Source organism: Dama dama, chromosome 3 (genome assembly GCF_033118175.1).
Source record: "Dama dama isolate Ldn47 chromosome 3, ASM3311817v1, whole genome shotgun sequence".
Lineage (NCBI taxonomy): Eukaryota > Metazoa > Chordata > Mammalia > Artiodactyla > Cervidae > Dama > Dama dama.
Window position 1 is genome coordinate 59,189,023 of NC_083683.1, and position 140,020 is coordinate 59,329,042.

Here is a 140,020-nt window from a genome sequence, read left to right on the forward strand (position 1 = left end):
AGGGAGTCACTTCTGGAGCAGGGCAGTTTCCCTTGTGCTGACATCCTGTACGAGGCCTTAATGCAAATGACCAACCAGTTGGGTTTCTATGGATGCACAATCCAGACTCAACTTCAGATTTGTTTAATTGGAAAAACCATAACCTTACTTACCAAGAGACTGCCCCCTCACCATGTGACTGAACTTTTCCCTTCTGTCTTTGCCACTCACCATCCCTCTTGGAGAGACATTTACATCCCTGAATATGATGCTTTCTGGGGATGAGAGGATGGTCATCGACACTAGAGAGGAAGCACACCAGCCTCATGTAGCAGATCCAGATGTAACTGCAGGAGCAAATCTGGCAGCTCCTATTGCTGAGCCTGACTAGGATCCTAATAATGGACATATGCCACCACACCTGGAGCACTGTAGGAAGTATACCTTAGCGGGTCTTTGAAAGGGAGTACCTAGGCAAAGGAGCTTAAACAAAATCCAGGAGATACACCAAAAATCCAGTGAGGATCTATCCATGTTTTTTAGAATTTATCAAGCTTATAGACACTCACTGAGGCAGAACCTGAGGGCCCCAGAAATAAGAGAATGGTAAATATGACATTTGTTGTGCAAAGCACCCCAGATATAAGAAGAAAACTACAGAAGTTAGATGGTACATTTGGAATGAACCCTTCTTAATTGGTAGGTGTTGCTTTTAAAGTGTTCAACAACAGGGCACAACAGCAGAAGCAAGAGAATGCAGGATGGAACGCTACTTTTTTTGGCAGCAGTACTGGATTCCTGGAGGCCAGTAACCCAAAGAGAGGTGAGCCACCATCAGGGGAGAAACAGTGCACTTACTAAGGAGGAAGAACATTGGGAAAAAGATTGCACCAGGCTAAAGAATAAGCAAGAAAACAATAAAAGAAATTGTGGGCTGATGGCACCCCAGGGAAGACCAAAACACACATGGCCAATGCAAGTCCATGGCCAGTACAGGTCCTGGTATAATGGGACTCTGGGATACCAAACCTAAAACTATACCCTCTGAGACAAGTGGCCCCAAAGGAAATTAAGCCAGTTCTCAAAAAGTTTTTGAAAACAGAACTGATTAAACCTTCCAGGTTCCTGGATAACATACCTATCCTCCTGGTCAAAAAGCCAAATCGAGTAGAGTATTGCTTTGTCCAAGACTTGAGGGCTGTTAATGAAATAGTCCAAGATTTGCACCCTGTAGTACCTAACCTATACACCCTGCTTACAACAATTCCAGGAGAATACAGCTGGTTCTCAGTTTGGGGCTTGAAAGATGCTTTTTTATTTTGCAATCCTATTACAGGAAAATCACAGCAGCCATTTGCTTTTCACCCAGGACTCAGGGCGGAAACACAGGTTTCCGTGAACACAGAAAGTCCAACACAGAAACACAGGTAGTCCAACAGTATTGCTGGACAGTCCTGCCTTAAGGATTTACGATTTCTCCTGCTTTGTTTGGGGAAATGCTAGCTAGGGACCTTAGAAACTTCATGTTGGATGAAGGACTCTTACTCCAATATGTGGACGATTTGCTCATAGCAAGCCCTGCATATAAGTTGTCTACAAAACACCATAAGAACCCTGGATTATCTGGAATTTTGGATATGTTTTTCCAGAAAAAGGCCCAAGTGTATAAGCAACAATTCACATACCTAGGTTTTGTCCTTTCCCAAGGAAAGTGAAGTCTTTTGCCTGATAGAAAACAGGCAATTGCAGGCAAGACTCACAGACAGCTGAGAAGGTTTCTGGGAATGGCAGGAGTCTGTCAGATTTGGATACCGAACTATGGACTCCTAGTAAAACCCTTCTCTGAGGCTTTAAAGGGACGGGATTTTGAGCCCCTACTTGGATTACACGGTGCCAAAAAGCCTTTGAAACAATGAAAACAAAGCTTGTCTCAGCCCTGGGTTTGGGACTACCAGACTTAAAGAAACCTTTCAAATTGTATGTCCACGAGAGACAAGGCACAAGTCTCAGGGTGTTCATTCAAACTCTGGGGAATATCCCCCCATCCATTGCCATGATAGCATCACTTCTCCCACAGACTGATTTGTCAAAATACCAACCAATGTATTTAGAAAAGGGCAAGGAGAGGGCCAAAGAGCAGGGGTTCACTCTTGATCATACCCCACCTGGCTGGAAATGTCATGCACAAGGAATTATTTTGACTCCTGAGGCCCTCTTGGATACTATGCTGCAGCGCATGTGTAACAGTAAGCATTATGGGAGAGATGCCTCCTTACAATGGATTCAAAAATCAAAAATACATAATGAGGTGTAACCTACAAAGGACCATCCAGCAATCACTCAAAATTGCATGATTTGTGCTAAAAATAACCCAAAGACTGCTGTCAGACCTCCTCAGACAGGAACCCAACACAGAGGAACCTGCCCCACTGAGATCTGGCAAATTTGACTCAAATGCCTCAAACTGTAGGAAATTTTAGATACCTGCTAGTATCTGTGGACCCTTTTTGAGATCGGGTAGAGGGACAGAAAAAGCTTCCGAAGTGGTAAAGGCCCTCTGATGGAAATTACCCCTCTATCTGGACTGCCTAACTCCCTTCAGTGTGATGACAGGCCTGCTTTTGTCTCGAGCATAGGCCAACCAGTGTCTCCAGTTCAGTCACTCAGTCGTGTCCGACTCTTTGCGACCCCATGAACTGCAGCATGCCAGGCCTCCCTGTCCATCACCAACTCCCGAAGTCCACCCAAACTCATGTCCATCAAATTGGTGATGCCATCCAACCATCTCATCCTCTGTCATCCCCTTCTCCCCCTGCCCTCAATCTTTCCCAGCATCAGGGTCTTTTCAGATGAGTCAGCTCTTCGCATCAGATGGCCAAAGTATTGGAGTTTCAGCTTCAACATCAGTCCTTCCAGTGAACACCCAGGACTGATCTCCTTTAGGATGGACTGGTTGGATCTCCTTGCAGTCCAAGGGACTCTCGAGTCTTCTCCAACACCACAGTTCAAAAGCATCAATTCTTCCGTGCTCGGCTTTCTTTACAGGCCAACTCTCACATCCATACATGACCACCGGAAAAACCATAGCCTTGACTAGACGTACCTTTGTTGACAAAGTAATGTCTCTCCTTTTTGGTATGTTGTCTAGGTTGGTCATAACTTTCCTTCCAAGGAGTAAGCGTCTTTTAATTTCATGGCTGCAATCACCATCTGCAGTGATTCTGGAGCTCAGAAAAATAAAGTCAGCCACTGTTTCCCCATCTATTTGCCATGAAATGATGGGATCGGATGCCATTATCTTAGTTTTCCGAATGTTGAGCCTTAAGCCAACTTTTTCACTCTCATTTTCGTCAAGAGGATCTTTAGTTCTTCACTTTCTGCCATAAGGGTGGTGTCATCTGCATAGCTGAGGTTATTGATTTCTCCCAGCAATCTTGATTCCAGCTTGTACTTCCTCCAGCCCAACATTTCTCATGATGTACTCTGCATATAAGTTAAATAAGCAGGGTGGCAATATACAGCCTTGACGTACTCCTTTCCCAATTTGGAACCAGTCTGTTGTTCCATGTCCAGTTCTAACTGTTGCTTCCTGACCCGCATACAGGTTTCTCAAGAGGCAGGTCAGGTGGTCTGGTATTCCCAACTCTTTCAGAATTTTCCACTATTGTGGTTCACACAAAGGCTTTGGCATAGTCAATAAAGCAGAAATAGATGTCTAGAGAACTGCAAATTAACTAGAAGCTACATTCACCCTGGAGACCACAATTTAGAGGAAAAACCTAGAAAATGAATTATACATTAAAAAGGAGCTTTGCTAAAATATGTCAAGAGACCAACTTAACTTGGGATAAAGCCTTGCCATTTGCCCTTATATGGATCAGAACAGCCCCCAGAAGCAGGCTTAAATTAAGCCCCTTTGAAATATTGTATAGGCCATTTCAGGTTTATTTTTAAAAAGCCTGAATTTGGACTCAGGGAAGATGGTTTTTTGAGACACTCGTTTGTCTTCTTCTTGGTCTGCTAGCTTTCCAATTAAAAGTCATTATTCCTTGCCTCAACAGCCTCATTACCAGATTAACTGGCTTGCAAGCAGAGCAAGCTTAGGCTCTGTAACTAATAATGGAAAACGTAATTCACCATCAGCATTGATTCCTCTCCCCAGAAGCAACCACTTTCAACTTTTTGAGCTTTTTAAAAAATTTACCATCATCTTTCTAAATAATATTTTATTGCTATTTTAAACATTATTAAGATGAAGACCTACATTTCTTTTATTAAATTATAAAATGCTGGTTTGTTTTAATTAGTTTTGGTCACGCTGGGTCTTCAGTACTGTGTGCAAGGACTACTCCCTAGTTGCGGTGTGTAGGCTTCTCATTGCCATGGCTCCTTTTGTTGCAGAGCATGGGCTATAGAACTCACTGGCTCAGTAGTAGTTGCTCTCCGGCATGTGAAATGTTCCTGGACGAGGAATCGAACTCATGTCCCCAGCATTGGCAGGAAGTCCAAATGCTGTTTTTAATTGGACGGTCCGGGACAAGGTCTTGTGAGCTCTGATGGAGACATTTATTTTTGTCCTGCTTGCTCACTTTGAAGAGGTTTTGCCTTTCACTCATTCCCCCCTCCGCACAACACACAGCTGTAGAGATGACTAATATCCTTTTACGTAATGGCTTGGTAGAGAGCAAAATCAATCCCAAATATCCCCATTTATTAAGAATAATTTTATACTTTCTCTAAGTTGACCCCCTAGGACATTTAAAACAAAATTTTTGTGCTTAATGTTTAGCTTTGCATCTGATACCTTTTTCTCCCTTTGGCTGATCTCTTATCAAGTTCTTATATTTTGGTAATAGTTAACATTGATAGCTGCTTTCAATTTTTAATCTTTTCTACCTTTGAGATGCATGCTAAGAGGGTCAGTTTACCCCAGGGATTGAGAAAACACTGGGAGCCAGATCTAACCTGCCACCTGATTTTGTATGACCAGAGAGTTAAGAATGGTTTTTACATTTTTAAATGATTGGAAACATAAAAACTGTTGTGATGCATTAAAATTATAAGAAATTTATATTTTGATGTCCATAAAGCTTGCTTGAAACACAAGCAAATTCATTTTTATACTGAACACCACAACAGTTATACAATGGAAGGAGTTGTGACAATCTGTAGCCCATAAAGCCTGAAACATTTACTATCTAATGTTTACAGGAAAAGGTTGCTGACCCCAGTTTACACTCTTTCCAAGGTCCATCATGAAAAGGGATGTTCAGATTGGACAAATCATTTTAAATCGACCATGAGTTTTGTGTTCTTTGTGGGAAAGTTTGCTCTTCTTTCAGGAAATGCACCTCAACCAGATTTCAAATCACACACTGGAATGAGAAGAGTTACAATACAAGAAGGTAAGATACCTGCACAATATTGAAAATAGCTGTTTTTATTATGGGCAAAATCACCTATGTGGAAATACAGATTATGATGTCCTCTGGCAGGCAAGCCTGAGACTATGAGTGATGGAGAACCCAGGGCTCCTTCCCTGCTGGTCCCTGGAAGCGACGCTGGGGAGGAGCAACTTAGGGGCTTTTGGATGGGAACTAGGAGGCAGGCTTTGCCACCTGTGGAGTGGAGGCCAGAGACAGCCAGAAGCAGCCCCCTACACGGGGACTCCCAGCAATTTGTCCTTTCTCCAGTGCTCATGTTTTTTACTTTTCCTCCTTTACTGTGTTATTTGGCGTCACCCTTGTGCCTCCAGGGGCTGAACACTCAAATTTCAGGAACCAGGCTGCATAGGTTTGGGTTTCAACCCTTCCATGTATTAGTTTTGTAATTTGGGGTGGGTTCCATAAGCCTGCCTACTCTGATCTATAGCAATGTGAGAATAATATGATTTGTTGCTTTAAGTCAAATGGCTTGTTGCAGAGCAGCACATAACCTCAAAACTCCTTTAAAAATACCTTTGAAAAAGCATTTATCCAGTTTTACCTCCATTTTAGTCTCCTTCCATTATTAAAATGTCACGTCCTCTACTGTATCCTCCATGGTGATGTCAGAGTCATTTTTATAAAATGTTGTTTCTCCAATGTTTAAAATCCTTCAAATTCTCTCACCTGACTTAGAGTAAGACAAAAACTTTTGCATTCTAAATCTATGGGATGTCTCTAATTTCTCCCTTCTCTATGCCCACAAACCTGCCTTTGCACTCTATGCTCCAAGCAAATGGAATCTTTGCCATCACTGAACACTGTGATCTTTCTACACCTCTGTGCTTTGCACTGGGTATTTCTTCTCCCTGAGATATCCTCAGAGAAGGAAATGGCAACCCACTTCAGTATCCTTGCCTGGAGAATCCCATGAACAGAAGAGCCTGGTGGGCTGTGCAGTCTATGGGGTCGCAAAGAGTCGACACGACTGAGCAACTCACACACACACAAGATATCCTCTCCACCCTGCCCTAATCTGTAAAAACTCTCATCAAACACCTCAGGGATTACCTTCTTCAAAATTTTCTTAAAAACCTTCATTCTCAGACTGAGTTAGATGCCTTTCCTTTTTATGTGCCTTTATCACAAATTAAGAATTGGAGTAATTTTTTTTTTCAATTCTCCTAAGGTATATAGCTAGTATTTTTCTAGAGGTATCAGAGAGATTGTAATCTTTTATATATAATTAATATCTTAGGGTTTATTTCTCTGGGGAAAGGAAGGGAACTGCCCCCAGTTAGAAGGGCTGTTCTAAACTATAGATTCTTTTGAGAACAAGAATTAACCATCTTCATTACTAACATAGGGCCTAGTTTGTGCTTATTCATTAAACAAGAACATGTGAATAGTTATTATCTTCAAAGGAACTCAAATGAAAAATACAGAAATAATCCAAAAAAGTTTTTAATTTCTGAGAATACCCAAGATACCTAAGTAAGATGTGGTCTCTGACACATCTTAAACCAATCTGTATGTTCCAGTGTCTGGTACATAGTAGGCACCTGATGGTCTGTGGACTTGTCTGTCTGTTCCCTTTACTATTTAAATGATCTGCATCTTGAGTTGTACCCAGATGGGCTTTGCAGTGCCACTAGGTGACCACAGGTTTGAAATCCCAGCCTAAGAACTACTAGTTTGAATGACCAAGAAGATAAAAGTTCTTGAGAATCTGACAAATACTTAAAATTTCATTTCACTTTGAAACATAATCCTTGACCCATTATATGTTCACTTTGAAAATGGAGGTGGTGATATGAGACTAAGAAATAAAAAACCTCTTATCATAAAGTCTCAAGAAACGTGTGAAGTATAAATACAGTGAAACTTTAAACAGGTATCCAACCAAACTTTTATTGGGGTTTTATTGCAATCTACTTTCGGCAATAAGGGGAAAGTAACCATAAGAACTCTGATCAGATTTTATTAAACAAAGCACTTTTGCATGAATGCTTAATGTTAGTTGTATAGTCAAGCTCAGCTTCCAGTATCAACTTGAGTACCTCGTCATGGGAATTTATGCCAGAATGACAACAGTAAGGCATTGCAAGATCCTAAATCACCTAAGATGAAACCATATTTTACATATAACTTTTAGGACAGTATACTAATACTCTACAATAAATAAGGATTTAAAAAATGTGTTGCTTAGCCCTTGTTGAAATAAATTCAGTTATTAGCTCATTCTTTAAGTACTCCAGTTAATAAAGGTTTGATTGTACTTCCAGAACTCTGACTTTTCCAAAGATAAAAAATTAGTTAAGGACAAAAAATTAAGCTTAAAAGCAACATTCACACTTGCCTTTAAAAGCATGTTCACATCATATACCAGATAATTTCCTCATGCCTGGAAACATGGTTTATGTGGCAGAAAGTCATATGCAAAGCACAACTAGAGGGCAATCCTCCCGTCTCCACATCCTCCAAAAAGCCACACTTGGCCTCAGTGTAAAAGTTATATTTTATTGCCATGCTACAAAATGTATGAAGTTGGCACTGACAGGGAGAAATAGAGAACAAGGGTGGGGAGGGCAAAAGGGCAAAAGATGTTGTTACATATACAACAAGGTTTAATCAACAGTGGTAAATTTTGCCAATATTAAAAATGCAAACCAAAATTTAAAATGCTGATATGAAACAGCATTAAAATACCATTTATGCATAGTACAGTATCACTTATGTCTTATTAGAGAAATATGGAATGTTTATAAATGAAATTAACCATAAGGGGTAAAATTCATATTTCATGTACAATTTGGCAATGGTAGTCCCACTGTTAGACAATTTTTTTATAAAATACAAAATCAAAAATCTAATAAGCTACCTTTATACAAAGTTGCTATATTTATGCCTTTACGTAGGAAAAAAACATTTATAATGCAAATTAGGACATACAATAATCTTACAATATTATACAATGTAATGAAAATAAGAACATAACACAAAATTTGTCCTTTATAAAATGTATATTTTGCATTTACTAATGCAAATGTGGCACACTGGTGACTACTGTACTATTAATACCAGTCTGTTTCCATGCTGTTATTATCCAATTGTCATAGAACTGCAATTGTAATGATGCTACAAGAGAATTTTTATACCAAAAAAATGAGGAAGTAGGGATGGGGAAGAGGGATGTAAAGAAGAGCAAAGACAGGGTGCTGGTTTGGGCAGAGTATATTATGGTATGTCATAAAATATTTGTTAGTTTTTCAAGCCAAAAACATTTTCTATACATTCTATGATTTCGTACCAATGCCTTTATTCAAATTTGGCAAACATCAGGGAAAAGGTAATTTAGTACCATATACCTCACATATCAGAGATAAGAAAAAGATGCCAATACATTAGTTATTTCTGAATGTTGTCTCTGATGGTATGTCTGTTTCAAGGAGATATACATATATATATATGTATATGTGAATATACATATATATTTATACACACACACACTACACATTGCACAAACACTTGGACATTATGGGTTAGGAACAGCACAAGGGGAAATGGGATGTATTTTTTAGCCTGCTAAAACCTTTACCTTGAGGCAAAAATATGGTGGCACATTATTGGGAAATTATGAAAACATAAGGCCCCTGTCCCATTTTTAATAGAACATTATTGAGGTACATTTTTATATGTTGTGCCACAGATTTTTTGGGAGGGGGTGTGATAAACACTAGCTTAACTTATTGAACTGTGGGGTCAACATTAATATCTATAAAAACAAAGATTGCTTGGCAAATTTTCTTAAGTCCCAAATGTGATCTATTCTGGATATACTGAGAAGTGAAAAGCTTTTTGCTGAGTCTTCAAAAGTAAAGTGCATGTCTCATCACTCCACAGCAGCAGTAAATAAAAGGAACTATTTGCCAATCTTCCTGGAGGGAGGGAAGGCACCATATTTTCATTTTTAAAGGAAGATGAACCTGGGAAATAAAATACACTGAGAAAAAAACACATGTTATACCCATATCAGTTTCTAACCATGGTCTGGGATAAAAGCTACTATGATCCATACAGATAAAAGAGGATTCCATTAGGGAGAAAACACATGATCAATGATTATATTTCCAAAGCCAGAAAGTGGGATCACATGATCTATCAACAGAACAGAGTATCTAAAACTAGGTCTGTCTCAGAAAATCTGAAACATATGGCCACAATTATATCCCAATAAAATATCTCATTCTAAAATGTACCAAGTAATTGGTACATTCTTCCAGGACAGAGCTTAATGCCCATTACTAGACTATAGCAAAGGACAAGTAGTGTTCTACATTACTTTTTATTAAATAGGGACACGGGATTTCCAGAGATATCTAGAAATTAATACCAGTTGTATACATCTTCCCTAATACTCATAGTACCTAAAAATCAAATTCTTAACAGACAAATTGGTCCCGTTTTCAATTTTAAAGCACACAGTATTTAAAGCATAAACTGCAATGGTTATATTATAGTTGCTTAAAAAATATAAAAATTAATCAGCATCTGGAAGGAAAAATGAAAAGGCTAAGAGAAAGAAAGAAAAAAAAAAAAGTACCCAACCTCCAAAATAAGTAAATAGGTCAGCCCTTTCGTTTGGAGGTTAACGTTCTGTCCTGACTGCTTGTTTCCGAGAAAACCATATGCACTGGTTCCGTCATAGTTCTTATTCCGCATTACAAAGATCATCACATAAATTTGGCACAATTAGCAATCTACTCAGAAGAAAGCATAGGTGGAACAATACATGAAATGGAAGCTGCATGCCTACTACACCACTGCACTCTTTTTAGAGAACAGTGACCACTTTAGTAAGCACCAAATTCACAGAAAAAAAAATTCTGCTATGCACATAAACCAATGGCACTGAAAATGATAAAGACACCTTTAGTAGTTTATTTTCTTTATAATGGTCCCACCCTATTATTTTGCTAATCCACTCACTGTCCTATAATTAGGGCATTTATGGGACAGGTTGGCTGCTATATGACTGAAACTTTTTCATGCTAAATTAACCTTAGTTACATCTGATAAATCCAGATCATAATCTCAGAAACTTCCTCATATTTAGAGGAAATGGTGACATATTTTGCAAGGTTATCCAACCTTCTCTTGTTTCTCCAGGATTTGGGACACTGGAAAATTCTTGACTTTCCAAGAGCTAGACATATGAACTCTATAATCAGTTTATATAAACTTCATTTTCAATCCTAAATTATGACACAATCTCATTGCTGTAAGACTTCCACTGTACCTGCTATGCTGGCAATAATTTTAACACTCTATTAAAATCAAGGGATAATCCAAAATCATTGAGTGAAAGGACAGCAGAGCTGAGGAGCAGTACAGTGGGCAAAGTGTAACTGCAGCCACGTGACTGGGGGAACCACTGCTAAAGTGCTGGGAGAGTGCCCACAGAGAAAACACAGTACCTTCAGGGAACTTTGCATGTTAAAAGTACTTCCTTTTTTTTTTTCTCTCTTCTCAGCTGCTTAAGAGATCACCTATGGACACAAGTGAAATTTAAAATTGAGAGAATGCTTTTATCAACATGAAAAGTAAACAGCATATAAATAAATACTGGACAAGGGCAACCCTGTTATAGAATAACAGTTAAGTTCCAAATGAACCTTCAAAACCACAATTGGACAAAAATGCAAACTAAACAACAATGAACACATACCAATTTCAAAACTATATACAAACTCAAACATTTTAAATTGAAAAAGACATGAAGCAACAAAGTTAGACATCCCAAACACCAAAGGAAAAACTGAAGGTAAATGGTAATCTAATGGCACAAATGCCTCCAGAGAACAATGTTACTGTAAATAATCTGTAGGACAGAAACTTTGAAGAGATCATGGTTCAGATTTTTCAAATGTTTTTGGATAAAGTGACCTGAGACTGATTCTTGAGCCTATTTATAATTCTGATTAAGATACTTGGGCATGCCCTTCAAATGACATCATGAGATGATGAAACAGAAAATCTCATCTCTTTCCTGCCTTTCAACACACCAGTGGGACACCACGTTCACGAACGTAGAACTTTCTAGAAATGCTGAAGGCAAAGGAACTGGCTGGTACACAGGAGGTGTGGTACTTCTATTTCCATTAGATATGTTTTGGCTCAAGTCAAAAAGCCTACAATTAATGAAATAAAGGATTCCTCACGTTACATGCTGGAGGCCACATACCATGAACAGTGAAGCTACAAATAGCACTTTCAAAGCTACAGTTACCTGTTAGCAACGCACGTTATCAAGAGGCTCTGTTTTAAATGCCAACCAGGACTTACACATGAATGATATACATGAGTTCAGAATCTTGATAAAAATCGACCAGCCCGTCACTCACTTCAACTCTCATTTTAAATAGGCACTGTGAAAATGGGAATGCTGCTGGACAGTAATGAGTAGTATATAATGAAATTAGTGTTCTTTTATGAGTACCTGCTCTACATTAATTCCCTTTAAAGAAGCACATGAAATATTCAGAAAAAATTTTTTCTATCAGTCTATAAAAGGAGTTAGTGTTTAGAAATAAAAATGAAGCACTTGCATCTTCATTTTTTAAAAAAAAAAAACTTCACAAAGGTGCAAATAATGTAAATGCTTTCCAGGGCTCACATGGGCAGATCAGTACTATTGTGTCTGGTTTTCCGAGCTGTGCCATCATCTCGTGGCAGCGCTTTCTGCAGACTGGACATAGCAGCAGTCCTCTCGATGTCTATCACAGCATACAGCTCTGTGCGCCTGGTGGGGGTCTGTGGAAGGGGGGTGGTCGGCGTTTTTGGAGTTTGAGGGTTGTCAGAGTCACTGCCACCTTCCAGGTCAACCTGTATGTAATTGAGCTGCCTGTGTTCTAAACTTGGGCGTCTGATATCAAAGTTAAAGACTGTCGGCGTACAGTCCCGACGCCTTGAGTACTCTAGTTTGTGAGCACTTGCCGGCACTGTTACGTTCTCTGTGTTGACATAGTTATGCATCGGGTCTAGATTGTTATGGTAGCCGTTCAGAGACGGGGTCTTTGGTCCTAAGTTGTCATCTTCATCCCTACTTAGCTTGCGGGCTTCCCAAACAGGAGGCAAAGATGGTAGATTTTCGTAGTTTAACAATGCAGTTCTTCTCTGAGCTGAGTTGTTGATATTCTGGGTATCTGAGGTACTGGTGGACGGCAGACGACCTCTCCTGAACCCTGAGGCACTGGGGAGAGATAGGCCATTTAGATTTTCATACACCAGTTTGTTAACAGAGGGCACATCTCTCCGCTCATCACTGTCATAGCCAGTGTCCCATTCTGTGTTATTTGCACCACTTCCACTGATTTGATCTCTTCCAAGTTGTTCCAGTTTCTCTTTTTCCATTAATTGCTTCTGAACTGGTGTTGGTCCTAAGACAAATTTAACTCCTTCAGGTTCAAGAAGAATCTGAGGGTCCCTGTCCTCAATATTACTTGACTCTTCTTTTGGTGTGTTGCTTTCAGCATTAGAAACTCTCGCCTCCAATGGGACATGCACACTTGTGCGGTTTTTCCGTTCTTCTTGCACACCTGTAGTGTTGACATAGGTATGTACCTAAAACAAAACAGGAAAGTGAGTAGCTTTTTTAAAAGAAAAGAAAAAAGAACAAAAAATCTGCCTGACTATGTCAATTAATTTTTATTAACTTTCTAAGTATATTCTTCAAGGCTTTTGGACCTGTTTTTTACTAATAAAAAGGTTGGGAGGAGGTGGGAGAAATGTAGAAATGTCTTCCTAGCTTGATAAAAGAATAACTACTTCAAAATAGATGTGACGGTGAAACATGATAAGCATTCTATAAAAAGTCAGGAACAAACAGGGATTATTACTTTGATGTTCTAGAAATTCTCATCAGTGCATTAAAACCTGATTTAGAAGTAGGAAATAACAAGTATTAAAAAGGAAGAGAGAAATGTATCATTATTTATAGATCTGACTATATAAAGAGATAAACCTTATTAGATTTAGTAAGAGTTCTGTAAGATACACAGATATAAAATAGGTTCCACCTAGTAGGAAATTATCACTACTTAGAAAAGCTCATGGTATTTGGGGGAGACAATATAAAAATGTTTAGAAGTCTATACATAAAATCTGAAAAACTCAAAAAATAAAACTCAAAAAGAGGGATACTTAATTATAATAAAAACTCATTTAACAAGTAAAAAATTCAAAGAAATGGATTTTAAAAGTGAAAATTCCTTAATGATAAACAGTCATATTGTTGACAAAAGATAAGTACAACTAATTAATACAGACAATGTTCAACCAGATACATCATTCCTAAAATGAAAATAGACTAGCTGGGAATATTAAATTGCTCTGTTAAAAACACTGACAACAAAATCTGTTTTACTGCTAGTAGTCTACTATTTACAAAAATTGTAATATAGAAAGCTTTCCTTTGAGGTTATTGTAAGAGAACTGACCATGAGTTTTGTCCATCTTCATCTATAGATGCACCTCTCCTGTGGACCCACAAACTTAACTGGAATGCTGTTTCCCTCAACACCTATACATATTTGGGTATATATCAGCAAATATATGCTCTGTCCTCTGAAACTTCACTACAAAGGTCACATGCAAAAGTGATAACTAAAATTCAAATTGACTGAAACCTTCAAGTGTTAGCATGATAATACTCTAACCCCATACAATGCCGTGGGACAGCAGCACATGCTTACTTGTTCCTCAGCCACCAGCAAAGGATGTGTAGATTCTTCACCTACTGAGGGCAGGCGGGCACTTCCCACGGAAGGATGTCTGCTGGAAGGGTGGGATGAAGCATCTCCAAACGAGGGATATCGGGGATATCCATTGGGTAAGTTCTGAGCAGCAAACCCTGGAGCTGAGTTTGCGTTTATTGGTTTAAGAAAGAATGTAGGGGTAGGGCACAGAGAAAAAGATGAATGAGGATACAATCAGCACTGCGAGGCTTAAGGAGGTGTTTCTCGTAAGACACACAAGACACTGGAGCAGGACAGCACCTCCCTCCACTTTTAACTTTCCATTAACATTTAAAATAATATGAAACACTTTGTGTTTTCATATTTAAAATGTTTATAATTATAGCTAACAGTTTTTCAAAACTCATAACTACTATATTTATGTTAGCCAATGGTAATTTCTAACATGGTATAGATTAAATACCCATAGTCTATAGTTTATAATAGAAGAGGGGAAAATAGACACTTACTTGTAGGTGTTCGAGGTGTCCTAGGGACCTCCAATTCTGTCTGATGGTTATTCCTTTCAACCACGGGTTCCTCCACTACGTTTATACTATTATTCTGCATAATCTCTTGTAACATATTAAATAATTCTTCTGCACGAGCACACTTAAAGGCAAAGATTCCTACAAATATAAACCAGAAGAAAAAAATATGGTCACACCATCTAAGAAAGACAAAGGAGCACTTGTCAAAGAACAAAATTATAAAGGAAGCATTCTGTGCACCAATAGCAAGAAAGGCCTTTCAAATAAATGTCTGATAAATTAATTATATTTCTTGTTTCAAAACACAAACCCAAAAGAAAGTTCACAGAATAATTTTCATTTGTCCATGGGTGATGGCTCAAAATAAGGAAGGCAAAAACAAGATTTGCACACTTTCTCTAGTCTGCTTTCTAACAGCAGGGGGAGTCTAACCTATCATTACCACAGGAATCCACCATTTGAGAGGAGCTTGCTCTGTGGTTTACAATCATTACCTTGTTTAATTATTGGATTACCATTCCACTCTGATACAGAAGGAATTTGATGCAAGAGGTTCCCCAACTTGTCCAAGCACTTTCAAGAAGTAGATGGCAAAAAAATAAAACTATGTTCTGCTTAACTCCAAAGTTTAAGTTCTTTCTCCCAAGTTGTAACAGTAAAGTGAAAGTCACTCAGTCATGTCCGACTCTTTTGCAACCCCATGGACTGTAGCCTGTCAGGCTCCTCCGTCCATGTAATTTTCCAGGCAAGAATACTGGAGTGGGCTGCCATGCCCTCCTCCAGGGGATCTTCCCAACCCAGGGATCGAACTCAGGTCTCCCGCATTGCAGGCAGATTCTTTACTGTCTGAGCCCCCAGGGAAGTCCTATAACAGTAAAGACAGAGGAAATTTCCTGGGACTAAATCATTTACTTACTTCAAATCTTAAAGTTAATATGAGCCAAAATTCTAGATATAGAAAACCTGCTTAATAAATGTAGATAAGTGAATACATAGTGTACTATATCTCCTTTTTAAATAATTCGCTTATTTGAGGCTTTTTTTCATTCAGGATAAAAGTAAAACAGTAATTTAAACATATATAAAATAATTGAATTACAGAGTGATATTCAAATATGATGATGTTTGGAGAAAAAAACAAAGGCTCTACCTACCTTGTCCAGTTTGACACCTTCGACCACTTTCAAAAGAAAAGAGATTTGAATCATAACCATAGCGTCGGAGGCAGAGGTAGTGCCATTTTACCGAGTCACGTTTGCGAGTGTATAAAATCAGTTCTGTGTCTGTAAGTTCCATTATGCCAGAACCTAACTCATTTCCATCATCATCCACATTAATGACCTAAAAAAAAGTTTAATTAGTGCTAACTTAATGCTCCTTCTTGGCAGTCATGAACATATTTCACTAATTTCAGGAAAATGTACTATTGCTGATTGGTTCAGTTATTGTTATTTCATTCAACAACCAATGGTTTTGTATGGCATGGATTACGTAGCAGGGCAATACCTGGTTCATATCCCCAAAGAACTCACATTCCCACTGAGGAGGTAAGATACACAAAGACAAAGGCAACATCACAGAACTGTAAATGCTTAACTAACCTAACAAATGAGTACAACAGCCGCTGCAAAATGCAGGAACTGTAGCCAAGGGTTGTTGGAGACGCCTTCACATATGAAGAGAAGGGACTTTAGCGGGGTTTTGGGTATAAATAAGTGCATGCTCAGTCACTAAGCTGTGTCTTACTCTTTGCAGCCCCATGGACAGGATTAATAGCCCACTAGGCTCCTCTGTCCATGGGATTCCCCAGCAAGAAGGAAATAAAGAGAAAGTGAGTTGGGGGGTCAGGACTTGGGGGGCACACCCTGAAGACACAGTGCCACAGCAGAGACAAGGAGGGTGCATTTGAGAGACCAAGACGGGACTGGCACCGAGTCCTTGTCAGGGAAGGCCTTGCACTGCTGAGTTTCAGAAAATGGCTAGAGACCTTAAAAACAGATAACACTCGGGGGGAATGTACTATACGCCCGGGTTGGGCAAAGTGCTTTACTTGTATTTTGTCATTTAACACGAATCCTAAACTGCAGGTAATACTATTGTCTCCATCGCATACAAAGGAACAAAGACTTGGTGACAATGTAACTTGTCAAAGGTCACAAAGCTAAGAAGCAAGAGGGCTGTGATTTACACCAAGGTTTGTGTGATCCAGAGGCTGACTTATAGCAGACTGAAGTCAGAATATGAGAGGCATTAATGGCTGTGGGTGAGTAGGGAATGGAGCACTTTGTGTCTAAGTAACAGAACACCACTGAAGTTTTAGAATAATGGAAGAGGAAGATAAATCTGATGTCAACTGCAGGATGGATCAGAGGTGACTGGAGGTAGAGTTCAGTTACGAAATTATCCAGGCATTAAACAATGACTGGGAACTAGTGACAGGACTGAAGAGGCACCTATAAGATGGCGATTTAAAGACAATATTATCGGGTCATTTCAAAGAGGGCTGATGGGACCAAATCCAGGGTCTCTTATCACTGTGACCAAAGACTGAGTTCTCTGGAGGGTGTAACAGTCAATCAACAGTGCTGTGTTTTCCTGACGGAGATATAATATTTAGCCATTCATATCCATGACTGATGATATAGGGAGATATAAGATTTAGCCACTCATATCCATGACTATGATATAGGAAGGTAATAAATGTAAAAGTCTTTCAAGTTGGGGGAAAAAAAAAGTATTATCAGAACTGTGTGGTTCTAATTGGATATGGAAGACCAAAGGAAAAAAGGATTTCACACTGTCAGTAAAAAATGTTGTCCTTGTTGGTTAAAACAAGAAAAGGCAGAATGAACAAAAAGGAAAATAAAAAGAGTCTGAAGATACCAGTGAGGAAATAAGAAATGTGTTAAGTGAAGTAAAAGAAAAGCATCCAGGTAGGCAGCAAGAGCTACAACTCATCCAGTTTTTACTGACCTTAAACTTGTTCCGATGGTTATCTGGGACAGTGTCTTTATCTGGACAGCTACAACAGCTACCCATGGCTTCTTCAGAAGACCATGTGAGCACTACATGAAAGATAATTTGCAAAAAATTATTAGATATACAAATCCCAAAACAGAAAAAGACTCTAGAAATCACCTAACATTAGCCCTGTATTATTTTAATGAGGAAAACTAAGCCCAGGAAGGTAAATGGCTAGAGCTAGACTTCATACAACTAGCTGGAGAATTTTACTCAGCATCAACAAGAATAATTTTGTGAGGCAGACTTCACAGAAGCCTCAAATTTAGTTTGCAAAAGTCTGCCTATTTTAAAACTAAGAGAAACCAATTTAAGGTTTCATACATAACACTATTATACTTAAGTCATTCATGAAATTAACCCTTTATGGCTTACTAGGATTGAATGTCTATCTTCATTAATAAATTTCCAAAAGGATGACAGACTTCTGACTTGTCAAGTATTTTGATTCATACTGTGCACTGTAGTATTCTTTATGGATCCCTCCAGACAAATCTGGTTAGTAAGACCCAAAAGCAAATCTGGAATAGTTCATTAAGAGAGAAAAACAACTCAAAATTCAAACAGTAACACAAGAGAATATTGGCAAAACTCTAAGTGTGTCTATCTAATCCTTTCCGACAGAGGGTAAGTGATAAGTGGTTATAGTTACATTAAGTGTCCAAGAACACTCCAAGTGAACAAAGGAAACTTCACTTACAAACAAGGGAAAGAATCAGAATGGATGTGAAAGTATTTGAAAAAAGAGGAAGGGAAAGAAGCATAAGAAGTTACTAAACATTAAAAATACAAATCTGATTAAAGCTTGTCTAGAATTCTTCAGCAGATCTTTACTACCTTCAGGAAAAATAAATGCAAAAGTTCAAAAAGTCCTTTACATTATGGTCCTTGTCTACAAATCCAGTCTAATCTCTCACTCCTCTCTGCTTCAAGCCCCACCCAGTCATACCAAACAGTTTCCCGAGAGCGTCTTATTTCCTCACACTTTTCCACGCTGCTCCTTAAGATTCAACTCAGAAGACAGTGCCTTTTCTGACTCCAATCAGGTGGGCAAGTTCTATTATGTATCCCCAAAGTACCCTGAGCTTCCCAGTATCACAGCCTCTTCCACACTGTTTACTTAGCAGAAATTGTGATCGACTGTTTACTTATCTTCTGTTTACTATCTATCTTCTTCCTTCCACTTTGAGCTCCTTTCCAGGAAGGATGGAATTTATTCATTCCTGCTTTCCATGTGCCTTACATAGTAACTAGCACACAGTAGACGCTCTAAGTCTCTTGTAAGCTAAATGAACTGCACTAAAGGAAGATAAAGAATGTTGGCAGGTATAAGGATTAAACATTTTAAAAAAGTATACTAGTGTATAAACCAAAAGAAGTGATAAATAAAATAGTAAAATTAAGATTCATATTTCGTGGTGTCCTCGCACTGGTCAGAATGGCCATCATTATAAAGTCTAAAAAAATAAAGAAGGTGTGGAGAAAAGGGAATCCTACTACACTGTTGGTGGGAATATAAGTTAGGGCAGCCACTATGAAAAACAGTATGGAAGTTCTTTAAAAGAAATGAAAAATAGAATTGCCATATGATCCAGCAATCCTACTCCTGGGCAAAAATATCTACAGAAAACTCCAAGTTGAAAAGATACATGCACCCCAATAATTGTAACAGCACTATTTACAATAGCCAAGACATGGAAGCATGCTCAACATCCATTTAATGATGAATGGATCAAGATGATGTATATACACCTTAAAGTGAAAAGTCGCTCTTTGCGACCCCAAGGACTACACAGTCCATGGAATTCTCCAGGCCAGAATACTTGAGTGGGTAGCCGTTCCCTTCTCCAGGGAATGTTCCCAGCCCAGGGATCAAACCCAGGTCTCCCGCACTGTACAATGGAATACTACTCAGCCATAAAAAGAATGAAATCTGGCCATCCGCAGCAACATGGAGGGACCTAGAAATCACTCACTCACTAAGTGAAGTCAGACAGAGAAAGACAAGTAACCCATGACAGAGCACTTCTATGTGGAAACTAAAACGCAACACAAATGAACTGACTTACAAAACAGAAACAGGCTCACATGCATAGAAAGGAAACTTATGGTGACCAAAGGGCAAAGGCGGTGGAGGGAGGGAAAAATTAGAGGAGGTCTGGAATTAGCAGATACAAATTACTATATATAAAATAGATAAAACAACAAGGTCCTACTATATAGAACAGAACTATATTCATTATCTTGTAATAACCTATAATAAGGAAGAGAACCTGAAAAAGAATATACATATAAATGAATAATATGTATATATTTACATATATATACTGAGTCACTTTGCTGTACACCACAAACTAACATAACACTGTAAATCAACTATACTTCAATTAAAAATGTAAATAAATTTATATAGGGAAAGTGTGTGATGACATAATAAATAAAAAATCTTGTTACATACAGGAAAAAAAAAAGACTCCTATTTGGTATCTTGTAACTCATATGCCAGCTAAGTATCACGGTGTAAAGATGACAGTCAATCGTGTACCGCTCAAGAGTCATGAGTCTAAAGGGACAGACAGAGCTGTCAACAGAGTGCATTATGATAAACCTTGTATTAGATCATAAGAAGACTTCCATGGATACAGAAAGAAGCAACTAACTTTCTGCATTAGGAAGGGAAGAAGCAGCATTTGAGCTGGTACTCTAAAAGGTGAATAGAAACAGTGTGCTAGGCAAACCACAGAAATAGGCACTAGATAAAAAAGTAGATGCAAAGATAAAGGTCATGAAAGGTGGTGCTATCCTCAGGAGAAAGTGAGGGATCCAGTACAATGAGAGTGTGGGGTAGGCTGAAATACAAGCAGGAGCCAAACTATATACCCTCAACAACAACCGAGGGGTCTGGGATGCCAACTAACTAACTTGAAGCTCACCTGCCTCCAATGCCCCCGCAGTCAGATGGACAAGACTCCATCAGGACACTTATCATATTCTACTGTCATGTTCAGCTGTCTCACCGGCCACTGCACTGTGGTCTCCATGAGGAGAAGAACCTTGTCTTCTGAATTTTCTAGGGCACTAAACATACTGTTTGACACAGCAGACAGTTATTTCATAAAAGTTTAATTTTTAAAAATTAAATCATTAAGTGTTTGGGACTTCCCTGGCAGTCACAGGTTCACTGCAAGGGGCACGGGTTTGATCCTTAGTTAGAGAACAAGATCCCACATGCCAGACAGCACAGCAAAAAAAAAAAAATTTAGTAAGTGTTTAATAAATTCTGAGGAGACCAAAAGAATATTTTTTGAAAAATTTTAAAGCAGAGAGATGACAGAAACAAAAAAACAAAAGTCTTCTTGAAATTGCTTATCCATACTCACCACTAACTCCTCAAGAATACAAAGAGCTAAATGATTACTACAGTGTGGCTTTTACTTGAATACAGAAGTCTCAAATGAATAGTTTTCAACTATTTCTCAAAAGGAGTAGAAAAACCATTCTTCTGCTTAACATCTTCATAGGCTACCTGTTCAGGCAGCACCTCTGATTCTGTCAGGGATGTATGAATGGTGGTACAATCTACCTGGGGACTCTATCCATGTTCAGTTGTTTCAGTTCAGTGCAAAAATAATGAAAAGCCTAACATGTGACACGAAATCCTTGTATGCCATTGCAAAGAGAACAAATTTCATCCTCACAAGATGGAAAGCCACTTAAGTATTTTAAGCAGAAAGTGAGGTGGTCATGACTTCATTTTAGATACCTCCATCTGCAAGGTAAAATTTTAAGTGGGAATTTAGCTCAGAGGAAGGGAAAGCCAGTTAGAAACTACTGAAAACTGAAGTATGCCAAAGACTTAAAACTGGAGCAGCAACAGTAGCAAAGATGAAAATTGTGAATTTTAAAAATATTTAGGAAATCAAGTCAGCAGCATTGAGTGTCTAGCTAGGTATACAGGAAGTAAGAGGTAATTTTCAGTGCAGATGAAGGGTGCTGGCTCTATTACTTGAAATAGGAAAAATCTTTTCAGGTCTTCAAGAGGAAGTGATGGTGGTTAGTTCAGTTTTAGACATGTTAAACTGCGATTCCCAGAGAACAACCGAATGGAGACATGTAATAGAGTTAAGTGCATCAGAATGGGCTTGAGGGAAGAGGTAAAATATTGGGACACATGGTATTTGAAACTATAAAACAGAAGATCCTGCTCAAGAACGGGATAAAGAGCAGTCTGCTGAAGCTGAAATTCTGGGGAACACAAATGTGTAAATACTAGAGAAAACCAAGTGACGGAGAAGAAAAACAATCAGAATGGTACAAACTAAGAAAAGAAAGTGTTAAGAAGGAGGGTCCTCTCCATGATGGAGTATTAGGTAGAGGTAGAAGCCATTATGCAGTGAGCAAATGGAAGATGAGGGGTAGTCCTCCAGAGAATAGAAAAGGCTCTTTTAAGAACACAGTGAGAAAGGAAAGCCTCAAGTGACAGGGTATGCTTGGACATGGTTTCAAAAGAAAATACATTTCTTGAGTTATTTATTGTTTTAAGATGACACAGGTTTATGCAGATTTGTAATCAGTATGTCAGATCAGTTCAATTCAGGTGCTCAGTTGTGTCCGACTCTTTGCAACCCCATGAACTGCAGCACGCCAGGCCTCCCTGTCCATCACCATCTCCCGGAGTCCACCCAAACCCATGTCCATCAAATCGGTGATGCCATCCAACCATCTTATCCTCTGTCATCCCCTTCTCCTCATGCCCTCAATCTTTCCTAGCATCAGGGTCTTTTCAAATGAGTCAGCTCTTCGCATCAGGTGGCCAAAGTATTGGAGTTTCAGCTTCAACATCAGTCCTTCCAATGAACACCCAGGACTGATCTTTAGGATGGACTGGTTGGATCTCCTTGCAGTCCCAGGGACTCTCAAGAGTCTTCTCCAACACCACAGTTCAAAAGCATCAATTCTTCGGCGCTCAGCTTTCTTTATAGACCAACTCTGACATCCATACATGACCACTGGAAAAACCATAGCCTTGACTAGACAGACCTCTGTTGGCAAAGTAATGTCTCTGCTTTTTAATATGCTGTCTAGGTTGGTCATAACTTTCCTTCCAAGGAGCAAGCGTCCTTTAATTTCATGGCTGCAATCACCAACTGCAGTGTCAGTAAAGTTTAAAGAATATAGGAAAAACCAAAGGAAAGAGACAGTCAGAGACGGATCAAGACAAGCAGGGAGACGAGACTAGAGCTGAGTTCTGGGACCCGGCTCAAAAGCGTGCCCAGAGGAGAAGGAATGCCTTGTGCTCCGAGTAGTTGTCACTCAGTAGAAAGTCACTCAGTCAAGTCCAACTCTTAGTGACCCCAGGGACTATACAGTCCGTGGAATTCTCCAAGCCAGAATACCGGAGTGGGTAGCCGTTCCCTCCTCCAGGGAATCTTCCCAACTCAGGGAATGAACCCAGGTCTCCCACATTGCTGGCAGACTCTTTACCAGCTAAGTCATCAAGGAAGCCCTCTGAGGAGAGAGAGCAGAAAAGAAAAATGAGTGGAACATATCAGAGAAGCTGAAACAGATAATATCCATCATCTTTCATTTCTTCTGTAAAACAGAAGGCAAGTTTGCAGAATGAGGGACTTGAGCAGAATGTCAGTATTTTTCCCTGAGGAGCCACACAAGAAAAGCAGCAGGATTATTAAGCAGGCTATGCTGAGACTGAGAAGAAGCTGGAGAGTAAGATTATATTATTTTTCTAGCTGTGCTCAGCAGTCCAGAGGGTAGACAGTTCAACTGACCCGGGTCAGAGTGCAAAAGGACAAAGAAATGAAAGGATATTGGCAATATAGGGGTTTGAAGTGATGGGCCAACAGGTCTGCTCAGGAAAGAAGCACAGAAAGAAGAGGGCTGATGAAACAGGAGAAAACAGAGGGAGGCAAAAGGGAACAGGAGGCCTCAGCATGGTTAAAAAATCACCTTAGTATGAGTGAGAGTGGCAAACAGCTGGACAGGCTGTTCTGCTCAATCTTCCAACACAGAAGGAGACTTTTTTAAATGCAGTTTTCACCCACATCTCTGACTCCTCCTCCTGAAGCACAAACTCCCAGGCAGTGGTAAAAACAAGACACTAGATATTCTACATCTATGACAATCAGATTAATACTTGGAGACAATCTGGGTTACCTAGACCTACTAATATGCATGAATACTGTAAACACTTGATGAGAAACCACATGATCTCATAAACTCATTCAAGTTTATAACTCCGCAAAAATACAAAGAGATGTACTATACTCCCTCTAAAGGTAGCCTCTGCTTGGGAAGACCAACATTGCAACAACTGTGCCAGACATTTCAATTAGTAAACACTGTCTTCTTAAAGTCAGTTGTCCTTATTTTGAGGTCTGGGAGGTAACAACGTAGTTTTTTAATCACTTAGTTGTGTCTGACTCTTTGCGAGCCCATGGACTGTAGCCCACCAGGCTCCTCTGCCCATAGGATTCTCCAGGGAAGAACTAGAGTGAATTACCATTCTTTTCTCCTGAGGATCTTGACCCAGGGACTGAACCCAGGTCTCTGGCATTGCAGGCTGATTCTTTACCATCTGAGCTACCAGAGAAGCCCAGAGAGGTATCAGGAGGCAAAATAATTGCATTCAAAATACCGTTATTAAAATCTCCAGTTTAAAAAAACACAGTTTGTGGACTTAGTGATTTTTTAAAAAGTAAACCTCCACTTACCTAGATCTGGCCATTAATCTTCTTAGCCTCTGCTGCAGCATCAGGAGTTTAATCATACTTCAAAACCCCATGTTTTCTTTGTTTGCTGACTTAACCTAGAATTAACAAGAAAAAGTCAAGAATTTGTTATTTCTTTAAAGACAGTTTTTCTTATGAGACTTCTGGCAGCATTGTTAGTTCAGTTAATCTATTTAAACAAACTAAAAAGTCTAAATTTTTATTAAAATGTAGCATTTTAAAATTTAATATAAAATGTCTGCTGCTGCTGAGTCACTTCAGTTGTGTCCGACTCTGTGTGACCCCATAGACGGCAGCCCACCAGGCTCCCCCGTCCCTAAATGTCTACATGGTACCAATTAACACAGCCTTTTCGAAAGAAAAGTAAAAATGCAGTAGCTCTAAAAGCCCATTTTAGCCAATGGCAGGCTAATTCTCCATCTCCAGTCACTTCTCCAAAATCTCACTGTCACTCCTCCTCCCAGAGCTGACACTAGAATCCACGCTCTGAATCTTCCTAATCCACAAGGGCCCCCAGAATAAAATCAGAAGAGTCACTCATCAGAAAACAGTATCAACAAGCATGCCATAGAGCCTCAGGATAATGACATAAATTATAGCAATAAATTACAATCTAGAGTTTCAAGAGATTACAATATACTTTTGAAAATTTTCTGGCTATTCACTTTTTACAACACATGAAAAAAACTCAAATTCAAACATGAGCACTAGCCATTTACTGAATAGCTATACTATATTAGGCATTATGTTAGGGGTTTTACAAAGCTTCATTTTAATCTATATATTAACAAATATGACTGATACCCAAAACAAATATTTTCAAAACCATGAACCCACACACAAACAAAATTTTTCATGCTGGACTTCTAACCTATACATAAAATTAGTGGTTCAGCTAGGAGTTTGCTCAGCACTTGTGAGCTGCTGCTACACCCTACATTAGGGTGGGCAGCAACCAACTGCCTTTTCCTTAGCAGTTTTTTTCCCCCTCCAGAAGTTTAACATACATCATACTTTACCTCTAGCTTATAAAACTGTCCAGCTAATTCTACCATAAATCGTTCCTCTTATGTGATGTTTGTCCAGCTCTCTCTTTTAAGAGATTTTAGCCAATTAACTAAGAAAAAAAAAAAACCTCTCTTCTTTTTACTTGATCCACTCATAAGCATCCCACAACCCCTATCCTGAAAAGAGTTTATTCATAGTAAACATGATTAAAAGATGTATCCCAATATCAAGGAAAAGTCCTAAGTTCTAAAATGAAGTTAAACATACAAAAGAACCAGTGTGCAAATCTATAAAGCTCTTGATAATATTAAAAACCCTCTGTGAGAAACTCTGGAAAATTTATATTCTCACCTTCAGATCTTTTTTCTTTTACTTCTAATTTTTAAAATTGTGGGAAAATACACTTAACAAAATTTACCATCTTACCCATTTTTAAGGGTACAGTTTTAGTAGTGATAAATATATTCAATACTGTACAACCAATATCAAGAACTCTGAAACTCTACACAATTAAAAAAACAACTCATTTTGCCTCCACCCAAACACTAGCAACCAACATCTACCTTCTGTTTTCATGAGTTTGACTGAACATCTCATATAAGTAAGATTGTACGGTTTAGTTCAGTCACTCAGTCATGTCCGACTCTTTGTGAGCCCATGGAGTGCAGCGTGCCAGGCTTTACCTGTCCTTCACTATCTCCAGAGTTTGCTCAAACTCTGCACTGACATGACATGAGATTGTACAGTATTATCTTTTTGTGCCTGCCTCATCTCATTTAGCATACTGTCTTCATGGTTCATCCATGCTGTAATATGTGTCAGAGTTCCTTTCCTTTTTTTAAAAAAAACTTATTTTGCATTGAGGTATAGCCGATTAACAATGGTATAACAGTTTCTGGTAAACTGAAAAAGGACTCAGCTATACACACACATGCATTCTTGCTCCCCCAAACTCCCCTCCCGTCCAGGCTGCCACATACCACTGAGCAGGGTACTTTGTGCTACACAGTATGTCCTTATTGGTTACCCATTTTAAATACAGCAGGGTGTGCAAGTCCATCCCAAACTCCTTAACATCCCTTCCTCCCAGCAACCATAAGTTCATTCTCTAAGTCTGTGAGTCTGCTTCTGTTTTGTAACTAAATTCATTTATATCATTTCTTTTTGGATCACACACATCAGGGATGTCATACAGTATTTCTCTTTCTCTGTCTTACTTCACCCAGGACAACAATCTTGAGGTCCACCCATGTTGCTGCAAATGGCATCATTCCATTCTTTTTAATGGCTGAGTAATACTCCATTCAGAAAACTAAGATCATGGCATCCGGTCCCATCACTTTATGGCAAATAGATGGGGAAAGAGTGGAAACAGTGGCTGACTTTATTTTTCTGGGCTCCAAAATCACTGCGGGTGGTGACTGCAGCCATGAAATTAAAAGATGCTTACTCCTTGGAAGGAAAGTTATGACCAACCTAGACAGCATATTAAAAAGCAGAGACATTACTTTGCCAACAAAGGTCCGTCTACTCAAGGCTATGGTTTGTCCAGTGGTCGTGTATGGATGTGAGAGTTGGACTATAAAGAAAGCTGAACACCGAAGAATTGATGCTTTTGAACTGTGGTGTTGGAGAAGACTCTTGAGAGTCCCTTGGACTGCAAGGAGATCCAGCCAGTCCATCCTAAGGAGATCAGTCCTGGGTGTTCACTGGAAGGACTGATATTGAAACTGAAACTCCAGTACTTTGGCCATCTGATGCGAAGAGCTGACTCATTTGAAAAGACCCTGATGCTGGGAAAGATTGAGGGCATGAGGAGAAGGGGATGACAGAGGATGAGATGGCTGGATGGCATCACCGACTCAATGGACATGGGTTTGGGTGGACTCCGGCAGTTGGTGATGGACAGGGAGGCCTGGCGTGCTGCGGTTCACGGGGTCGCAAAGAGGACTGAGACTGACTGAACTGAATGCTCCGTTGTGTACATATACCACATCTTCATCCATTGCCGTCGATGGACATTCGGGTTGCTCTATGTCCTGGCTATAGTTAATAGTGCTGCAATGAACACTGGGATGCATGTGTCTTTTTTAATTATCTTCTCATGGTATGTGTCTAGTAGTGGGACTGCTAGGTCACATGGTAGTTCTATTTTTAGTTTTTTAAGGAACATCCATACTGTTCTCCATAGTAGCTGCACCAATTTACATTCCTACCAAGACTGTAGGAGGGTTCCCTTCTCTCCACAACCTCTAGCATTCATTGTTTGTGGATTTTTTGATGACAGCCATTCTGGATTGTGTGAAGTGATATCTCACTGTAGTTCTGATTTGCATTTCTTTAATAACGAGCAATACTGAACATCTTTTCACATGCCTCTTGGTCAGCTATATATGTCTTCTTTGGAAAAATGTCTGTTTAGATCTTCTGCCCAGAATTCCTTTCCAAGACTGAGTAATATTCCACTGAATAAAAACTTGCTAATCCATCCACTGATGGACATTTATCTACCATCTGGCTATTGTGAATAATGGTGCTTTGAACATGGATGCACAAATATCTCTTCAAGACCCTGCTTTCAATTATTTTGGACACAAACCCAGAAGTGGTACTGCTGGATCATTCAGCAGTTCTATTTTTAATTTTCTGAGAAACTTCCATACTGCTCTCCACAGTGTATCTTCTTTAGAGAAATGTCTATTCAAGTCCTTTGAATACTTTTTAATCAGGCTGTCTGTTCTTTTTGTTGACTTTTAGTATAAGTTCTCTATATATCAGGATATTAATCCCTTATCAAATATATGATTTGCAAATATTTTCTCACATTCTTTGGGTTGTCCTTTTCACTCTGTTACATACTGTCTGAGGTAACAAATTTATTTCTCATTACGTCCAGTTTGTCTACTTTTGCTTTGGTGCCCATGCTTTCGGTGTCATATCCAGGAAAGCATTGCCGAAACCAATGTCATGAAGCTTTTGCCCCATGTTGTCTTCTAAGAATCTCATTGTTTTTTGTCTTACACTTAGGTCTTTGATCCAGTTTGATTTAATGTTTGTATATGGTGTTAGGTAAAGGTCCAAGTTCATTCTTTTGCAAGTGGATATTCAATTGTCTCAGAAGCATTTGTTGAAGACTCGTTTTCCCCAGTGAATGGTCCCCACTGAATGCTTTTCAAAACTTATTTGACCAGACATGTGAGGGTTTATTTCTGGGTTCTCTATTCTATTCCACTGGTCTACGTCTCTATTTATGCCAGTACTACACTCTTTTTACTATGTGGCTTTGTAGTAAGTTTAGAAATCAAAAAGTGTGAGTCATCCAATTGTGAGATTGTTTTGGCTATCCAGGGTTCCAAGATTCCATATGAATTTCAGGATAGGATTACTTTCCTATTGGGGGGGGGGGGGAATCATTGGAATTTTGACAGGGATTGCACTGAATCTGTAAATCTCTTTGGATAGGACTGGTGTTTTAACAATATTGTGTATTCTAATCCATGAGCATGTGATGTGCTTTTATGTCCTCTGTAAGCAGTATTCTGTAGTTTTGTGTGTTTTACCTCCTTGGTTAATTCCTGAGTATCCTATTTCTTTTGATGCCACTGTAAAAAGAACTGTTTTTGTAATTTTTTTTTCAGATTATTCACTGCAAATGTATAGAAATGCAACTAATGTTTACATGTTGACTTTGTACCCTGAATTCGTTTATCAGTTCTGAAAGTACTTTTTGTGTGGAATTTTTAGGGTTTTCCACAAATAAGATCACCTCACCTGCAAACAGAGATTTGTTTACTTCTTTTCTCTGAACTTGGATGACTTTGCTCTGGCTAGAACTTCCAATACTATGTTAAATAAAAGTCATGAGCATGGGCATCATTGCCTAGTTCCTGGTCTTGAGGGAAGAGCTCTCGGTCTTTCATTATTGAAAATGACGTACACTGTGGGTTTTTCATACGTAGCTTTCATTGTGTTGAGGTGGTTTCCTCCTATTCCTAGTTTTTTTTAATGCTTTTATATGAAAAAGTGCTGAATTTTGTCAAGTGCTTTCTTTGCATTAATTGAGATGATTTTTTTTTCCTTCATTCCGTTACTGTGGTACATTATGTTGTACCATCCTTGCATTCCAACAATAAATCCCACTGTGACATGGTATATAATCCTTTTATTATGTGACTGAATTTAGTTTCCTAGCATCTTGTTGGAGATTTCTCAATGTTTACAAGAGATATTGGCCTGTAGTTTTCTTGTTAATATCTTCGTCTGGAATTGTTATCAGGGTAATACTGGCCTCACAGAATGAATTGCAAAGTGTTCTCTCCTCTTCAGTATTTTGAAAAAGTTTGGACAGACAGTAGTTCTTTAACCGGTAGACTTCACTGGTGAAGCCACGGCTTTTCTACACGAGAGATTTTTTATTATTGATTCAATCTCCTTACCTTATAGGTCTATTCAGATTTTCTATTTCTTTGTGATTTAGCCTTGGTAAGTTTTGTATTTTTAGGAATTTGGCCTGTTCATTTAGTTTCTTCAATTTGTTGGCATACAACTGTTCATATTACTCTCTTATAATCCTTTTTATTTCAGTAGAATTGATAGTGATGTCACCAGTTTCACTTCTGGTTTTAGTCATCTGAGTCTTTCCTCCTTTTTTCTTAGTCCATCCAGCCAAAAACTTTTCTATTTTGTTGATGTTTTCAAAAATCAAACTTTTGGTTCACAGACTTTGTTTTTCTATTCTCTATCTCATCTCTCTCTCCTTTAATCTTTATTATTTCCTTCCTTCTGCTAGTTTTGGTTTTAGTTTACTCTTTTTCTCTTTCCTTAAGCTATAAAGCTATAGATCTTTTTATATTAACGTAAGTATTTATAACTACCCAAATCCCCCTTAGCACTGCTTCCATTGTGTCCTGTCAGTGTTGGCGTGTTGTGTTTTCATCTTCTTTTGCCTCTAAGTATTTTCTAATTCCCTTTGTGATTTCTCCTTTGTTGTTTAAAAGTATGTTGTTTAATTCCCACAATTTTGTGAATTTTCCAGCTTTCTTCCTGTCACTGATTTCTAACTTCATCCTCTTCTAATTGAAGATGATACTCTGTATGATATTTATCTTTGAAAATCTTTTTTGAGACTTAATTTGTGGCCTAACATCACAGTCAACCCTGGAAAATGTTCCATGTATTCTCGCCCTATTAAACACTTTATCACTACGTAATATATTCATCTCTTGTAACCTTTTAAAATTTAAAGTCTAGTTTGTTTCATATTAGTACAGCGACACCTGCCCTTCTTTTGATTACTAATTGCATGCACATCTTTTCCATTTTTGTAATTTTTTTTGGTCACTGACTCTCACCTGAGTCTCTTACAGGCAGTGTATAGTTGGATCATGTTTCTATCCATTCTGCCAATCTGTCTTTTAATATTGATAAGGAGAGCTCGTTACTGTTGCTGTTTAGTCACTACATTGTGTCCTCGACTCCTTTGCGACCCCGTGGACCGTAGCCTGCCACGCTCCTCTGTCCATGGGATTTCCCAGGCAAGAATACTAGAGTGGGTTACCATTTTCTTTTCCAGGGGGTCTACCCGACCCAGGGTTCAAACTCGTGGCTTCTGGACTAGCAGCTGGATTCTTTACTGCTGAGCCACCAGGTTATTACTGCTATCATATTACTGTTTGCTTTCTATATGCTTTAAGCTTCTTTGTGTTAAGTTGTAGTAAAATGTTTAAATTCCTTTCTCAGTTCCTTTTGTGTATATTCTGTGGCTATTTTCTTTGTGGTGACCATGGGGACTACATTTAACATACTAAAGGTGTAACAGTTCTACTTGAATTTACACCAGCTTAACTTCAATAACATACAAAAACTCTACTCCACTACAACTCGATTCCCACTCCTTTCAGTACTGATGTCACAAAATTGCATCTTTATACACCATGTGTCCCAAAATGTAAACTAATAAGTAAATGCATTAATCTCTTAAATGACATAGAAAATAATTACAAACCAAAGATACAACAATATGAGCTTTTAGGCTAATAATTTTTTCCTTTAAATGTATTAACCTTTTAATCATGTAGAAAATAAAAAGTATAGTTATAAATCTTTGTTACAATAGAAGTAGCTTTTATAATTTCCTCTGTATTTACCTTCATTGAGATTTCTAACTCTCCTTACAACTTAAAGTTGCTGTCCAGAGCCATTTTGCTTCACTTTTCAGAACTTTCTTGTGCATTTCTTGCAAGGCAGGTCTACAGGTAATGAACTCCCTCAGCTTTTGTTTACTTGGGACTATCCTAATTTCTCACTCACTTTTGAAGGACAGTTTTGCTAGATAACAGGATTTTTGATGGGTAGACTTTTTTTTCTTTTGGCACTCTGAATATATCAGCCTACTCCCGTCTGGCCTCCATAGTTTCTGATGAGCTGCTACTAATCTTACTGAGAATCCCTTGTAGTATGTGACAATTAAGGCTTCTTCCTGCTGTTTTCAAGATCTCTGGCCTTTGTCTTTTGGAAGGTTGATTATAATGTGTCTTGTTCTATGTCTCTTTGACTTAATCCTTCTTGGAGTGCAATGAGCTCCTTGGATATTTATGTTCAAGTCTTTTATTAACTTTGGGAAGTTTTCAACCATTATTTCTTCAAATGTTCTCTCTGCTCCTTTCTCTTTGGGACTTCCACAGAATGTACACTGGTCTGTCTGACAGTGTCCCACAGGTGCCTCAGGCTGTTTGTTTTTTTCCAATGTTTTCCTTGGGAATCTTAAATCTTTGCTGATTCTTTGTTCTGCCTGCTCACGTCTGCCTTTGAATTTTCGTACTAAATTTTTCATTTGTTACTGTACTTTTCAGCTCCAGAATTTCATGATGCTGCAAATGGCATTATTTCATTCTTTTTATGGCTGAACAGTACTCCACTGTATATATACATATGACATCTTCTTTATCCATTCGTCTTTCAATGGATATTTAGGCTGCTTCCACATCTTGATTATAGTAAATACTGATGCTATGAACATTGGGGTGCATGTATCTTTTTGAAGTAGTTTTCTCTGGATATATGCCCAGGAATGGGATTGCTGGATCTTTTAAGGGTGCCAGTCCTTTAAATTTTCTGGATATCACTTTAGTAGGTGGGGGAGGGGCTTGCAACAACAATAGATGCTCACCTTTGTCTACACCTCTGTGACTAGCAGCAGCAATCTCTGACCCAACTACAGACTGCTGATATTTGGAGAAGAAGGTACTGTTTGCCTACTCTGTCTCCTCAAGCTATATGGAAGCGGCACAAAGGTGGCAAAAGAGGACGGCTGCAATTTTACATCTGAGCCTTTTCCTGGCAGCACAAGCCTTCAATAGTTCCATAATTCCAAAACAGTTACATCAGATTCTGCTGTCTAGGTGGGGAGACAGACTCCTGATGCTTCCTATTCCAGCTTCCCAGAATCCTCTCTAGGGCTCTTTTTGGGGATCAATATTATTTAGCTTCAGTGTTTTAAATTACTTCATTAGCAGTGCCAAATATTATGACTTTTTTGCTTGCTTTCTTATTGCTCTTCAGTGCAAATATACAGCATATCAGTTGTATCAGGAATTAAATGACTTTATGTGCTTGTTTAAAGGGGTCTGCTGCGCTCTGTGCATGCTAAGTTGCTTCAGCTGTGCCCAACCCTTCCCCACTCCATGGACTACTGTAGTCTGCCAGGCTCCTCTGTCCATGGGGTTCTCCAGGCAAGAACACTGGAGTGCTTGCCACACCCTCCTCCAGGGGAGCTTCCCGCCTCAGGGATTGAACCACGTCTCTTACATCTCCTGCACTGGCAGGCGGGTTCTTTACCACAAGCGCCACCGGGGAAGCCCATTTAAAAGGATACTTCCTGTAAAAACACCACATTCTGAGTTTTAAACAAGTGGTGCTGTGTGGAGTGGGTGGACAAGAGGGTATCTTGCCTTTGACTTTGGAACATGAATGCCGCAGGTATCTTCTTTGGTTCCTTCTGACCAGCAGAAGGCTTAGAACTGAAAGGTGACTGGGAGGTATTGAGGGGGGAAAAGCAGTTTAGCTACTATACAATCATGTAACATGGATGTTTTCTATGGAACAGTCATATATGTGTTTATACACGCGCACACACATGCGCACACACGCACACACACACATACACTGAACTGTGAGTTTATATTCAAGGGGAATACAATGATTCTACCAGAAAAATTATCAAAGAGCTAAAAGTTACACTAAATACAGTCAACTAACATGCTTTTTAAATAAACTGGTTTTAAAGCCCCTACTTTATACCAGAAATTGATTCACTTGAATTATCTCAATCCATAGGACCACCCTGTGAGGTAGGCACTGCCATTATTTCTATGAAGCAAATAAGGAAACCAAGGCTTGAAGAGACTAGGTAGCTTGCCAAGGTTAACAACTGATAAGAGGAAAGGCCAGAATTGAATCCAGATCTGACTACAAAGTCCAGGTTCTAATTAATATATGTAAATAGCTTAAAATAGAACTTAGCATATAGTAAGCATGTAGTAAATGATAGCTTCTGAAATAATAACACTAATTTATTATAAGATAATATTGTATGCCTTTGGCACTCAGTCAAAATTTCTATGCCTAAAATTTCTTATTCATAAGATTAGGACACCTATTTCACAAAGTTATTATGAAAACCAAATAAATTCTGGCTATAAAGACATTTAGAAAAATGTACAGTGCTTAAAAAGACAGTCATTATTATATCACCACTGCATGTAAAATCCTGTCTCATATCACAAAGGAGCCTTTTGCGCTGTAGACGCAAAAGCCCAGAATTTAAGCACCATCCTTGTAACAGAAGTTACAGTAATAACTTTAGTAAAGCTGTCTTAAATGATTTCAATACAAATTCTTGCAGAATGACAGGCAAAGAGAACACTGAACTCTATTCACTAGCATGATTATACATTTGCTGCTCAGCAAGATATATTTGCTCTTTAGGTTCACTAGCATGGAGGGTGAACTTGGCTTTTACTACAGTAGTTATGTTCAAATACAGCCATGAAAGAATATCTATAGTTAAAAGCATAACAATATAACTATATTTTGGGCACAGCCAACTGCCATATTTATTGATAATTACATTAAGACAATCAAGAGAACAGCATTGAAAAACCGTATTCTTTGTGTCGGTGGTCTGGTTGATTGTTTTTAAACCAATGGGTAGGTCTTTTCTTGTTATCATTATTTTTTTTTTAATATTTGTGTACTTATTTGGCTGTGCTGGGTCCTAGCTGCAGCATGCGGGATCTTTTACTTGTCACATGTGGGTTCTAGTTGAACCTGGGCCCCCTCCATTTGGGAGCACGAAGACTTTGCCACTGGACCACCAGGGAAGTCCCTCTTTTTTTCTGTATTGATATACCTTAGTTTTCTGTTTATTCTTAACATTGCTAAGGATTTTTTTTTATTTATATTACTCTAATGAGAAATTTTAAAAAAAAAAGTTAAGGAAGGAGATTCTCAGTACATTCTGCTAGTCACTAAACCAGAGCCATTCTGTAAAAAGTAAGGATACATGCCACACAGTTTCCTTGGTTAGCTGAAATTTTAAAATACACATGTATACAGTAAAACAAAAAGGTACCCAAGTATTTTTAAGCATCTATCCATGAATATGGTTGTATCTGCATAACTCTAAATTTTCTTCAGGTTTTTTATTCTACTAAGGGAAATGTTGGTGAACCATTCCCTTTTTTAACTCTCAAAAAAAGTCAATTACATTACTTAAAAATCACTTCAATATCTAGTACTTTATTTTCTGGAAACTCCTTATGTTTAATCTAAATTCCTTGTATTGCCAACTTAAACCAGATTCCTCTCATTTCAGTCTTCTCTGTATGAGACAAGTAAAACCAGGATTGTCAAAAAAGATGAAGTACATGCCTATACATATTTGAACAGCCAGAGATTGATTTTCCTAAGGATAAATCTAAAATATTAATAAACATTTATTTCTTACTTTAGACATAGTTTTTAAATTAAGCTAACAAAAAGTTACTTAGTAGATAAAAATGATTCTAAACAGCTATCAATAAAAATGAGTTCATTTTTCCATCTAGGCAATAAAGCATCAAACAAGTATTTTCTGAGCACCAATTCTCTGTGCCAGGCACCGAGTCAAATGTTAAAGAAATAAAGATGATGTACACATTCCCTGATTCTAAGAAATTTACTATTTAGTGAAGGAGGCAGACAAGGAAAGGAATACAGGGCAGAGTTACAGATCCATGCAACAGTGCCATATGAACATTTAACTCAGAGCAGAAGGAAAGGCATGGAGCCACTAAGTCAAGTCTCAAGAGATGGAAGTTTGCTAGGGCGAGGACAATCCAAATTAAGAAGCGTGCATACTATTAGGTTAGAAAAAAGTAACTGCAGTTTTGCACTGCTGAGATTTGCCAGTTGCTATTAGAATACATTCTTAAATAACTGTGATTATGGTACACATCATTCTAATGCGCATTTCTCACATTATGTTTTGTTAGTGACTTATCACATGCTATTTATTTTATATTTATTTTAGACTATGGAAATGATGTTAAACAAAAAGCAAATTCGAGAGATTTTGTTATTCAAATTCAAAATGGGTTGTAAAGCACTGCAGACAACTCGCAACACCAACAATGCATTTGGCTCACGAACTGCTAACAAACAATACAGTGCAGTGGTGGTTCAAGAAGTTGTGCAAAGGAGACGAGCGCAGCGGCCGGCCACTGGAGGTGACAACGACCAGCTGGGAGCCACCACCCAAGCTGACCCTCTTACAACTGCACGGGGAGCTGCTGAAGAGCTCAGTGTTGGCCATGCTGTGGTCATTTGGCATTCGAAGCAAACTGGAAAAGTGAAAAAGCTCAGCGAGTGAGTGCCTCGTGAGCTGACCGGAAATCAAAAAAATAATAATAATCGTCATTTTAAAGTAAAAACTGCAATGCCTGCAGTTGGCATTGGTCAACTGAAAGGGCCCAATTCTTCACAACACCACCCAATCGCACATCGCACAACCAGCGCTTCAAAAGTTGAACGAATTGGGCTTCCAGGTTTTGCCTCATCTACCATATTCACCTAACCTTTCCTGCCAACGGACAACCATTTCTTTAAGCATCTCAACAACTTTTGCAGGGAAAATGCTTCCACAATAAGCAGGATGCAGAAAATGTTTTCCAAGAGTTTGCCAAATCCCGAAACACGGATTTTTACACTACAGGAATAAGTAAACTTATTTCTCATTGACAAAAACGTGTTGACTGTAGTGGTTCCTACTTTGCTTAACAAAGATGTGTTTGAGCCTAATTATAATGATTTAAAATTCATGGTCCGAAACCGCAATTATGTTTGCACCAACCTAATAAAGCACAGAAACCTAAAAGAACATGACAGCCTCCAAAAGCAAATAGCTCCTTTTAGTTGGAATGTAGGGTATGCATGGGAAAATAATAGGAGACAGTCAGGAAGGTGGGCTCATGCCATTCCATGAAGTGCCAGTTTGTACTGTTGAGGACAGTTTACATTTTCCCTTACAATCTTAAAGACGCCACTGATGTTCTACCAAAATACTTCCCTATAGAAGAAGAAAGTCTAGAATAAATACAATGAGAATATCTAATTCCAAAGAATAAAATTACCAGTGTTCTACTATAATGCCTGAGGTCTAACCAGTAAGTCACAGCATCTATCTTTAAACATAAACATACTTCCAACAGCATCCAGACCTGCAGTGGGTGTCACTGTAAGATCATCAGATTCTGAACATCAGATTCTCCCCATTTCATTTCTGGAAAATGTCACCCACTTTAACACACTGAATTTGACAAAATCACTTTCAATCATGCATTTGGATTTAGGATAGAAATCCAAGAATCTGTATGTATATCTTGATCTACCATCCATATCACTACCAGTCAAGAATTGTATGTATGTCTGTGTGTTTAGCAAATACTGAGAAAAAAGTACTAAAATGGCTTAAGATACAAAACATAACCTCTACCTTTAATAACCCCAGTCATAATTCAATCCTGGAATCATCTATAATCTTGGAACATGCTTAAACTCAAAAACACTGGTGATGAAATTTACACAATTAAATCTAGGTGCCCATAATCTCTGCCCTAAGATACAGAAACACACCTACAGATTTGCAAACCCAGTACATGAGTCACACTCTGCCTCAGCTAATCCAATACTGTAATCAGTTCCAATGGCAACAATCCCAGCACCTTCAATCACAGGAAAATTATTATCAGCCTCAGGAACTCCCAGAGAAAGTCTTAGTTTAAGTCCTCTGTTGTAATATAAAAATATGAACCAGAAAACCAAACACTGTTCTCCAGCGACATCAAGGGGTGCACAATCTGTTCGAAAGGTCACATAGCTCTCTGCACTGAAAAATTCAGACTGCACCACAGAAAGAAGACACATGATTGAAAGGTAGGAGCAAAAAAAGTATAGCCGTTCTCCAGAAAGTATTTATCATAACTCTGAAAACTGGGATGATTACATACATCAGATCTCATGGAGACAGTGCATTCAGTTTTCTGTGTTTATATCAGAATGCCGTGTTGGTGTTCTTCAACTCAGGGATTAATTCTATATATCAATTCTTACAACTGTGTCAAATTAACCAATGACTGCTTGTTCCTTATAATAAATCTCTAGTTTATAAATTTAGTAGTAGATACTAGCCCCCTAGCAGGGACTGAATGCTAGTATAATAACTATTTAACTTAGGAGGTTTTACTAAACTGATCAAGAATAAGAGGTAAAGTCCAAATATGAACTTTATAATCTTTTCCCTACTATGACACAACTAATAGTTCTTTAAAGGCACTTGGCTTTATGGCTTATTCTTTAAAACAACAAAACACGAAACACAAACCACTCGTACTTCAATTTCATGTTAAAGGAATATAGAAATTATTCAATATCATTCCAACCTGGAGGCTCAGCTGGTAAAGAATCCGTCTGCAATGTGAGAGACCTGGGTTCGACCCCTGGGTTGGGAAGATCCCCTGGAGAAGGGAACGGCTACCCACTCCAGTATTCTGACCTGGAGAATTCCACAGACTGTACATGTACAGTCCATGAGGTAATAAAGAGTCGGACACGATTGAGTGACTTTCACTTTCACAAATATTAACATAACACTACAAGACATACAAGAAAATCTCTAGGCATCTTCACTTTTTATATAATATGCTTTACCTAGAACAAAATAAATATTAATGAAGAATAACAGAAAAGTAAATAAAAAGATAATTTTCAAAACTGAATACACAGGTATATAAGAGGAATATACCATAAACCTATATTTTCAAACTCAGATGGTTATCATACTAGTTACTAGACTTATTAAAAATCTCAATATTGATTGCATGTATGTAAAGCATATACACATATTCAATTTGCTCAAAATACATTAAACCAAATGCCAAGCAACTCTATTAAAAAAAAAAAGAAAAAAAAAAAACTCAAACTACTTCATGAATAGGTCACTCATGACTTTCTGTGTCTGTCTCAGTCCAAACAAATTATCTAAAGAAACAGGCTTGATAATTTATCTTACACTTTTAAAGCAATGTCTTCAAAAATAAAAAAGACAAAATCATTTTTTTTTAATGCAATATGGTGTTCTGGATTGAATCTTGGAACAGAGAAGGACATTAGTAGAAAAACTGGAAAAATCCAAGTGAAGTCTGTAGTTTATAGTATTATACCAGTGTTAATTCCTTAGTTTTGACAAGTGTACCCGAGTTATATAAGATTAACATTAGGGAAAACTGAGTAAAGGATATATGAGAATCATTGTACTATCTTTGCAACTTTTCTGTGAATCTAAAATTGTTCCCCAAAAAAAGCTTTATCTTAAAAATCACCTTGCATGCCCAGTAACAAGTTTAAGAGGATTCTCATTTTAAAAAATAACACTTACACTTACTTTTCATTCCATCACCCTAAACAAAATGCATAAACCTAGGGAAAAAAAGACCAGACTAAAAGACATTAAAATGTTAACACTGGCGCACTCAGTAGTAAGATGTAAAGCATTATTCTCTTCATATTTTCTATAGTGTGTGAATTGCTTTTATAATTAACAATAAATAGTTAACTAAAGAATATACAAACCAATATCTTATTAAAGGCTCCTTCAGAAAGAAAAGCTACAAATGTCTAAGCAGGGCCCAAAGGCAGACGACATACGAAACAGGTTAGGGCAGAGTGTGAAGAAACAGTGGCAAGAAAGATTGCCAGGAGAATCTAAGTAGGCAATACCTAATTAGTAAACTCTGGAAACCTGCCAAAACACAGAGCTTAACATCCACTCTTAGGCCAAAGGTGCTCACAGTAAGCAATGTTATGCTCAGAATTCATGTCTCAGGGGAATGTCACAAAAGACCCCCTAATACCAGGAATTTATGAGATACATACCCTGGATTTATTCCAAACAAAAATGCAGTTGGACATGCACAACTTCCCAGTGAGAAATCCTAGAGATACTTCAGGACAACAGTGTGTTCTCCACATTTTTCTCCTTGTTCTTTTCTAAGACCTTCCTACAACCTATGCCCAGTCTTCAGCCCAAAGATCTGAAAATGGTACTCTAACGCTATTCAGCAACATGGACAGAGACTACCAGAGACTACCATGATAGCAGAATCTGAGAGGTGAGTTTCACAAAGTTTTCAATATCTTCAGAGCAAAATATATTCTGACAATCTCATTCAGCCATAAGAGGGGAAATTTTAATCAACAACAAATGTTGTTTAAATGTTTAAACAATCAAAATAAAATACATCTGTCCCTTAAAGGGAAGTGCCAGTGGAATCAAACAGACTGCATTTTGATAAAGAACCTCTCTAAAGCTATAACCGGGGCAATTTGTGTGTGTCAGGCCTTCTGTCTGGGTTTGGGACTGTTTTTTAAAAACAGATTTTAATTCTTTATTTATGGTCACCCTCACTCTCAGTTGATAGACAGCATGTCCTAGAGCTGTCACTTAATAAACACGTATACACATTTTTTTGTTAAGTTTATTCTTTCAAATCCTAGACTCTGTAATCAGACACCCATGCCTATTAGGAACAGGTGCAAAAAAAGGCCCTCAACTCAGAGACCACACATTTTATGTTCAAGAACATAGTCATCACTTCACAAGCTTTTTAACGGCAACTGTAAGCATCAGAAGACTCTTCTGCTTACTTTCCAGTTCTTGGTCATGTTTAAGAAAGTAGAGGTTACCAAAAAAGTGATCTTCAGGAATGGTGACTGCAAATATTATCACTGTTACTACTTCTAATACCAACGAAGATATATACTGTTCTCATCAAAACCAAGACACAACTGATTTTAAGACTGATATTTTGTATCCCACCAAGAAGCAGAAGGTGTCAATTAAACTACAGCATACCACTGGTTGTAAGATACACCCAAATTTCAGTGAATAAAACTGGAAAATGTCCCTTGGAATCAATGAAATACCACACAATCAATGAAGACTATCAACTAACACTAATGAAAGGATGTTTAAAATATCTTTTTCTTTATGCCTTCCTATATACCAGACAATAGTTACAATCAAGTAACAGGATTTGGGGGGCTTCCCAGATGGCACTAGGGGTAAAGAACCTGGCTGCCAATGCAGGAGACACAAGAGATGTGGGTTCAATCCCTGGGTCGGGAAGATTTCTGGAGGAGGGCATGGCAACCCACTCCAGTATTCTTGCCTAGAGAATCCCATTGACAGAGGAGCCTGGTGGGCTACAGTCCATGGGTAAAGAATGGAACACGACTGAAGCAACTTAGAATGCAGAACACGATCTCAGTGTCTAAGACCCAATATTCTTTTGAGCCATGATAACTATTTGTTCAGAGAACAATCTTGTATTGCAGACTGTTGGTAACTATTTTCTCCATCTTCAAATGGCGAACTTAAGGAAAAAAAAAAATCAATCAATCAAGATCTTACTGAAAGACAAACTTAGAATTTTTAGTGTCCGTGTCTACAACTTTAACAAAGACAATATGCACTCTCTCCCTAAAGGTTTGGTGGGTTTTTTGCTTCAGATTTATCTTGTCTTAAACTCAGAATATCAATCATCTGTGATAAAGAGAATTCTGAAGAGCTGTATTCAAAACTATAGCTAAGGTCACTGGGGCTATTCCCTCTGAGCACAACTTATGATAAAACAGAATTTGAAAGCAATGGCTAGAACATCTCCTTTTTTAAAAAAGACAAATGAGGAGAAACAAATCTCTATGGAAAACAGTCAGAATTGCTAACATGTTTTCCTCTGTCACACTTTCAAAATGCTTCTTTACTAGTACTGGCTGAAGTTAATCTACCTTAAATTCTCTTTAAAAAAACAATGAAAGAAACCAAACCCCACCCCAAGAAACAAACCAAGAACTTACTTAATTCAACAGTTAGCTACAAGGAATATCAGTCTCAAAATATTCTTGTTAGAGCCTTAAAATTTTTAATTTTCTGCATGCAAATTCCAAATTTGAATTCTCTGAAACTATTAACCCTGCTAAAAAGAAGGTAGAATGTTTCTAAGGCAAGAATTTTAATCCTCATATAGTGAATAAATGACCTACACCAGGTCTGCTCTCTGAATGTATTTTGAAATACATTAGAATCTACAATAATCCTTCATTTTAAGCATTCTAAATTCGTCCAATAGAAGGCAGTATCAATCTATGATAATGCTAGCAAAGCAGCATGATATAGTGCAAATATGAGCCTTAGAACTAGAAAGAGCTGAGTTCTCATTTAACATCTCTGAATCTATGTTTCCCCACAGGCAAGTTAAAAACACCACCACTGCCTAACTTGTATGATTATAACAGGTTTAGAGGCTGCTGCAGAAATCTGGAGTCTAAATTAGAGTAGCGAACAATGAAGATGGAGAAAGAAGGAGAGATTAGAGCAATACTCAGAAGTAAGCATCAACAATACCTGCTAACCAACTAGACTGGGAAGATAAGCAGGAGTCGAGGAGGACACCTACATTTCCACTTGGTTCACATCCATTCAAAGAGCTAGGCAACACAGGAATGACACAAGGTTTACAGAAGCAGACAGCTCCATTTTGAACACATTGTAATGCCTGTATATCCAAGCGGAAGTGCTCAAAAGACAAACAGAAATACAAGTACAGAGGCGGAAGAAAGATCTGAACTGGAGATAAGGATCTAGGAGTCATTAGCTTATGGATGCAAGGCAGGGGACAAAATGAGATTGCCCCAGTGAGAAGAAAAGTAAGACCTGGAGAAACTCAGAAACACCAACATTTAAGGAAACTGCGGAGGAAGAGAAGTCCACAAAAGGGACTGGACAGGCACTAAGAGGCAGGAAGAAAATCACCAGTAATATGTATCACAGGAGCCTAGAGAAGACAATGACACAAGGTGAGACGGGATACAGGGAACAGTGCAGTACCAATCAGTAAGGGAGACTCTGCAGAAACCACAGTAAGTTAGTTTGGAGAAAATAATATGTAGCAGTAAGGAGGAGTAAGTAAGCTGTCTTTAAGCTTTTTGTTTTGCGGTACAATGGACTTAATTTGGACAAAACCACAGACATCTATGAGAATAACATAGATTCTATCAATCCAATAAAGAACTATTTCCCTTTTAATGCTGAGTTCTTTCTCAGTCACTACCCGTGTTCAGTAGATTCTGCTACTGGTTAAGGATTTGGATGAGATGACTTGAGTTTCTTACAACTGAAGTAAATTTCAAAAACTAAACTAAAAAATACTTTGCATTAAAAAGAACACAGGGAAAGATGTAAGAAGAAAGCTTTTAAATACTTAGAAATATAAAGTAATGGTTCTATGGAATTTTAAAAACCATATTCAATTAATCCTAAGCAAAATGCAAAGAAAAGATAAAGGAAGGAAAAGGAGACAGAGATAACCCCAATGAACAGCAAGACAGAAAAACTGTTCATCATTTTTTGCCCATTTCAAAGTTGTTTACAGGCTTGCCTGACAAAAATCTTGCATGGCTCCCCCTATTCCCCCAAAGTAAAAATTAAAGACTTTTTAACAGCCTGGCCTACAAGGTCCCAAACACTTTAGTACGGTTTTCTGCCCTTCTGACTCCAGTACTGATCACAGGTGCTTTACAACTCTCCCCTCCACTCTGCTCCAGCCACACAGGCTGGCTCCTGGCTGTTTCTGAATACACTAGGTATGCTCCTACCTCAAGGCTTCTGTAATTGTTCTATCTGGAACACTCTTCTGCCAAATACCCACACAGCCTGTTCCCTTACTTGTCTCACATCTTTGCTCACAAACCAATTCTTAGAGAACTCTCCTGAGCACTCTGCAGAAAACACCTAAGCCTTTACTCCACAACAGCAACCCCTTCTCCTATTATACTGCTTTGGTTGGTGGTTTAGTTATTAAGTCGTGTCCAATTCTTGTGACCCCATGGAGCCCACCAGGCCCTTCTGTCCATGGGATTTTCCAGGCAAGAATACTGGAGTGGGTAGTCATTTCCTTCTCCAGGGAATCTTTCCCACCCAGGGATCAAACCAGTGTCTCCTGCATTGCAGGCAGATTCTCAACCAACTGAGCCACCAGGAAAGCCCTAAGTCTTAGGACTTACTCTATTAACAATTTTCATGTATAGCATTCAGAGGTGTTAATTATATTTATCACATGGTACATTACATCCCTAGTACTTATCTATCTTCTAACTGAAAGTTTACACATTTCAGCTACTTGCATTCTTTAAAATAGAGCTTAAAATTATCACTTAGATTTGGGTAAACACTGACAGTCACTTCATGAAAAATGCTGTGAATTTTAGTATATAATGCCAAAAAATTTCTCTTAGAAGTAATGCTATCATGTGGTTTAAAAGTGGGCAAGTATACTCACAAGATGCAAATTGTATCAGATGTCTTCCTTTTCATACTACATAAAGACTGCCATCTGGATCGCAGTTTTTATACATTCGATGCCTAAAGAGTCTATCTGGGCAAGCCAATTGCCTAAGAGTCGTTATCCAAGCTGTATCAATTCCTCCAAGCTAGGCCAGTCCTTGAAGTTCCTGAAGTCTTGGGATGGGCCTACTTAAAGGAGAATACCCTAGGACTGAGACTACTGTTTATATTAACCTTCAAAAGTGCCTAATATTAACTAGTACTGTCTTTGAATATCAGTTGAACTACCTGTGATGTGCAATTCCAAAACCAATATCTTTGGTCTAATTATTTGATATTTCTATGATTTAGTTACTTGGGAGTTACTTCAGCTAAAAAAGGAATGCAATTACATAAATGGAAAGCACAAATTTGGAAAATCACAGGCTACTGAGATAATGATTAAGCTATTAATAATATATTAATTTCTTCAAAAATTTCCTTTCTTTGCATTAATTCATCCAAAAATCTGTTTAAAAATTCAAAGAATAAAGGGCTCAGCTTTTGTTCCCTTCATCTACAAGTAAGCCAAAAGTAAAGCTAAAAAAGGCGTAAATTCCTATTATGATAAGGCTGAAATTTAAGATTGGGTTAGCTACCATGCACATTTTCACTTTAATTAAATTACTAACAAATAACATGTTTATTTGTTAAAACTAAGTATGACTGATAGAAAGGGAAAATATTCAGAATATATTACTTCTCCTTGTTACCAGCCAAGAAATATCTGGATTGTAGGCAACAAATGCTGTTTTCCTAATGTACGGACCCAGTAACACTTGCTGTAGTAATAAAAGAGATAACCAATTAATTATTCAGGTCTCCAAGGCAAAATTGTTCTGAAAATAGAAAAATAAGTTACTTATTTGAAATCAACATCTCTATTTAAACTACTAAAAATAAGATTATATTAAAGAGTTAAGAAAGAACTTCTAGGCAACAAATTACTCATTCAAAGGTGTTGTCAGTATTTCTTACAAGAACTTTGGTTGATTTAAAGATTAAAAACTTTTATGATAATAAAGGACTTAGATTATAATAAACACAACTTCCTAACATTTGTGAGTAGGCTTTCAGCTGGCAGCAAATGCAGCGTAATAAATGTTGGGCCTGTTTGCAAGAACCAGTTATGCAATATCCTCAAGCAAATTACTCTTTTACTAGATTTTTTAAAACTTTTGTTACTCCAGGAGTTAAATATATTTAAGAGTGGAATGAGCAAAAATCTGATAAAAGTTGTGAAGCACATGCTGTCTGGGTTTAAAATAAAATTTTGAGGGTTCAGTACTTTTTTTAAAATAAACTTTATTTTTAGAACAATTTCAGAAAAAAACTAAGAAGATTAAATACAGATTTCCCATATACCCCACATGCAGAGCTATCTATTGACATTTTATATTGATATCATAACTTTGTTATAACTGGTGTTGTTCAGTCCCTCAGTCTTGTCTGACTCTTTGCAACCCCACTAACTGCAGCATGCCGGGCATCCCTGTCCTTCACCATCTCCTGGAGCTTGCTCAAACTCATGTCCATTGAGTCGGTGATGCCATCCAACCATCTTGTCCTCTGTCATCCCCTTCTTCTCCTGCCTTCAATCTTTCCCAGCATCAGAGTTTTTTTCTAATGAATCAGTTCTATGCATCAGGTGGCCAAAGTATTGGAGCTTCAGCATCAATCCTTCTAATGAGTATTCAGGATTGATTTCCTTTAGGATTGACTGATTTGATCTCCTTGCAGTCCAAGGGACTCTCAAGAGTCTTCTCCAACACCACAGTTCAAAAGCATCAATTCTTCGGTGCTCAGCCTTCTTTATGGTCCAACTTTCATATCCATACATGACTACTGGAAAAATCATAGCTTCGCCTAGATGGACCTTTGTCAGCAAAGTAATGTCTCAGCTTTTTAATGTGCTGCCTACGTTTGTCATAGCTTTTCTTCCAAGGAGCAAGCATCTTTTAATTTCATGGCTGCAGTCACCATCTGCAGTGATTTTGGAGCTCAAGAAAATAAAGTCTGCCACTGTTTCCATTGTTTCCTCATGTGTTTGCCACGAAGTGATGGGACCCAATGCCATGATCTTCGCTTTTTGAATGTTGAGTTTTAATCCAACTTTTTCACTCTCCTTTCAGCAAGAGGCTCTTTAGCTCTTCTTCACTTTCTGCCATAAGGGTGGTGTCATCTGTATATCTGAGGTTACTGATATTTCTCCCAGCAATCTTGATTACAGCTTGTGCTTCATTCAGCCCAGCATTTCACATGATGTACTCTGCATATAAGTTAAATAAGCAGGGTGACAATATACATTCTTGACGTACTCCTTTAACAATCTGGAACCAGTCTGTTGTTCCATGTCAGATTCTGTTGCTTCTTGACCTGCATACAGGTTTCACAAGTGGCAGGCAAAACTTTCCACCATTTATTGCGATCCACACAGTCAAAGGCTTTAGTAAAGTCAATGAAGCAGAAGTAGATGTTCTTCTGTAATTCTCTTGCTTTTCCTATGATCCAATGGATGCTGGCAATCTGATCTCTGGTTCCTCTGCCTTTTCTAAATCCAGCTTGAACATCTGGAAGTTCTTGGTTCACTTTGAAGAAGTACTGTTGAAGCCTAGCTTGGAGAATTTTGCGCATTACTTTGCTACCTTGTGAAATGTCTGAGGATTCTTTGGCATTGCCCTTCTTTGGGGTTGGGATGAAAACTGACCTTTTCTAGTCCTGTGGCCATGGCTGAGTTTTCCGTATCTGCTGGCATACTGGTGCAGCACTTTAACAGCATCATCTTCTAGGATTTGATTCAAATTTCTTGGTTTTAACATAAGTCTTTTTGTGTCAGGATCCTACCCAGGATACCCACATTACATTTAATCATCATATGCCTGTAGGCTGCTCTTGGCTCTACAGCTTCTCAGATTTTCCTTGTTTTTGATAACCCTAATACTCCTGGGGAATACGGGTCAATTACATTGTTGAACTTCCCTCTAATAGAATTTATCTAATGTTCTTCCTTTTTTAAAAAAAAATTCAATTTAACTTAAAAAAAAAAAAAAAAAAAACCTGTCCATTTCTCCCACCCTCCACCCACTGCCTCTGGCAACCACTGCACTCTTCTATCTATGAGCTGGGTGATTGGTTTCTTTGTTTTTAGATTCCACATATAAGAAGTTCTTTTACTGATAAGTCTTTTACTGACTTATTTTACTTAACATAATGCCCTCAAGTCAATCCATGTTACAAACGTCAAGATTTCTTTCTTTTTATGGCTGAATAATATTCTATTGTATATAAATACCACTTTGTTATCCATTAATCCATAATGGACACTTGCATTATTTCCATATCTTGGCTATTACAAATCATGCTACAATGAACATGGGGAGGTGCACATATCTTTTTGAGCTGGTGCTTTTTATCTTCTTCAGATAAATACCCCAAAGTGAAATAGCTAGATCACATGGTAGTTCTTGGAGAAGGGCACGGCAACCCACTCCAGTATTCTTGCCTGGAGAATCCCATGGACAGAGGAGCCTGACAAACTACAGTCCACAGGGTTGCAAAGAATCAGACACGACTGAAACAATTTGGCATGCATGCATACATGGTCGTTTTAGTTTTAATCTGAGGAACCTCTATACTGTTTACCATAGTGGCTGTAACAATTTACATTCCCACCAACATACACAAGGGTTTCCCCTTCCTCCACATCCTCACCAACATCTATTAATCCTAGTCTTACTGATTAGAGTCATTCTAGCAGGTAGGAGGTGCTATCTCATTGTGGCTTGAATTTGCATTTTCCTGATGATTAATGACATAAAGCATCTTTTCATGTACTTGCTGGCCATCTCTATGTCTTCCTTGTGAAAAATGTCCATTTGGATTTTCTGCCCATTTTTTAACTGGATTGTTTTTTGCTATGGAATTATATGAGTTCTTCATATATTTTAGATATTAACCCCTTATCAGACATATGATTTGCAAGTATTTTCTCCTACTCAGGAGGTTGCCTTTTTTGTTGTTATTGATGGGTTTCCTTTGCTGAGAAGTTTTTAGTTTGATGTAATCCCACTTATTTTTACTTTTGTTGATTTTGCTTTCAGGGTCAGATACAAAAAATCATTACCAAGACCTATGTCAATAAGATTCCCAACTAGACAACATATTCTTAGTACTTCCAAATAATTCTAAAGTTAAAAGTTGAAAAGAAACAATTATCAGGAACAACTCATTCACTTGGGAAACTATTACCACAGTATACATGACTGAAAGGGATATGTTGGAAAGAACATGTATCTCAAGATAAAATTTTTTATCAACATGAAAGTATAAGCCTATCGAGCAAAATAAACTCATTCCCATTTCATCCACCACAGACCCTTCCCTTTACCCAAAACACACACATATATACACAAGGCAAACCTTTTAAACCTAAACTGTAAGCCTCAGGCTCACATGAAAACAAAACTATTTTAACCACACGCAAGCTCCCGCACTCAGACTTGCAGTTTCTACATGCTGCCCACACAGCACTTTGTGAGCATGTGATCAGGAGGAATGATGCACAATCACACCACATTCCTTCCCTCAGCTCACACATCAAGAACTTGCCCTCTCAGCTGCATTCTTCTCCAAACAGCCATGGTCACCTTAGCAACCCTATGCTCCTAATATGGACAGCTGCTCCATTGAAAGTCAGCCCTTCTTGGCAGGGAAAATGCTTGTTCTTCAAATTGGGGGAGAGAGGAGAGGTTTTCCTTTCAATACACATTGCAGGGGTTGATTTAAGTTGATCAGCACTTTTGTTCTGCGGCAGCAATTTGTGTTGAGTTTCAACCTACTTTGAGTTTTGCTTTTTTGTTTTTAATCTAAAAGCAAATGGCTAAAAAATAAAATCAAAGCAGCTAAAATGGAATTCTCAGAAAGAGTGAAACACGAAACAAAAAGCTATCCGAAATAACTATTTTATAAAAAGATACAGCTATTCACGTTTTTGAAAGTTAAAATTTACTTAATCTGAGCCACAACATCTGAAGCTTTAATATACAGTAAGAAATCAGTCAGGAAGACCTATCAAAGCCTATTTTTGAACAACAACATTGCTAAGCTTCAAAGTGCTGTAACTCCAATCTATTTAATAGGCTATGAGTTGATCTGTTTCCCTTTATCCCACCACCTACATGTGAAATCTTTCCACAGGCTCAAATGTAAACCAGATATTGAACCAAATGACTAGTATAAACCCAGGACCCTCTAGACCTGGAATGACCTAGCACAGCACTGGATTACTCAAAACCAACCTTGATCTGTGTATGTACCGCTAAAGCCGGGCCTGAACCAAAGTAACTCTCTCAGATTAAAGATACAGGTTTATGATACAGTTTATCTGATTTTCATACTAAAAACAAATTATTGGGGGAGGGGAGGGGCTACCATATTCTGAAATATGTGAGATCAAAGTGCTTATTCTATACCCATAAAAGGAATCTAATTCCCACCGGTCAAAATTAAACACTTTATTTTTGAGTACAGAAAACAGGCATGTTCAAACTAAAAAAAATTCACAGTATTTGTGTATTTAAGTTGGAAAACTGCTGAAATAATTTTAATATGGGCAAAATCCATATTAATTAATTAAGTACTGTTATAGTGAATGTTAAGTTCAAAGAATACCATCTACATCATTTACTGGTTATATTTTTGCGTGTATACGTGTGTTTCTTAAACTTCTCAGGCTATGCAGTTCCTTTGCTTAGAAACATTTCTTCCACATTAAAACAATCTTTGTAATTACATCTTTTAAACAGAGCAAAATATCCATTGATAGGGTGACAATGTAGATTAGTAAAAAGAAACTAAAGCTGATTTTACTACTGGTTTCCTTATTTGTAAAATGATAATACTATTTGTCCTACTGATGGCATGCGTTAACATAACAATGTAAAAATAAGGAAATTATTATGCCATACCAAAAACTCCAAAATTTAAGAGACCAGACAAAGGGACTATATTACGTGAGGTCTAATTCCCTGAATTTCTACTTTTAAAAAGAGTCAAGGGAGCATTCAACAATGAATGGAATACCAAATCAGTATCAATTTCAAGAGGTTCCAGTTTTCCAACCAAAGATTTTACAAATATTTAAGTGCTGACATACAAATAACTACTTCTTTCAAAAAGCCTCAACACTGGCTTTTAGCAGATGTGAATTCCCTGACCCTTTTTCATTCCACTACTGAATCAATTCCACATTTCCTCCTGGCCCCTAAGATCCTCCTCCCACAAAAAAAAGCACTGCTCCCAAATACCTTGTTATCTTTTTCCATCTGATAGAAGCCCCTCTCTGATCTGATCAGTGCTGTCATTATCCTCCTTAATGTCAGGGTCCATCTTATCTTCTCCTAGGAGTTTCTCCCTCTCCCCTCTTCATGACTACAAGGCGTATCTCCACCACAAACTGGGAGATTCCAAAGTTTCCACTTATAGCATCTAGTTAGGGGATCCAACAGAAGTTACTTCTGCTGACACTGTGCTTACCACAGATGAAAATGTCTCTCAAATTTAGAATCTTGCATTTGTACTGTTCTTACTCTGTGTTAAGATTCAGTGATGAGGATCCAAAGAACATTATTCTGCTTCAATGAAGTAATAGAAAAAAGAGCAATGTTCATATATAATTTAATGCAGAAATTAACAAGCAATAAATAATGAAAGATTCTCTAATATTATTGGTATTATCTTTCAACTATTGGGCTTTTGCCAGCTAATATTGAGACCAAAGCATTTTAACATACTGTTTCTAGGGGGAAAAAAATGTATATTTCCCTTAGGCCCTACAATTCTTTTCTTTGAAAATTCTAACAGACTCCTAGATAGACACTCTTCTAAATAGATGTTTATATTTCCTGTAATCTTCCACAGGATCCTAACTTCTGTTCTAATTCTTAACTTTAATTCTAATATACATAAATAAGCATAAATTGATCTTTACTAAAATGAAATGTAAATACTCATTTTATGTGCCTTATACATTTAAGAAATTTGGCTTCATTTTAACAAACAACCTGGAATACAATACCAGTTGGACAAAAAAAATTAGATGACCACTCAGCTAGATGGCCAGACCTTAGAAAAAAAAATAAGAAAGAGGAAAGTAGAGGGGACTATAAGAATCAGATTAAGACCTAATGTATAATTAAAATATAAGCATATAAAATAAAAAAACCTTTAGTAAGGTAAAAACAAAAGGATACACAACAAATACATTTAAAGGTCACTTATATAGGGACTAGTTAGAAAATGGAAGAACAATCCTTTAATCAACGAATGATAAATGGTATGACACAAACTGAGGAATATCGCTAACTCACTATTCCTAAACGTGGGGTTAAAAACTAGCACTTTAGTATTGAATTGAGATAATCATGTGACTGCTTAGATACATGGCCTCTCTCCCATCTATGGAATTATTACCACTTTATTTAAATCCATGGTTGTCTGTGGGTCCTTTTTATCACCCTGACACTTCAGGACATGTCCCCATTTCAGTATAGTAGTATTTTGTAAGGATTACTTTTTCTTCAACTCAGCTTGACACTTTTCTTTTTAAATGGCACTCCACAAAAACGTACAATAGCTAGCATAAAAAAGGTGCAAATTTTTGTGCATTTTAAACTCTGTATGCACCTAAATTATGTTGTGTCTCATAAGCAGCAACATATGTTTTGAGGAACAGTTCTGGACTAGTCAACATGAAATCCTCTGCATTTCTTCCTCCTTTGTCTTCAGTGGAGAGCAGAAGTTAAACCTGTGTTACAGGACTAGGGCAGGGTTAACGGGGATTCCCCAGGCTTGGCAACAGTGGAGGCTAGAGCTCTCGCCACTTCTCAATCTAAAGGGTGAAGGGAAGTGTCATTACCAGGACCCAGAAGCGGAGTGGCAGAAGAGGGCCTCTCGACAGAGGCAACAAACTTCAGACAAAGGTACTTCAGACAAAGCCACCTTCTTTCATAATAAGCAAAAGTTGCCCCAAAGTTTAAATAACTTCTAAAATTCTGATAGGATATATATAACATAAAATTTATCACTTTTAAATGTAGGGTTAGCAATAATTTAACTTGTCATGTCCTTTTAAAACCTTTAACTGTGTAGCAGAGTGATACTATATAAATGTGAATAATCTTTTTTAGATTATTTTTACTCAAAAAATTATGAAAACATCTGGTTATGTACAAAAATATAGATTTACTGAATACATATAGGAGAACCCTATGGACACAGACAACATATATATAGACAAGATATACATCATCATTGTATCATACTTTTTACTGATGTCTGACATTTAAATTTTATTTGCCAAAAGAACAGTGTCAAAGATGTAACAGATCAGTTCACTAAGATTAAATTTCTTGAAATTTCCGTTTTAACTTTTAAGCATTGTGGTCCAGGAAAAGAAGGATCTGGATCTCTCCTGAAGTACTGCCTTTCAGTAATGCCCTGGAAGATCAGACAGTGCTATTCAAAGGTTCAAGGATCCCCTCCCTTAACCCCCTATAAGTAGAAGAAAAAAGTAAGGGAAAAGAGTTTCACAAGAAACTTGGGAATGAAAGCATGGTAATTCGCTCTCCCTTCCTCCTTATCAGCTAACAGGTCCCCGTTATTTTCAGTTGTCAGGCTAAACACTCACTTGATTAACTAAATCTGTGGCAGATACAAAAATAGGTAGAAAAGATGTGTGTTGAGTATTCGTGTTCCCCTCAGGACAGAGGATACTGAAAAAGGAGAAAAAATGAGAAAGTTATTTGAGTCCGACAGATTGAATTAATCTGTAGTGATCACTACTATCTATGCCAAAAGTTCCTGAGAAAACTTAACCAAAGTAAGTTCTTAATGCTGCCAGGCAATTGATTTTAAGTTATCTGGTAGAGGGTAAGCACACTGATAATGAAATTTTACTATCTATTCGCTTGAACATTTCATCCTTTATAAATCTAAAGAGAATAATAATGTACATCAATGATGATTTAAACTCCATTGTAAAGGTGATCATTCAGGATTTTTTTTTTAAATACTAGATGTTGTTCAATCTTTTGCTACTTACCTGGTAGGAAGCATTCCACTTTTTAAATAAAGGAGTTATACATTTTCCATAGATAGAAGTGTAGCTAAATAATCTTTAACTTACAACCCCTAAGAGAGTTCCTATGAACACACTTCATAGTGAAGTCATTTAGATAGCACTATCCACTGAGGTAAAAAGTAAATGGGCCCCAATGAAAAAAAGAACTTTTTCCTCAAAATGGCCAAACCTATTCCTAAAGATGCTAGGAATGAGCCCTGACTATGATAAGAGTTTCAAGGTGCCTATTTTAATCAGATCCTTTTAATCCTAACTTTAAATAAGATGACCAGTGTCCTGCTAGCAAATTCTGAGGTAGAAAGGAATAGCTAATAAATGTGTGAGAATCTTGTAATAATTAAGAAAAGACATGAGATAAGCATGGGAAAAGGATAAAAAAAAAAAAAATCCAGAGCAATAAGCCTACATTTATTTTTTTATTAACAATGTCTTACCTTGTGGAATTCTCTTCTGAGAAAAACAGATACAATTTTGTCCCTAAAAAAATTTCAGGGAGAAAAGTTTAAGTGTTAGTTTCAACTAAAAAGTCTTCTGAAAATGAAGTTACAAAATGCTGGCATAGTACATTTGGATTATTACAACATTTGGTATTAAATAGTTTAAGAGACATTAAGTCTCAAATAATAAAAGCATTTATTATCTTCATTAAAACATTTATTATAAAACTGATTATTGTATTATAAAAATACTTATGATTCTACTGACAAATCATTTTTGCTAAGTACATAACAGCGTACATAATAACAAGTGGCATGTTTTCATATTCTAAGACATCAGTACTTAATCAAATTTTACTCTTGCCAAGATTTGATATTCTGAAGTGTACTTTTTTTTAGCTATAACATATATGTCATAAAATATATCTCTTTAATATGTAACATTCACAGGTTTTTACTGTAATCACAAAATTATGCAACCATCATCACCACCTAATTCTAGAACATTTTCATCACTCCAATAAGAAACTCTGTACTGAAGGGTACTTTTATTCCCAGGAAGAAACATCTTAACAAATTTAATTTTAAAATATATACAAAAAGCATATTCTTTACAACACTATGATCATAAGTTGTTGTTTTTTTAATGTGCAGAACAAAGGTCAGAAGGGAAACACATATCTAAAAATTCTAAGAGTGGCTGTACTTGGACAGCAGTATTACAGTGACTCTTTTTCTTATATTTCCTCAAAACTAAAATTTTATATTACCTTTAGAGCTCTTAAAAAGGTACAGCTAAGACATACATTTTCCAGAGCTATATGCTAGAATCTGTACTGCAATCCAAAAGAAAAACAAAAACACAAGTCGACACTTTTTTTAAAGTCAACTATATTTTTTATTAAATGTTCTTCAAAGTAGACAAAGTAAGTATAAAGCTAAAAAAGAATTTTAAATTTATACACTTACTAATCTGGTTGAAAAGCCACAGCTGCATCTTACTTTATGACAAATTGACTGTTGCATCACTTTTGCATCTGGGCATCTACTTCTTAATGGTCATTTCTGAAATAAAGATGTAGTAATTAAGAACATATTATAACAAAAATATAAAATCTTTAAGGACAATTACCTAAATATTAGTGACTAGAGGGAACTGTCAAAAGAGTTCTTAACCAAGCTTCTAAAAAAACATTAACAGGATTGAGGATGAGGTGGGAGGGCCCCAGAATTGAAGTTATGTACACATACTGAATATAAAAATCAACAATGTCTTCAGTTCTCAATCCCTTTCACCCATCAATTTTGCAATTCCTAAAGATGCCACTTACTGACGGGAAAACAAGAAAAGGAGGAGGTGGAAAAGGAATCCCGAAGATGCACATTTGGCTTTTGGGCCTTTTTTTGTTTTGGCCTCATCTTGCAGCTTAAGGGATCTTAGTTCCCTGACCAGGTATGGAACTCAGGCCCATGGCAGTGAAAGTGCCGAATCCTAATCACTGGATAGCCAGGGAATTCCTAAAATTGAATGTTTGAAAACAATAAAATAATTGCTTATTTATTAAGCTTGTCTATTTTCCCCCTCACATCTATAGAAACCTAAGCTCCAGAGCAGATTATTTTCTCTTATTTACTGCTATCTCTCGAGCATCTAACACAATGACTGCCATGCCCTAAGTGCTCAGTAAACAGTCACTGAAAGAATAAATAAAATTATAAATGATTTAACGTTAATTAATGAAATATTTAACCTGATAGTATGTCAAAGAAGCAACGTTTCAAAACATCATTTCTTCCAAACATACACCATTAATGTTAGTGCTGACTACTAATACATCATTAGTATTGTTTCTTTTCTCCAACAAACAAAGTCCATAACTAAAAGACAACCAAGACATGGTCCCCAAGCTTCTAGGAACAAAATAAAGCCATATATTTTGTGATTTTTATTACTGCAACCTCTGGGTAAGACTCCTAGAAGAGAATTGCTGGATGTGCGATTTTCCCAAATGTTGCCAAATGGCATGGATGAGGGCCTTCTTCTTTTTAAAACATGTATGCTCTCTGTTGTAGGACTTCCCCGGTAGCACTAGTGGTAAAGAACATGCCTGTCAAAGCAGGAGATGTAAGAGATGTGGCTTTGATCCCTGGGTCTGGAAGGTCCCCTGGAGAAGGAAATGGCAACCCCAGTATTATTGCCTGGAGAATCCCATGGACGGAGGAGCCTGGTGGGCTATATTCCATGGGGTTGCAAAGTGTCAGACACCACTGAAGCGACTTAATATACACGTTCTCTGATGTGGAGACAGCTAGGAATATAAAGAAAAATCTTTATAAAAGATTTTCATAAATCAGTAAGGAGTGAAAACCTGACTCATCTCTAGAAAAACCTTCAAGGAACCCAGTACTACCCACTACTTCCCATTCTGTAGCTGAATTAGTATTCCACACGATGCTGCTCTTTCAGTAAAAAAGTGAGGAGAAATACAAATATTACTATAGAATTGCTTTTCTTCCTTTCAAAAAGCAGTGGAAGGATAAACCAAAATCCTTTTTAAATGGTTATCTATAGAGAAAGAGAAAGCAGGTTGTAGAAGACAGGGATGGAAGTTATTCTTCTCAGAATATATCTCACAGTTTTTACTCTGAAGACATGTTTTAAAGTCAAATGAACATCAAATGATAATGACATTTTGAACATCAAAATTATAATGACTACCACTGACTGCAACATTAAATGTATTTTTAAAAATCTATCATCTTTCACAGTTATTAGGGCAAGAAGTAATTATCCTGAAAACTAATAATGGAAAAGAATCAAGTATTTATCCTGCCATTCTTACATGAAAGGTACCCCAGAGTAACCAGGTCGTCAATAAGTAAAAGCAATGTTTTATAGGACTCCAAATAATGAATGTAGAAAGAATGACAGAATTATAAAATACCCATTTTATAATCATTAATGAAAAAATAAACCTAATATTTACCCTGGGAGTTTCAATTTCAAAAAATATCCATAATATTACCACTTCCACCACCTCCACTCTTACAATGGTCCAAACCACCTTAGTTCTCATCTGCATTAATAGTTCTCCACCTGATCTCCTAGCTGCTTCCCTTGCTCACCTCAACAAGATAGTCAGACTAGTTCTTTTCAAAAGAAAATCAGATCATGTCAGTCTTCTGCTCAAATCCTCTAACTGAGTCCCTCTCACCAGTCTAAGAAGCTTCCCTGGTGGTTCAGATGGTAAAGAATCTGCCTGCAATGCAAGAGACCTGGGTTCAATCCCTGGGTCGGGAAGATCCCCTGGAGAAGGGAACGGCAACCCATTCCAGTATTCTTGCCTGGAGAACTCCACGGACAGAGGAGCCCGCTGGGCTATGGCGTCGCAAAGAGTCAGACACAACTGAGTGACTTCCACTCACTTCACACCAATCTAAAAGCCAAAATCCTTACAAAGACCATAAGGACCATGAACTGATACTTCCCTTCCCTATCTCCCTAACCTCACCTCCTGCTACTCTCCCTCTCGTTCACTCCATTCTAGCCACGCTGGCCTCTTTTCTGAAACTCATCAAGCACGTTCTCACTTCAGTGCTCAGGCCTTGTACTAATTAACTCCTCCTTTACTTCCTTAAGACTTGGTTTTTAAGTCATCTCATTAAAGAGATATACCCTGGTACCCTGCTGCTGCTGCTAAGTCGCTTCAGTCGTGTCTGACTCTGTGTGACCCCATAGATGGCAGCTCACCAGGTTCCTCTGTCCCTGGGATTCTCAAGGCAGGAATACTGTAGTGAGTTGCCATTTCCTTCTCCAATGCATGCATGAACACTAAGTCACTTCAGTTGTGTCTGACTCTGTGCGATCCCATGGACAGCAGTCCACCAGACTCCTCTGTCCACAGGATTCTCCACGCAAGAATACTGGAGTGGGTTGCCATTTCCTTCTCTACCTGGTACCCTAGGCAAACCCGAAATATCTGTCTTGGATTTCATTATGTGGTAGAGAATATGTAAGAAGTCAGTCATAAATTTTAAAGATGATAATCACTGAATCAACGAAAAAGCTGGCTTAAAACTCAACATTCAATAAACTAAGATCATGGCATCTGGTCCCATCACTTCATGGCAGTGAAGCAATGACAGATTTTATCTTCTTGGGCTCCAAAACCACTGCAGACAGTGACTGCAGCCAAGAAATTGAAAGATGCTTGCTCCTTGGAAGGAAAGCCATGACAAACCTAGACAGTGTATTAAAAAGCAGAGCTGTCACTCTGGCGACAAAGGTCCATATAGACAAAGCTATGGTTTTTCCAGTAGTCATGTACAGATGTGCGAGTTTGACCATAAAGAAGGCTGAGCATCGAAGAATTAATGCTTTTGAATTGTGGTACTGGAGAAGACTCTTGAGAGTCCCTTGGACACAAGGAAATTAAAGCAGTCAATCCTAAAGGAAATCAACCTTGAATATTCACTGCCAGGACTGATGCTGAAGGTCCAAAACTCTGGCCACCTGATGCAAAGAGCTGACTCACTGGAAAAGACCCTGATGCTGGGAAAGAATGTAGGCCAAAGGAGAAGAGGGTGGCAGAGGAGTGGATGGGCAGATAGCATCACCGACTCAATGGACATGAATTTGAGCAAACTTCAGGAGACAGTGAAGGACAAAGAAGCCTGGCGTGCTGCAGTCCATGGGGTTGCAAAGAGTCGAACACGACTGGGCAACTGAACAAGAACAATCATTGAAACACAAATGTAATCAATTTTCCTATCTTTGTGTCTAAACATCTATGGGCTTCCCTGAGGGCTCAGATGGTAAAACATTTGCCTGCAATGCGGGAGACCTGGGTTCAATCCCTGGGTCAGGAAGATCCTCTGGAGAAGGAAAAGGCAACCCACTCCAGTACTCTTGCCTGGAAAATTCCATGGACGGAGGAGCCTGCTAGGCTACAGTACATGGGGTTGCAAAGAGTCAGACACAACGGAGCGATTTCACTTCTTCTTTCTTTTCTTTAAAGATCTATGAAGCTATACTGTCCCTTTTAAAAGATTCTTATGTTAACAACTTCAAAGAATTAATGAAAATACAGCTACCATAATGTGGGTGGCTTTTTTTTTTTTCAGGTTTGATTTTGTTTTTAAATCATCTGTATCATAACCCTAGAAAGAAGTGGTGAAAGATTTGAAGTATATGAGTCCCATTAAAAAGCAGCTACCAAAATAAATGGCATTCCCTTTCCTCCTACTCCTGTAGGGATTTGTTGGAGAATACATTATAAAATTCCAAGTAAACTCAGGAAAAGTTTGACTCTTTCAAATTTATCTGTTACCTTTAGGCACCATGATCACAAGAAAGAATCAAAGGAACTCAATAACTCCAACATGACTAGACTAGCTATGACATGGTAGGGATGTTTGAACTTAATAATTTTTTAAAAATAAACAAACTCCCTGTGGGCTAAGGCCTACTCTGCCTTTTAAACATCCTGTGTGTGGCTGGCAAGCTTCAGGGTCCTAAGAGAGATAGCCAGGGGACAGAGAAAACAAGTATGACTCAGTGATCATATTTTAACAGTCTCTGAAGACCAAAACAAAAGATACCAGTTCTGGCAAGAGTTCTCTAGAATTGCCCCAAAACTGACTTATCCACATACCTTTCATCTGAACAATCTATTTTCACTTAGTTTAAGGCTCACAAAGCATTTGCTATGTGCCTATCAGATCTCATATACAAAAATAAACCAAAAGTATAATGAAAACAGTCAGCTGGGGTTCTAAGAGCTGGGTGATGAATCTAATGTTAAAATCTGCTTTGTCTGGAGAGGGAGGTGAAGAGAAGTCTTGAGGACTGCTGTGCAGCAATGCCCCCACTCACTGGAAATCAGACTTCAACCACTTACAAAAAGGCTAGTGATATTAAAGGAACCTTTACTGAGCAACTTCTGTGTGCCAGATATTTATATTAGCTTGCTTAATTCTCAGAACTTCCCTACGGGAAAGGGATTAACAAAACAGAGTGGTTAAATAACCTGTCCAAACCAGAAAGAAACAGCTCCAGAATGCAAAATCTCAGTCTCCCTTTTTCACTGTTATAATCTGCACTAAACTAGAATAAAATGATTAGTCACAAATACCACATTTGCCCCATAGGAGTAACATGTAACTCCAGGCTGCTCATTTGAGAAATCTGTTCTATTCTTCCAAAGTTGCTTTAAATAAGAACGCAAAAGAGGAAGGTCCACTGTTATACATTAATAAGAAACATGTAGCATTAGGGATGAACCAGAAGAATATGCTACATTTAGCTCTAAGAGAACTGAGTAAGAACACAGCTCACTAATTAGTATTCATTCATAATGATTCACCTGAATCACCCTAAGTATCTGACAGCTATTCCATATTCCTTGAGAAGTCAGGGGGAAAATGTTAAGATTTAATAGAGTAGGTAACACAGATATTGATCAAAATAGTTTCTGTACTTTTCTGGATGTTTAAAATACTTCTGTCTCTTTCTCTCTTGATATACAGATATATCCATACACATACATTCATTAAAAGTTTTTCATTAACTTCTTAAAATTTACAACCAGATTATTAGTTATGATTCCTAATTTTCCTTTTCTGGAAAATTCTCTCATGTGGAACACCTTCCTGACACTATAACACATACTAACTTCACTTCTGTTTATTGTTGTTGCTATTTACCCAGAAGTAATTTTATTTTCAATTGGAGGGTAACTGTTTTTCAAGACTTCAGTTCTTTATACTCAATAGAATCTGATTTTTAACATGTCATTATACTTTTTCCTAAATTGTACATTTGTTACCAGAGTACGCAATGCCTATCAAACAATGAAAGCATCACACCTACTATAAAATAAAAATCAAGGTGATTACTTAACTATCAAGACACATTACCCAGGAAATGTCCTCAGTTATTTGGAGAACATGAAGATTCCTCGGAACAAATTATCCCTATGGACTAAAAAACACGCCATTTAAATAGCTTACTGCTTTACACAGAACAGAGACTCAACAGATTCATGATTTAAAATTACCAAAGGCCTAATACCTCGATTGTGTCTTCTAAATATTTGATTGTGCCCTGGCAATGGTCATCATAAATTAACACTTAAAAAAAGAAACCTCCCTCACAATCTCAAATCATTGCACTGATGGTTAAGAATGATGAAGGAAAGAGGAGGGAAGAGGAGGACACACCCTTCCAGTGCACTAATTGTAAATAAAACAACTTTGGCCTACAGTGTTAGCTGTTTTGCTTTGCATTTTAACAAAACGGCAGTGCACCGCATATGGAGTGCGCGTTGCTTCGTGAAGCTCATCATGCACACCGCCTCTCCCTGCAGTTGGTGTCCTGTCTCTCTCCTTCCCGTCCTTCCTCTGGCACACAATATGATAGCTGTTACTTTTTAAAACTTTTTAAGTCTCTCTTGAAGTTGTTACAATATTGCTCCTGTTTTCTGTTTTGGTTTTTTAGCCCAGAGGCATGTGGGAGCAAACCCGTACCCCCTACATTGGAAGGCACAGTCTTAACCACTGGACCGCCAAGGAATTCCATTAAAACTTTTGTTTTATATACAAACATGCTACACACATTCTGGCCATGATAATAAAATATATTTCTTAGTTAAAAAAATTAAAAAGACATCTTAACATGTGAGTCTATGTAGAACATTAAGGTAAGTATCTCATGAGTTAGTTTTCTTCTATGTCTTCAACATTATACATAATGAAGAGATATATACAAATTAAATTTCACAGAGCCTGTGGCTTTACTGTTTTTCATGAGTTTTTAATATAACACAAAAAAATACTCACTATGGAGAGTAGTTTGGTATGAAGGCAGATTTACTTTGACTCTATTCCAGGGGGTTGAGTTTTTTGAATACCAAGAGTATTTGATAGTCTCTTCTTGAAGATGCTGTAACATGCATGTGCTCTCACAAACTGTTACCCAACTGCATTAACTTTCTCAGAAATGGCAACAGTTTTTATAAAGCTCACTTTGGCCCTTGTATTTTCTAGGGGATAATCAGTAACTCAAAAATAGAAGTCAACCTAGAAGAGTTATACTTTTTTTCTAAATTCCTTCTTTATCTGCTAGGAGGAAACTACTATTTCCATTCTTTAGTAGTTCTGGTAGACTCTAAATATTTTCAACAATGTAATAGACACAAATTTTCCCCACAATCAAACTCTTCATTTCTCATGGTGGGCACTTCACAAAGGAAAATGAAAGAAAGAATGACCAACACCTTCAATCAGTTTTCAACAAAATGAAAAGCAGAATTCATGTTTCACGATAGAACCATCAGTAAATCTATAACCCAGGGGACTCAAATAAGCTATACCTGTTCTCTCTGAACTACAGCTATGAAATATTGTTTCTCCTAAAATCCACAAAACTTTCACTTACAGCCATCTGATAATTCAAAGGAATTCAGTGACCCTCTATAACTTTGTCCTTCTTCACTATATTAATACATAAAGAATTTCCTTAAAATTCCATATTTAAATAGTATGTAGGGGGAAAAAAATGGTAAGGAGGGAGAGAAAGACAAGCCTCATAAATTGGCCATATTAGAAATAACAGAACAGATTTTGAGACTGGGGGGGCAAGGACAGAAACCTGTGAAATTTTATATTTTATAGGTAAAGAAAATGAAGCAGCAAATAAGCAAGGAAAGATGTGAAGTTCATATTATAAATAGTATTTTACCCTAGAATTACCAATTCCAACAAATCTTTAGCTTAATACACACATAGCATATATATATATAATCAGAACAGATCAGGATGTTGAAGAGTTTAAATGAATGCATGTATTCTGAATACAGTACACAAGTTAAGGGAAGTCAGAAATGGCCTGTGTATCCTTTAGCAATGACAGAATTCCAATAAGTAACCTGATTCCCTGGTACAGGTTCTTTAGGACAGTCTATGCCAGATGGATCACTGCTCTGGCCCAGTATGGCATTTTTTACTTAGATGACTAGTTAAATACACCATTAGCTAATGTTTATAAAGATAAGAAAGTGTGTATATGCCAACATCCTGTTTTCAACTTGGTAGTTTCATAAAAGGACTACTGCCCATTTGAGGATTGCTGGTTCACTAAACCTGTTCATGACAGAAGAATAAATCTCAAAGTAAAGGAGTGGAACAGCAGCAGACTATATATATATAAAACATCAACTGCATTTAGACAAAAACCCATTGTGTACAGCCTGCACTGAACCAAAAATTAAAAAAAAAAATCATAAAGAAATGAGTTCTCAAATTTAGATTTATATTCTAGGAAAGATTAGATTAGGATAAGGACAAAAGGCATAGTATATTCAATATTAAAAATGTAATACTTAGAGAGAACAAAAGTCACTTTTAATTTCATGGACATTTACCTTACATTAAGTATTTCTCTAGTACCAACTCATATTTAGACTTCTACAAGAGTATGTGTGTGAAAGGGCACGTGGTCTACTCAATTTCACAAAAATTACAGCCTCCCATTTAGTCCCAAAGGTACCAGTGAACAAAATAACATTATTATAAAGTGCTGTTTTAGTAGCATAGAAAAGTCTGTAGAACAGACAGACTCATACTAGAGGAATAATTAACAAGAGTTTTGGTTCATGAAGAAATACTCTAGCTTGGGTGACATCATGGTAGCCACGAGAGTATGCCTTCCTGATTTCCCCCCAAATCAAGCTGGATATGCCCCAAGTTAAATAACAGTTCCTATTTATTACTCCTAGACATCACTTTTAAGCTTTAAAATAGAAGCATATAAGTTAATTTAAAATACAAACTGGTCCAAAAGCTTAAAACTTAATTGTTTAAAGAAAGCATTGATTCTAACTTAAAAAAAAAAAAACAAATAAAACCTCGACTTTCCTAAAGTAGAAGAGGAGTTTCATCATTTCAACCTATCAATTTATAATGTGCATGTCCCCCTCATTCCTTCCATATATACGTTTGTCTCTGTCCCTCCCTCTCCCAGGGCTGTGTGTACGAGAGAGAGAGAGAGAGAGAGAGAGAGAGAGAGAGAGAGAGAGAGAGGGGGAGAGGGAGAGGGAGAGAGGGGGGGGGGGGGAGAGAGAGAGAGAGAGAGAGAGAGGGAGAGGGAGAGAGAGATGTATTATTTCCTCCCTCCTTAATCTTGGCCATGCTGTGTCCCCTCTTCTTCTTGCTAACAGCTCTTACACTCAATTACTGGCTTCCAAGCACCAATACTCAGAAAGAAAACATTTTATCAGACTGTAGCCTGTGGCAAATTAGAAAAATAGCCACAAAATGAAAAAAGGAAAAAAGTCATTCAATTAGTTGAAAATAGATAAAATTTAAGCCATAAATTTTCATTTCCTTTAAAATGCCTAAATACACAGACATATAATACAAACTACTTTAATAAACTTAGAGGAGTTACTCTAACAGATTTATTTACAGGAGTTTGAGCGAAATATATTGGGGGAAGGTTATTAAAAGAGTTAATTTAAGGGCCTCCCTGGTGGTCCAATGGCTAAGACTCCACGCTTCCAATGCAGGCTCTGGTTCGATCCCTAGTAAGGGAACCAGATCCTACATGTCACAGCCGAGTTCGCATGTTGGAATTAAGACACAGTGCAGCCAAATAAATAAATATTAAAAAAAAAAAAAGTTAGTTTAGTACAGCAGTTATGAGCACAGGCTTGGAATCACCTTTGAGTTCATGTCCCAGCTCCGCAATGACTGACTGTGTGATCTCAGCCCGGTTACTCACCGTCTCCCCTTATCACCTCATTTCTACTGTTGTAAGGATGGCCTGTGATAATGCTTATAAGACAAATCTGCACGGTACCTAGAACACAGTGAGAGCCCAGCACACATTACATGTAAAACATTAGATACACTCAATGCTTATCACTATTTTTGTCTGCCTAGCATCTGAACTCCCTTATAAGCTTGGGCACTTCCCCACTTTATGATTTCAGAAAGTCAGAGAGTTTCCCACATCTTAAATTTAAGAACCTCACACAATTTTATGATTTCAAAAGGTGAGACACATTTCCACATGTCCTGTATAGCCAGGACATAGGCTCCGCCAAACAAAAAAAGCTCAGCTCAGAGTAGAAATGGGCAACTAACGAGAGGAGAAGAGACCAGAAGGAACTCTCTCTGATACTAATGGTGGAGCAACTGCAGGAAGGTCAAGTCCAGGGCAGAGGCGGCAGCACTTGGAGGCGGCGGGCTGCGGCGTCTGTCGGTCTGTCTCTAGATGGTTCGGGCACCCTCATGGGAATCGTTGTGCAATGGGATTTCGGGCATTGTTTCTGGCTGCTTAGTCCTGAATCTGGTTCTCTAACTCTCAAAACAATTTGATGAGCCACTGAGCTCTATCCAATAGCCTTTTAAAATTCACAATATGCTTTAATTGGTTTTTACTGCCACCAAAAATTCTGACTTAAACAATCCATTCTCACCTGCCCCAATCTCACAGGGGGGAGAAAAGACTGTTTTTAATCTCTCCAAAGAAATACAAAAGTAATGTACACTTTCAACCAATGGATTTATCCTGTGAGGTCTTGAAAATCTTAGTTTTATAAATTTTGGATAATTCCTCTAATTTAGAATATGAGAAATGTCTAATCTATTTTAGATTTACTTCTAAGAAACACAGTCAAGGAGAAGTAATGATACTGCAAAATGGCTACATACAAAGGGCTAAGTACCACCACGGTAAACAGAAATTATCCCAACTTGTCTGAGACCAACCTTCCTGTATTCCCAAAAGCTTTCTTGCCAGCAGATTTTTCCTTGGGGTCCTATAACCAAGGGAATCCCTCCTCCTCTTAAGGATTATTTTAAAGACCAAATTTTTAAATTACCATCAAAAGGTCTTAAATATTCCTATTCGTCTTATCAAATAACTCAGCAAAATATCTGTATAATACAACCACTTAATTCTCTGTTGAAATAGTGCAGAGCCAGTCAGGGCCTGATTGCCACAGGCTAATTTTTCAGTACATAAAATAATCCTTTCCCTCTGCCAGATTTCTCTGCCTGGCCATTCTGTAGCTCAGTAATGCTCTTTCCATTGTTTAGAATGTTAAGCTTGAATCTGTTAATTTTACTATAGGTCAAAATAAATGTAATATAAAGATTGTGGGGATTAAGAAAATGGGGATCTAAATTTTTTTTTTCCATCCCAGGAACCTGCTAACATATAGAGTCAGAACTATGTTTTAATGAATAAAGAGCAATCTAAACAAAAGAGCAATCTTTAAAAAGTGATAAGTTTTTTTGGACTAAAAATCTGGAAAAAAGAATCAAGCATTTAGAAATGTACACTGACATCTAACCTATACTTAGCATATTAAAAACTCAGCAGAAAAAAAGTGAATTTTGAAAGAGATTTGTGAAAGAAAAAAAAAGGCCACAGAATTGTAGGGCTCATGACAGTCAGAGCTATGTTACAGGACAGAAGCTGTTGTGACCCCGAGAGTTAAATTACTCAAGGAACCAATTTTTTGATTCCTAGCTGAGTGATGTCATTAAAACAGCTTGCCCTTCAAACAGTCAAAATAAAGTTAACTGCACACCACATGGTATTAATTCTTGGATTTAAAATAACAACTTTTAATACTCTTTAATAAAAAGTTTTGTTTTATGATAATTTATAAATACCTTGGACTTATCAGTGTAGAAAAAATCATCAAGAAAAATAAAAATTTTTCATAGTATCCATAACTTGCAAGAAGTGTAAAAATCAGTTTTGCCTATGTGTTGAGGGATGTTTCATTAATCACCAGTAATAATTTATTGGTTGTTATTTCCTGGCTGCTATTATAAGATAACTTATACTAAACACTGTGAATTTAAATTTATGCTATTTAACAATAACAAAAAAACCTGTTGTTTTTTTCTGGTCATAATCTACCTGCCCTAAAAGACACCATAATCCCTTATGGAAAACTTTCTTTGTATTTGGTCATATTAAAGGCAGCAGAGATCAAATTGCCAACATCTGCGAGAAACACTGGGCTGGATGAAGCACAAGCTGGAATCAAGATTGCCGGGAGAAACATCAATAACCTCAGATATGCAGATAACACACCCCTTATGGAAGAAAGTGAAGAAGAACTAAAGAGCCTCTTGATGAAAGTAAAAGAGGAGAGTGAAAAAGTTGGCTTAAAGCTCAATATTCAGAAAACTAAGATCATGGCATCCAGTCCCATCACTTCATGGCAAAAGCATGCAAAGATGGGCTCAATAAAGGACAGAAATGGTATGAACATGACAGAAGCAGAAGATATTAAGAAGAGGTGGCAAGAATACACAAAGAATTGTACAAAAAAGATCTTCATGACCCAGCTAATCACGAAGCTAACATACTCCCCATCAAAACAAGGGGCAAGAACAAAAAATACATGATACCCAAAAAAGAACAAAGAGAGAATATATGTATAAAGCGACAAGGTTTACAGCAAAATGGCAAACCTAAGACACACACTGCTATTTCCCCTTCTTCAAAACTGGCTGACACATGTAAAAGGTGACAGCTCTGCAGAAGTTACCGAAAGCCACAGAAACCTCTAGATGGCTATTAGAAAGCAATGGGAGTTATCAGACCAAGCAAAATATTGCCATTTCTGGTTTAAATTGACAGGAGGCAGGTTACAGAGAAAAACTATTAAGGAGGGAAAAACAACAGTAGACTCACAAAGATTTACTGAGCTATTTATCTTACTTTTAAGGTTACATACAGTTTCATTTGGGCTTCCCCAGTGGCTCAGCAGTAAAGAATCTGCCTTCAATGCAACAGTCACGGGAGATGGAGGTTCGACCCCGGGGTCAGGAAGATCCTCTGGAGGAGGGCACGGCAACCCATTCCAGTATTCTCGCTTGGAGAATCCCATGGACAGAGGAGTATGGCGGGTTACAGTCCATGGGGTCACAAAGAGCTGGACATGACCGAAACAACTGAGCACTGAGCACATTTGCAGTTTTGTTTAGTCCTCATGACAAACTTGCGTGTCAGCCACCCAGTCGTGTCCAACTCTGCGACCCCATGGGCTAGGGCCCACCAGGCTCCTCTGTCCATGGAATCTCCCAGGCAAGAACACTGGAGTGGGTTGCCATTCCCTTCTCCAGGGCATCTTCCCAACCCAGGGATCAAACCCAGATCTCCTGGCATTACAAAAAACAAGTCTGCAGAATTTTAAAGAACCACCTTGCCAGAGTCATACATACATACAATCAGTGTGGAACTGGGGCTCTAATGTGGACCTGAGCACTTTATCACTCCCTTTAATGTATTGAGCAATTCAACTGACCTAACCCTCTATCCATCCTCCCATGTAAATCCACCAGAACAGATTTTTTTTTAAATAAAAGTTTAATTATCAAAGTAATCTTGAGAAAGAAGAATGGAACTGGAGGAATCAACCTGCCTGACTTCAGACTTTACTACAAAGCCACAGTCATCAAGACAGTATGGTACTGGCACAAAGACAGAAATATAGATCAATGGAACAGAATAGAAAGCCCAGAGATAAATCCATGAACCTATGGACACCTTATCTTTGACAAAGGAGGCAAGGATATACAATGGAAAAAAGACAACCTCTTTAACAAGTGGTGCTGGGAAAGCTGGTCAACCACTTGTAAAAGAATGAAACTAGAACACTTTCTAACACCATACACAAAAATAAACTCAAAATGGATTAAAGATCTAAATGTAAGACCAGAAACTATAAAACTCCTAGAGGAAAACATAGGCAAAACACTCTCCGACATAAATCACAGCAGGATCCTCTATGACCCACCTCCCAGAATATTGGAAATAAAAGCAAAACTAAACAAATGGGACCTAATGAAACTTAAAAGCTTTTGCACAACAAAGGAAACTATAAGTAAGGTGAAAAGACAGCCCTCAGATTGGGAGAAAATAATAGCAAATGAAGAAACAGACAAAGGATTAATCTCAAAAATATACAAGCAACTCCTGCAGCTCAATTCCAGAAAAATAAATGACCCAATCAAAAAATGGGCCAAAGAACTAAACAGACATTTCTCCAAAGAAGACATACAGATGGCTAACAAACACATGAAAAGATGCTCAACATCACTCATTATTAGAGAAATGCAAATCAAAACCACAATGAGGTACCATTACACGCCAGTCAGGATGGCTGCTATCCAAAAGTCTACAAGCAATAAATGCTGGAGAGGGTGTGGAGAAAAGGGAACCCTCTTACACTGTTGGTGGGAATGCAAACTAGTACAGCCGCTATGGAGAACAGTGTGGAGATTTCTTAAAAAACTGGAAATAGAACTGCCATATGACCCAGCAATCCCACTTCTGGGCATACACACTGAGGAAACCAGATCTGAAGGAGACACGTGCACCCCAATCTTCATCGTAGCACTGTTTATAATAGCCAGGACTTGGAAGCAACCTAGATGCCCATCAGCAGATGAATGGATAAGGAAGCTGTGGTACATATACACCATGGAATATTACTCAGCCGTTAAAAAGAATTCATTTGAACCAGTTCTAATGAGATGGATGAAAATGGAGCCCGTTATACAGAGTGAAGTAAGCCAGAAAGATAAAGAACATTACAGCATACTAACACATATATATGGAATTTAGAAAGATGGTAACGACAACCCTATATGCAAAACAGAAAAAGAGACACAGATGTACAGAACAGACTTTTGAACTCTGTGGGAGAAGGTGAGGGTGGGATTTTGCGAAAGAACAGCATGTATATTATCTATGGTGAAACAGGTCACCAGCCCAGGTGGGATGCATGAGACAAGTGCTCGGGCCTGGTGCACTGGGAAGACCCAGAGGAATCGGGTGGAGAGGGAGGTGGGAGGGGGGATCGGGATGGGGAATACGTGTAAATCTATTGCTGATTCATGACAATGTATGACAAAACCCACTGAAAAAAAAAATAAAAAAATAAAAAGTTTAATTATATAAGCAACAGCATGCCTCTAATTGAAAGTCTGGAAAATATAATGGATGTACCAAAAGTCATATCTTTTTTTATTGCTTTTATAATTAGTATTTTAATGAACACCTTGTACATAAATCTCTGCACAGTTTTATTCCACATTTATAAAGCATTATAAGTGGAATTCTGGGTCAAATAGTGGGAATACAGTCTGCCAGAACATCTGACTTTAATATTGCGGAACTGAGGAAGAGATTATGGTTCCTTAAGAAAAACAGCTACGCCTTATTCTCCCGTTATCCACAATGCCTAGGCACATGAGCAAGTGTTCTCATGACTGCTGAACGGAGGTTTCTCTCCCCTTAGTACACAGTCTCTGAAGAGAGAAATAAACAGAGTTGGCTCTCAAATTAGAAGACAACAACTGTGCCAAATATTGAATTCATTAGTGGGCTGCATAAAACTCTTTTTAGGGAGAAAAGAATATGAACATTAACATTGCCATTCAATATATTTCCATATGTTTAAAAGACTTTGGTATCTTATAATATATTTTTAAAATACAATATTTTAGCAGATATATAGCATATACTGAAGACTGTTTCTCCCAGTTTACCTATATGTCTTAAACTGCTATTGTCCATGGAAATCATTTCAGAACATGTAGAAAATTCAGAGAGCTGTATATTTTAATAATAACTAGATTTCTTTTACTTTGATTTTCTGTCAAAAATCATTATCGATTTTCATTAAGTTCTAATGGTATTATAGCAGGCAATGTCCCCAGAAAAATGAAAAGGACTGACTACAAAACGACGTGCCAGCAGGCACTGAGCTAGCACTTTCGATGTATTAATTTAACCTTTACAACATTACATTATATTACTATTACTATCACTTCTATTTCATAGGTAAACTCAGACAGAGAAAGATTAAAGTTGCTTGTTTGGGGACTTCTGGTCCAGTGGTTAAGACTCTGTTTCCACTGAAAGGGGCACACTTACTTCCACTTATTTCCTGGCTGGGAAATAAGATCCCATATGCCATGCAAGTGGGGCCAAAAAAAAAAAAAGAAACTTGCTTGTTTTTTTTTTTTCTTGAATCTAGGTATTCTGGCCACTTTTTTTGATCCTAAGTATTCTGGCCATTACTTTGCCAACAAAGGTCCATACAGTCAAAGCTGTAGTTTTCCCAGTAGTCAAGTATGGATGTGAGAGCCGGACCAGAAAGAAGGTTGAACGCCGAAGAATTGATGCTTTTGAACTGTGGTGTTGGAGAAGACTCTTGAAAGTCCCTTGGACTTTCCTAAAGGAAATCAGTCCTGAATATTCACTGGAAGGACTGATGCTAAAGCTGAAGCTCCAATACTTTGGCCACCTGATGCAAAGAGCCAGCTCATTAGAAATCAGACCCTGATGCTGCGTGAGATGGAAGGCAGGAGAAGGGGACAACAGAGGATGAGATGGTTGAATGGCATCACTGACTGAATGGACATGAGTTTGAGCAAGCTCCAGAAGATACTGAAGGACAGGGAAGCCTGGCGTGCTGCAGTACATAGGGTCGCATAATCGGACACGACTGAGCGAGTGAACAACAAATTCTGGCCACACTTCTCATCACTACACAAAATTGACTCTCAATATCAAGCAAAAAGCATTGAATAGCTTTCCATGAACACTGGTGGTACAGGGCAGGATGACAGTATGCTTTCCAGAAAACAGGAAATTCAACCAATCCAAATGGACTATTCATTAGGTAAAGAGTTATTTATTATAGATCAAAAACTGTATCAAAATATGGGAGCATTCTCCAAACTTTGAGAAATACTAGGTCTAAAAAGCGGGAGAAAGATCAATGTAAGGTGGATTTCTAGTTAGACAGATCTAACCTAGTTAGACTAAAACAGAATTATTCACAAGTGTCAGGGCATAGAAGGAGTAATTAGTTCTGCCTAGGGCATTCAGAGAAGTAGAGAGGAGGAAATACCTCAACTACACCTTGAGTAACAGACTTCTAAGGGAATTTGTAAGTAATAGTCTGTCTCCCAAAATCACTCCCCACAGAAGGGTCAGGTTCTCACTGCTATGAAAACTGCTGCAGTAGCAGAGAACATGTCTCAGCACAAAAGAACCATCTTATGTTGGCTGGAGGAGAGTATGGGGTTGCAACACGTACAAGTGATCAAACCCCTGTCAACACTATGGGAATCACCAATTAGAAGGAGCCTATCTATCAAGCTTAATTTTATAGCCAACATAGCTACAAAACTGCCTTTATTTAACATACTTGTATTTAAATTCCTAATTTTAGAAAAACCTAAATTTTAAAACTAATGAGGAATTGGGGGTGGGGGGAGCAGACCTTCAGTTAAGCATGACTGGCCTCGACTCCTCCCTGAAACCTCATCTTAAAAAGTTAAAGGACATTTTAGAAATATAAAATCCATAAGGATATGAGAATGGGGAAGGACACAATAGCAAATAAGAGAAGTGAACAATATTCTGGATGCTAGAAATGTGGTAGTGGGGGAGAGGTAACTAAACTAACTAACTAGACCAAAAAAGGTGAAGTCTAAACCTGAAAGGAAGAAGTCATCAAGCTGATAAACACAAAAAGTAGAATAATGGTCACCAGGGCCTAAGGGTGGGGGTGGGGGTGGGGGGTTAATGAGCATTTCCAGGTTAACAGGTACAGAGTTTCAGTTAGGGAAGATATAAAAGCTCTAGAGATTAAGGGGAATACACTTAATGCCACTGAACTATACACTTTAAATGGTAAATTTTGTTATGTATATTTTACCATATTACCACAATTTTTTTAAAAAAGCAGCAGCAAGATGACTCATGCTGGAGAGATTCAGGTATTGAAATCATGATGAAGACAAAAATGCAGGGTGCGGCTGGAAACTAGATGACTAGTTGAAAGTTCATTTAAGTGGCCTCACCCCAAAACCGATCTTCTCACCATCCCTGGTGAGGGTGGACCACAGACACTGATCTTTGGAAAACAGGTCAAAACTGAATGCTAGACCAAACAATCACTGAAAAACAGGAGCATTACTTGAAAGTCTGCATTCTACATAGGCAGAAGGTTATCTCCAAGAAGAAAAAGGAAATAACAGATTATCTGATTATCAGAAGTATCCAACCATATTATAGTATATATTTGTCAGGGAATTGCAAATGAATTAGCAGGCACAAACTACATAAAATTTCAAACTCAGATAATTATTTGAGAAAACATAGGTTGGATAAGAAAATACGATCACAGTGAATCTTGTGACACAGCTGCAAAAAATTTTGCATAGTCATAAAAATTTAAATACTAAATAAAGAATTTACCCGCCCCCAAACCTGATATCCTATAAAAGGAAGAATAGAGAAGGAGAAATATGTATAAACGTTTGCAGGCAGCAGAGAGATTAAGATGACTAATCCTCATTTTTCTTAGAAGGAAGTGAGTAGTTACTATCTAAAATAAAAAGCCAACAAAAAGTAGAACTGACTTGGAAAAATAAAGGCACAACAGAACAAACAGCTGAAAGAACTGAAATCGACTGCCCCTAAAGGCTAGGAACTGGATGTGAGATGAGAAGAGATGATGCCCTGCTTTTTTTTATAAGCCTTGAATTTTAAAAACTATATATGTAAAAATATCATTCCAATTTTAAAATAAAAGTTCAGGGAGGCAAAACAAAATTGTGATGATGTTATTAAAAAGACCTAAAATGGTCTATATTGACTATACACCTTTTTTTTTTTTTTCAAACTACTGTGTTAGCTTTCTGTAATTCTTAGAATCTTCAGTCACATTGAGGTCAACCATGCTACCTGCTGCTCTGCCTTTCAACGCTGCTGGGCATCACCAAAATAAGGCTCCAGCAGGAGGAAAGAGTGCTGAAAATGCTGCCCCTGACCAGCATGCTTACCCACCAGGCAAGAACAGAGTGGTGGGGAAAAATCCTGATGCCAGGATGACCAGTGGAAGAGGAGGAGGAGAACAAGGAGGAAGACAACACAGGCGGGGAAGGCGTAACTGATGCCACGTGAACTGACATGCCTTAAAACGGGACCGACCAACGAAGAGTTTTTACATGGGAAAGAATGCTAAGGCTAGATAGATCACTAGAGTTTCCAGAACATGTCATCTGGGTGGTGTCTTTAAATACACAGTTCATTCTTGTTTATGCATTTTGCCCTGACCACACTGGTCATTTCTCCCTTGTTTGTTTGGGATTTGAAGAACACATCCAAGCATCTCATTTTGAAGGCCTGATGACAACCATAACTGGATACACACTTTTAGCAATAAAACTGATACTTTATCATGGCCTGGCAACTCCTGTTAAGTTTCCTAGGTCTCGTCGCTTGCTGGGAGTTAGTTATACTGCTGTTAAGGTCTCTTTGATATCAGTGGCAGAAAAGAGTGTTCCCTCTCATCTGTGGCTGGTGGCTGGGTATCTGTTCCCTGGAAATGTCTGATGCTACTCTGAAAGCTCATGTTTTTGCATTAGCTAGTGGGAGAGGTGTCTCTTTTCTGGTTTGCCTCCTTCATTCTGTGGCTGAGACAGGTACTTCAACCTGGTGTATTTTGGTTTCTAAAGAATCTGAATGAAGAATCCCCACAGCGTCATGCTCAACAGCGATGCTCAGTGAGTGTACTGTCCCATGAGCTGCTTCTGCTTCAGGCCGCCTTACCAGCGTTACTTGAACAGGGATGGATGCAGCAGTGGCTGGAGGGGACTGTGCCAGCAGAGACTCGTACTGTGAGAAGCTTGCTGGATCTTCATTCCCATTTGTTGGAACCAGGAAGAAAATGAGAACTGTGCAAACCAACCAGTGAACAATAACCAGCGTGTCTGAAGTAGCAACACTACCCCTGTGGTGGGGGAAGGTGTGAGTGCAGCCCACCAAGCCATACTTCAGCAGGGAGGGTCTGCTGGCTTTCAGCCTTGCACAGGCCTTCAATTTTTCCACTCGGACATTTTTGTTGATTGTCTTCATATGCAATAACCTTACTGATCACCAGCCTCATCTGCCTTACTCTACCAGTATTTGCTAGGCATCAATTAATGTCATTTTGGACGGGGACTGCCAAAATCCATGAGCTCTACACAGCTGCTTATGATTTCTACATTTGCTAGCTAACCATAAGGGCTGGGATGGTGCTGGCAGCATAGAGGCCACACAGATGCACAGTGACCTTCAGAAGGGTAACTGGTAGTCCTGAAGTCTTTGATACTTGCAGTGTTGCTGGCTGGAGTTGTCCTTCTTCTGGGGCTCCTGTTTGAGCTGGTTATCGTTGCTCACCCAAGGGTTCCCTTGGCTCAAACGCCTCCTTTTTTCCCACCACAGGACCAGGCCCTTGGAATCCTGCCTACCAAAATCACTGCAGCTGCAACACTGATGGGTCCTCAGTGGTGCCTGAAAACTGTAATTGAGCAGGCTTAGGCAAATGGCATCCAGAGCTCTGACCTTCACTGTAACTGGGAGTGCCAGTGATCTCTACGCTCTTGCTTTCCCTATGTATACCTTACATCTGGCACTGCTCCTTTACTAGGTGTGACTGCAGAAATGCAAAACTTGGTCTACTGGCAAATTTACCCGTTTTTACTGATGGTCGTGGTACTGATAGGAATCCTGTCCTTCCAGATCTGCCAGTTGAAGTCCCTTTGTGCGTGTGCACGCTCAGTTGCTCAGTCATGCCCGACTCTTTAAAACCCCATGAACTGTAGCCCGCCAAGCGCCTCTGTCCATGGGATTCTCCAGGCAAGAATACCGGAGTGGGTTGCCATTGCCTCCGCCAGGGAATCTTCCCGACCCAGGGATCAAACCCGCATCTCCTGTAGTTCCTATACCGGCAGGCGGATTCTTTACCACTGAGCCCACTGGGAAGCCCTTCTGTGCCTTTATGAACATGTTTAAAATGACAAGTACCTTGCAGGTCAACACCGTGTGAACTATGAACAGAGATCTGGCAAACAAGGCACCTCCACAGTTGTCCAAGGACACAGTGGCTGTATTAACTGCCCTGGCCTTCCCCTCGTGTTTATGTGCCCCTTCTGTGGACTCTGCGGAGACCTCTCCCAGTGACCTCTCAGCACCGTTTTTAAGCTGCATGTGTTTGACTTGTGTCCTCACCACGCAGACAGCAGCAGTTCGAGGCTCTGCTGCCCTCCCTGCATCTTCTGACCTCACTGCTGTCTGGCGTCTGTATATGTGTAAATACAAGTTCCTGGATACTTTAAAACCTTGGATTAAACAGAATGTGCTTTGTACATCTTTAAACAAAATGTATATTAATTTATTAAATCTGCTTGCTACTTTTTAAAAAAACACCTTTCTTATAGCACAATTCATGACCTGATACAGTATGCAATTCACTGGAGAAATACTCTGGGCATGTAGCAATTCTAAAGCCTAACTGTTTAAAACCACTCTATAAACACAGTATTTTATTTATTCATTTCCCCCTAAGAATATATATTTGGATATATTTATATAAAGGCTTATATTATTTGTAACTCTTGGATCAAATCCAAATTTTGACATTTCGAATGACTAACATTTGTAAGCTCCAGTGATGGCAGAGCTGAACTTAAATAAAGTCTGAGTGTCAAATGATACAAATAGACAAACTGAAAGGCTACTCATGGAAAAATATATAAAAGTACTAAATATGCAAAAGAAAACAGGAAACAATCTTATCTACAAGAACTGTACAACTTGCAGCTTTTTAAAAGTCACATTCTTGTGGGCACAAATTCACCAACTAAATATAATCTAATTAACATATTCCTTCTACACAGTTGAAACAAGAACTTCATTCCAGAAAAAGAAAATACGTCAAAGCACAAGATTAAAACCATGAGCAACTACATCAGAACCTACTGAATCTTTTTTTAATTAATAAAGTTCTTTTCATATAAAAACTATGAGACCTGGTTTGCTTTTCAGCAGTACTAAGGGGACAAAAGAGGACAAGATGGTCGGATGGCACCACCGACTCGATGGACACAAGTCTGAGCAAGCTCCCGGAGATGGTGATGGACAGAGGGGCCCGGCGTGCTGCACTCCATGCGGTCGCCAACAGTCAGACACGAATGAGCGGCTGAACTGAACTGAACAGACCGTGCTCATCTACAGCATATGGTTGCTCAACTTCATGTGTCAGCTACCTAACAAATTTACAAATACTTAAATAACTATCACGAAGGTTTAAAAGCATTAAAATCATATGTGTTATACTGTTTATACTGTGCATCCATATGTTCAAGCAAGAAATAAAGAGAGCAACCAAAGAAAACCTCAAGCATTATTATACTCACATATCAGAGAACCTGACAGAGAGAAACGCCTGTAAGACAAGACTCCTTCACTCAAGGAGTCTGAGATTCAGCAGTGCAGAAGGGAATAAGAAATGTGTGTGGTAGAGGTGCCAAGACCAAGACAGGAAAACGACTCATGAACAAACTAAATAAAAAACTAAATGACTGAGTACTAAACTACAAAATATAAAGGGTAAATTTAGAGAAAAGGAAGATAACAGTTGCCTTGACAAAAAAAAGTAGGCACTGAAATGGTCTCAAAGAAGTAGAGAAGCATTTGAAAAAATAAACGAGAAAGATCAACTTCTCTGTCTCTCTTGTTCTCTCTCAATGTTACCGTATACTTAAAATTTTTCATATGAAATAGCAGAGGCAAATGTATGCAAAACTCCAAAAAGTAATCTAAAAGAGAACTGGCCCAGAAAAGGGAAAATACATGAAGTAGTAAACAGAGGGAAAATTATCCACAAAGGAAAAAAAAAAACCTTAACAACCATATATGCTGTATATCAATAAATGTTTGCATTATTTTGATTAGCTTCAACCCATTATTTGAGGGAAAATGAAAGTGTTACAATCTCATTTCCACAATAAGAGACTGACAAAACAAGTTTAAACAACAAAACTATATGAGATTTTCTGACTCCCAGCCCTACAATGTATCCATTACAATAATACACACTATCTTATGTGATAAGTATTTTACACTGGACTGACTTCATCACCAACCTCACTTTCTTATAACCAAAAACATTAGAATGCTACAAAAAAAAAAAAAGCAGCAGCAGCCCATCTTAAAGTAAGTATGCTGTAATACACAAGCGCCAAATGGGTCTCAGTTAAGACCACAAAACTTTAACAACCAGAACGGTGGCCTTTCCAGTAAATTGGTATGTTACTATTTCAGAACTATTCCTCTAGCTAACAGTCCATTCTAATCGGAAGACAAGGGGAGGGTATTCCCCAAGTAACAAACTTCAGAGCTGCAGTCACAGTCCCATAAACAGAGCTTTTTCATCTAAATTATTTTGATTATATGCTGACAGCTACCTAGAGACTGAAAATCAAAGAAAAATAATACAAATGAAACACTATAAAATAAACACAATCATGAAATGCACAAGTTACTATGCCATAGAGTTATTAGTTTCAAACTTACAAGCTTTCTCAGGAATCATAGTTAATATTACTTTTTACACCTAAACTATGGAGAAGGAAATGGCAACCCACTCCAGTACTCTTGCCTGGAAAATCCTGTGGACAGAGGAGCCTAGTAGGCTACAGTCCATGGGGTCGCAAAAAGTCAGACATGACTGAGCGAATTCACTCCACTCACTTCATACTTTATCACTGGAGAAGGAAATGGCAATCCACTCCAGTATTCTTGCCTGGAGAATCCCATGGACAGAGGAGCCTGGTGGGCCATGGTCCATGGGGTCGCAGAGAGTCAGGCATGACTGAAGTAACTAAGCACGCACACCTAAACTAAAATTTTCCTTAAGTTGATAATATCATATTAGTTTAAATGGTTATCCATGTTTACTAGTGTACCCAAGCCTAAATTAATATTGATCACAAACTGAAAAACACTCATTGTTCAAGCACCTGAGAGTCATGGTCCCTTACATTCTCTCTCATTTCTTTCTCTTTTCCAACATCTAAAGGCAAAAGAGTCACACTCTCCCATTATTAGTTCAGTTCAATCGCTCAGTCGTGTCGAACTCTTTGCGACCCCATGAATCGCAACATGCCAGGCCTCCCTGTCCATCACCAACTCCCGGAGTTTACTCAACCTCATGCCCATTGAGTCGGTGACGCCATCCAGCCATCTCATCCTCTGTCGTCCCCTTCTCCTCCTGCCCCCAACCACTCCCAGCATCAGGGTCTTTTGCAACGAGTCAACTCTTCACATCAGGTGGCCAAAGTATTGGAGTTTCAGTTTCAACATCAGTCCTTCCAATGAACACCCAGGACTGATCTCCTTTAGGATGGACTGGTTGGATCTCCTTGCAGTCCAAGGGACTCTCAAAACTCTTCTCCAACACCACAGTTCAAAAGCATCAATTTTTCAGCCATCAGCTTTCTTCACAGTCCAACTCTCACTTCCACACATGACCACTGGAAAAACCATAGCCTTGTCCATTCGGACCTTTGTTGGCAAAGTAATGTCTCTGCTTTTTAATATGCTATCTAGGTTGGTCATCACTTTCCTTCCAAGGAGTAAGCATCTTTTAATTTCATGGCTGCAGTCACCATCTGCAGTGATTTTGGAGCCCAAAAAAATAAAGTCTGACACTGTATCCACTGTCTCCCCATCTATTTCCCATGAGGTGATGGAACCAGATACCATGATCTTAGTTTTCTGAATGTTAAGCTTTAAACCAACTTTTTCACTCTCCTCTTTCACTTTCATCAAGAGGCTTTCTAGTTCCTCTTCACTCTCTGCCATAAGGGTGGTGTCATCTGCATAGCTGAGGTTATTGATATTTCTCCTGGCAATCTTGATTCCAGCTTGTACTTCTCCCAGCCCAGCATTTCTCATGATGTACTCTGCATAGAAGTTAAATAAGCAGGGTGACAATATACAGCCTTGACATACTCCTTTTCCTATTTGGAATCAGTCTGTTGTTCCATGTCCAGTTCTAACTATTGCTTCCTGACCTGCATATAGGTTTCTCAAGAGGCAGGTCAGGTGGTCTGGTATTCCCATCTCTTTCAGAATTTTCCACAGTTTACTGTGATCCACACAGTCAAAGGCTTTGGCATAGTCAATAAAGCAGAAATAGATGTTTTTCTGGAACTTTCTTGTTTTTTCGATGATCCAGCAGATATTGGCAATTTGATCTCTGGTTCTTCTGCCTTTTCTAAGACCAGCTTGAACATCTGGAAGTTCTCGGTTCACATATTGCTGAAGCCTGGCTTGGAGAATTTTGAGCATTACTTTACTAGCATGTGAGATGAGTGCAATTGTGTGGTAGTTTGAGCATTCTTTGGGATTGCCTTTCTTAGGGATTGGAATGAAAACTGACCTTTTCCAGTCCTGTGGCCACTGCTAAGTTTTCCAAATTTGCTGGCATATTGAGTGAAACACTTTCACAGCATCATCTTTCAGGATTTGAAGTAGCTCAACTGGGATTCCATCACATCCACTAGCTTTGTTCGTAGTGATGCTTTCTAAGGCCCACTTGACTTCACATTCCAGGATGTCTGGCTCTAGGTGAGTTATCACACCATTGTGATCATCTGGGTCGTGAAGATCTTTTTTGTACAGTTCTTCTGTGTATTCCTGCCACCTCTTCTTAAATCTCTTCTGCTTCTAAAAACCCTGAGCAGCAGCCAGGTCCCACCCCCTTCCGTGGGGATCCACTACGGAATTAACTGAATCTATCTGGTCAGGATACAGAAGGGTGTAACTAAGTTTTCTTTCAATATTTTTACCTGTGTTTTCATGCGTGACTGAGAGGAGTAAGGAAAAGGAGTTCTAAATGGAGGCACAAAAGAGCCAAAACAACCTTCAGCCCTCTAAGGCAGCTGTGGCACAATATGAAAGCAATGTACCTGAAGTGGAAGGGGCATAAGCCCAGCTCTGCCACCTAACATTTCTTAGTGACTGAGTTCTTTTGCTTAGCAATTCACCCTGCCATGTCCAGCCTAGCAGACGCTTTGGTAATATCCATGCTCTCAAACACCTCCACTAAACAGCCATGTATTTGTGGATGTGTTCAGTGGATCACTATTTCTACTTACCTTTAGATATATTACATGATCTTTAGCACACATCTTACTGATTATATCTTATATTAACATTTACTAGGCTCATATAAAAACCTATCACCAAGGAAATAATTGCCGTGTATATCAAAAACAACACACAAACTGGGATCAGTGTTTTATCAGTAATATTCAGAAAATCAATAATGAATAATAACACTCACTAAAAGTACTTCATTAGCCATTCGTGAATTTATTATTTTTAATTCTCTGAAAATGTTATCAGTTCATACAGAGAACATGGTCTTTTATGTATTGTTACCAATCTATTTCAATGATTACAGATCATGCTAATTGAATATTCGACCAACAAAATGGTATATTCTAATAGGATTAGACACCATTTAATTTTAATTACATTTCACCAGTAACTGTAAAAAAAGCTATACAAATTTCTGTAACTTACCAAAAATTAAATTATATAAAGTTCTTACCAAAAATTAAATTATATATAATTTGCATACAAATTATACAAAATTAAACTATACAAAGTAACTGTAAAAAAGGCCATACAAATTTCTATAACTTACCAAAAATTAAATTAGACAAACTTCCCTAGTGGCTCAGATGATAAAGAATCCACCTGCAGTGTGGGAGACTTGGGTTCGATCCCTGGATTGGGAAGATCCCCTGGAGGAGTGCATGGCAACCCACTCCAGTATTCTTGCCTGGAGAATCCCACGGACAGAGGAGCCTGGCGGGCTACAGTCCACGGGGTCGCAAAGAGTCAGACACGACTGAGCAACCAAGCCCAGCACAGCACATACAATGTTTTACTGCTTCCCCCATAAAGTTTCATCTAAGAGCTGAAAGCAGTATTAACATTTACCAAGCAAAAGAATCTGCCTACAATGCAGAGGAGACGCAGGTTTGATCCCTGTGTCAGGAAGATCCTGGGGAAAAATCTATTCCAGTTTTCCTGCCTGGGAAATCCCATGAACAGGAGTCTGGCAGGCTACAGTCTATGGGGTCACAAAGAGTCAGACATGACTGAATGACTAAACAACAACTCCTCCTTAAATATATTTAATAAACAGTATTAATATCTTATTAAAATTATTTCCACTGAAGAATACATATCAGTACTTTCCAAAATGATCAGCATAGTTGTAACTGAAGTGCCATTCTAAATTACTGGATAAACTAGAAAGAAAACTAAAAGTTAATTATAGTATCTTGAAATATCTGGGATCAAACCAAATGTTACAAACTCAAGTAAAACAACAAAATCAAACATACTCTTTGGAGATACAGAACAAAAAAATAAGACTTCTGGAATTCTTATTAAGATAATAAACTAAATTCTGAAACAATTCCAGAAGTGTTAATGCCAGAAATGACTCTTCTCGCTGAAGATAAATTTATGCAAAATAAGTATGTCTTAAAAGCCAACTCAAACAGTGCTAAAGTGAAGATAAAAGACATCTGAATATAACTTTACTGTCTCATAATTTTATTAAAGCACTAGGAGAAAAATCTAAGGTTAAAGTAAAAACATGAATCCAAGTAAATATGAAGGTGAAAACAAGAGAAGAGAAACTAATGAAACACTACTGGAACAGAAGGGGAAGAGGATTCTAACTAACCAAAGATGAAAATAACAAGAAAAAAAAAAAGATAACTAACTCATGTGCAAAAACATTTTTGGAATCTGCATTGAAAATTAATCATATAGAGCAATTACTATAAATATGAGGTCCCATCTACTATACTAAAGCATAAAGAGCTTATATCCCATTTTTCCATGCATACTCAATGAAGACTTTTCCTTCACTATAAATCCACAAAAGGTTTTTGTTGGTGCAATTTACTATGCCTATTCTCAGCCCAAGGGATATTTTTGTACCCAATCTCAAATTGGAAATGGGATGCTATCTGTCCTCAAAATGTCAAGTTATTGGCAGAAACACAGCTCCATGTCTAATAAGAACTTTTATGCTCCACTACAAGTCTTTTAAGTGGTGTTCTTGTTTAGATGTAACAGAGACCTGTATATTTTAAAATATAAATAAGAACTTATGGGATACATTGCTCATTGATGTAACACATCTGAACCACCATTACCCATATCACTCCGAGCACTGAAGAAGGAAATAGAGACAGTGCTCTACCACTTGGCCACTTCCTGCTAGCTACTTCTGCCCAAACTCCTCTTAGGAGCCCAAAGGGAAATCTATTACCATTGCTGCAAAAGCTCACAGTTTGTGGACCACTGATAAATGTACTGAGGGCTGACACAACAGAGGCAACCGCAACACTCGCTGTCAGCCACACAATGGGGACCGCCTGTGGAGGCAGAAAACTAAGGCCCCACCGCTGCTCCCCAGTGGGCTGCCTGTATAACCCTGGGGGCCGCAAATATAATGGGATTTCACTCCCATGATTAGGTTAACTTTAAGAAAGTTAACTTATCAGGAGGAATTATCCAAGTGAGCCTGAACTCAGCACATAAACCCTTTAAATTTGGGTCTAGAAATGAAAGACAATTTTTAATGCATCTCTACTGCCTATAATCACAAGAGCTGCCTACTCTACCAGCTTTTTAGGGACTTCTGTAACCTAGCTCCAATCCTACCAATACAAAAAGAAAAGAAAAAAATTATATTATTGCAGGTCAAATAGTAATGCTATATCAGAAAGTTAAACATAACTTAACTACTTAAGACTCCAAACCTAGCATATTATTAATAATTCTGTTAGGCACTATTGCTCAGTACTCCTAAAATTCAAGTTTTTATCACAGACTTCATTTTTTTAAAGACTCCATTCTAGAGAACTATCTAGACTGTTTAGCATGCAAGCTACAGTCCAGCTGATCAACACCAGTAGGTAAGTGCTAGACCACCAGGACAAATTAGACTGAGGATATTCAATGTACCATTTCTGCTCTAAGTTTTCACTAGTTCAATGCAACTGATTTCCTTGTTTTGTAAAGTATCACCTAAAGATTCTAAGCTCTGTACCACCTGGAAGGTATTTACTTAGCACTTATGAATGCCATTTCTTATAGTCACTTTTGCCAGAGTATATATTCTGAGATGAGAGACAAATTAGGCAAAAAGCCCCTGCTCATTACTGCTCTTCAGCGCCCAAGGAACACCTAAATGCCTAGGGGATTTAGTCCTCATACTGTTACCAGGCAATATTGAATGAAGACCTAGAATCAACAGGCTGGTGTGGGAGAACTTTCTCAGATATGAGGATTGAAAGCTGGGTTAGCACTTAAAAGATCTTGAGAGTAAGTGATGCCTTAAATTTTGTGCTCCTGGTGCCTCCTTTCTTTACACTTACTCCTGGCCCAGAGCTCAGCCAGGAATACTGCTAAACATCCTACAGTGCATAGCAGAGTTTCCCACAACAAAGATTAAGCTGGCCCAAAATGCTAACAGTGCTGAAGTTAAGAAATCCTGGTATAAAAGGAAGAATGCTAAATTAGAATCCTACCTTTATAATTTATCACCTAAATGACTTTCAGCAAATTATGTAACTTCTCTAAGTTTCCTCACGTATAAAATGGATAACACGCTCATGTTGAAGGATTTAGGAGGATAAATTGAAATAGACACTTTTAGACACTTTACAAATGGTTAGTTTCCATTCTTCAGAGTGAGTACAAAAATCTTCTCTATCAGAGATAGAGCCCTGGACCTCTCAAACATTACTCCAAAATATGAATGACACATGGTACTGTAATTGATTTATTTTCTGAATCTCCTATCAAAGTCTAAGCAACTTGAAGGCAGTTCAGTTCAGTTCAGTCCCTCAGTCGTGTCCAACTCTTTGCGACCCCATGGACCCCAGAGGTCTTACTTTACTGGACTTGGTATACTCAGCCTCTACAAGAAAGTAAGCACTGAGTAAACATCTGCTAAATGACCAAATGCGCAAATAAGCTCTAAGTTATCTACCCAACATAATAAAGCAGTCACCGCGTTGCCCAGTGGAAAATTACCAAAGAATGTAAAAAAATGTAACTCATGTCATGAAGAAGTTTTGAATAGTAAGAGATATCTAACAACAAAACAAAATATGTAGAGAGATTTAACAAATCGGTACTCAAAAAAGCACATGGGTAAAATTCACATGAACAGCTAAAATCACAAATAAGTATTAGTGGGATGCATGAAAAATTAGAGTTAAACAGATATAATCAGGGAAAGGCCTGTGTTTAATTAGCATAATCCATCAGAGTACCTGCTGCTAGTATCTTCCAAAAGGCAATGGTACAGTACACTTAGAAGAACAAACATCAAAATGACAAGTGATATCATTTGTCATCTTAACAGTACTCAGCTAAATTTCATAATTCAGATGATGGTAGTATATTTTAACAGGTTCAAAGGTCACTTTAAACAATTTTTAAAAACACACTAGATTTTAATAGAAGTTTACCAAATTCCTGACATCCACAATCCATTTTAACTATTTTAAATGGTCTGAGACAGAATAAGATCAAAAAGGATGATGCTCAACTGTCTGAATATGCTGCTGAAAAGGCTGAGCTCAAGCATACCCAAAGTGTGCAAATGCACAAATGTAACAATTTTTTTTGAACCAACAATTTTAGAAAAATAGTAGTTCCTATCTAAAGTTTATACAAATCTAAGACACTGGGTTTGCAACTATCAGCAGTTTTAAGATCCCTTTCTAAAGTAATAGTCTCCTTCTGTTTTGCTTGGTATCTTAATTTGCCTTTAGTTTCAAAACTAAGTTTGCCAACACTATTCCTCTCAAAACCTCAGGAATTCCATTACTAGTTTTAAACTAAATTAAAGGAAAATAGACCCATTCAACCCATGGCAGAAGTATGCACAAAGTGTTTGTTGATGCTCATAAATAGACTGAGAAATTTAGACATGTCTGAAGGACAACGGCTCTATAGTCAACTTTGGTTTGCTCCACCATGGAATCAAATAGGAAGAGAATTATTGCTACCACTTCAAGTCAGACCAGCACAGATACCTTTAAACCAACTGAGATACAATACACAGAACATTCTCTTTAAATCAGAGCCTTAGTATGTGTTTCCACTTCAGGGAAGAATGGTTAGAGTACTCTTTAAAAAAGTACACATGAAGCCAAGATGTTTCTAGAATCCCCCCCAAAACCAATGCTAAAAATGCCCTCAATGCTGCCCCCTCAGTGGACCCTCCCCTCAAAAAAAGAACAAGCTATAAATACCTGACAAAAAGATGGTTCTCCGTCTTACCACTGGAAACCTTTTCCATTTTATATCACGACTCACAGATTCTATAAATCTTTCTGACAATTACAGATATTTTCATACTCAGTCCTCTCAGTGATCTCCTTCAAATCATGATTCATCTCAAATCACATGAATCCCAGGTATCAGGATCCTGTGAAAGGTACCAGTAAAAGAGGAAAGTACTTGAAAGAAAGGGAAAGAAAATCCCATTTCCTGGCTCTCTCTCTTACTCTGTCCCAGCACTGCAGAGCAGAAACAAATGGAAGGAATAAAAGCACCTTAAGCTCATTCTATTGCTATTTCTCATTTTCTTTTAACCCTAACTCATTCATTCCTCCCCAAGCATCACCCTATCTACTTCTTACTCTCCTGTCCCAGGTCATGGAACTCACAAAGGCCTAGAGTTTGGGTAGACTTATTTCCCTAAGAAAGGATAGCAACAGGATGAATGAATCTCCAGTGTTATAAAGGGTGATTCCAGTATATTGTGATATAACAGGTTACAAACATTTTTTATTGCCAGACCTAATAAGCTAAACAGCCATTTTTATGACTTATGGGGGGGGGGGGGGAGAAGGCTCCTAATCCCAAATTCCCTTTTTTTAACTCCCCATTTCCTCCACCCCCAGCCTCTCAGCTCAGTTCAGTCGCTCAGTCGTCTCTGACTCTTTGCGACCCCATGAACTGCAGCATGCCAGGCCTCCCTGTCCATCACCTCTAGCCCCCAGCCTCTAGCCAGTCTTTTTTAAAAAATTCATTTAGAAGATAGAGGCTACCTATATAAAAGTCAGTGACTGCTAATAATTTATACCAATACACTTTTGAAAAAGGAAACAGGTGAACGCTAGCAGTTTGTGAAACATAAGTGTACTATGCTTCAGTTCAGTCGCTCAGTCGCGTCTGACTCTTTGTGACCCCATGAATCGCAGCACGCCAGGCCTCCCTGTCCATCACCAACTCCCAGAGTTTACCCAAACTCATGTCCATTGAGTCGGTGATGCCATCCAACCATCTCATCCTCTGTCATCCCCTTCTCTTCCTGCCCTCAATCTTTCCCAGCATCAGGGTCTTTTCCAATGAGTCAGCTCTTCACATCAGCTGGCCAAAGTATTGGAGTTTCAGCTTCAACATCAGCCCTTCCAATGAACACCCAGGACTGATCACTTTTAGGATGGACTGGTTTGATCTCCTTGCAGTCCAAGGGACTCTCAAGAGTCTTCTCCAACACCACAGTTCAAAAGCATCAATTCTTCCACACTCAGCTTTCTTTATAGTCCAACTCTCACATCCATACATGATTACTGGAAAAACCACAGCTTTACTAGACAGACCTTTGTTGGTCATGTTATGTTTCTGCTTTTTAATATGATGTCTAGGTTGGTCAAAACTTTTCTTCTAAGGAGCAAGCATCTTTTAATTTCCTGGCTGCAGTCACCATCTGCAGTGACTTTGGAGCCCCCCAAAAATAAAGTCTGTCACTGCTTCCACTGTTTCTCCATCTATTCGCCTTGAAGTTATGGGACAGGATGCCATAATTTTAGTTTTCTGAATGTTGATTTTTAAGCCCACTTTTTCACTCTCCTCTTACGTTCATCAAGAGGCTCTTTAGTTCTTTGCTTTAGTTCTTTGCATAAGGGTGGAGTCATCTGCATATCTATGGTTATTGATATTCTCCCGGCAATCTTGATTCCAGCCTGTGCTTCATCCAGCCCAGCGTTTCTCATGATGTACTCTGCATAGAAGTTAAATAATCAGGGTGACAATATACAGCCTTGACAGACTGCTTTCCCTATTTGGAACCAGTCTGTTGTTCCATGTCCAGTTCTAACTGTTGCTTCCTGACCTGCATACAGATTTCTCAAGAAGCAGGTCAGGTGGTCTGGTATTCCCATCTCTTTCAGAATTTTCCACACTTTGTTGTGATCCACACAGTCAAAGGCTTTGGCATAGTCAATAAAGCAGAAGTAGGTATTTTCCTGGAACTCTCTTGCTTTTCAATGATCCAATGGATGTTGGCAATTTGATCTCTGGTTCCTCTGCCTTTTCTAAATCCAGCTTGAACATGTGGAAGTTCACAGTTCATGTATTGCTGAAGCCTGGCCTGGAGAATTGTGAGCATTACTTTACTAGCGTGTGAGATGAGTGCAATTGTGTGGTAGTTTGAGCATTCTTTGGGATTGCCTTTCTTAGGGATTGGAATGAAAACTGACCTTTTCCAGTCCTGTGGCCACTGCTAAGTTTTCCAGATTTGCTGGCATATTGAGTGCAGCACTTTCACAGCATCATCTTTTAGGATTTGAAATAGCTCAATGGGAATTCCATCACCTCCACTAGCTTTGTTCATAGTGATGCTTCCTAAAGCCCACTTGACTTCACATTCCAGGATGTCTGGCTCTAGGTTAGTGATCACTCCATCGTCGTTATCTGGGTCTCAAAGATCTTTTTTTGTATAGTTCTTTTGTGTATTCTTGCCACCTCTTCTTAATCTTCTGCTTCTGTTAGGTCCATACCATTTCTGTCCTTTATTGTGCCCATTTTGTATGAAATGTCCCCTTGGTATCTCTAATTTTCTTGAAGAGATCTCTAGTCTTTCCCATTCTATTGTTTTCCTCTATTTCTTTGCATTGATCTCTGAGGATGGCTTTCTTATCTCTCCTTGCTATTCTTTGGAAATCTGCATTCAAATGGGAATATCTTTCCTTTTCTCCTTTGCCTTTCGCTTCTCTTCTATTCACAGCTATTTGTAAGGCCTCCTCAGACAACCATTTTGCCTTTTTGCATTTCTTTTCCTTGGGGATGGTCTTGCTCCCTGTCTCCTGTACAATGTCATGAACCTCCATCCACAGTTCTTCACACACTCTGTCTCTCAGATCTAATCCCTTGAATCCATTTCTCACTTCCACTGTATAATCGTAAGGGATTTGATTTAGGTCATACCTGAATGGTCTAGTGCTTTTCCCTACTTTCTTCAATTTCAGTCTGAATTTGGCAAAAAGGAGTCCATGGTCTGTGCCACAGTCAGCTCCCAGTCTTGTTTTTGTTGACTGTATAGAACTTCTTCATCTTTGGCTGCAGAGAATATAATCAATATGATTTTGGTATTGACCATCTGGTGATGTCCATGAGTAGAGTTTTCTCTTGTGTTACTGGAAGAGGGTGTTTGCTATGACCAGTGTATTCTCTTGGCAAAACGCTTATTAACCTTAGCCCTGCTTCATTCTGTACTCCAAGGCCAAATTTGCCTGTTACTCCAGGTATTTCCTGACTCCCTACTTTTGCATTCCAGTCCCCTAGAATGAAAAGGACATCTTTTTTGGGTGTTAGTTCTAGAAGGTCTTGTAGGTCTTCATAGAACTGTTCAATTTCAGCTTCTTCAGCATTACTGGTCAGGGCACAGACTTGGACTACTCCGACACTCAATGGTTTGCCTTGGAAATGAACAGAAATCATTCTGTCATTTTTGAGACTGCATCCAAATACTGAATTTCAGACTCTTTTGTTGACTATGATGGCTACTTACTATGCTTACAACCAGATAATTAATAAAAAGAAAGAAAATAAACCTGGTTATAGAGAGCACAGCAACAACTAGTGATCATACTTTTCCAAAGAACATATGTTAATACCAATATTCTAACTTCAGAAATCAATTTACCATGAAGAATAATTTGGCAATACCTATCAAAGTTTTAATGCATGGATTTATTTGGCAAAGAAATTTTACTTCTAAAATTTAAAGTAGTGATGCATTTACACAGGTGTGATATATGTATACAATACTCTGCTGAATTATTTATAAAAGCAAAAGATAAGTAACAAGCTACATGTCAACCAAAAAGGGAATGTACAGTATATTTAATACAATGAATACTATGCAACCAATAAAAAGAGCAGATATGGTTGTAAATGTAGGAAGAAACTTGCTACAAACAGCAGTAGCCTCAGGGGAAGGGACCTAGCAGACAGGAAGGTAGGAAATGAGGCTTCTTTCACAGTAAACCCTTCTGCAGCTTTAAGTTTTAAATCATGTACATATATTACCCTTTTATTAAAAATGAGTAAGTTGAGCTTCTCTGGTGGTTCAGTGATTAAGAATCCACCTGCCAACTCAGGGGACACGGATTCAATCCCTGCTCCGGGAAGATCCCACATCACAAGGCAGCTAAGCCGATGTGCTGCAACTACTGAAGCCTATGAGCCTAGAGTCCGTGCTCTGCAACAAGAAGCCAACGCAATGAGAAGTCTTCACACTTCAACTTGAAAGTAGCCCCCTGAAGACCCAGCACGGCCAAAACTAAAATAAATAAATAAGTTAAAAATTTATTAAAAAACTTGGGCAATTCTCTCTGATCCTCTGATGCATAAACAGTTTTACTTTCCTCATCTCTTGTTGTTGTTCAGTTACTAAGTCATGTCCCACTCTTTGCAACCCCATGAACTGCAGCACACCAGGCTTCCCTGTCCTTCACTATCTCCTGGAGTTTGCTCAAATTCATGTCCATTTACTCAGAGATGTTATCTAACCATCTAATCCTCTGCCACCCCTTGCTCCTTCTGCCTTCAGTCTTTCCCAGCATCAGGGTCTTTTCCAATGAGTCTGCTCTTCAAATCAGGTGGCCAAAGTATTGGAGCTTCAGCTTCAGCATCAGTCCTTCCAATGAATATTCACGGTTGCTTTCTTTTAGGACTGACTGGTTTGATCTCCTTACTATTCAAGGGACTCTCAAGAGTCTTCTCCAGCACCACAGTTCAAAAGCGTGAATTCTTCATTTGGTGCTCAGCCTTCTTTATGGCCCAACTCTTATATCCATAAAAGACTACTGGAAAGACCGTAGCTTTGACTAGACAGACCTTTGTTGGCAAAGTGATGTCTCTGTTTTTTAATACACTCTCTAGGTTTGTCATAGCTTTTCTTCCAAGGAGCAAGTGTTTTTTCATTTCATGGCTGCATTCAACATTTGCAGTGATTTTGGAGCCCAAGAAAATAAAATCTGCCACTGTTTCCACTTTTTTTCCCCATCTATTTGCCATGAAGTGATGGGACTGGATGCCATGACTTTAGTTCTTTGAATACTGAGTTTTAAGTCAGATTTTCCACACTCCTCTTTTACCCTCATCAAGTGACTCTTTAGTTCCTCTTCATTTTCTGCCATTAAGTGTGGCAGCACCTGCACATCGATATTTATTTATTGATATTTCTCCTGGCAATCTTGATTCCAGCTTGTGAGTCATCCATCCCAGCACTCCACATGGTGTACTCTGCCTATAAGTTAAATAAGCTTATTGTATAAGCTATACAATATACAGCCTTGATGTACTCCCTTGCCAATTCTGAGCCATCTGTAGGCAACGTTAATTAGGACTGAGACTCTAGGCTAGTTACTAGAAGCTACCAGTAGTCAATACACCAGGGTCGAGGGCTCATTTCCCCTTCCGTAAGAATGGGTACAACTATGGCAACTCTGCATCAATCAAAACAAAGTATAACAGGTGAAGAAACAAGTGAAGAATTTATCTTACCCAAGGCAACCTTTATTACAGATATAAAATTGGACACAGTATAATTCATCAGCACTCTAAAACTGCTTTGCCAAAAGGGGGAAAAAAGAAACCTAACTGGTTGAAATTTCTGATTAGGGTCTAGATCTCAAATGGCTACATGCACCAGAAACATTTTGTAAACCTAAGAAGTGCCAAAATCATTAAAATCCAAAAAGGAGTTTAAAAAAAGATAGAAGGAGAAGACAAAGTCATGGGCAATGTTTCAGATGTCAAAACGTTTACGATACCATTTTTCTAACACAATTTTTCTCTTTATCTCAGATTTCCAAGTAATATTGAACATAGCATTGCCTCAGTAATTAAAACTCAAGCAACTGAAAGAAACAATTCAAACTCTTTTTCAACCTTATTTTTAAAATGTTATTTCATTGGATTTTTGGTTTTGCCACTAGATAAAGAGAACAATTAATGTAACAGCCACTAATACTAATCTAGTTCCTCTGATTCAACTTTATTACAATCTTACCCTCCAATTATAAAACCAGAAAAATAGCGGAAAAAACCTTGAAAGGGAGTACATAACACAGTAACACTTAGGAAGAGGATTATTTATTTTTTGTTAAAAACGTATCATTTAGGGGGTCTCTTATTAACAACACTATGAAGTTTATGACTTGACCAACTCTTCACACAACTATATCACTATGTACAATTTAAATTTTATAGTCTTAATGACTTGTCTTTAAAAAAAAAAAAAAAAGAATCAGAGCTTTCCTGGTGGCTTAGACGGTAAAGCATCTGCCCATAATGTGGGAGACCTGGGTTCAATCCCTGGGTTGGAAAGATCCCCTGGAGAAGGAAATGGCAACCCACTCCAGTACTCTTGCCTGGAAAACCCCATGAATGGACAAGCCTGGTAGGCTACAGTCTATGGGGTAGCAGAGAGCTGGACACGACTAGGCGACTTCACTTTCACCAGTCACTCACTGGTGAAGAGTCCACCTGTCAATGCAGGGGACGCAGGGCTGACCCCTGGTCTGGGAGGATCCCACATGCAGCCGCTAAGCCCATGTGCCACACCTACCGAGCCTGTGCTCTAGAGACTGGGCACCATCTACTGAGCCCCTGAGCTGCAACTACCGACACCCAAGCACCCTAGAGCCTGTGCTCCACAACGAGAGAAGCCACCGCAATGAAAAGCCCTGCACCCCAACAGAAGAGAGGCCCGCATACTGCAACCAGAGAACAACCCATGCCGCAACAAAGACCCAGCACAGCAAATAAACATTTTTTTAAATCATAATGTAGCCCAAAGGTTTGTTGTCATAACCAATTATTCTTCTAAACTCTAAAATATATTACCTCAGTAAGTGAAAGATGCTAGCTGGCATATAAAAAAATTCAGTATATTCCTTTGCCAGATTCAAACATTCAGACTAATGCCAAAAAAGAAAAAAAAATCACAAAATAGAGTCACACTTAAGAAGGGAGGAGGGAAAAGTGCCTTAGGATTAATATGTGGAGTTTACATATCTTGACATTTACAAAGAAAATGGAAAAGAATGTTATCAGCTGATAATTTTCATTTTCATTCTGTACTACTTTGTATTTACTAGTAAACTACTTACTATGGCTATAGAGTGTCCAAGGCACTTAATAAACAACAACAGTACTACTTATCATAATATTAGTTATAACCAGTTATAAGTTACATGTTAACAACTGCACAAATAAACATTTAAATTCATATCAATGGTTTTCAATCCTAAGTCGAGTAACACCTAAGGTAGAACTGAGAGTTCTTTAAGCTATTTTTCAAGACTTAAATAGCCTATCACATACTGTCAGAAATATAACTTTTTACTCTAATTATATATGCATATGTGTACATATATCCCTTTCTTTAAATTCTAATGGCTCTACTGATGCTCCATGAAATAATATGTAGTGACAGGGATAAAGATGACTGTTTAGATTCCAAACTAAGAATGAAATTTCACAGAAGAGCAAAGTTTATGTCTGCTCCCACTCCAGTCTTCCCCGTTACATTCTCCTGTTTCACAGTTACCTCAGCAGTTACAACACTGCAAGATTTCAGTCTTGCTCTCACATATCCAGAGCCAATATAAGATAAAAACAAACAATTATAAGCCTAATTTTCACCTTGGGATGCACCTCCATTTTTCAGTTAGTACAAAAGAAACATTGAGGAGAAAAATGAAAGAAGGGCCCAAGATGTGGGATAACTGTAAAAACACTACCCCAAACATACCCAAAGGTCACTCAAGAGTACCTAATGATTGGGTAAACAAGATGACCTAAAAAGCACCTCGCACCTGCCCAGGAGGGAAAAGGACGTGCTATATCTGAGCTTCATGCAGACCTGGAATGCAGTAAGTACCCTAGGTACAGACTTTCACGCTGTGAGCTTTCAAAGATGCAAACGTGTGTTCACACGTCCAGTCACGTAAGCTAGCTCCTGTGTCTGGCACACATGGTCAGGGGTGTGCATCCCTACAGGTGGCTGGGCTTTGGTGTACTTCCCTGTGTAACACTGCAGAGCGTGCCGGAGTGCCTCTTCTTCCTGGCCCCTCGATGCCGGCCCCTGGATGCCAGCAGCTGTACTGTACTTTCAAGGAACCGTACTGTAAAAGTTTAAATGTTTTATCTCCTATGTTTATTTTTCATGTATTATTTGTGTGAAAAAGTGTTATAAACCTATTACTGTACAGTAAGTCCCCTCCATACGAATGACTTCCATTCTGAGAGTGTGTTTCTAAGTCGGATTTGTTCCTTAGTCCTGTGGCTCCATCACTTATTACCTGCCAGATCCAGGGAATCTTACTTAACTTTCTGAAGCCTCACTGCTTTCCTCTCTAAAACAGAAATGAGGACTTCCCTGGCAGCACCGTTGATAAGAATCTGCCTGTTAATGCAGGGGACACGGGTTCAATCCCTAGTCCGGGAAAATCCCACTTGCCGCAGAACAACTAAGCCCATGTGTCACAACTACTGAGCCTGTGTACCACAACTACTGAAGCCTTTGTGCCCTAGGGCCCATGCTCTGCAACAAGAGAAGCCACCACAATGAGAAACCTGTGCCCCACGATGAACAGTAGCCCCTGCTCACAACTAGAGAAAAACCACACAAAGCAACGGAGACCCTGTACAGCCAAAAATAAAATAAATAAAAATTATTTTAAAATAACAGAAATCAGAATAATAATTCAGTAGAAACTCATTTAACAGACTTCTACTTTATCACCTTAGAGAAATAAAGAGCTTAAATTCCTCCGTAAATCACTTCCTGATGTTCACCACAGGCTGACTACGTGCACCTGGCAGTCCTCTAAGTCAACCACGTTCTTACTGAGTCCTCAACCTTCTACTCTCACCAAATGAGCTGGACGCTTAACAAGAGCCAGCTGTTTGTTCCCAAACTCACGTATGCCAACTGTACTTGTTATTGTAATTATGTAATTTAAGATCATGTAAACCGATGAATTATGAGCGTGAAAGGGGTTGTTTCTCTGAAAATTATGTTGAAAAGTTCAAAAAGATTCAAAGGCTAATTATTTTCTTTATTATGGAAGTTATTATGGATTTGGATGTATGTAACAACAGCTTTAAAAGAATAGTGGGAGAAGCATAAAACTGCAGAAGGATTTTATGTAAAGCATTAAAACTGCCTTTAAATTCTGTTTTTTATTAGAAAGGGATACTTCATAGATAAATGCCTCATGGGTATGGATTATTCTAAAAAGACAATCCAGAACTCGAATGAAAGATCCACCCATGAAGAAAAACCCTGACCCTATGGGGAAAAAAGTGGTGAAAGAATGTATATGAGTTAAAAATTAAAAATATGTATCATTTTTTACGATCCCCTGCTAACCAACTTGTCCAATCTTCTACTCAACAACACTTATGAGATCTTCACATGTAGCTATCTCAAAAATTTGTAGGAATACTGTGACAACTAAAATTAAGCAAAGTGCTGGCATTAATGATATACTACTTAAAACTCTGCTTTAAGGGTTTTGTCAGTACCCTGACGGTCTGACTACTACTCAAAGAATATAGCAATGCTTTCTTTCAAAAGAAAAAAGTAAAAGGTACATAATTTCGTTATTCTGCTATTTTTGTATTTGGGTCTATTTTACATACTGCACACACAATTAGCCATGTAACTTCTGTGGTGGCCATCGAAAAAGTGAAGATGCCCAGCAGTCCTGAGACTGCAGGCTCCCAGGCTTACAGTGTAAGGATAATATTATGGTAATCCAAGGGACGTATCAATGGATTGGCGTGACCCAGCACCTAAGGCTGCCAAGAAAGCAGGTAAAGTGAATGAGGTGCTGGTGTGGTGCCAGTGGAGGGAGCAGTGCTCTGTGAAGAGTTAACAGACAGAGGGAAAGGTCAAGGATCCAGACTGAGGAGACTAGCTAGATCATGGCAGAGGCCAGAGGAAGCAAAGCAGAAACTGTATCATTCTGCAGGTCACAAACCTATAAACTGAAGAGGTTCCAGGCAAAGTAAAGAGAAGGAGCTGGTGACTCGACCTCCTGCACAGAACTCTTGAACACTGGCACAGATGAGAAAAAGCTTTTCCAAAGTATTTAAAACCAAAAATCACATTTTTAAAGTTCATGGCATTTTGATGTTACAATCAATTGCACTCTTCATAGAAAAACTGTTACATAAAGAAATGCACTCTAAAATTAGAACAAAGAAGTACCTTTTTCACCTTAAGTTAGGGGGTAAAAGTTAACCCTAATATCCAATCTAACAAAGATATAGTGAAACAGTACTAGTAATACCACCCTTGTGAAAAGCAATTTGACCAAATTCTCAGGATTAATAAACCCTCATATCCTTTGGCTCCATATCACATACCTGGGAATCTGCTATAAGAAAATGACTAAAAACATCAAGAAAAATACATGCTTTTAGGTGTCTTCTGCATATGATGATGACACAGAAATAATGTTAAGTTTAAAAAAATTATACAAGGGAATTCTCTGGCAGTCCAGTTAAGACTACACGTTTCCACTGCACAGGGCATGGTTTCGTTCCTGGGAACAACATACCACATGCTACACAGCACAGCCAAAAACTGTTTAAAAAGCAAACAAAATTGAGCATACACTATAAATGTGATATAAAACATCATATAAAATGGGGTATTAAAATAATCAGAATGATGACTGTATTAGGGTAGTAGACTCAAAATCTGTTTTTCCTACCATCTAACCACCTTTCAGAAAAGTTATTTTACATTGAGAATTAAAACGGATTATATTTTTAAAGCATGCATCTCAAAAGGTTACACACTCTACTTTCATTCATACAACATTCTCAGAATGACAAAACGAGAGCTGAGGGGACGGGCTGTGAACAAAGAGGCAGCACCAGGGCGTCCGTGGTGACGGACCAGTCCTGCACTGTGACTGCAGTAGTGGTTAAGCATAGACGGGACAGGACCGCACAGAACGACACACACACACAGAAGCGGAGATGATGTCTGTACACGGTCTGTATTCCAGTTAACAGTACTTATGCTTAGTCAGTCATGTCTGACGCTTTGCAACCCACTGGACTGTTTGTAGCCCACCAGGCTCCTCTGTCCATGGGATTCTCCACGCAAGAATACTGGAGTGGTTGCCATTTGCTTCTCCAGGGGATCCTCCCGACCCAGGGATTGAACCCAAGTCTTCTGTGTCCCTTGCATTACAGGTGGATTCTTTACCTCCTGAGCCATCAGGGAAATTCTATGTTAACAGTAATGTTAACATATGGTTAACACTACATATGGGAAACTCTAGTTAACAGTAATGTCTCAATATCAATTTCCTCATAGTCCTATTCTATGACAATTATCCAAGATGTCAATATTGGTGAAACTGAGTGAAGAGTACACAGGGCCCTACTATTTCTGCAACTTTCCGAAAGGCTCTACCTCAAAATAAGAGTTTAAAAAAAAATACATGCATTTGCTCGTGTAACATTACAGTTTTTTGTATGAGGGTGAGACAAGGGAATGTAAAAGAACCATGTAATACATTGATATAACTTCCAAGACACTACTTCTAGTAACTATTCATAAAACCCCATAGGAGGCAAATAGCAGTCTTTATAGCATCTGTAATTTACTTAGGTTAGGCTTTAATAAAAGACTTCAATTGAAATTAAAGTTATCAATTTTCAGAACACACTTACTGAGTAGCTTTCAGTCTCAAATTCTGTACTTACACAATCCATTAAGGGTCTCAAGAATTTTCTCTCTTGCCAGGAAAATTTCAGCAGATATAAATAAAATTTTCTTAGAAATATTCAATTTAAATATATAAATGACTAACACAGACAAAGGGATATAATAGTTCATCACCTCTGAATTGTGCTCCATGACAACAACTATATCTATCTGGATTCACCATTTTAACCTCAATATCCAGCATGGTTCTTGATACCTACTAGGGTCCCAATAACTGAAGCCAAGCGGTGAACTTGTGTCCTAACCAAGGTTCTGTGCCCAAGTCCCTCCGGCTTTAACCAAGAATGGGAGGTGGAAAGTCGGAGGTAAAATGGGAGAAAAGGTGAATCTGGAAAGGGCCCAGCATCCACCAATTAACCAGGTCAAAAGATTACTTAACCAATACTACATTCTAGCAATACACTGCTGCTAAGTCACTTCAGTCGTGTCTGACCCTGTGCGACCCCACAGACAGAAGCCCGCCAGGCTCCCCCGTCCCTGGGATTCTCCAGGCAAGAACACTGGAGTGGGTTGCCATTTCCTTCTCCAGCACATGAAAGTGAAAAGTGAAAGTGAAGTTGCTCAGTCACGTCGGACTCTTAGCGACCTCATGGACTGCAGCCCACCAGGCTCCTCTGTCCATGGGATTTTCCAGGCAAGAGTACTGGAGTGGGGTGCCATTGCCTTCTCCGAGTAATACACTACATTCCTCCAATCACCCAAATCTTAAAGATTTGCTTAACAATTAAAAAAAGAATTGAATGGATATCAGAAAATCTGCCTCACTTATCTTTATCACCTATTGCCTTCGAGAAAGCCAAATGTGGGGGAATTTCCTAGCAGTCCAAATGGTTAGGACTCCACATACTCATTGCTGAGGGCCAGGGTTCAATCCCTAGTCAGGGAACTAAGATCCCACAAGCCATGTGGCGCAGCCAAGAAAAAGAAAGCTCCAAATTTTCTTCATTAAAGGCAAAGCCATATACTTTTTAATCTAAAAAAAAAAATCTTACCTAGAGTTATGCAAAGCATCAGAAAAATCTTCCACACAAGCTTTAAGCTCTAAGCAACTACATATATATTATTATGTACTTACAGGAGAGGGGGTGCCAGTGGACAGATGGTTAAATTGCATCACTGACTCAATGGACATGAATTTGAGCAAACTCTGGCAAACAGTGGAAGACAGGGAAGACCCTGATGTGCTGCAGTCCATGGGGTCGCGAAGAGTCAGACACAGCTTAGTGACTGAGCAACAACATACATACACATTATCCATATGCCTACATTTAAATATATAAATATAAAATGTGAACAGATACGATTACATTAGAACTACTACCATGTAAGACCCTTATGTCAGATAGCAACTCCTGTCTGTCTGTTATTTATTCACTCAGCCGTCCCAGGTACTGACAAGACAGGAGACAAGATACAGACCAAGCCCTAAGTCTACAGCTGACCTACCAACTTAAAAGGCAACTGTAGCTACTTTTAAAAAAGTCTTAGGAAAACTTTAAGGGTTTGAATTCCAATGCTGCCTCTTATTAGCTATGTTTCCAAGTCTTAGTTTCCAGAACTATAAAATCTGTACTACTGCCATAAAGATTAAAATAATGTCATAAAATACAAGCATACCTAAGAGATACTGCAAGTTCAGCTCCAGACCACGACAATAAAGTGAGTATCACAATAAAACGAGTCACACAAATTTTTCTCATTGCCCAGTGCATATAAAAGTTATGTTTATGTGATCCTGTAGTCTTTTAAGTGTACAACAGCATATCTAAAAGACATGTGCATACCTTAATTTAAAAATACTTTAAATCAACTATATTTCAACAAAAAGTTGTCTTAAAAACTTTATTGCTAAAAAATGCTAAGCATCAACTGAGCCTTCAGCAAGTCATAGCAGTTAACATCAGAGATCACTGAATAATAATGAAAAGGTTTGAAATATTGTGACAATTGCCAATATGTAACAAAAAAGACTAGCTAGCAAATGCTATTGGAAAAATAGTACCAATAGACATGCTCAACACAGGGTTGCCACAAACCTTTGATTTGTAAAAAATATAATACAGCAAAGTACAATAAAAAAAAAGCAATAAAACAAGGTATGTTTAAAAATGCCTGGCAAACTAGAAATCTTTCATACAAATGAAAGATATACTACTACTGTACTTATCTTTTTTTTAGTTTGGTGAAGACCATTTTTTAAATCCTTACTGAATTTGTTACAATATTGCTTCTGTTTTATGTTTTGGTGTTTTGGCCTCAAGGCATGTGAGATCTTAGCTCCCTGACCAGGGATCAAACCCACATCCCCTGCATTGCACTGGGTTGCCAGGTAAGTCCCACTGTACTCATCTTTTCATGAAGAACAAAACACTAGGACCTCCCTGCAGATTGCTTATTAACTGTAAGGAGAAAAACAGTAACTATACAGTGAATAAACCAGTTAACACTTTGACCAAAAGTAAAATCACTAATGAGGGGCAAATGGACATAATGTATATCCAGATATAATATTCTGAGAGGGGCACATACCTTTTGTAGTAGTCTGACTGAACATAAATAAATAACCTGAAACCATGAGACAAATCCAATTTTAACATTTTCCTATAAAACAACTTATCTATATTCTTTAATTGCAAAAAAGACAAAGAAAAGCTCATTTTGCAGGACACTAAAAAGAAATGACAACTAAATACAAGATATGATCAAATCACGGGACTGGAATTTAAAGCGTATGGAGACTAAACTATTTACCAATGTTAAATTCTTGGAATTTGATAATGGTACTGTGATTACCTAAAAGAATATCCTTATTCTTAGGAAATACACCCTGAGCTATTAAGAAGTAAAAAGGTATGCAACGAACTCTTCAGTGGTTCACAAAAACAAATAATAACGTGTGTTTATGCCATAAATCAAACACGGCAAAATGTTTAAAAACTGATAAACATGGGTAAAGGATATATGAGTCTACTATATCATTCTTGCAACTTTACTGTAAGTTAGAAATCATTTCAAAATAAAAAGTTTAAGAACACAGGATACTAATCTCCAGGGGCTTACTTATAAGCTCTAAGCTATATATTAATCCTACTTTTTAAAAATCACTCTGCAAAATTAATACAGAGAAAGTTCTAAAGAACTTCACAGTCAGAACACAAAATGAATTAGGAAAGCACAGCACTATGAGCAAGAGCAAGCAGAACAACACAATCACATCTGCAGACTCCAAATACTGTAATTATTACACACAACAAAAAATAAGCATATTAAATAGATTTTTAAGAAATAAAGTACCTTGAGAACATGACTTAAAAAGGAATAACTATTTAAAAAAAAAAAAAAAGGATATGTTTAAAAGGAACTGAATGCAACTTCTAGAAATGACCAAAAAATATAGTAAATGAAATTTTCAAAAACTCAATAAACATGGTACAACACAGATGAACTTTCAAGACATTATGCTGAGTGAAATAAACTAGACAAAGTGACAAACACTGTATGATCCAACTATATGATCACACAGAATAAATTCACAGAAGTAAAATAGTTGTTGCCAGGGGCTCAATGAAGGGGGAACAGGGGCTTACTGTTGAATGGGTACAAATTTCATGATGATGAAAAAAGTCCTGGAGATGGACAGTGGTGACAGTTGCATAATAAGGTGAATATACTTAATGTCACTGACCTGTATGCTTTAAAATGGCTAAAATGGTAAATTCTATTTCTATGTATTTTACCACAATTTTTTTTAAAAAGATATAATTGATAAAATAAAGTGAAAAAAATTCAATGAAACAGGTGAACAAAACTGAAGTGAGAATTAGCTAACTGGAAGCAAAGGCACTAATTATTGAGAACACAATACAAACAGATACAGAAATAGAAAATATAAAAGACCAATTAAAAGACCCGATGGGTAGAGTAAAAAGATCTAACATACTTCATAACACAAGTTCCAGATAGGAAATAAAGAAGATAAATTTTGAGGAGAAAATAGTCAACAGTTCTCCAAAATTGACACCAATCTTTAGATTCCAAAGCCTACTGAATACCAAACATAATAAACAGAAGAAACCATCTTTCAGACATATCAAAATAAAAGTCCAGAACACCAAGGGCTAAAAAAAAACAAAATGTCAAAACTAGCTATAATGAAACAATAGAGACAGTCACCCCTCAGTTTTCCAAAGGGGAATGAGTGGTTCCAAGACTCCAGAGAATACCCTCCAAAGTTCAAGTCCCTTCTACAAGACAGTGTAATATTTGCATATAACCCCTGTATGTCCTCAGGTATACTCCAGATTACTCAAAATACCTAAGACAATGGAAATGCTATATAAATAGTTGCCAACATGCAACAAATTCAAGTTCTGCTTTTTAAACTTCCCATAATTTTTCAAATATTTCAGTTCATGGGTGGTTAAATCCAACAAGGCAAAACCTGCAGATATGGAGGGCCAATTGTATCTTTGAAGCAATGGCAAATCACATGGATTACTGATTTTTCAAAAACAGTAAAAGCTAGAAGAGAATGGTGCAAGATCTATAATAAAAATTATTGTTAGCACTGAATGAACACACAGGAAAGTCACCTTTGGGAATTAGACTTTCAAAGAAATAAAGTTTTTCAAATAACAGACCCTCTAAAGGATGTTCAGGGAGAGAGAAAATTATCTCAGATCCCAACAGGAAGTTCAAGACACAAATGAAAATGAGCAAAGACATTTGTATGTATGTATGTGTGTGTGTGTGTGTGTGTGTGTGTGTGTATTACACAGGCAAATCAAAGCAACAGTGCTTAAAACAAAAAGAATATATAATTTGTTGGAAGTCAAGGAGAACTAAAATAAAGGGAAACTACAAACTTCCAAACATGAAGAAAAGAGGAAAATGGATTTTTTAAAAATACATTAACCAAAATTGAAAAGCAAGGGAATGATTGACACAAAATTCAGATCATGGTGATTCAGGAAACATGTCAGAGAACACAAGTGGTGAGAAGTACAGAGGGGCTTCAAAGAGGCAGTGTCCTACTGTTTAAGCTAATTATTTAAGCTGTACATTTATTATCCTATACGCTTCTGTAATAAAAGTAAATTTTAAAAATCGACAAGAAAAAAAAAAAAAAAAAAAACAAGGCTAGCAATCATTCCCTAAAAATCTGGAATATGCCCCAGAGCTTGGTATTCAAAACTGAAACAATAAAAAGATTCATTATCTTCTTTAAGAACTACTTGTGAAGTACCCATAACAGAGCTGAGAGGTGGCATGAAGATTACTAACCTCTCTTCTTTCTCTTGTCTTCCCAACCCTAGAGAGCAGCACTGTCTAATATAGTAGCCACAAGTAGCTGTTCACATTTAAACTCATTAAAATTAAATAAAATTTAAAAATCAGTTCATCTGTAACACTAGATACACTTGAAGTGCTCAGTGGCCCACGTGAGGGCCACTATATTAAATAGTACAGATAGAGAACACTTCCATCATTGCAGTAAGTTCTATTAGACAATGCTGCTATATTTTTTATAACGCTAGAAATACACTGATAACTGAGCAATGTTAAATTTTTCAGATGTTCTTACTTTTATAATTATTCAATTTCCTTTGAAAGTCATGTTATTTCTATGAAACTACAGCTCCTCAGCAGTAGTTTAAAATAGTTTGCTGTTTGTTGAGAAAAATACAGAAAGTGTGAAGACCTTTTCACCATCTCCCATGTTCCACCAAAACCATCAGAACACAAGATTTTTTTTTCATGAGCCAAAATTAAATAGTTAAGCACAGTGCTACTAAATTGTAATACAAGCCATGTCAAAACGAATACAAAAATCCACAGGATGAACATATGACCCTTCTTGGAGGCACCAATTTTAGCTGGCAGCACTTTAAAACACTGTTTACATACATATAAAATAGCAATGCAAAATTCATAAGAATTTTTTTTTTTTCATAAGAATTTTTAAAACGAAATGCTACAGACATCGTGAAATTTTCACTCTGGGCTACAGCTTCAGACTTCTGAGCATACCATTCATTTCTGCCATTAGAAGCACTTTAGAGGAAAATTGCAAGCATTATTAAATAAATGAATATACGTGATTTTTTTTTCATTTACCAGAAACAAAAATATATAACAAAACTATAAAACAATAGCATCCTTAATATCTAAAGCAGCAAACCTCCAATTTTTTTTTTAAATTAAAGTACAGAGGTCCTAAGCTATTTCAGCTTAACCCGAACATTTTGCTTTAGGCATTCTAACACAAATTAAGTATTTCTACAGCAGAACTGAACAGCACTCCCAATTTTTTAAATTACCTAACCAAAAACACTCAACGGAAACAAATGCTAAGCCTTAATTTAACAAGCTAGGTTTGCAACTTTAGTTTTCTCCTCAACTCTAAGTGAACCAGGGGGTCAATAAGCTTCTCATCTAAACAACTGAATGCAATTTCAATAACCGCTTATGCTAATAACTGTTTTGTGTCCCCAGGAGGACTTCTGAGGCTCCACTTACATAACCAATTATGCAAAGCACTGAATTACTCTCTTTCTCTAGAAAGCATTTCGAATACTGATATGCATACAAGGTTTACTTGCTACATTAAATAAAGCTTTTCTAACTCTAGCTTCAACAATTCTACAGAAGAGGTGAAAAGGAAAGCCAGTTGCTGCTACTTCACTATGTCAAAGGCGAGTGACTGATTTATCTTCTTGGCGAATCAACAGAGGAATGAGTGACACCGGCACCCCCAGGCAGCCCCCAGAGTCCACCAGTTTCCTCCTGGGACTCTGGTTGAGAAACACCGCTTTAAACAAGTAATCTGGAGCAAGTTGTTTGAACTCAACTGAAAACAATCTGAACTGCTCCTTGAAATATGCTGTAAGTATTCATGTAAAACTTGACAAATTCAAATTCAATGAGGTGAGAATCACAATACAGCCCCTATAGGGTAATCGAAGAGTAGAATGTAAGCCAAACCTTGAATATGCATAAATATGTTGAATGAGTACTCTTCCCTAATCTCCTGGTTCTGTTTAACCAAGATTTGAGATTTCACAGAGCCATAATCTAAAAAAAAAAAGGGGGGGGGGGGCGGTGGTAACTTTTATTCTGCCAAAGACATTTAAAAAGAAAATAACTACCAATTACTATCACCATTATTTCATTTAAAAAATTAATATGCTTATACCAAAAATGGTAAAAGATAATTTTAGAAAAACATATTATCTTCTAAATTCAATAAATGTAGCTTTATGAGAAGTTCATTCATTCTCTTTTCACTTCAGACAAGTGACAACTCTGTCGTGGACTGACACGACTCCACAGTCCAGCACTTGGGAACCACAGGTCTAAGCAGTTAACCTCCACTTGGAAAAAGAAAGCAATGGTAGGACATGCCCAAACCAAATATTAACCTATTCAATAATGAGGAAATTGAGGCTTTCTCCATTGGAGGGGTTTAGAGGCTCTCCCAAGATCATAGACCAAGAATTCTGACATCAGTTCAGTTCAGTTCAGTCGCTCAGTCGTGGCCGACTCTTTGCAACCCCATGGACGGCAGCATGCCAGGCCTCCCTGTCCAACACCAGCTCCCGGAGTTTACTCAAACTCATGATATAGGTCTGTCTTACTCCAGAGTCAGAGTTTCTAATCACTATGCTAAATTTCCTCTAATATTCTTCCAGTGGTTTAAAAAAAAAAAAAAAATCCATCCTAATCCAGTCACCTTTGTGACCAGTGACAACCGAGGAATTTCCAAGACAGCTGGCAGGAGTGAGAGGTGTACTCCCTGGCCATCGCTCAGACTGAAGCTAAATGGAACTCCTGACCTTTGCCTTATTAATACCAGGCTCACTGCGGCTAAGCTAACCAGCCCAGACAGAGCACATGCAAACCCCACAGCCTCCAACAACACTGACACAGGACTCGGGGTGCTCCCAAGTGCCTGCGACAAGAGCGGGAAACATATCCCTAAAAAACAAAAGGAATATATTAATTCTCAAGAAGGAAATAAACACTTCCATAACAATTTAATCTACAAATAATCAACTTGCCCTCAAAAAGTTACAACTCTAAGCCTCATTCTGCAAATAACTACCATTTTTTTACACACTGATATACAGGTCCCCTTAAATATTTAAACAGGAAACCACACGAAATTCTATAAATCTATATAGTTCTTAAAAACTTTCAAAATCAAAATGTATAGTTTTTAATATATGTATCATTATATGGTTAAGTGTCTTATCATTCTCTCTAAAATAATCCAAACATTAGAGACAAAACTACTCATGTTAATCAAAAGTACTTATAAAAGGGAGTTGGAAGAAAAATACGCAATTAAATACCATTTTCTATGAAAGGCACTGCTAGCAGCCAGCAGTAATCGGAGGGACAAAAACTGTCTTTGAATAATCAGAAATTCTTGATATTGAAACCAAAATTGAAAGTCATACATATAAAGAGAATACAATGACAGAAATTTTCCAAATCCTCACGTATCACTTGCCAACAACTGTCCAAAAGAAACGACCAGACAGCTCTAAAGTAACCAAAGATTGACACTGAACCAAATGAGTCTGACATAGTTCCTCCTCCCTGAGATAGAGTAATGATAGCATAGTATTCTTGGTAGTACAGCAAGAAAGTTGTTTCCCAATCAGATTGTCAATGGTCAGATTCTTTCTACGCCATTTGAGTCTACAATGTGAGGGAGCAGTCCACAGACTACCAAAATTTTCACTCACTGAATAAAACTATCTATTTAGTGTCTTTTCCTTCTGTTTTAAACAGATGCCATCTAAAATAAAAGGTTCTTCTTTTTTTCTTTCCGTCTGGACTCTCCCTTGACTCTTTCATCTTCTTAAACAGATTCAATGAATACATCTATTTATATTATTCTCTACACCAATGTTTAATATACGCCTGGCACTGACCTCTCTCATGAACTACAAACCCATATTTTCAAAAAATTCTGACTATTTTCAGTGTTTGTCAAGTATATAAAAAACTCACTCTATTAAAAACTGATCTCATTATGCACCTCCTTGCCCATATTTTTCAGTAATAATACCACCACTGCAGTCACCTACAATTAAAATGTGTGTAATCATTAACCTCCACTTCCTCCAAATCTTTCCCAACAATCCCTCCTCCCACCCACCTACCTAAATCATGATACCACCACTGCCTTTGCCTATTATTTATAGTCTCTTGAAAATCGGCTTTCTACAACAATCCATTCTACACGCTACACTATTAAACCTTGGTAATGTCTCATTACCTCCCAAATACTCTGAAATACAGCATTTAAACATGTTCTACAATCTGGCCCCAATTTATATTTCAAACCTCCCCTCTTCTTCCCCAAAATGAACCCTATATTCTAGGTAATCTGGTGCATTTACTTTCCTCTGAGTACACAATGAACTTTCCCACCTCCATACTTGTGCTCACATCATTCCCTTTATTTAACAAGCCTTCTTCATCCACCTACTTCCAGCCCCTAAATTTTTGTCTTAGAAAAGTCTTACCCTCTGTAATGTTGAACTCAGGCTGCTGGTTTATCCGGATTAGCATGTTGTAGCAAAAACACACAGGTTTTGGCACCAGACAGACTTGTATTCAAACTAGGGCTCAGTTACCTGCTACTACACAGTCCAAATAAGTTACTTAAGTATCAGTGACCTCATTATTAAGAAATATGCTCAGATATTGTTGTGAAGCTTAGAAAAGGTATGTAAAGCAACTAGCATAGAGCCTGGTATGCATGAAATGCTCAATAAATAATAGCTTCAGAGCTAACTTTAAAAGTATTACTGTACCTCCACCACCTTCCATTTTACTCAAGAAAAATGAACACATTTTCCTTTCAAACAACTCCAAACTTTAGATCAAACCACTCACATAGGAAGTATTTATTTTTATATGCTGTAAATTATTATACAAATATCTGACATCTCATTCTATATTTCAAATTCTTGAAGACCCAAGACTTAACCTTTGCATCCTCTAGTGCCTAGCAGTGGCTTTCATGAAGCACAAGGCACTCACCTCCAATTAGAAAAAAAAATTTAATACGCCTAAATATTTAATACGCTCTTCATGACTTCTGACACACCTTAGAAAATTACTGCCAAAACATGAAGCTTAGTTGTTATGGCTGTATCTTTTCTTGTTCCTACGTGGCTGCCTAACAAAGTTTGATGCCTAGCACGGCAAGTCTGTTGAACTGACTTGAATAATATAATTTCCAATGCAAACGTTCAGTATCTGCTGAATTAACGTGAACATAATTAAATTTACTTTGGGCATCTGATTTTTCCTTTTTCTATTCTTACAATTCTTGAAATCCTTCCCTTCAAAACACACTGTCACACCTTCAGTATGAATTCATAACTGTATCTAACCTGACTTCTTTTCCAGATTCTCTCAATTTCAATATCCCAAGCATTTCAAATAGCTAAGAATCTACAGTTTCCATCTAAATCTAAAAGTTGGGCAACTAGTCTTCACGCCACAATCTTTTGCAGGGGCTTTAAAAATTCTCCACCCTCTACCTGTAGAAGATCAACAATGGTGAAATAAATTTTCTTGTGCATAAGACAGCTCCCTGAATAATCACTTCAGTCTATTTTCCCTAATTCATGAGATCACTCCCTTCCAGTGGTGGAAGGAGAATGAGATAAGTACTCCCAAAAAACTAGAGCATAAGTGCTAATACAAGCACAAGATGAGAAGTACAGGGAAGTGTCACTGGTTTCACAAAGGTGGTGTGCATATACTTTACACTGCAAAAGTAATGGTTATTTGCTGGCAGTCAAAATCAACAGTAACTGCATTCCTTTATGATCATAATTTTAAAATCACTATTAAATGTGGGAAATTCTATTTCCTACAAACCTTTCAGGAGTAGTTTATTACCTAAAACCTGTTCGCTAAAAACAACTACCTACATCACTTTCTCCTCTACGAAAGACTCAATTTCTCTGAAGTAAACACCTAATACAATAAAACAGCAAAAAACACAACAACAGCAAAAACACCTCTGGCCACCTGTGTAAACCTCTGCATTGCAGCAACAGCTGTAACAGTCTAAAGAATCTCCTTGGGAGTTACAGCGCACAATTTTTCTTTAAAAGTTAAGAAAAATGACAATTCCAAACATGAAGGTAAACAAACTTTGAGAAAGGGAGGGTATAATAATTCTCCAACCCTACGCAGTCAATTCTTACAACCACCGCAGACTGAACTCACCAAACCACTGTGACTTCAGATAGCCACAGAAATTAGGAGTGCAGATTAGAGAGCAGCAGCATCTCCTAACGTCGGGGGAGAAAATAAGGGAACTTACCTGAACTCCTGATCTTTCTCAAGCAAGTTTGTTGTTTTAAGAAGTGACTTCAACAACAGCTTGAGTAAGCTTTCCAGGGAGTACAGATCATGGGAGGCATGCTGGTGCCACACTGCCCTACGTCTCCAACACCGGCCCAAGCGCAGTCCAAACCGATCCTGAGCAACGCCTACATCAGTCTAGACGGAAAGCCTTGCAGAAGATCTCTGGCGTGTACACACGCATCGCCCCGCCCTGGGACCGAAGAGACGACACTCCTGGGACCCCAGCTAATTACTGAGCCCGGCGACAGACCTAGAGGTCGCCAAAATCGGGAACTACAGCCCACGATTGAGTCTGACGTCCAGATTCCTAGCCCCGGGTCGGGCACAGAAAAACCAAATCGCAGAGACAGCGCGAGGATACAGGGGAGCAGAAATGAGGGGGCCGGATGGACGGAGGCCCAGCCCATTCTTAACTCTCCCAACAGCGACAACAGCTCCGGGAACCCACTCCCCGGCTCCGCCCCGCCCACCCCACGGCCCCCACCGCCAGCTCCGTCCAGTCCCCCGCGCTCGGCGAAAACCGCGGCGGTCGACAACCCCCTTTCTCGAACCCCGACAGCCCAGCCCGCAGCCTGGAGCCCAGAGCGGGTAGCGGGGGCCCGAGAGCGCCAGCCCCGACGCGGCCCGCGGCCGTCGCCGTTCACTCCCCCGGCCACTCACCGTCGGCCCGGGAGGTGAGAGGGGCCAGGGCGCGGGTCGACCGGCGCTAAACCCCGGGCTCCCACACGGGCAGGAGCCCCTCCTCGGAGCCGACCAAGCCTCAGCGTCTGTGCCTACAAGGCCTCTCTACGGCCCGAACCCTAGAAAAGCACTTCCGGGGGAGCGGGGGAGGGAAAGGTTTTGGCACCGGAACTGCTCGCGGGCTGGAGCTGCCAGGGCCTCCCAAGCGGGGCGGGGCGGGGCCTCTGCCGCCGGCGCCCGCAAAGCCGCCCCCGGGCTCCTTGCTAACCCTTTCTGCCCCGCGGCTCCGCCTTTCCCCAAAGTCCGGGTGAAGCGTTTACAGCTCTTCGACGTGTTCTACTAAGGCCACCTGATTTTACAGAGGAGAAAACTGAGGCTCAGAAGATTTAGGTGCTAGGGTCCAGCGCCTTCACCCGCCTTCCGACTCTCTCCAGTATTCTTACCACCCCAGTTTGCCTCCTTTAAAAATAATAATAGTTAACATTTATTGACCGCCTACTGCGTGATAGACACTGTATTAAGCGTTTTGGCGCTTAGTTCAGTTAATCGTCCTCAAATCCCTTGAGGTTGGTGCTACCCTTTACTTCTGGCAGAGGAGGAAACCGATCAAAAGAGACCAAACCCGATACCGCAAACATTAGTTCTTGATTTTATTTTAACTCATGTTGTGTGTATAAATTTCACCCATCCCTGACACGAGTTTTAAGTTCTTTGAGGACAGGAATCAAATTATATTCCTTTATTCCATCACTTGAGGCCAAGAACTGGAAAACTGGAAGCTTACTGCCTGGGTCCTGTTATTTTATACTTTTATTTTTTCACCCTGGGCAAGTTACTTTACCTCTCTAGGCCTGTTTTTCCTCCTTTGTGATAAGTTTAATGTAGTTGCTGTGTATGTGTGTTTGCATGTGCACACACGCACACATATATAATCATCTCTGGATTGTTAGAGGAATTCAAAATGAAAATGCTGTGTGTGAAGTTGCTTCAGTAGTGTCCGACTCTCTGCAGCGCTATGGACGGTAGCCCACCAGGCTCCTCTGTCCATGGCATTCTTCAGGCGAGAATACTGGAGTGGGTTGCCATGCCCTCTTCTGGAGGATCTTGCCGACCCAAGGATGGAACCGGCGTCTCCTGCATTGGCAGCCAGATTCTTTACTTCTGGCACCACCTGGTCTGGGTAAAAATCAACCATTCTCATACCTTGTCACTAATAGGAACAATTTTTCCTCCAGTGGAATCACTCTAGAAGGAGGTAATTTGGAAGACTACAGATTACTAATAGGTGATTGAAAAGGTTAGTGAAAGAAATAAGGAAATAAAAGAGTAGAGGGCTTCCCAAGAGGACCGGTGGTAAAGAATCCACCTGCAGTGCCAGAGACATGGGTTTAATCCCTGGGTCAGGAAGATCTCCTGGAGAAGGAAATGGCAACCCACTTCAGAATTCTTGCCTGGCAGATCCCATGGGCAGAGGAGCCCGGCAGGCTGCAGTCCACAGGGTCGCGGAAGACTAAACAACAGAGGTTTTTGCAATGGGAAAAATGAAGGTAGGTGAGCCACACAATGTCTTGGGGCCAGCCTGGCTACTTGTGACACTGTGAGCTGAGACAGTTGGAGGACCTAGAGTCAGAGGACAGGCAGGGAAAGGAGGCAGAAAAAAGGATTCCTCAGCCACAAAATCAGAACGGCACCAAACATCTGAGGTAGTTTCTGTATTTGAGGCTAGATTCTGGGTCAGGGGCTGGCAGGGAGCGCTTAGCATGCATACTATCTGCCAGACAAAGTTACAAGCATCTCTTAAAACTGTGGGGGAGGAAGAGGAAGATTTTTTAAATTTTCTACCAAGAAAGTCAGGGGAAATGAAAATAGTTCACAACCTGTTATTACGAATTGAAAGATGCAAACAATGCCTTTGCTTTGGACTTTTTTTTTCCCCCAACAGTGCTGCCTTGTTTTATTTCTGTGATCACAGAAATGTTTGTAAATACTTCTCTAATGGCCAAATTTATCAGCCTTTCGTGCCTTGGAGTGCGAAGAAGTAAAAAACGGAGCCTGGGTTGGCAGGACTCGCTACTTTCCACCGAGGGCTTAGAGGGATAGCGAGAGGAACCCTGAATCGCAGACATTGTGAGGCTCCCTGCTGGATGCAATGGCTCCGCAGGTTTGTCATTGAATCTGGTCATCTAACTAGTAAACGGTGCGACCAGGATTTGAATGTGAGTCTTTCTCCTCAGCTGCTTTTCACCACTATGCCAGAGGTTCTCAGTCTTGTGAATGCCTCAGAATCACCGAAAGGTCTTGTCAAAGCACAGAGGGCTGGACCTCACCCCCAGAATTTCACTTAACTATGCTAGTGCTTCTCTGAAGTGTAGTCCGTGGACTACTATCATCAACATCATCTTTGAACTTGTTACAAATGCAAATTATTAGGCCTCACTCCAGACCTTATAACTGGTGTGGGGCCCAGCCATCTGTGTCCTGACAGGCCTTCTCAGGGGTTCTGATACATTCTCAAGCTTTAGAACCTCTGAACTCTACTATCTTGTCTTCCACAAATCCCCGCCCCCACCTTTTTTTTCTAATTATCCCCAACAGAAATAACTCTACTGAAGCAAAAGTTCTTCCCAGTACATTAAGTGATTTATTTATTTATGTTTTGCTTTCAGTTGGAGAGGAGGCTAGAAAAAAAAAGTAATAGGATTCTTTTTTGATTACTGTCAATTTGTACTGAAATTTAACCAGATACTACTGGGTTGGAGGTGGAACTAATCTCATTTTCGAACTACTCTGTGCAAGGGCTTAACCTGCATTTTCTAAATTGATCTTCACTTCCCTACTATGAGGTTTTATGGCCTTAATTGTACAGAAGAGAAAAACTGAGGCTTAGATGAAGTAATTGACTTAAAGGCCACATTCTTATTAAGGGGCAGAAATCAGGGTTGTTCAAACAAAGATCCCTCTAATTCCAAAACTCATGATCTCTCCACTTCGTGGCAGGAGCTTGTGGAACCAAATTCCACTGTGGGCTTCACCACCCCAACTATTGAGTAAGCGATTTAATCTCTATTTCAATTTCTCCATCTCTAAATAATGTTATCATAAATCTGCCCCTCCCACACTGGAATGTTAGAACAAATGAAGAAACAAAAGCATAAGTTCTCTGAACTTTTTTGAAGAAAAGCAATAAAAAGGCAAGTTATCATAGTCCTCATATGTTTAGCCAAGTGTTGCTATGTGAGCCTGAGCATTGACTCTTTCCTGGTTATCTCCCGATTCATACATAAGAGGTTCAAAGATTGTAGCTGATGCCACAGAAAAAGCATTTGACTTCATTTATCAGTATCTACTGGAGGTTAAAGAGGATGACAAAGGATTATACGTATCTCTCTTAAAAATTACAAGAAATCTCTCACCAGGTTCATAGGCTCCAGGTTGTTGTCACATTGCTGGCCCATCCTCATCCTAGAGATCTTTTCTCCAAACCCTTTTCTTCTCCCCATTACAAGCATCCCTCCACCCTCCTGCCTCCACCCCCTAGGCAAAGACTTAAAATTCCTCCCACTTTATTATGTAGAAGGATTTAGCTCTCAATCCTCCTCTCAGACCAGACTCTAGGCCTATCTTTGTTGACAGAGTCGCCAACTTGCACAATTCCAGGAGGTACCATTCACAAAGAATACAACCTAAATGGTGCTCAAGGGGGTGCCAATTGCACAGGGCACAATAGGAATGGTCCCCCTGGAACTGTGCAAGGCTGTCACCCTGTCTATGCATAGCCCCCACCCCAAAAATCCATTAAGGTGTTTTGTTAAACAAAAGATCCATCTACTTGGGTGTCCACCAGTTTGCCAACTTTTGAAATAATGGGGTTCTTTGTGGTTTTTGTTTGTTTGTTTTAACATAGGCCTGATCAAATACTTAAATCACCAGGCTTAAGTCCTGGGTTCCACACTCTGCTATGCCATTTTTCACTCTCTTCTCCGACGTTATTGCCTATCGCTCCACTAAACTTGTGAGTTTCATGAAGGCTTTGTCATATTTCGTCTTCTTTACCTTTTATTCGTGTCTTGGCACAAGTGCTTTAAAAACCTGTTTGAATAACAGCACAGCGTACTCATATCTATCATATCTATGTACAGTATATTTGGCAGAGATTTGACAAATGGCCTCAACTGTGTTGTTTGACCCACAGAGTTCTGTACCAAGAAAAAAATTGAGTCAAAAATCTTAAATTGAGTAATGTCATGTAAAATAACAATCCCAATTTCTGGTGTCTCTTGAAAATTTGGACACTATGGCAAACTGGGCATGCATCCCACAAGGTGTCAATGCCTTTAGCTCACGTGCAGCTCTTTATTCAGTAGGACCATGAGTTGGCTTCACTCACACATGAAATCTTCATGGCACACACTGAGGTTGGGGCCATGGTGTGTGGAATCATATGGGAATCGTAGAGAAACAAAAGTAGAATGCTGCCTTATATAATATGTATTTTGAGGTAATTTTAAATTGTTTTTCTGGGGTAGAAAATTGTGGGGTACCATGTTGTACCATTTCTAAACTAGCCAAGCAAGCGCAGGCATCAGATTATAAATACGATTACCACCAACATTTTACAGGCATTGTAGCTGATGTTATTTGTCAAGTGCTTTGGAAACAGAAATGACAAATAATAACAAATACTTGAATAAACTTCGTGATAAATTAACTTTATGGATTGTGATTTTTTTTTTTTTTCCCTAGATGAAGAAACAAAAGCACAGCTAATTCAGGTAACAAGCAAGTAATGGGGCCACGATTAGAACCCAGGCAGCCTATCTCTGGAGACATGGTCTTAACCACTGAATTAATGTTTATTGAGCCTTTCCCATGTGCTATGGCCATGACTGCCTCCCAACTGAAAGAGACTACTAGATTTATAGAAGAGTCCATGCATCTCTTCCAGGCCTTTTATAGGGTACTATATTAAACACACACAGATCCTTCTCATCTCTCTCCTCCTTCTATCCCAAGTCATACTGACAAGTTTATAATCTTCAGTTTTGAAGTGTACAAACTGCAGATGTCCAGGATTTCCTTTAATTCCAATATAATTCTTGCACAGTTTGTTTTTATTGCAAATTGTCATAAAGGTCCTATACATGTGGTGAAAAATAGGCATCTTTTAAAGACAATGGAAGCAATTTGAAGCAATATAACATTGACACTGGAAACCAGTATCTGTAGTCAAATTATGCTTGTGTAGAGAAATGGGAGATAGCAAGGTTGAATTTGAGCAAAAAAGTCACATTGACACAAATGCAATAAAAGCTTAAAAATAGAGGAATGGTCATCAACATTCCTCATCAACATTCAAATATGTCATCAGCACATTTTACATTTAATTTGTAATTAAAAATGGAGAAAAAATTTGGAACTTACATTTTCCTTTACAAGGTGTAAAAAATTAAACTGTTGTCCAAAATGAGCTGTTTAGCAAGTCTCAGCAAGTTGCATACTACCTTCATACTTACTTATGAAGATGTAACCCATCTTACTCTGCCTCAGTTTCTCCATCAACAAAAATGCATGATAAGTGCATCTTTATATGGTAGAGATGTGAGACATAGCTAATAAATGATTATAAAGCGCAGCTCTTTGAAGTATAAAGCACTGCATAATTACTAAATACTATAATAATCATCCTCATAATCATAGTAATTTTCAGCCAACACATCAACCAACCCAGATGCCTTTAGTCACCTCCCAATTAGACAAAAGTGTATATGCCAACTATGAAATAAAGAAAAAACTTTAAACCACAAACTAGTTCCACTCCCTCCCTCTTTCCTATATGGAATCTGAAGTCAGATGGCCAGAGACATAGCTCAGTTTCATCTCTTGCTAGCTGTGTGACCTAGCTTGTACAACATTAAGTTAAATCTCCCCATCCTCTCTTTCTTCAACTGTAAAATGACAATAATAATAATACCCACTTCACAGGGTTTGTTGTGAGAGTTCAACAAGTTAATACATGGAGCGACTTCCCTGGAGTCCAGTGGTTAAGAATTTGCCTTGCAATGCAGCAGACACAGGTTCAATCTCTGGTCAGGGAACAAGCCCCAGACAACTAAGTCCATGGGCCATAACTAGAAAGCTCAGTGCTCCCATGAAGATCCTGTGTGCCATAACTAAGAGTGTGCTTAGTCGCTTAGTCTTGTCCAGCTCTTTGAAACCCTTTGGATTGTAGCCCTCCAGACTACTCTGTCCATGGGATTCTCCAGGCAAGAAATACTGGAGTTGGTTGCCATGTCCTCCTCCAGGGGATCTTTCTAACCCGGGGACCAAACCCAAGTCTTCTGTGTCTCCTGCATTGCAGGGGGATTCTTTACCTGCTGAGCCGTCTGGAAAGCCTAGCTTAGACCTAGTGAATCCAAATAAAATTTAAAAATATTAAAAAAAATAATACATGCAGAGCCCTGTACCAGTGCCTGGCAGACTGAAAGAGCTCAATGGATGTTAGTGGTGATGATTATTAGCAGTAATATAGGGAGAAAAAAACTAATAGTGTCTAGCTGTCTAACCATGTTATTGGATGAAAGAGAAAGAAAAATCAATGCAATTTGAAGGATGATTTCAACGGCCCTCTATATTACATTCACATGTATCAAATATAAGCACTTTAATGTGAAATTTTGATAAAAAAAAGGATGAAGTATTTTACTCTACTGCCATGTTAGTTTTTAATGACTGTGCATGAAACAAAATGACTATAAGTGATTGGGGGAAAAACAGAATAAAATGGAAAAATACAATGCTCTCCATTCCCCAGCCCACTCCTCAGGTATAACCACTGTTAATGATTTGGCATGCTCCTTTCCAGACCTTTTTTAATGCATTTACGTTTATATAAGCAGAATTACCCAAGAGGCAGATGAAGTATGTACTTAAGGCACCAGCAAACCAGAACCCAAAAAAATTTTTTGTAAAGAATTTGCTATTTTTACAAATGCATAGATATAAAAAAAAAATCACACCTTGTTGGGACTTCCTCACGCTTATTTAACTTTAAGATGATTTTAATCTTAAAGTAAATAATAGGATATTATTTCATATGCATTATAATCTCTTCAGTGCTTAGGACTTTTCTTAAGATCTTAATCCAAGCTTGCTTTGTAATTAAGACCATAAATATAATCATATTGTTTTGTAACTTTATTCATGTGGGTGATTTTAAAAATTATGATACTTATATAGTGACAATCTAAATAAGAAGGAACTTTCACCATCTATGCCATTTTAATCGAAGAACTGTCTCTGTATAAAGGTCCTATTAGAACAATTTGAGTTTCAAAAGCTTCCTTTCTTGGTAAAGCAAATTTCATTTTCCATCACATTTTCAAGTCAATGTAATGCAATCCTTTTTTAATCTCCACAGAGTGTATGATGGATTGAAATCCTGCCGACCTGGAGTTTTCTAAATGGTGACTGTGGAGAGATGCCAAGGAAAGAGAATGGTGCCAAATGCAGAATCCTCAAGTTGCTCTCTAAACCAACAGAAATTCATCTGGGAGCTGGATTTCACTGAGGCAGGAAGTATTGCACCTACAAAGATAGTGCATGTGTGGAGATTATATTTGGGATCAGGAAATAAAGAAGCAAAGTAGAGCTACATTGTATTTCAGTACAGTCAGAAGAGAACATTCCCTGAAGAGAAGACCAATGACCTTCTGTGAGGGAAGAAAGAATGCTTAAGCAATGGTTTATAACTACTTGCATTTAAAATGTTTCCCTTAGAGTAAATTAACTGTGGAATAAGCTCAATGCATTTTGAAGATACAAACATAGATGTAAAAAGATCCAGAGTTATTTCAAATTTTAAAATGTATATGTATGTGTGTGTGTGTGTGTGTGTGTGTGTTAGTCATGCAGTTGTGTCTGACTCTCTGTGACCCCATGGACTGTAGCCCGCCAGGCTCCTTTGTCCATGGGATTCTCCAGGCAAGACTACTGGAGTGGGTTGCCATTTCCTTCTCCAGTATGTGTATATATCTGTATACATATTAATGTATATGTGTATGCATATATTTGAAATAACCTCGGGTCTAACCTATTGCAAATATTTATTACACATTTACAGTGAACAAGACACAAGGATATCAGGGAATACCAAGAACTCTAAGTCCCAGAATCTGTACTCTAAGAATCAAAATGCCAGTTGGGGAGATAAATTTGAGACACAATAATGCCAAGCATCCTGTGGTAAATGCAAAATAAATATCAGAGCCCTAATCTCTAAAACCTCTTCCATCATTAATGGTCTTGGTACCAAGTAAGAGGTGGAACTTGAATAGTATCTTAAAGGACTTGTAGAAATTATAGGGTAAGGAAGGAAATAAAAAGGATTTCAGCTTTAAGAAACACATGGAGGTAGGAAAATACAGAGCACATCCAGAGACCTTGAGCAGATCCTTCTAATTGAAACAAAGATGCTGGATAAGGAGTTTGGGTCTCTAGTCTGAAGGGTCAGACTACTAAATTAAAATATTTGAGTATTATCTTTGTAGGTAGTAAAGAATCAAAGCTGCAACTCCACTTCTGAGAATAGACCTACAGAAAATGAAAACAGGAATCCAACATGTTAAATGTATTCCCATGTTTATCAGAGTATTACTCACAATAGCCAAGACATGAAAACTCACCCAAATACCCATGAAAGTATGAATGGATTTTTAAAAAATGATGTAGCGCCTATTGGCTTCCTTGGTGGCTCAGAGAGTAAAGAATCTGCCTGCAATGCAAGAGACCTGGGTTTAATCCCTGGGTCGGGAAGGTCCCCTGGTGAACTGGTGAAGGGAGATGGTAACCCACTCCAATATTCTTGCCTGGAGAAAGCCATGGCCAGAGGAGCCTGGTGGGCTGCAGTTCATAGGGTCACAAAGAGTTGGACACAACTGAGCCACTAATAGTTCACTTTTCATTTCACAAATGCCCATTAATGGATGAATGGGTTAAAAAAAGATGAGGTACATATACATAAAAGGATATTATTCAGCCAAGAGAAAGGAGTATATCCTTCTATTTGCAATAACATGGACAAACCTTGAGCACATTATGCTAAGCGAGATAAGTATGGTGTCACTTATAAATGGAATCTTAAAAAGTTAAACCTGTAAAAAAAAACAGACTGAAATCATGTGTACCAGGAGCCAGGGCAGTGGGGGTAGGGGGTTTGGGGGATGGATAAGAGTGGTGGTGTTTAAGGGTACAAATTTGCAATGAGTAGTGAATGAGCTGCTGAGATCTAACACACAGGATAATGAATACAGACAATAACATTGCACTGTAATTAGGTACTGTGATAAATACCACTATATCAGCAATCATATTACAGTATATAAATGGATCAAAGTAACATGCTGTACATCTTAAACTTATACAATGTCACACATCAAATATATTCAATTAAAAAAAAAAACTCAAACCAGAACTTCCCTGGCAGTCCAATGATTAAGAATCATGCTTCCATTGCAGGAGCCAAGGATTCCATCCCTGTTGGGGAATGAAGATCCTGCATGCCTTGTGGCCAAGAGGAAATTTGGAAAACATAGAAAAGCATAAAAATAAAAGTCACCTGGAAACCCACCGTTCAGAAACACACTATACTTTTGATGGATAAACTAATAGCAGTTTTTCTGGTATATATATTTGTGTGTGTGTGTGTGTGTATAAACTGAGAGTATGCTTAATTCATTAACATTATCCTGCAAATATTTTCTTATTAAAAATTTAACTGCACTGTATTTCATCATATAAATATACTTACCCAATTTTTCATTTTCATCCAGGTGCAAATAACTAAAGTTAATCCAAGGTTAATCTAAGCAGTATGTTGAATAGATTGGAAGAAGGATGAATTGAGAGCAGGAATAACAGTCAGGAAGCTTTTATTGAGCACTGCTTATTCAAAAAAGGCATGTTCACAAACTAGAATAGTTTATAACTATCATATTACAACATAACTCTTATTTCAAAGAACGATGCTGCTCCATGTATGTTATTTCAGGATAAACTCCCAGATATATTTTCTCTTCTCACAGTTTCTTAGATTTGGAGAGCTCCAGAACTCAATCCTTTCTCTTCTCCTCAATTTCCATCTCTTCCCTTGATGATCTCATCCAGTCCCAAAGATTTAAATATTGTCTACATGCTAATCACCTGTGGAAAGAAAGGGTATTCTATATACAGAAGTAGATACAAGTTTTATGAAAACGAATCCAAAACTCTAAGTAAAAAATAGCTCCTCCACTCCAATGCTATCCACTTGGAGAAATTCCAAATACAAAATGCTCTGAGAGGGGTCCTTAGAAGTCAAGGGGCTTGAAACCGGTGGATGCAACAGCTTAATCCAGGGCCTGGAGACAGAAGCAGAAGGATGTGATGAAGGAATCAGTAAGCGGGCATCACTTTTCAAAGTCAAGGCATGGGATGGTAAGAAAATTCACCCATCAAGTTAGGCAATTTGCTCTTTGATCTCTATTCATTTCAATGTTTGTTGAATAACAACCTGAAACCATTATTTGATTTGGAGTCCTAAAAAATGATACATAACTCATTGTGAAAGGCAGAAAGTTTCTGTAGGTAAATGACCAGAATAATGCTCCTGAGACAGAAAGCAAATGTACTTGATTCTTCATTTCCAATACCTTCTCCATGTCAAAGTTTCTCTCATTGTTCCTATTCCAAGCTCTACAGCAGGTTTCTTCAGTCTTAGCACTAATGATACTTACATATGTGTGTGCTCAGTCGTGTCCGACTCTCTATGACCCCATGGACTGTAGCCCGCCAGGCTTCTCTGCCCTTGGGATTTCCCACAAGAACACCGGAGTGGGTTGCCATTTCCTCCTCCTGGGGATCTTCTGGACCCAGAGATTGAACCCGTGTCTCTGGAGTCTCCTGCATTGCAGGAGAATTCTGCTTTTCACCAAATAACACACTCAGCTAAAATCTGCAAAGAATTTTTTTCTTTCCATATTGAAAAGGTCTGGCTACTTTCATATGACTGGGTTTGCCGCCCATTATTTGTTAATACAAACATGTGAAAATATTTATACATCTCTCCAATCTATAGAAAACCATTCTGGGGTCTTGAAAACAGTCTCTTTACAGATGGAGAGAATGTGAGAGAAATGCCCTCAGTGTACTGGCTAAAAACTGCAATGTCTGCCCAGCACTGTGCGTCCTCTCATAACAGGGGATGCTCTGCTGAATGAGCCCTTGTATGTCAAGATTCAAAACGTTCTTGTTTGCTCCGGTGGAACAAAGGTCTCACAGACAGTGGGATCTGCAGGGTAGCCACCAAGTGTGTTAAACCAATGTTCCCTCCACCACATTGCCGAGTAGTTTATCGTAATGGCAGTTCTCACCTTCATGTATAGAGGCCGGTGTTCGAGTTGCCGTCCTTCACAGAGCTCCCACTGACTTCAAAGGAAATGACATAGAACAGAACCCCATGGTGTACGCAGAAACAAGCGGCATCTGATCAGAATCAGGCCATATTTTTTTTTTCATTCTCTCTGTATAAATGGCTAAATTTATATACAGAATATCTAAAGGCCACCTTTTAGTTCGGCAGTTATGGATCGTCAGATGTACATACACTGATTGGAAAGCTTGACACTGAGCTGTTTTTCACGTAGGAGGAGAAGGGAGGGAGTTGTGTTGTAGAGAAATCCATTCCAATCCTGCAGGTTTTTTGAGGGGTGCTGTCTACGAGACCAAAGTGATTGGGGCTTGTTTAGTGACTTTTTTTACTTAAAGCTGGCCTTGAGGCAAACCCTTAAAAAAGAAGAAGAAGGAGAAGAAAAGAGGAGAGGGAGAAGAAGAAGGAAGGAGAGGTAGAGAAAAAAGAAAATGTAAATTTATATTTATTAAATAGGGGAGGTCTCTTTCTAAGCCTAGAAAAAAGAAGAAGAGTAAAAAGATTAGTAAATTTAACTACAAAAAACAAATGAAAAACTCTACATGTCAAAAATCAAAATAAGATTTAAATGGCAAATAAAATGCTGGGGAAAATATTGGTGACAACTGTGATGCAGAAAGGATTAATACTGTTAATATTGGAATTTTCTACAGATTACATAAAAATACAGCAAAGTAAGTTCCAAATGGAACTTGGAAATGTTTAACATATTTCTAAAAATATTTAACAAAAATGTGTAACATTTCTTAAAATGTAAAGTTTCCGAAAATCTTTAACAAAAATAAAGTGTAAGTGAATATCTGACCCCTGGAAGTTAAAAATAACTAAGAAAAGATCAAAATATTAGACTATATGAAAATTTTCAATTCTGAAAATGTGAAAAAAAGAAAATTTAAAACAATCAGTTAACTGGGAAGATCCTTGCAGTAAACAGGCTGTTATTCTGAATCTATAAAGAACTCAAGAAAGTTGATTTTTAAAAACACATTAAAATTCTCAGAGAAAAAAACAAAAGATGCATACAAGTCACAGAAATATAAATTAAAATGACTAATAAGTATCTGAAAAATGTTCACTGTTACTAGTAACCAATAAAAGTTATGAAATAAAAACGTTCTTACCTCAGATTGGCAAATATAAAAAAATGGAACTCTGTATTATAGCCTTTTCAAATATAAGCAATAAACAGAAAATGCAATTTTTTTTAAAGTGCCTTTTTAAAATAGCCATAAAACAAATAAAATACCAAAGAATATACATAATAAAACACTTGCAGAACCTCAATAAAGGAAATGAACTTCCCTTTCTTCCTGACCAGAAGAGCCGCGTGAAGGCCAGGCCTACTCTAGAAGAGTGTTCTGGCAAGGCGGCGGCCTAAAGGTGTCAGGAAATTGGCTCCACACAGAGTGACCAAGCCAATTAATAGAATATTGAGGATGATGACAGTACTGTTTTTCACTGTGTGAGGAAAGAGGTATACATACGGAAGGAGAAAAGCTAGAATGAACTCTGCAGTATGGATGGAGATGGAACGTGTCAGTATGAATTCATGGTTTTCAATATAAGAAGTACAGAAATTGGAGAAGGAAATGGCAACCCACTCCAGTGTTCTTGCCTGGAGAATCCCATGGACAGAGGAGCCTGGAAGGCCATGGTCCATAGGGTCGCAGAGAGTCGGACACAACTGAAGTGACTAAGCATGCACACACAGGGACACAGATGTAAATGTATGTGTGAACATATGCACATTCCTAGCTCAGTCCAGTAAAAAGGCCTAGAAAAGACACTCCTAGTAACTGATCTAGTGCGTAGTTTCTATTTTTTGGCCATGCTGCTTGTGGGATCTTAGTTCCCCAACCAGGGATTGAACCTGGGCTCCGGTGGTGAGCCCACTGAGTCCTAACCACTGGATTGCCAGGGAATTCTAGATCTTGGTTTCTAAACAACACCTTTTTACCACCTAGACTTTAGTCTTTGGAGAGCTCGTCCATTTCCTAAGCTTCCTGATGATACCAACATTAACATGTCAAAACTAAACCTTTCCTCTCAGGCGGCTCAGTAGTAAAGAATCTGCCTGCCAGTGACAGAGACCTAAGAGACGCAGGTTCAATCCCTGGATCAGGAAGCTCCCCTGGAGAAGGAAATGGCAACCCACTCCAATATTCTTGCCTGGAGAATCCCATGGATGGAGGAGCCTAGAGGGGTTGCATCCCATGGATGGATGGAGGAGCTACAGTCCATGGGGTTGCAAAGAGTCAGACATGACTTAGTAACTGAGCATGCATGCAGACCTTTTGTCTAAGCCCCAGATTAATATATTCAAGATGCTAATTTGACAGCTCTGCTTGGTTGCCTCACAAGCATTTCAAACTTAAAATAATCAAAATAGAAAGCTTGATTTCCCTGTGTTCTCCCTAAGCCATTTCTCCCCATTTTCCCTATTTCTGAAAATATTTATATAAATATAAATATTCACTCAGTCACTGGACTCAAATAACTGGGAGTCATCCTAATCTCCTCCCTTCCCCTTATCCCTCATAGTCACTAATCCATCAACAAGTCCAAATTGTTCTACCTCCGAAGTATATCTTGAAGTCATTCACTTGTCCCCATCTTCCCTTGTGACTATGCTAGTGTAAGCCACCATTCTCCCTGTCCTGGATTACTGCAGTGGCTTTCTAACTGGGTCCTCAACTTCCTTGGTAACTTTCTGGCATTCTCTTATCAACACAGCCAGTGTGAACTCTTAAAATGTAATTGGAGCATGCCTCTCTCCTTCTTAAAACCTGCCTATGATTTTCCAACCTGTTGGAACAAAGCCAAGTGCTTGGCTATGGCCAAAAAGACCCTGCATGATCTGGCCTCCTGCCTAAGGCCTCCAACTCCATACCATGTACCTTATCCCACCAGTCAGAATTCTCCAGTCCAAGTGTCCTTTGCAGCCAGAGTTCCTGCAACACACCAAGCTTTTTTCCATTTCAGGAATTTTGCATTTGCTCTTCTTTCTGCTTACAATGTCCTTCTTTCAGTTTTCACATGATTGGCTCCTTCTCATTTCTTTAGTTCTTAGCTTCGATGTCAATTCCTCAAAGCAGAATTTCTTGGTCTATTCATCCTCACTGTTGTCAACTGTTTATATTCTTCCTAACACAAGCAGCAGTATTTTTGTTTATTTCTTTGGTTCACTGTCTATCTCTCTCACTAGAGTAAAAATTACATGAGGGGAGTAACTTGTCTTTCCTGTTTTCTTTTGTATTTGCATATCCTAGTACAGTATCCACTATCTACCATGCAGCTGATTAATTTTAAAAATATCTGTAGTAATGTAGTTTGGGTGTTAGAGATTTTAGGTGTTAGGAATTCAGAAGAACACAGAATTCCCTCAAGTGGTTTATAATCTAGAAGAGTGATCAATAGGAAGGTAAGTAAGAGACTGCAATTCTGCATGATTAGTTCTAAAACAAGGAAATTATAACGGAAGGAAGCCCGTAATCTGAGCTCAAGGAAGATCACAAAAGGCTTATTGAAAGATGTGACATGGAGCAAATCCTGCAGCATAGACAAGGTTGGTTAGGGGAGAGACAGTGGGAGATATAGTCTAGCGGGAGATATGAGAGGTATAGCAGGGCAGAGGCAAAGAACAGCATGTGCCTGAAAATGAGGTGGAGTATGACACATTCAGGGAACTAAATGCCTTAGGGTGGAGAGTGGGGATGAGGCTGAGGAGGATGAATGGTGAGAGATGACACTACAGAAATAAGCTGATATAATGGTTTGTACTTCACCTTAAGGGAATGAGATGGTCACTGGAAGATTTTCTGCGGGGAGTAACATGAGCAGTTTTGTGTTACACAGAGGTCATTCTGACTGCAGTATATGTCAGGGATTGAAAACCAAGAGTCAGGAGGTTACGGAAACAATCTAGGTGGAGGTTGGCAGGATGATAGTGACCTACACCAGGGCAGTAATGGTGAAAAGATAAAGAATAAGACTTGAAGCCTATTTAAAAGATAGTAGTGGTGGAAATTAGCAATTCAATATATAATTTGATAAATGATGTGGGGATAAATTGCTAGGTATTTGGAAGAAAAGAGATACATACTTCAAAACCACATCAAGATAAACCCCAAATCAATTACAGATTTAAATGTTAAAAAAAGTTATGAAACTATTAGAACTTCTGGTCAGGATGATATTTTGAAGCACTCATCTCTTCCAAATCCACAGTTCATCCACTTATGAGAAGAGGCTGAAAAACAAAGCTGATGCTAACCCTCTTGCTGAAGCAAAGGCATTATATAGAGTCCTGGGCCTGAGGAGGTAGAAGAACAAAGACCCAGCAACTAGGAACTGAACAAAGTTGGCCACTGTTTCAGTGGTTGAATCTGCAACATCCCTGATATCCCGTCGTTATTACAGGAACTTTGAAGGGCTGTTATGACATGATTTTGGATGGAGGGAATAGAGTCTGACTGGAGGCAGTCACAAAACTGCTAGAGAAGGAGAAACACAGGAATTAGAAGAAAATAAGCAAACAAACAATAACATCAAAACACACACATACACGAATTCCCTCTTACTTAAAATGAGTCTGAAAACCTAAATTCCAAAACACATGAAAACAAAACTAACACTAGGAAAAAAGGAACATAAACAGTTGTTACGGGAATCCACACCAACTATATAAAACAGCCTGAAAATTATTTTTAAACAAGTATTTTTATGATGCTCAAAGATATAAAATTATGTATTAAAATTAAAAAGAATTTATGAAACATAAATATAAATAAAACTAAAAACATGGATATAAAAAGGAGGCAACCAGGGACTATTAGTATATGTAAATTTTTATAACCATTAAAAACTTAATAGACAGGATAAACTCTAGACTAGACACAGTTGAAGAGTGATTCTTCTGCATTGGAAGACAGTAATTTTGTCTAGAAATAGTACAGAGAACCAAAGAGATAAAGATATTTTTTTTTAAAGAGCAGTTAATTAAGAAACATGGAAAAGAGATTGAAAAGCTCCCACCTACATTCAATAAAAATTCCAGAAGAATGGAAGGAACAGTGGAGAAACAATTTTTGAAAAAAATAACAACAAGGAACTGTAGAACTGAAATACACACACATATCAGCATAAGTCTGAAGCTATGCACACTATAATAAAATGAACATCATCTGGAATAGAGAGCCAATTTCAAAAGTTATTAGAGAAAGTAATATGATGGCAGTAGCATTGTAAGAAATGATAGACTTCAACAAATGTGCTTCATGGTGAAATGGAGCAGGTCCCTCTGGTCCTTCCTCAGTCCTGTCCTCTGCCTACATTTTGTCTGTGGAAAAACTTTAGCCAAAGAATAAGTTTAACCAGAGAAGTGAGAACATGCAGAATCAAAGAAAAACAGTCTAAAAAAAGACCAAATAATAATAGTTTAGTTATTAAGCATAGTCAAGGACATTGAGTTCCTTCTCAAGGGCTATAGATAATATTCTGAGCCATATCTTGTGAGCTGTCTTATAGATACTGAAACCCCCAGCAGGTGTAGAAGTTAACTACATGATACCAGACTCTAGCCATGACATAAGCTTCCACGATTCCAAGAATTGGCCTCAAAGAAATGGGAACAAACTGACTTTGGAACTGAAGATTAACTGTACCTAAAACAATCGAGGTGATGCTGGTCAGATCACTGATGACAAATTTCAAGATGACTGTCAGAGCCGACTGTGCTCTTTCTGCATGTAGCCCCCTCCCTCAGCCTATATAAGCTCTTGCCCACTGATTGTCAGGTGTGGTGGGTGGGGAGTCAGCTTTTGGATAGCAAAGGCCACCCAACTGGATTCTTGAAGTTAGAATAAGGTCCCAGCCCAGGTTCAATTCCTAGTGAGACAACTGAGATCCCACAAGCCAAGTAGTGGGCCAAATAAATAAATAAAATTTGTTTTCTATTGCATATCATACATAAAAAATAAACTTGAGAGGAATTAAAATTTTAAATGTGGAAAGCAAACATAATTTTTAAAAGAAAACATAAAATGATATATTTATGACCTTGGGAAAGAATTTCTTAATTAAGATACAAAAATGGGAATAGTAAAAATGGTGAATAGTTTTTCAAATTTAAGAAGAAAAACTTTTAATCAACAAAAGCCATCATAAGTAAGTGGTAAGATAATCCACAAACTTCTCTTTGCAGTGGGAAAATATAAGTTTCAAAGCATATTAGTATACTATTAAACCTAGGTAAGGAGTAGGGGTCCTCCTTGCATTGCTGGTTCTAACCTTTTCTCTTTCCTTCCTCCCTAAAACACTCAGTTTTGATTAACTTGGTATCTGACTCTAACACTTACTTTATTCTTTACTTATCCTCTCATCTTGAGATACTTATCTTTCCTTAAAAATTGTAGCTGGTGGTTCACTGTCACTTTAGTACTATTCTTGTTATAATTTCTGGAGATTTCAATATCCACTTGCTGATGTGACCTTTCAAATAGCTTAGCTTCTAAGTCTTGGGCTTAGACATTTTGGCCTTCCTCTTCTTTAGTAATGTTGTCTTCCACCTTCAGTTCAGTTCAGTCGCTCAGTCGTGTTTGACTCTTTGAGACCCCATGAATCACAGCACACCAGGCCTCCCTGTCCATCACCAACTCCCAGAGTCTACCCAAACCCGTGCCCATCGAGTCAGTGATGCCATCCAGCCATCTCATCCTCTGTCGTCCCCTTCTCCTCCTGCCCTCAATCCCTCCCAGCATCAGGGTCTTTTCCAATGAATCAACTCTTCGCATAAGGTGGCCAAAGTACTGGAGACTCTCAAGAGTCTTCTCCAACACCATAGTTCAAAAGCATCAATTTTTCGGCATTCAGTTTTATTCACTTAGCCCCTCACTAACATGGTCATAATATCTAGAATAGAGGAAAACAACAGAATGGGAAAGACTAGAGATCTCTTCAAGAAAATTAGAGATATCAAGGGAACATTTCACACAAAGATGGGTTCGATAAAGGACAGAAATGGTATGGACCTAACAGAAGCAGAAGATATTAAGAAGATGTGGCAAGAATACACAGAAGAACTGTACAAAAAAGATCTTCATGACCCAGATAATCACAATGGTGTGATCACTCACCTAGAGCCAGACATCCTGGAATGTGAAGTCAAGTGGGCCTTAGAAATCATCACTACGAACAAAGCTAGTGGAGGTGATGGAATTCCAGCTGAGCTATTTCAAATCCTGAAAGATGATGCTGTGAAAGTGCTGCACTCAATATGCCAGCAAATTTGGAAAACTCAGCAGTGGCCACAGGACTGGAAAAGGTCAGTTTTCATTCCAATCCCTAAGAATGGCAATCCCAAAGAATGCTCAAGCTACCGCACAATTGCACTCATGTCACACGCTAGTAAAGTAATACTCAAAATTCTCCAAGCCAGGCTTCAGCAATACGTGAACTGAGAACGTCCAGATGTTCAAGCTGGTTTTAGAAAAGGCAGAGGAACCAGAGATCAAATTGCCAATATCCGCTGGATCATCAAGAAAGCAAGAGAGTTCCAGAAAAACATCTATTTCTGCTTTATTGACTATGCCAAATCCTTCGACTGTGTGGATCACCACAAACTGTGGAAAATTCTGAAAGAGATGGGAATACCAGACCACCTGACCTGCCTCTTGAGAAACCTATATGCAGGTCAGGAAGCAATAGTTAGAACTGGATATGGAACAACAGACTGGTTCCAAATAGGAAAAGGAGTATGTCAAGGCTGTATATTGTCACCCTGATTATTTAACTTCTCTGCAGAGTACATCATGAGAAATGCTGGGCTGGAAGAAGTACAAGCTGGAATCAAGATTGCCAGGAGAAATATCAATAACCTCAGCTATGCAGATGACACCACCCTTATGGCAGAGAGTGAAGAGGAACTAAAAAGCCTTTTGATGAAAGTGAAAGAGGAGAGTGAAAAAGTTGGCTTAAAGCTCAACATTCAGAAAACTAAGATCATGGCATCTGGTCCCATCACTTCATGGGAAATAGATGGGGAGACAGTGGATACAGTGTCAGACTTTATTATTTTTGGTTCCAAAATCACTGCAGATGGTGACTGCAGCCATGAAATTAAAAGACGCTTACTCCTTGGGAGGAAAGTTATGACCAACCTAGACAGCATATTAAAAAGCAGAGACATTACTTTGCCAACAAAGGTCTGTCTGGTCAAGGCTATGGTTTTTCCAGTGGTCATGTGTGGATGTGAGAGTTGGACTGTGAAGAAAGCTGAGCGCCGAAGAATTGATGCTTTTGAACTGTGGTGTTGGAGAAGAGTTTTGAGAGTCCCTTGGACTGCAAGGAGATCCAACCAGTCCATCCTCAAGGAGATCAGTCCTGGGTGTTCATTGGAAGGACTGATGCTGAAGCTGTAACTCCAGTACTTTGGCCACCTCATACGAAGAGTTGACTGATTGGAAAAGACCCTGATGCTGGGAGGTATTGAGGGCAGGAGGAGAAGGGGACGACAGAGGATGAGATGGCTGGATGGCATCACCAACTCGATGGGCATGAGTTTGAGTAAACTCCGGGAGTTGGTGATGGACAGGGAGATCTGGCGTGCTGTGATTCATGGGGTCTCAAAGAGTCGGACATGACTGAGCGACTGAACTGAACTGAACTGAATATGGTAGCTACTAGTTTCATGCTGCTTTTAATTTTAAATTTATTAAACTTAAATAACATTTAAATATCATTTCCTTAGTCAGCTCATTTCCAATGACCAATAGCCACAAATGGCATATTAGACAGTGGATGTGGAAAATGCCCATCATCACAGGAAGTTCCATTAGAAACTTCCATTAGAAGTTCCATCTAGTTCTGCTCTAGATCTTGTCATTACCAGTGCTGCAACTCCTCTATAACGTCAGTATTAAGCATCACATTCTGACCAAGTCTTCCTACTTTTTAAGCTTATTCCTGACTCCAAAAATTTGTCAATTATACCTACACTTGTAATTCACAGTTCTTCTGTCATTTTATTATCCCTAATCTACTTCCATTATTATCTGATATACATCATCAACCACTGTAATGAAATTTCCCCTGCATACACATGTCTCTCTTGCTTTTTTTTTTCACCCTGACAAATTCGGATTAAATCTAAATTTCCACCTGTTTATTGCCAGGACACATCCAATCTCCATTTAGCTCTGCACCCACACCTGTGAGGTAGATTGTGATGGGACGAAAAAGACACACAATCATCACTAACCTCAAATTGGCCTTTAATGCCACTATCAGTGGGTATCATCCCCCAGTGCAATCAATCTCCCATTCCACTAGGTGACTCCTACATATTCCTAATTTTCAAACCTTTCATAACTTCTTACTATCCTCTCTCATCTGATGATTTGTATCTTACTTAGCTGAAAAGTAGAAGCAATCAAAAGAGAACTTTCCTATGTTCCCATAATCATATCTCCTCACCTGCCTGCACTTGTGTCTGTATGCTGTGCCTTCTCACCTATTACTCCGAATGGACTGTCTATACTTCTAAGGAAGAGCAGTGCACTAGAGCCCATCCCCTTTAGCAAGAGCCTCAGTACAGTAATCCTCTGCTTTCTTTTTGGCATTGTTAGTTTTTCCCTCTTTACTGGATCTTTCCTTTTTTAAGAAATTATTTACTTGGCTCTGCCAGTTGAAGCACTCAGGATCTTTGATCTTTCCTGCAGCACTCATTTGTGTTTTGTGGCGTCTTTAGTTGCGGCATGTGAACTCTTAGTTGAAGGATGTTGGATCTAGTCCCCTGACCAGGGATTGAATCTGGGCCCCCTGCATTGACAGTGTGGAGTCTTAGCCACTGGATGACAAGGGAAGTCCCTCCTTTTTTTTTTTGGCTGTGCCACACAACTTGTGGGATTGAGCCCACCAGGGATTGAACCTGTACCCCAGCAGTGGAAGTGCCGTCCTAACCCCTGGGCCTCCTGGATCCCTCCTGTCATTATGAAACCATGGTTTTCTTTCTCCCATCTTAAAACAATTAAAAAAAAAAAAAAAAAAAAAACTACTGTTGACCTCACATTTCCCTTCAGTTACTCCTGTTTCCTTCCTTCCCCTTTTAGCAAAAGTCCTTGAAATGGCTATAGGCAGTAGTCTGCTTGTAGCCATTATCTCTTATCTCTAACCTCTCTCCTCCCACTCTCTTGAATCCACATTGGTCAGGTTTTTGCCCCACCGTGTCATTAATTCTCTTGTCAGGATGATCGAAGATTGCCACATGGCTAAATCTAATGGTCAATATCAGTTCCCACTTTGCTTAACCTACTAGCAACGTGTGACATAGTCAATCCCACCTAACTTCTTGAGACAATTTCTTTACTTGACGTCCAATCTGGTTTTCTCCCTCCCTCACTGTTTGCTCCTTCTCAGTCTCCTTTGTTGGTTTTTCCTTATCTTTCCAACCTCTGAACATTGAAAAATCTCAGTCTTTGGATTTCTTCTCTTCAATGTACTTACTTTGTGGTAGATTTAATTATAGTTTACAACTATTTGCTTTCTATGAGAATTGTACATCTGCACCCTTTGGATTTGTCTTGAAATGCCTCTTCTGTACACAATATACATCTTTGCCCCATGCAGGGCTGGGCCATGTGACTTTCTTTGGGTAATGGAATGGAATGGAATGAAGTGATAGATGCCACATGCAAAGAGAAGCTTCAAACTGAATGTCATTGTTTAGCCCCTCTTGATTCTGCCTTTTGCCATGAGTATGGCATGTCCTGAACAGTGGCTGTTTATTCAGTTTAGGCCCCAAATTAGAATATACTTGAAAAAGACACATAGCTGGCCCACAGCCTCGAGCAGAAAAGTAATCAACCTGTTACCCATACGTGACAAGAGCAAGAAATAAATGTTTGTTGCTGTAATCCCCTGGGATTTTGGAATTGTTTATTACATCAAAAATGGTGACTAATAAAACTCCCTTTAAATTCTCCTGAATGCCAAGCTCACACATCCAGTTGCCAAAATGAATATCTAAAAGGCAACTCAAATTTAATAGTCCAAAAATGAGCTCTTGACCGCTACCAAATCTGGTCTTCTTGATGCTTTTTCACTGTCAACTTATGGAAACTCTAACCTTCAGGACAAAAAAAAAAAAAAAAAACCCTAAAGTCACTCTTAATTTCTCACTTTTGCTTATATTCCATGCCTAATTTATCAACAAATCCTTTTAGTTATACTCAAAATAAATTCAGATTCCACAAACTTTACTAGTACCACCTTAGCTCAAGCCATTATAATTTTTGCCAATTTACTGTTATAACTATACTAATCCCTACCACGGGCTTGGTCATTTTGCCTTTTCCATCCAAAGTTTTAGTTACTAAGCATTATTAAAGTTCTAGCATAAGAAAACAAAAATTAATCAATACCTAACAAATGCTAGTCAACCTCAACTAGGTCATAGTCACTCATGGATTATCTATTAATTTTCTCTAATTACTTTTTTACCTCAGTATTGCCTTAACACAAGCCACCATTATCTCTCACCATTATGTTTCACCTGGATTATTCTGAATGTCACTCAGTTTATTCCTGCCCTTGTTCCCAGAGTGGGCCTTATAAAATAGTAAGTCAGATTGTGTTTCTCTTTTGCGCGCATCTTTCCTTTTCTCAAATGGCTTCCCACTTCACCGAGAATAAAAAAGTCAAGTCCTTATAACAGTCTACAAACATCCTTTACATTCTGCACATATACCTTCTCCATCTTACTGTTCAAATCTCGGGTCTTGGAGATCAGTATGGGGGTTCCTTAAGAACCTAAAAATAAGACTACTGTATGACCCAGCAATCCCACTGTTGGGCATATTCCTGGAGAAAATCATAATTCAAAAAGACACATGTACCCCCAATATTCATTGCAGCACTATTTACAACAGCCAGAACATGGAAGCAACCTAAATGCCCATTGAAGTAGGAATGGATAAAAAAGAATTAATACATATATACAATGGAATATTAGCCATTAACAAGATCAAAATAGTTTATAGCCATACCACCCTGAACGTGTTGAATCTCATCTAACCTCAGAAGCTAAGCAGAATCAGCCCTGGTTAATACTTGGATGGGAAAAAAAGATCAAAATACTGCCATTTTGCAGCAACATGGATAAATCCAGAGGCTGCCAAACTGAGTGAAGTAAGTCAGACACAGAAAGAGAAATATCATATAATATTGCTTATAAGTGGAATTTTTATTTAAAAAAGGTAAGATGAACTTATTTACAAAACAGAAGTAGAGTCACAGATGTAGAAAATAAACTTATGGTTACCAGGAGATAAGGGGGGAGGGATAAATTGGCAGTTTGGGATTGACATATCCACATTACTATATATATATAAAATAGATAACTGATAAGAACCTATCCTCCCAGTACTCTGTAATGGTCTATATGGGAAAAGGATATTTGAAAAAAAGAGTGGGGACTTCCCTAGTGGCTCAGTGGCTAAGACTCCACGTTCCCAATGCACAGTGCCGGGGTTCGATCCCTGGTCAGGGAACTAGATTCCCACATGCCACAACTAAAAATCCAGCATGCCTTAACTAAGACCCAGTGCAGCCAAATAAATCAATATTAAAAAAAAAAAAGGGGGGGGATATATGTATATGTATAACTGATTCACTGGGCTATACACCTGAAACTAACACAATATTATAAATCAACTATATTCCAATAGAAATTTTTTTAAAACTGTGTTCTTACCAAAAACATTCCCTCTAAAAACAAAAATCCAAATCTCATGTCTTATGACTCAGTTTCCTCATTCAGCTTTAGTCACACTGGACCGCTTGCTGTTCTTTGAACATACCACTTATGTCCCACCTGCAGGGCCCTTGCATTTATTATTCTACCTAAAATCCTCATCCCCAAAACTTCTCTGTGGCTTGTTTCCTGACCTCCTTCAGAGTTATACTCAACAGTCGCCTTCCTGGGACTTTCCTGGTGGTCCAGTGGTTGGGAATCCATCATCCAATGCAGGGGACGCAGGCTAGACTCCTGCTCAGGGAACCGAGATCCCACATGCCTTGGGGCAGCTAAGCCTGGGTGTTGCAACTATTGACCCTGTGAGCTGCAAACAAACAGCACAGCCTGGGGCAACTAAGATCCACCCTGACACAGCCAACCTTTTTTTAAAAAGTTGTCTCCCTTGATCACTTGATTTTATTTATTGGCTTCACCATGTGGCTTGCAGGATCTTAGTTTCCCTGCAGTGGAAATGCTAAGTCCCACAACCACCAGGGAATCCCCTTGACCACTTTTAAGTTTCAGCCTTCCCTCAGATTTCCCTAACCCCCTTCCCTGCTTTACTTCTCTCTATAGCATTTATCACAGAGTACATAAATTTTAATATATCTTCAGTTTTGCTTATTTATTATGTTTATTGTTTTACTCCTTCTACAGGAATGCAAACTTCATAAACTAAGAGGAATTTTTTGATCTGCGTTGTTCACTGTTGTATCCTTTGAGCATAGTAAGTGCTCAAAAAATACTTGTTGAATATCAAAATATCCAAAGAAATACAAAAAACCCCTGAAAAACTAGCCAAGGATATGAATAAAGACTTCACAGAAGAAACACATAACCAATAAACCTAATAAAAGGGACTTGACCTCACTGGTAATCAGTGAATTAAGCAGAATGAACTCTTTCTTTTTCTTTTTGTGGCTGTACCTTGCAGCATGTGGAATCTTAGCTCCCAGACCAGGGATTGAACCTCTGCATCCCTGCATTGGAAGTGCAAAGTCTTAACCACTGACCCACCAAGGAAGTCTCAGAGCTCTCTTTTCACAGTCATCAGATTTACAAAAATTTTGAAGTCTACCAACCCTTGGCAAGGAGTAGAGCAACAGGAAATCTCACACATTGCTGGAACGACTTTGGATATTTGAACTAATCTAGTAAACACTAGATATAGACTTGCCCTTCACCCCACAATCCCAGTCCTGGATATAAACCCAAGCAATAAGTGCTAATATATATTTTTACAAGAGACAGGAAAGGGAATGCTCATGTCAGCATTATTAATAATAGCCCCAAACTAGAAACTCAATTGTCCATTTATAGTAGAATAAATACATACATTTGGTGCACTCATACAATGGAATGTTTTACAACAATGAAAATGAGTGAACTATAGCCAGACAACAATATGACAGCTATCTGAAATAACCAAACAAAAGGTCAAAGTGTAAGGGATCCTGGATGATGTAGTTCTCTGTAATACAGCACAGAGGAGGGAAAGGGTGGGAGGCGGTTCTGAGAGCAAACAGGAAATTGACAGGCACCCATACAAAGTTGGGTTTGAGTGCAACTCCTCTTCTTGGTGAGACAGAAGGGCTTGTAGTTCAGTCAGCCCATTTCCAGGCAATTAAGAATGAGTTCCTGGAATCATTCTTGGTTTATCCAGTTTGTCATTCTACTGTGCCTCTCCCTGTAGACTCTTAACCACCTCTATTCACCGCCCCCCCATCAGTCACTCCTTCATTTATCAGATAGTACATTAGGTATTAGCTATGTAGAGATCAAATTGCCAACATCCGCTGGATCATCGAAAGAGAAAGAGAGTTCCAGAAAAGCATCTATTTCTGCTTTATTGACTATGCCAAAGCCTTCGACTGTGTGGATCACAATAAACTGTGGAAAATTCTGAAAGAGATGGGAATACCAGACCACCTGACCTGCCTCCTGAGAAACCTATATGCAGGTCAGGAAGCAATAGTTAGAACTGGACATGGAACAACAGACTGGTTCCAAATAGGAAAAGGAGTACGTCAAGGCTGTATATTGTCACCCTGATTATTTAACTTCTATGCAGAGTACATCATGAGAAACGCTGGGCTGGAAGAAGTACAAGCTGGGATCAAGATTGCAGAGAGAAATATCAATAACCTCAGCTATGCAGGTGACATCACCCTTATGGCAGAAAGTGAAGAGGAACTAAAAAGCCTTTTGATGAAAGTGAAAGAGGAGAGTGAAAAAGTTGGCTTAAAGCTCAACATTCAGAAAACTAAGATCATGGCATCTGGTCCCATCACTTCATGGGAAATAGATGGGGAAACAGTGGAAGCAGTGTCAGACTTTACTTTTTTGGGCTCCAAAATTACTGCAGATGGTGATTGCAGCCATGAAATTAAAAGACGCTTACTCCTTGGGAGGAAAGTTATGACCAACCTAGATAGCATATTGAAAAGCAGAGATATTACTTTGTCAACAAAGGTCCGTCTAGTCAAGGCTATGGTTTTTCCAGTGGTCATGTATGGAAGTGAGAGTTGGACTGTGAAGAAAGCTGAGGGCTGAAAAATTGATGCTTTTGAACTGTGGTGTTGGAGAAGAGTTTTGAGAGTCCCTTGGACTGCAAGGAGATCCAACCAGTCCATCATAAAGGAGATCAGTCCTGGGTGTTCATTGGAAGGACTGATGTTGAAGCTGAAACTCCAATAATTTGGCCACCTGATATGAAAAGTTGACTCATTGGAAAAGACCCTGATGCTGGGAGGATTGGGGGCAGGAGGAGAAGGGGATGACAGAGGATGAGATGGCTGGATGGCATCACTGACTCAATGGACATGAGTTTGAGTAAACTCTGGGAGTTGGTGATGAACAGGGAGGCCTGGCATGTTGCGATTCATGGGGTCACAAAGAGTTGGACATGACTGAGCAACTGAACTGAACTGAATAGAGAATGGAAGGAAGTATAAGATGTAAACTCTGTCCCCCAGGAGTTTAGAATCTAGGTTTTTTTTTTTTTTTAAAATAATTAATTAATTAGGCTGCATCAGGTGTTAGGTGTGGCATGAAGGATCTTTAGTTGTAGTGTCTGAACTCTTGATTGCAACATACAGAAACTAGCTCTCTGACCAGGGATCGAACTTGGGCCTCCTGCATTAGGAGCATGGAGTCTTAGCCACTGGATGACCAGGGAAGACCCTAATTGTTTTTTTTTTCCCCTGTCCCCACCTCGTGTCTTGCAGGATCTTAGTTCCCTGACCCACACCCTTGGCAGTGAAAATGAGGAGTCGTAACCACTGGATCATCAGGGAATTTCAAAGAATCTAGTTTTCAAGATAATTCTTACTGATGATGAAGTGCCATATTCATTTGCTCATTTAAAAAAGTGTTATCATAAGGTAATCTACTAAGTATCCTGGGAACTTAGGCCAGAAAGAGATTGCTTCCGACTGAGTGAGACAGGGAGGTTTCCAGGAGGAATTTGAATTTCAAATATGTTTTAGAAAATGGCTAAGGTTCCTGAGAGCACACATGGGGAAAATCTCATGAATAATACTAATTCATGATGGTAGAGATGGAGTAGGAAATGGCAACCCTCCCCAGTATCCTTATCTGGGAAATCCCATGGACCAAAGAGCCTGGCTACAGTCCATGGGGTCACAAAGAGGCAGACACAACTGAGTGATTGAGCACATGATGGTAGAGAACGCAAGGGAGGTTCAGGAAAGGGTATCGAGCAAGGGTGGGTTGAAAGACAGGACAGAGGAGTAGGTACAGAAGAGTAGGGAGAGAAGGGTAAAAAGGAAGGTTGAAATTGTAAATGGAAGAATTTGAAAGGGGTGCTAAGGAGTTTTAACTTTAATGAATAGGTTTTTATACAAAAATAACTTGGTCAAATATGCTATGGAGAAAGAAACTGGCAGTAGAAATGCAGATCAGCTTGGAAAAGTGTGTCTGAAAGCAAATATGTTTATTACAAAAAAGAGATTACTTCATGGGAGTTCCCTGGTGGTCCAGTAGTTAGGACTCAGAGCTTTCTCCGGTGAGGGTGCCCGTTCTATCCCTAGTCAGGGAACTAAGGTCCTGCAAGCTGCATAGCACAGCCAAAAAAACAAAGACAAAAACCCCATACTTCCCATGCGTCGTTTCATTTAATCCTTGCAATAACTCTATGAGACCATCTTAAGAGCCTAAGTTTTTTAGGGTAGAAAACTGAAGTTCAGAGGCAATATACCATTCATTCATACAGCAGAGAGATGATAGAGTCATTCAGCAAGCAGATGATATGTCATTCCTCAGATTCAGGTCTCTTTTACACCAAATACTGTACTTTAACTCTCTCCTACATGGCCTCTATTATAATACTGCCAATTAGATTCTATCCGTCTCCAAGGAAGAGATAGTGTATATCCAATCTAGGGTGGTATCAGAAAGGAGTTTTACTTCAGAAAGGTCAAAAGCAAACACTGAAAAAAGTGATTTTCCAACCAGAGGAAAGTACTGATGCATGGATATGGTAGGCAACTCTAAGGTGGCCTCCCAAAGATCTCTGGCTCCATGTATTCATGTCCTGTGTAATATCCTCCTGTTGAGTATGGACTGGATTTAGTGACTCATTTCTTCTTTCCTCTCATGGATAACCTTTATTTTTTGCATATCATATAGCCTAGATTATTCCTCATTACATTAAAAAATGTAGAAATGCTGATGAGAAATGCTGGGCTGGATGAAGCACAAGCTGGAATCAAGATTGCCGGGAGAAATATCAATAACCTCAGATATGCAGATGACACCACCCTTATGGCAGAAAGTGAAGAAGAACTAAAGAGCCTCTTGATGAAAGTGAAAGAGGAGAGTGAAAAAGTTGCCTTAAAGCTCAACATTCAGAAAACTAAGATCATGACATCCAGTCCCATCACTTCATGGCAAGTAGATGGGGAAACAGTGGCTGACTTTATTTTATGGGGGCTCCAAAATTACTGCAGATGGTGATTGCAGCCATGAAATTAAAAGACGCTTACTCCTTGGAAGGAAAGTTATGACCAACCTAGACAGCATATTAAAAAGCAGAGACATTACTTTGCCAACAAATGTCCATCTAGTCAAGGCTATGGTTTTTCCAGTAGTCATGTATGGATGTGAGAGTTGGACTATAAAGAAAGCTGAGGGCTGAAAAATTGATGCTTTTGAACTGTGGTGTTGGAGAAGACTCTTGAGAATCCCTTGGACTGCAAAGAGATCCAACCAGTCTGTCCTAAAGGAAATCAGTCCTGGGTGTTCATTGGAAGGACTGATGTTGAAGCTGAAACTCCAATAGTTTGGCCACCTGATGTGAAGACCTGACTCATTTGAAAAGACCCTGATGCTTGGAAAGATTGAAGGCAGGAGGAGAAGGGGACAACAGAGGATGAGATGGTTGGATGGCATCACCCACTCAATGGACATGAGTTTGGGTAAACTCTGGGAGCTGGTGATGGACAGGGAAGCCTGGAGTGCTGCAGTTCATGGGGTCACAAGGATTTGGACACTACTGAGTGACTGAACTGAACTGAACTGAACATTAAAAAATAGTTGAACAAAAGTTGTTCAAATAGAGCTGCACTTCTGTCATTTTTTGCTTTGAGAGTTACAGGGACAGTT

General features: G+C 38.6%; 1 protein-coding gene, 1 non-coding gene and 1 pseudogene across 6 annotated transcripts; 2 read left to right on the forward strand and 1 right to left on the reverse strand.

The window, feature by feature from the left end:
• Window positions 1-7,901: 7,901 nt before the first annotated feature.
• Window positions 7,902-110,279, reverse strand: FRS2 (fibroblast growth factor receptor substrate 2). 5 transcript variants are annotated; one of them, XR_009690687.1, is made up of 10 exons: window positions 110,124-110,279; window positions 54,985-55,080; window positions 54,013-54,055; window positions 24,438-24,532; window positions 17,662-17,753; window positions 15,843-16,029; window positions 14,668-14,826; window positions 14,156-14,319; window positions 11,748-13,025; window positions 7,902-10,951 (listed from the first exon to the last, which is right to left on the reverse strand). XR_009690687.1 is itself a non-coding variant. In XM_061130268.1 (10 exons), the coding sequence occupies exons 5-10, from the start codon at window positions 17,725-17,727 to the stop codon at window positions 10,948-10,950; spliced, it is 1,527 nt and encodes a 508-aa protein (XP_060986251.1). In that variant the 5' UTR covers window positions 17,728-17,753; window positions 24,438-24,532; window positions 54,013-54,055; window positions 54,985-55,080; window positions 110,124-110,279; the 3' UTR covers window positions 7,902-10,947. The 5 variants fall into 5 exon arrangements, 3 of the variants coding, with proteins under 3 accessions (XP_060986251.1, XP_060986227.1, XP_060986234.1); XR_009690685.1 differs by having other exon boundaries at window positions 11,692-13,025; XM_061130268.1 differs by having other exon boundaries at window positions 12,079-13,025.
• On the forward strand, window positions 17,174-17,300 carry LOC133049347 (small nucleolar RNA SNORA25). Its single transcript, XR_009691298.1, has one exon. It is a non-coding gene; the product is annotated as a small nucleolar RNA SNORA25 (small nucleolar RNA).
• LOC133043354 (E3 ubiquitin-protein ligase MARCHF6-like) lies at window positions 73,592-76,072 on the forward strand (annotated as a pseudogene).
• Window positions 110,280-140,020: the final 29,741 nt, after the last annotated feature.

Bases quoted from the DNA above. Each gene is read 5' to 3' on its own strand.
- FRS2 (XM_061130268.1), bottom strand. From the start codon at position 17,727: ATGGGTAGCTGTTGTAGCTGTCCAGATAAAGACACTGTCCCAGATAAC. The intron at 16,030-17,661 runs GTCAGTAAAAAC...ACTTTTTTTTAG, and splicing joins ACCATCGGAACAAGTTTAAG to GTCATTAATGTGGATGATGA. The intron at 14,827-15,842 runs GTAGGTAGAGCC...TTATATTTGTAG, and splicing joins AAGGTGTCAAACTGGACAAG to GAATCTTTGCCTTTAAGTGT.